This window comes from Sphaerodactylus townsendi, linkage group LG05 (assembly GCF_021028975.2).
Source record: "Sphaerodactylus townsendi isolate TG3544 linkage group LG05, MPM_Stown_v2.3, whole genome shotgun sequence".
Classification (NCBI taxonomy): Eukaryota; Metazoa; Chordata; class Lepidosauria; order Squamata; family Sphaerodactylidae; genus Sphaerodactylus; species Sphaerodactylus townsendi.
In genome coordinates this window covers 34099013-34217813 of record NC_059429.1, presented here as the reverse complement: position 1 = coordinate 34217813, position 118801 = coordinate 34099013, and the positions used below count along the sequence as shown (strand labels likewise).

The 118801-nt window shown below is 41.4% G+C and overlaps 2 protein-coding genes across 6 annotated transcripts; both read left to right on the top strand.

The window, feature by feature from the left end:
- Positions 1-18358: 18358 nt before the first annotated feature.
- DDX59 (DEAD-box helicase 59) lies at positions 18359-28494 on the top strand. 3 transcript variants are annotated; one of them, XM_048498519.1, is made up of 8 exons: positions 18359-18472; positions 20795-21591; positions 22206-22373; positions 22539-22628; positions 23502-23753; positions 24395-24547; positions 25447-25575; positions 28131-28494. In XM_048498519.1, exons 2-8 carry the CDS (start codon positions 20806-20808, stop codon positions 28392-28394), a joined length of 1842 nt encoding a protein of 613 aa, XP_048354476.1. In that variant the 5' UTR covers positions 18359-18472; positions 20795-20805; the 3' UTR covers positions 28395-28494. The 3 variants fall into 3 exon arrangements, with proteins under 3 accessions (XP_048354476.1, XP_048354474.1, XP_048354475.1); XM_048498517.1 differs by having other exon boundaries at positions 18366-18643; XM_048498518.1 differs by having other exon boundaries at positions 18373-18639.
- A 1396-nt stretch (positions 28495-29890) lies between these two features.
- Positions 29891-84496, top strand: KIF14 (kinesin family member 14). 3 transcript variants are annotated; one of them, XM_048498447.1, is made up of 30 exons: positions 29891-29950; positions 31481-32687; positions 33610-33864; positions 35626-35716; positions 36404-36499; positions 38048-38100; positions 38839-38869; positions 40088-40195; positions 46002-46118; positions 48736-48854; positions 50780-50952; positions 53774-53921; positions 54018-54081; positions 54547-54731; positions 55284-55386; positions 57316-57476; positions 58145-58292; positions 60832-60984; positions 65340-65457; positions 66738-66831; positions 67353-67491; positions 68573-68673; positions 69528-69610; positions 70413-70631; positions 71195-71379; positions 72811-72969; positions 74475-74597; positions 79668-79742; positions 82176-82311; positions 83088-84496. In XM_048498447.1, the coding sequence occupies exons 2-30, from the start codon at positions 31576-31578 to the stop codon at positions 83471-83473; spliced, it is 4935 nt and encodes a 1644-aa protein (XP_048354404.1). In that variant the 5' UTR covers positions 29891-29950; positions 31481-31575; the 3' UTR covers positions 83474-84496. The 3 variants fall into 3 exon arrangements, with proteins under 3 accessions (XP_048354404.1, XP_048354405.1, XP_048354403.1); XM_048498448.1 differs by lacking the exon at positions 29891-29950 and adding an exon at positions 29957-30127 and having other exon boundaries at positions 66741-66831; XM_048498446.1 differs by lacking the exon at positions 29891-29950 and adding an exon at positions 29957-30127.
- Positions 84497-118801: the final 34305 nt, after the last annotated feature.

Sequence of the window (118801 nt, the reverse complement as noted above, 5' to 3'; positions counted from 1 at the left end):
AGTCCCACTGTTTTCAGTGGAACTTTCTTCCAAGCTTCCATGCTCTGCATTGTAGTCTTGCAGCTAAGATCTTTTGCATGAAACGTCATACAAACAATGACAGTTAAAAGATAAAAGATTCTGTGGGTGTGCATCATCTTAAATAACCAACATGGTAATAATAGATGTGTTTACAGTATGAACCTGACTATAGTGATGACATGTCTATGGTAATTACACATCAGACTACTTCACAGAAACAGTTGACTCATCCATTGGCTTGGTTCAGACATAATGCCAAACCATTACCTGTATGAACGAGCCTGAGGAAACTTGAATTTTGCCACATGGATTTTTCTTCCACCACTGCTTCCACATGATATCATTCTTTAACTATCAACTTAATGGGTTTTCCCTATTCTCATGATGCTTTTTCTCAAACCTGGATTATTGCTATTTTTTCCAAAAGAATGTGGTTGAACCATGTTAGTGTCCTGCCTGAATGGGAAGTGATGTTTTGCTGAAGGCCCATGTCAGTGTTATTGTCCTAATTCATAGGAGAAGGGCAATCATAGTTTTCTAAGTTGGTTGCAAACCAAAAACCCGAAAGCAAGTAATTAGCTCCCAATATATGAGGTAAAAGAGAAAAAGGATGCGAGCTTGGTGTTTCTCTGGGGTGGTTCACTTTTATTTATCTGTTGACTTCATTTGCACCTCACCTTTCTCCCCAGTGGTGATCCTAAGTGGTTTATATCATTCTCATCCATTTTATCGTCACCACAACCCTGTGAGGTAAGTTAGGCTTATAGTATATGGCTAGTCACAGGTCACTCAGCACACTTGCATGGTAGAGTGGGGATTTGAATCTGGGCAGTGGCGTAGCGCCCATGGGACGGGGAGGCATGATGTCCCTGGCAGAGCAGCAGTGGAGGCGTGGCCAGGCTGTCAAGGGGGCAGGGGCATTCCGGGGCAAGGGCAGGCGATGCTGCGGCAGGGGCGCAGGACGCGCATGCACCCCCAGTCCAGTTTCCCCTTGCTTTGCCTCTGCATCTGGGTCTCTCAGAGCTAGTAGTATCTATCATGAGATTTTGACTGCTATATCATGAGCACTTTCTCTATTAAACATGAGGATACTTTTGCAATCATTGTACCACAATTCATTTTAGGATTAGACGCAAGTTAACATATTTATCTGGGTATAAGTACCATGATACTCAGGAGACTGTCATCATAATGGACTTACTAAGAAGTAATTAACTACTGAACTCATTGCAACTTATTTCTAAGGTTTGGGATCAGTCTGTTCAGAATAAGAGATTTATATTCCAGTGCATTCTTTATTTGATTATTTTCTGGATTACATTGTACGTATATCTTATTTTGAGCAAGGTGTAGTTCAGAAAACTTTCCAAGCTTTCACTTATTTTTAAATATTGTATTTCTTCTATTTCCATATTTCCAGAGTCAGGTTACCCTGTTCTGACTCTGTTGTCATGGAGAACTGCAGTTCAGAAGCATTTCCAGAGCCTTGTGGATTGTCAGGGCTTGAAACAAATGTACATCTATTGCCAGCCTCTAGGCCTCATCTTTCTAATCTTATAAATCATTTGATGAAAGCTTCAACCACAAAGGTATTATATTTCAATTTTATTAATCATCTCTGCTAGGAAATATGTTTTTTCCCCTACAGTTTCCACATAGTTCACCTATATGGAAATGAAGGTTTCCTATTTTGTTCAAGCAAGGACAGAGTATTTTGAAATAATTAGGCTATTGTTCTAATTATTCTGTAAATGTATACTGTTTATTTTAGTTAACTGACTCAAACATGTTGCAACCTTTCTTATTTGTGCCATCTGAAATAGTCTGTGGTAACTGTAGGTCAGAGGCATATGGGGAAAAAGGGCGCCTGGAAACAGCTCCTTTTCTGGGCGCTCCCCTGTCTGGGAGTGGGGGTTCAGGGGGCATGGCCCTGCCCCCGGCTCCCTACAGCCTGACTTCTGCCCTCCCCAGAACCTGGGGAGAGCAGGAGCCAAGCTGGCCTCCAGGGATGTGCTTTTAAAATCATGGAGGCCGGGGGTGGGGCTCAGGAGTGGGGCCATGCTGCCAAGCCCCACCCCTGGCCTCCATGCTTTTAACAGCACATCCGACTCCCCTCAAGTGACCGAAAGGCATGTGCCTGGGGCAGTGGTGGGATTCAGCAGGTTTGCACCATTTCAGCAGAACCGGTTGTTAAAATGGTGCTTGTAAACAACCAGTTCTTAAATTATTTGAATCCCACCACCAGAACCAGTTGTTAAATTAGTTGAATCCCACCACTGGTATCCCCATGTCCCTAGGCCAGTACGCCCCACTGTAGGTTCTCCCAATAAATGGGAACTACTCTACTACTACTACAGGAGGAAGATGCACATTAATAGGCATTGTGAACTGTAACTTTTGAAGAAACATGGAGGGAGCCCTATTTCCTTTATTGCAAGGTGAGGAGACAATATAAATGATGTATAACCAGCATGGTGTAGTGGTTAAAAGCAGGGGGACTCTAATCTAGTGAACCTGGTTTGTTTCCCACTCTTCCACATGAAACCTGCTGGGTAACCTTGGACTAGTCACAATTTTCTCAGAACTCTATTGGTCCCACCTACCTCACAAAATGTTTGTTGTGGGAAGAGGAAGGGAAGGAGTGTTTGTAAGCTGCTTTGAGACTCTTTACAGTTGAAAAAAGCAGGGTACAAATCCAAACTCTTCTGTTTCTTCTTCTGCCTCTGAGACCAGATCAGGAAATTGTAATTATTTCACTGCAGCCACTTAGAAAAGAATGTATGTAATGAAGGCCAATTTTTTAAACTGAAAAGATGCTTTTAGATGATGCAGTTTTAACCAGAGAAATAGTGAGAGAGGAAAAACATTTAATCCATTTCCTGTCAGACATTGTTCTGTTTAAAATTACATATGAAATCCCTCTCTTTTTTTGGGGGGGGGGAGGGGTATGGAGTTTGCAAAGATGTGTTTCTCTATTTCAGTGTGAAAAAAAGTTCCACACTTAACCCCAGTAAGCTGTCCCACTCCCATTACTTATTGCTGTTGTTATGTACCCCTTCCACCCCACATCTTAAAACATGCATCCTAGCTGGGATATTTATGGATAGAATGTATATGTGAGACATATTTCTGATACATTAATGCTAACAAATATATATGGTGTGGCACAGGATAAAATGGGCTAACAGCAAGCCTAAGAAATAGCAAACAGTCAGTAGAAAATAAATCTACTCATTTGCTCCTTGATGTCCACATCCAAGCCAGAGCTACAGTCAATAGAGTTGTAAATGTGAACTATCCTTTGAATTGGGATGCTGCAACCTTCCTTCCCTTCAGCTGTTCCTAAAAGTTCCTAAGTGCTCCCATCCCTGATTTAATCTCACTGCCTCAGCTAATAGCCAGAGACTCACTCTGCCGACCACCTATTCAAGGTGTTGCTAATGTAATCAAGTATACAATTGACCACTGACCTCTGGGTTAAAACAATAGATAGAGCTGCTGATTAGCTCAGCCCCTGCAACCTAGCACAGCTGCAAGAAACGAAACCTAATGCAAAGGGTCTCTTTTCCCGCCAAACTAGCGATCCACCCAGTGGTGGAATTCAAATAATTTAACAACCAGTTCCAGTGGTGGGATTTAAATAATTGAACAATTGGTTGTATACAAGTGGCATTTTAACAACAGGTTCTGCCAAAGTGGTGCAAACCTGCTGAATCCCACCACTGGATCCACCCTATAAAAGCCCTGCTCACCTTAAGCTCATTGCTCATTTCTAACCTGAACCTCCCTTGGTCAAGTTGGTGTGAGACACGATATCGTCCTTCTCCGGGATCTCTGTGCTGGCATGGAGTCCCTGCCTTCTACTTCGTCTACTGCATTGGAACCATTAGGTAATGTATTACCCTGCTGCTTCCCAATTCCCTTTCTATCATCCAAACCTATTTTTCTCACCTTTTTATATATCTTGGAACTTGTGTGTATGTGCCTCCATATCTTCCTGTATGTGTGTTTGAAACCAAATTTATATAAACATTTTAAACTTAATTTGGACTCCTTGTGTTACTTTGCGGAACGCTCCTTGCCATATTTCCCTGTATACATAGTCTCAAAGATTCCAGCCTAGCCTCCTCTCGCATTGCCAAGCTAAGTTATTTCTTCCCCAAACGCATTGCTAAGTGAGCTGCTTTCCCCAAAGCTCTGCCAAGCTAAGTTGCTTTCCCCAAAGCTCTGCCAAGCTAAGCTCTTTCCCCAACGTATTTGCAAAACTGAGCTATTCTTCCCTAGTACTAACCCCAGAAGAAATCCTTCCCCCTGTTAAGCTAAGTAACACTGTCAACCCATGAATTCTCTTGTTCTCTGAAGCAGCTGTTTTCATACTGAGTTCTGGGAAGCCCCATTTTTGCAGGGAAAGTGATCCAGGTTTTTATGTGAGAAGATCAGTAACTGCATCCAAGCTTCCCCTAAAGACAGCCTACCAATCTTCCCTTGTCATGTGCAGGCATAGCAAAATGTTGGGTTCTCTCAAGACTGGCCTGCAAATGAAGCAGAATGTGGCAGTAAAACTGTGAAGTGATAAAATGGGCTGTTCCAATACAGACTGTAGATGAATCCTCATTTTTAATGCTGATATGTAAAAACTACTTGTAAATAAAAAAGCACATCAGGAATAAAGGTTATAAGCCTAGCCTTTCGCATCCTTTCAATGAATTACAGTGAATTATGGATGTAAGAATGTTTCAAAAAATGCAATTTCATAGCTGCAGAAATAAATGGTACAATCCATTCTGTAATCTCAATTACCACCTCATTTCTTCTGCAGATGTAGACCAAACCTCAGTTGATGAAGGACAAAGATGAGCCCTGTAATGCTAGGCCAGTGGTGATGAACCTATGGCACTCCAGATGTCCAAGGACTAAAATTCCCATCAGTCCCTGCCAGCATGGCAAATTGGCCATTCTGGCAGAGGCTGGTGGGAGTTGTAGTCCATGAACATCTGGAGTGCCATAGGTTCGCCACCACTGTGCTAGGCTAATACATGTTAACTGGGAACATAAACACACTCAGATAATTTGTAGTAATGTGCAGGATTTTGTGACACAGAAGTCAGTGTGGGTAATGGTTCCCTAAAAGTATAAAGTTAAAACTACTATTTTATTTTTTACAAATGACCAATTACTACCACATTGACAAATTATTCCTGGGTCTGGGAGTTAATTATGTTGGACGTGAAGCACAAATGTCCTTTCTCAATACTTCATTTATATCAGTTGTGCAAGAGTTAATTATTCCTCTGTTAGTTTCATTGGCCAATAATGTCTGCCATTGTAACCAGTGTAAGGCAGGAAGACAGGTAAAATAATATCACAGTTCTGTTTTCAATATTAGCCAAGGCAAATGACCTTGAGTCGGATGTTGTGGGTTTTCTGGGTTGAAGACCTTGAGTAAGTTGAGGGAGTTAGGAACAGGGAAAGATGGTAACATACTAAGCTTCTGGATGGTTCTTAATATTATATTTAGAACTGGAAAGAAAGAGTAATCCCTTGAGGTTCAGTGCTTGATTTCTGGATTTTGCCTTTTTGCAAAGTCTTTGGGATTTTGGGGCAGCAATCTAGGTCTTATGGGCTCAGGATGCCCCTCCCAAGAAGAACCTAGCTTCCATTAGAAGCCAGTGGAGGTTGGGGGATAAGACTATTAAGTTCAGAGATGAAAATGACCAATTCAACCTCTGGATGGATATCAGCTTTTGGTTTAAAAAAGAACTACGCAAGGAGCCAGGGCAGACTTCTGACAGGTTGATGGAAGCATATTTGGCAGAATCTGGCATTTACCAGAAGTATTTCATGCCTCTTGTGCAGAATCTGGCAGAATCTTGAATTTCCTGGCTTTTGAGAACTTAGTAGTGATCATATGACAGTACACAGCGATAAAGATCAAAATTGTAGCTAGCTGGCATCCCAAAGGCAGGAAGAAGGAAAAGTGGGGAAAGTCGTAGCTGTCTTGTCCCCTGCTGCGTCATAGGACATAAAAGGTATATTCTGAAAGTTCTGGCTGTAACCTGGCCAGCCTAAACAGAAGGACATTGTGCTCTGCACATTTTTACTTGGGAACACAACAGTACAACTGTTGAGTGAAGGAAACACAGGAGCAGGAGAAAATGAAAGATCTGCCAAAACCCGAGTTCTCTTTGGAATGAATCAAGGAGTGTCTGACCAAAGGTCTGGACCCAGTGAATGACCCTGAACTGCCCTGTCTCGTTTTCACCCACTTTTTGTATAAGAGAAGCTTTGATATGTATAAGGATTTCCTACATTTCACAAATACAGACAGTTTTAAAAAGTGTATAGAGTGAAGGTCAGGAAACAATGATATGCAGGCAGAGGACAAAGCCATTGTCCTAAATAAGTCTTCTTAAGTCTGTGAAGTATGGTGATTTTAAAATAAATTGTTGTAAGGATCAAACACTTAATGCTTCATGTACCAAGAAAGAAATTGGTGTTCTTTGAAGTCAGTGAGCTGAATCCTTAGATTCAGCTTGTAGTGGCAGAGATAAGTTCCAAGATTTCCCACCTCAGAATCTTAAAGGTTGGTGAGCAGGATTGGATTAATTATTCTGAGAGTTGGCCAGGCAGACCAGCTATTGAATTGCTTGGAAAGACATAATTCAGGGGGTGCCTACTGTGCTTGGAAGTAGTGTGCTGCTTGGAGATCTAATTTAATTTCTAAGATGACTAACTCTGCACATTACTCTGAACACTGAACAAGATCTGCCACAAGTACATGCAAGATACCCTCTCCTACAAAACTTTTCTTTATCCCTTTGGTCTGTCTGTGATTTGCTGTAGGTGTCTGAAATGTAATGTTTAGTTCAGGACTGAGGGTTTGCTCCAGAACCGTATGCAGTATTGAAGGGTGAAAGCACCAGGATATAGTCTTAGGTTTACTTCTCTTACACACACATCAGATTGTTCAGTTATCCTCTATCTGTACTATGCCTCTTTAAACCAGGTGGAGGTTTATGTGATGGAATTCTCTCTTGTGCAAAAAATCTCCTGAAGATAGAAAAATAGCATTTCAGGAAGAAGGCAAGTTTGGTGTTTTTCCAACCTGATGTTTCCTCCTCCCAGCAACTCCTATTTAGAATGACACTGGCTTTTTTGTTGTGCTAAAAGATTTTTTTTAATGTCTAGAGGACAGAGCAGTAGCGGCGGGGGGGGGACTACGCCTGGAACACGTGTGTGCACTGTGCCTTGCCTCGCCCATGTCCTGGAAAGCCCCGCCCCTGCCACACCCCTGCAGCAGCATGCGCCCAGTGCAAGACACCCCCCGTCCCCTGGGCACTATGCCACTGCTGGAGGGTGAAAGAGCCTGTGCTGTTGTTCCGGCCTTTCAGTAGCTCTAGTCTATAGACTAGAGAAGAAGCAGACTGAGGACTCCTCCAAACAGGTTTTTTTATTCAGGAACAGGAGAAAGAAAGTCCTCTTAGGACTAATTGAGGAATAATTCATAACAAAGCAAGCCTCTCAGCATACTGAGAAAAAGAGCTAGGACCTCCTTCTCCCCACCTTCCCCTGCCTTATCTGACTGTCCACCTTACCCCCCGCATGTGATTCCTCTCATACCAGTGATTGCCATTAGTCAAGCCTCAGATGTTTTCATTCTGATAAAGTGATGTTTGTCTCTTACAGGCAATGTTTCAACTGGTAGTATTTTACAATGCAACTCTTGCATACAGAGGGTCTTTCAGCTTTAATTCCATACCTTCCTTCTGAAGTTGTAGAATCCAGAAATAAATTGAGTACACTTATGCCATGTGTGAGAGAAACAGGCCTTTATTCCAAATCTTGAGTTGATCCCAACCAAAGCATTGTGTCTGGTCTGATCAGGTCAGCTTGAGGTCCTTGTTGTAGTAGTTTCCCAATGAAGAAAAAAAACAGAGGTTTGACCGATTATTTGCACCGTGTTCCTCTAAAATTCTTTGCAGTTCTAGAATATGGCATGGGCCTCTTTATCACAAGGCAGGGAAATAGAGACTATGTTCCCTATTATACAGAATGGATAACCTAGGAATGAAAAAAGATCTGTGTGTGTATGTATGCATACAGCCACATTTGCAAGACCCTGGCTTGGTTCATTGTCAGAGAAAGAAAAACATGACTTTTTGGATGTGTCTGATGATCTCCCATAGCAAGGATCCCTGCATGCTTTAGTACAATCCTGTGGAAAGCACCATCAAATTGCAGCTAATGTGGCAACCCCATGGAGTTTTCAAGGCAAGAGACATTTGGAGGTGGTTTGCAATTGCCTGCCTCTGCTTGGGCTGAGAAAACTGTGACTGTTGAAATTTGTCCATCTGCTGTTCCAGATCTGCAAGAAGATGATCCAGGAGAAAGGGTCTAGATATGTATTCTAAATGGAGTTGGACCTAAGCAAGCCTCCCCTTTTAAAGAATGAAAGCCAGATTTCTCCAGTCCCACACAAATCACCCCCTCTGATGCTGGAGACTACTTTTATCAATTAGAGCCATATCCCACCTCCATCAAGCACTCAACAACGGCTCTGAACTTCCATGACAAATAGATGGTCTGGTTGAAACTGGATCATCCTTTATCCAAAAGGGATTACACTGGCCAATATGGTCCATGTCAGGGGTCTGCAACCTGCTGCTCTCCAGATGTTAATGGACTACAATTCCCATCAGTCCCTGCCAGCATGGCCAATTGGCCATGGTCCATGTGGAGTAGAAGTGAATACCTCAATGTCTAGGACAGTGTTTCCCAAACATTTTTTCCATGGCCCAGTTATTTTAATACCTCTCCTCCATGACCCACTAACATTTTTATGACCTATTTATTAGTAAAAACACATTGGAATGTCCCCCCACCCTGCATCTGCCCATGCTGGCTTGGCAGGGGCGAGCCCAGCCCTGCGCCGGGTCTCATTTGTATGCGTCGTCATCAGGGAGGCTCCTCGGTGTGTTGCTTCTGCCCCCATCTCCCTTGTGGCACCAGCATCTGCTGTGAGCTGTGACTCCATCCCCATCCCCGTCCCCTTTCTGGGTGGTCGGCTGGGGAGAAGCCCCGAAGCTGCTGTATTGTCCCGGATGGTCCGGCTCCAGGTGGGTGGGACCCTCCAAATAAGGACGGGGGTGGGGTGGTTGGCCCCAGCCCCGGACATTAGGTGACCCAGCATTTTGCTTTTGTGCCCCGGTGCTGGGTCATGACCCACCATTTGGGAAATGCTGCTCTAGGGTCCAAGAAGAACTATAGGTGGCATTCTTGAACCTTAGCAAGTTTTAGGATTTCTATAGCAAACCCATTGACTTCAATGCAGTTAGAAGGGTATCACTGTGTTTAGGATTTCAGTTACAGAGTTCTTTGGCAGCACATGCACTAAAATTGGAACGGTACAGACAAATTTAACATAGTTCCTTTGCAAGGAAGGAAGGATTGCAGTTAGAGTGAGAATCCTGTCTGTCTTCCCCCACTTTCCTGTCTCCCCAGTCAAATCATTCTGAATGCAGTTGCATATTATGCTTTGAAGATGTACCAGCCCTCTTGCCCTTTACTTCCCATTAAGGCAAGCAAATTTTCTTCAGCCATCCGTATAAAGTGGTGAATAATGTAAAATTCCTTATTTTGTGCTGCCATGCTAATGAATTACCACTGTGTCTTTTAAAGCCAGTTTCTAGCTAATGGAGATGAAATGTTCTAGACCGTGAACTTTTAAAATTGAACATCTCTCCTGAGTAGTTTAAATGATTGTGTCAAGCATGCTTAGGGCTGACCAACTATAGGGCATGTAAAAAATTGCATCGCTTTTCCGCATTTGGTATCGTAAAAGGGTTCTGGCTCACTTTTTGTCCTTGTGAGGGTATTCTTGCTTTGCTCAATTAAGACCATAAAAATCTTGGAGGTGTACCTGGGACTATGAAACAGCCAGACCAAAATTTATTTATAAAATAAATAATTAGTCTGATTGACTTTAATGAGGTTCACGTCCAAATTATTTTCTTTTGAGTAAGATCAGCCCACATATCATTTATTGTAATTTCCCCCCTTCTTTGATTCAAAATATGGTGTTTTAATTAAATTAGGATTTACAGAGTTCATCATCCTTTGTATACTCCTTTGGGAGTAAATTCCAGCAAACTGAGTTTTTATGAAAAAATTATTCCACTGACTGCATCTGAAAAGGAAGATCTAAAATGCACATCAGTTTCATTTATGCCCCAAGTCAGTTAATCAGCTGCTTGAATGGAAATCTAAATGCCATGTAAGCCTGAAGCTTTTAAAGGCAATAGGTTTCTGTATATTTCTGAAGAGGAAATGCTTTCAAAATGTACACTACCCATTTCCAAGGTAAGAATATTCAGCATTGAAGTTTTCTCTGTTTGTGTCCATATTCAAACAGGAGAAATCTTCATGGATGCAGCTATTAAAGGGAAGGGGAATGAAAAGGCAGCCCTTTTTGGAGTATTATGTGAAATAAGACTAAGGCTGTGGTTCTATACCCTCATGACTAAGCCTTATAGAATGAAATGGGACTTCTAAGAAAATGGACAGAGGATCAAGTTGCACAGCTGCAATCTAATGTGTGCTTTCTTGGCTTTTTCTGCACAAGCTATAAAAAATACCTGTTTTCATTTTTTTTTGTATGGGTGCCTTTCATAATATTCTTCAAGAGTTTTTTCAAGCTCCTGAAGTTGATTCAGGTTGGTTTGGGTCCTCCACACAGAAAATATTTTTTTAAACCACGCATGTGTGGCTTCAAAGTCACAGAGATAGGAATTGCAGCCATTTGCAGCCATTCTGTTTTTCCAGTAATCTGTTTGACTGTTACTCAGAGGCATAGGGGGGCGGGGGGATGGCACCCAGAGACATCCGTTCTCCAGGCGCCCGCCCCCCGCTACACCTGGGGCAGGGCCTATCCCTGGCCCCACCATCAAGGCCCTCCCCCTCCAGGCTGCCAGCTCTGAGCTAGCAGTCCCTTCTGCCCTCCCCTCTGGGGAGGACAGAAGCAACTGGAAGGCTCTGTGCTGGGGCCTTTGCTTTTATAAGATTGGGGGTGGGGCCAAGCAGCCAGCAACCAGGAGGGGGGAGAGGCTTGGGGGGCGGGGCAGAGGGTGCCAGAAGACAACAAGGCAGCAGGACTTCCTGCTGCCTTGCCATCTTCCTGGTCACGTGGGGGGGGGGCGATTTTGCACCACCTACGTGACCAGATCAGTGGTGCTCGGGGCAGGGGATACCCCCTGTCCCTAGGCCAGAGATCTGCAACCTGTGGCACTCCAGATGTTCATGGATTACAATTCCCATCAGCTGGAGAGCCACAGGTTGCAGACCCCTGCCCTAGGCAAACACGGCACTTCTGTTACTGTTGCCTGTGCGCTGATTGGAAGTTTTTGTTGCTCCCTATCTCCTTTGTTTCTATTGGTCAGCACAGCAACTTTTCATCTCGGCTTCCTTTGCTCTTTCCGCCCTCCATTTTACCTGTTTTGCTTCTCTCAGATGAAAGAAAACTTCTGATTGGTGGTGACTTTTTACAGCAGATCCGAATGGCCCAACCAATATCTCTCCCTCCTTTTTATCCAGTATACTTAAGCACTTAAACAATGGAAAAAAATCCCCCCCATAAAAATACGATGTTAATAAATGCAAGATTCTTCCCATCCCCTCACAAACATGCCATCGTAACTTCCCTCATGTGCTTGTCGTAGCGTCACATTTTTTTAAAAAGGGAAAATGGCATTTTAATGAAACAGGCATGCTATAATTATTGTGTCACTTTACTCTGGTGAGGAAAATGGCAGGGGAGAAAACATGCTTGGGTAACTTCACAAAATGGTGAGCAGGTGGGTAGAGTCAGCCTAAAATGGTGGGTGGCAGTAAACACATAAGAGCAGAGTGGAAGTGGGGGGAAGCTTTGACATTGGACAGAAGAAATCAGGTGGGAAAAATAATACGTTTCCAGCCTGCTTTGTTCACACAGACCAAGCAGGAAACATCTTCAACCCAACATGGAAAAAAAAGCTCAGTAGTTTAATGATTTTTGAAAAACTCAGGTTGAGAGAAATTTAAAAAAAAATTTTGAGGGACGGAGCTGTGTGGAGTTCCTCCCCAAATGCTTTTTATAACATCCTCAAGCCATTATATTTGTGCTGTGCAGAAAGGGCCCTTGAGAGAAAAGTCATTGTACTTTGTTGGATGTGCTTCCAAAAATGCCTTTAAGTAATAGGTTTTTTTAATGATGTTGAAAGTAGATACATTTCAACATGTATAATGACTGCAAAATTTCAACAAGATGTACACCTATGATGTACACCTCATGTGCCACGTTTTGTCAGTTTGGCATGGAAAGAGTGTACATAGTAAGCACTTCAGATACTTTCATTGTTCTATGGAGTTCAACTGAGTGAAGAACAACATTGACAAGATCCATTTGCAGATGTTGCAGGAACACCTAGACCTTGTTTAAGCTACTCAGTACAAAAGAGTTTCATTGTGATTTAAACATGCTTTTAATGGTCTTCATTTGCATATAGCACCCAACTCATTTTTAAGCAACTCTCACCTGATATAAACATCAACAAGGCATGAAATTAATGTGTGCTGTTGACTGGTTGCAATAAACTGTTGATACTTGAGTTATAGTTAATTTTCTGAACCAAGCCATTTTGATTGCTGGCATGTTCCCCGCACAGCATGTATGTTGTGTGGGTCTGGCAACATGTGAATTTCTATTCCTGAGAGGAACATAAAGTCTTTTTTAAAGCTTTATTGCAGTTTAAAATGGCACATTTTTTCCCAGCATGGCAGTTAGTGTAGACTGACTGAAATACACCTCCCCTACAAAAATAGGAGGTTTGTGCACAAGCATATAATATAGACTTTCTTTAACTCCATCCTACTATGCATTTAGCTATTCACGTGCTTGCCTTAACAGGCTTTTCCATTATCAGCTCTTCCTGACTTCAAAAGCTTTCTTATTTGTTCAGAATGATGAAGTGCCCATGGAATGCCCATACTTGCTGTGTTAATAGAAAGCTAGGTTATTGTTAGGTGATTGATTGATCTCTACTTCTTAACAGCTGGATTCTGAACAGATAATGCAATTTGGACACTGCCCAGAGGATGTGAATACATCCAGACTTTCAATGGATTTTCCGTAAGGAATGGATCAAATGTGATGTGACAAAGGAGATATTTGGAGTATCTGATTTTTTTTAAAAAACTGTAATAGACCAAGGGTGGAGGGAATAGAAAGTCTCTAAATTTGAGTAGGCAGGTGGAGGGGTGATTATTTCTCCCCAAACCTGCTTCTAAGAAAGGGGATATATATATCTGGGGCAAAGCTAAAATACTCTGTTTGCTACATATATACAGTTACAATTATATGTGTGTGTGTGTGTGTGTGTGTGTGTGTGTGTGTATTTTCCCACATGGAAACAGCATTTTCTGTTCTACATGCTGTGCATGTTGAGCAGCAATTATGGGTAATAATTGTGTGATTATTATCACACACACACACACACACACACACACACACACACACACACACACGGTTTTCTGCAGATCTCAGCTGTGGGAGAGCCCTTGACAAAAAGTAGATTGTGGGGTTACTGATTAAGTGGGAAATCCCCAGAACTTGTTGGGGCAACGAATAAGCAAATGTACTTCTGCTTCTGAAACTTAGGGTCAAAATATACTTTAATGATTTTAAAGAGATGGGTTCAAGTTCTCCAGACTCAGCTTTGGTTTCCTGTAGTCCCACAGTAACTATGGGGAAATGCCCGCCCCCCAAATCAGCTTGACACACTGCCACCAGGTGTGGAAGGGCTCCTACCCCCTGACATTTTCCCACATGGAAACAGCATTTTCTGTTCTACATGCTGTGCATGTTGAGCAGCAATTATGGGTAATAAATCCTGCCCCCGTTTTCTCTCCATGAGGGAAAATGGCTTGAGGGGAGGCAGAATCCGTTCCCCCCCTGACATACGGGTTCTGAGCCCATTTGTCCTCTCCTTTTTTGTTTTGTTTTTTAAGTGCCATTCTGTACAGCTGTTGTGGAGCTGTAGGGAACCCAGTTCCAAGTCTTTATAATCACACTAAAACTTTGCCATTTAATTTCCGATCCTCCATCAATAACATTAATTTGAATTCTTCAGTTCATGGGCTTCCTTCAACCCATGATAGTAAAAAATCACAGCACAGGTTCAACCCATAATCGTACAAAATCACAGGTTTCAGACTACAATAATCTTTAAATGAAATTACTTATTCAGAATAGGTGAACAAGTCAAGACCTTTCATAGTATTATAATCTCACAGAAAGGGCTGAGGGTTTTTTGTTTTGCTACCAAGTCGCAGGTTTTCAAGGCCAGAGATGTTTGGAGATGGTCTGCCATTGCCTGCCTGCCTCTGTGTAGCAACCCGAGTATTTCTTGTTGGTCTCTTATCCATGTACTAACCAGGGCTGACCATGCATAGCTTCTGAAATCTGCTGAGATCAGTCTAGCCTTAAGAACTCAAATTCAGCACAATACCCATCTGGCCAATGCAAATAGATATTTTTCATTAAGTAAGATGGGAGCTGACACCACGCTTATGAGATCATTTATTAGGGTAACTGTTGTGTTGCCAAAGAATTTTCAAACAATTAGCTTCAACATACTGGCCAGAGTTGGGAGGCTATTTGCAATCATATACTTTTATACCAACATGCATCTCCTAACCATCATGAAAATACATTCTTCTTTTGTAGATTTTTCTTCTCACAAATCTAGCCTCCAAATTATTAACATTTCTTGAATTTCAAAACCCTGTCTTTGAGATTAATGTTGAGATAAACTGTAGCATGTGCCAGCTCGACAGGTATTTGGCAGGTTACATCTAGCCATGAGTTAAATTCCATAGACAGTGGCAACTGGGTGAGAAAGCAGAGCTGTGCCAATAAAATGAGAACTGTTGGAGGTGTAAAATGTGAGTCATGAAATCTGAACACACTACTGTTCTTGCTTCTGTTGCATTATGATTGATTCCTTGTGCGGTTTACATTCTGCTCTGCCCACAAAGCTCTGAGCAGTTTACACAGTTATTTAAATGTTTTTACATAAAAACCCAGCATTAGACCTAGAATGGGGAGGGGGGCATTGTAACATGAGGCTGTAGATGTTTAGTTCCAGAACTCTGAGCAGGGAGATGTATTAGAGGAGAGATGTGCAACAAAAGGACAGGATCCTTTGTGACTGAATGTCGAGCCAAAAGAGCAATCAAGGGTGTAATGACAGAACGAAATCCACTCAGCAAAGGCTGCATAAGTGACCTAAAAGTAATAGATACAGATAGGACAAAATTGAATCATAATGAAAAGATTTATGTCAATGGCATTAAGATAAAAATATGACAGATACAATGTACTATATGCCAAGCATCAATTGTGAGATTAGGATGCAATCCCAAGACATTTTCCTGGAAGGAAACTGCTTTAAATAAGATAGGACTTCTGAGTAGACCTGCATAGGACTGCTACCTTAATTTACTAGTTGATACATTCTTCTCAGAAGATTGTTTTTCCCTTCACACTGAACATATTTATTTATTTACTTTGCTCATACCATTTTTTTTCTCCCCAGTGGATTACCAAAGTGGCTTGCATTGTTCTTCTCTTCTCAGTTTTATCCTCATAACAGTCCTGTCAGACAAGCTGGGCTGAGAGTATGAGACTGGCCAGGTCACATGGGAAGCTTTCATGGCAGAGTGAAGAAATGAACAGGGGTCTCCCAGATCCTTGCCTGACAAACTAACCATTATATCACTGTATACCCTATGGGACCTGAATACTTTTGCTGGTGAATTTTAAAATTATTATTAAATGTTCTATAAAGCTCAAAATAGTGTACATGGAGCTGCAAGCAGGCACAACAACAGGTCATTAAAAGGCACTGGTGTACATATATCTTCCATATGCTCATTCAGACCTTCCTCTCTGTATGTTGCTTGTGCTTTTGGCAAGAAGACAAAAGGTTGTGTGTAAATTCTGTGAGAAGTACTGTATTTTCTGCTAGAGCACAGAAACATATGCATCAGAGAGCATCTGCTCCACAAAACACACAAAGCACAAAACAGCTCTTTACTGTTACCCTAGTGTGAGTCAGCCCACAGTTTAGGAGTCACTGCTGTAGGATTCCTGATATGGAAATATATTGATGAGGAAGAGTTTATTGATTGGATTTCTTCCTCTCTTCCTGCTCTAGGCATAGCAACCATTTTAGAGAGTGTGTGGTGGGGAAATAATATTGATCGGTTAATTAATTAGTTTGGCAGATTGTACTGCAGTACAACTGAAAAGCTTTGGTTCATGGTATAAGAAATGGTATCAATCAAAAACAAAGTAAAATCACCATAAATTAGAAATGGCAGCAACACAAAAAATTGGAAAAATCCATTTCTGTCCTTGAGAAAGAGGTAATTCTCTTTAGAGTTCAAGAGTGGGAGGTGGGTGAACAAAAAAGTAGTTTGGTTTGTTAACTGAACGGATTATTTATTGTATGCTTGTGTTTCTCATATACAGATGTTTAAAAAGCATTTAATAAATCTTAAAAACAGTTACTAAAAATCATTACACAATATTTCTTAGACAATTTCAATAAAATAAAACATAGTAAATAAAAGCATTACACAGACAACATTGCCAGGCCATGACTTATAAAATAAGACCGAGAAAGATAAGTTTATGAAACAGTAAAGTATTTAGAAAGTGCAGTTATCACCTTTAATGAATTCACTGTGGCATATGTGTGTTTCCTAGGCAACAGCCAGCCTACTTTACCAGATGCACGAACTGGGTAGGGTCACTCTGTCATTTATGCAGCGTGCTTTCTGTACGTGTAAGAATGAGGCAACCTACACAGATCCTTACAGTAGGTAGGATTGTGTGAAACTGAAATGCCTGTATGCTAAAGAATCAAGTCCTGACCAAAGCCAGATAGATGGCTCTCCTATTACAGTGTTCAGCGCTTATAAATAACAGGGCAGTAAACAGGAGAACTGGTGTGCAACCTCACCCTGGGGATGCAAAGCTGTCCCAGTTAAAAATTGGATAACTACATGCTGAAAACACCTCCTGGACAGGCTGGAGCCTGAGGTGGCTGAGAATTACTTTGTCTTTGGACTCAACTGCTTGTGTTTCTTAGATTATCAATACCATTTCCACAAGCACACCCCCACACAAAAGTGATAGCATAGAAAATAGTAAAAAAAATCCAGAATGTTATCAGAAATGTGATTTAGCAGCAACATGCCCTCCATGTGCCAAAAGAAGAAGCAAAAACAAAATCAAATCCAGATCTTGTGATGTGGGAAACATGATTGAATTTTTGATCTATTTTGAAAACTGCAGTTGCTTTCTATAGGGAAAGGAGAGAAAAAATATCTCCTGTACAATTGCAGGTCATGAGGAGAGGGAGGCAGAGAGGAACTACCCCCAATCTGGATTAGTCTGGATGGAGTCTGGCCTTGTTGAGTCAGTGAGTACTTATGGAATTTTGAAAAAGGATAGTGTGGGCCATCACAAAATGGTGGCTGTAGGGGAAGGGGGCAGTCATAAAACACAAGGAGGCTCTGCAAAATGTCAAGAGGTTCCAAGCCAAACATCCTTCAGTGATAGAAACAGCTGGTTCCAAATGGGCACTTCCCATAAAGAATCCTACTTATCTGAAGCACCTCTTGCTCTGTGGCAGAAAGCCAGCATTGACTTTTTGTGTATTTATTTGCCATTTTTATCCCCACAGAGACACAAAACACTTTATGACAATAAAAATGCAGTGAAATAAATATATAAATAAACAGAATAATCACAGTGACACTACACAGTGACATGGAGAGGGTGGGGTGAATCCTGTACGTAATCCAACAAGTTCAGCCCCATTACAGACAGACATAGTGATGCTGAATTCTGTCTGGTGAAATAGTGCTATTTCTTTTCAAGACCACAATCTCTGTTTCGGAGTCCTCTGCACAACTCCTGACGCAGGCATCAAACGTGCACCCATCCCTTAAAACACCAGTTTCCCCCATCTTACTGGGAAGTAAAGTCTCTCTCTCTTTTTGCTATTCCTTCAGTCTGCTTTACTTATCTTTGAATTTGCTACACGACGTTCAATAACATTCCTTGGAATACAGAAGGAAACTGTAAAAGAACAATAAGATCGTATGAAAGGAAGTGCATTTCTGGGGAAAGTCGTGCAAGGAAAACAGCCTCTAACTCTGCCTGCTTTAGAATCCAAGTTCCGCTTCTCTCTTCCCCGCACATGGTGGAGCCGAACAGGAAGTGAGGTCACAGTGAGAGCTGTAGGCGAATGGTAGTCATCAGAGATGCGCCGAAGGTTTGATGGGTGCGCCACAGTTACTCAAGGCGCGTGAGGTTGAGTGAGGATCCCTCCGAACTGTTGGAAAGGTAGAGCGCAGGGGGAGGTTTGGAAACGAAATTCCAATGATTCGACTGCAGCCTGTGTGTTTTTAGGACAACGTCATGTTTTTCATCCATCTTATCACTTTGGACCCGGAAAGGATCCTAACTGCCTTTTTTTCCTCTTGCAAACTGGCTTAATGATCCCAAATAAAGCAAGTAAGTGAGATTATGAGTAAAACAAAAATACATCTGTACATCAGGTATGTGCGGGATTCTGATCTTGTGTTCTCCGTTGCAAATACAGCTGGACAAATAAGTGTAACATAAACGTTGCTTTATTTTACGTACGTTTAAGAAAGATCTACAACTACAACAAGCAGAGGGTTTTTTTCTAGAGTAGTTTTCGTAAATCAAAGGTCACACACCAGTGACTCATCAAGGATTATATGCTGGAAAAGTTTGTTAGTCTTTAAGGTTCTAGTGGACTCGAATTTTGTTGTGCTGTTACACCCGGAAGTAAGTTTATTTATTAATTATACCTCGATGTGGGTGTAGGTAGGGTATAGATCCTGTACAAGTGGGTACCCTTATATATGTAGGTGTATCTGTGTTCCCTCTTATTTATAATTTTTGGTAAGACAAGGAATTCGCATGATTGTGTTGCTCAAAAAAAAAGAACAGTGGAGCAAAGCAGCTTCATTGTCAAAGCAGTGTAATTTACAAGAGGGCACTTTTCCCCCACTTCCTGCTTTGTGGTAATTGTAGATAGTGTTTCTTTCAAAGAATAGAACCGTATTTTAAGTGGGTTCCTTTTTCCTAAAGCAAAGTTGGGTGCATTGCCTGTGTAGTTAGAGAGTCAGGGGCTTGGTTATCTTCTGAAGAAAGTCTTGTACAGTTTTTTTGATCAGTTAAATTATGGGGAAAGCTCTCCAGTGAGGCATGGGGCAACACAGAGGCTTGTTTACTTATTCAGATTGTTGAGTTTGTTTAAAGGTTCAGGTTAGAGAATACTGAATCAGTTGAACACACAGACTGATTATGCACAATGTATTTGCTGTGTGGTGGGGTCAAATGTCAGTTGCAGCAAGAATTCTTGTACAGATGTATTTCTTCAAGCTCTGCTTTCACTTTTCATTGTCTCCCCGCAAGCGAGACCACTTCTACCACAATTTTAATTTTGCTTTGCTGCCAGAGTGGACAGATTTGCCAGTGAGCACAGCTTTGCCCTGGACATCTTCCCTCCACCCACAGCCAGCCTTCCCACTCCCTCCCACTGGCATCCACACCTTCCCCCTAACACAACCTCCCCCCATGTTGCCTGCTTTTTCATGTGAAAGAAAAGAAATGACTTAATAATTTGCTTATTTATATTCAGGAGAAATGTTCTTAATGGGGCATAGTGTATACAGCTTTAATGTCACTTGTCCCAGCTTGCAAATACAATGAGAACAAAAGAGCTACTCTAAAGATTCCTGTGGTCTGAATTACTTTGGTTTGGTATTTGAATTTGCCCTAAATAAGGTTAGTGGAAAAGTCAAAAGTATTTCTGACCATGACTTTGATTTGCTGTTATAGAAATAGTTACTCATCCAACAGTCCCCTGTGCTGTATGATACTGAATCCCTTCAGTGTTGGAAACTGGTCACTGGACTGAAGAACATCATTATGTCTACTTTATTGGCTTAAACAATTTTCCACAGATTGTCTTTCACATAATCATCTAAAAATGCTTAATTAAACTATTAAGTTCATTGTCTGCTACAAAACAGCTGAAAAATGCCTTGGATAAAATATATGAAGAATGGGTTTGCCAGTGGCCATAAGAAAAATGCAACTTCCCCCTTTAGAGGTTTATTTATTTATTTGTTAGATTTATAGGCCGCCTCACTCCCAAGGGGGTGTGCTTCTACCTACCAGATCCAAGAATGACCAAAGTGTGGGCATAGTCAACTGTGTTCTGCTTGTGAAATTTCTTGGGCACTGGAAAAACTGCTATCAGAAATAGAGTGCTTTCACCCAACATGATTAGCAGAGCAGCATTAACCAGGCAGAAAGCCTATGAGACAGAAGTATTTGGATGAGTGGGTGTTATGTGCAAGAAAGTAGCAGTGACCATTCTAAACCATTTGTTTTATATTATTTTCAAAGTTCCATGGGACATCAGATATAAATATCTGTGCCTGTTAGAAGTAGATTTGGGCTTGATCCACAACTACTAAATATCTCACTAAAATCAGTGGGACTACTTCTGTATAAAGATGGCGGTCTTTCACACTTTTGGACTTTCATAGTAGCCTGCATTTATTATACATTATTGTTGTTTAGAGATGTAAACAGCTTTCAATTTGATACACATTTTCTTCCCAGAATATTGAAGAATGTTTGTTCCAAGAGCTCTTAAAGTCAAGAGGACTGCTGAGGATGATGGGACCTGCGAAACTAAGAAAAACAAGTCTTCTCCCAATGAATCCTCATCTGACGTGGCCTCAAAGTTTAGAGAGGCTGAATTGGATACAAAAGTGGAAGAATGTACAGAACTACAGTCTTCCCTAGATTCACCTGTGGCACCTATTGAAGGAACTTTGAAAAATGAAAAAAATGAGAACAGTTCTCTTGCAGAGGAACCTATAAAATCATTTAGCAGAACTCAGCGCTGGCCCCAACCTGGCGAGCCTGTCTGTATCATTTGTGGTCGTTATGGGGAATACATCTGTGACCAGACTGATGAAGATGTCTGTAGCTTAGAGTGTAAAGCCAAACACATTTTGCATGTTAAAGAGCAGGAGGAAAACTCAAAGCCTACTGATAGTGACAAAACAGAATCTCAGACCAGGTCTGTCTGTCTCGACAGTACTTATGTTTATAAAGAAAATGATTTTGTACTAAGCCTACGAGACGTGCAGGTTGACAACTTAAGACTGCAACTGGGCATCACCATTGAAGGTCAAGGAGCTGTGAAACCTATTGTAGAATTTGAGCATTGTGGTTTTCCTGACATTTTAAACTGCAATTTAAAAAAATCTGGCTATGAAGTCCCAACCCCAGTTCAGATGCAAATGATTCCAATTGGATTACACGGCAGGGATATCATGGCCACTGCTGACACAGGCTCGGGCAAAACTGCAGCTTTCCTGCTTCCAGTTATAATTAAAGCATTGGGCAAGGTAAGCTTCATACCTGTGTTTTCAGAAATACCACGTAAATTGTGTTGTTGCATCCTAGGAATATTTACTTGTGAGCAAGACCCATTGTATTTAAAGGGTTTAATCTTGGGTAAGTGTACATAGGATTGCAGTCCAAATTTCATTGTGTTTCTCAATCTATTTATTATTTAGTTGTCTTGATTACTTGGAATTTTGGAGCTGATTTTGGAGCTGTATCCTACAAACTGCAAGTTATAGGTACTCAGGAGTGCAGATTTCTCTTGGGTTTCCTTCTCCCAGCATCCTCTTGGGTCCTCCCCATAATGTTATGCTGTGGATTGGAGCCTTATGGAGACAGTGGCACAGAGCGGGGGAGATTATAGTGAGGAGGGGAAGTTATCAGAATCACTGCCTCCTTTTTCCAGAGTCTAGAAGGTATTAGAAATTCACTGTAACAGTCGCCCAGTGACTTATAATATAGAAAAAGAGGATCCATTGTTACACTATGAGTGTCTACTATGATTGTTGCCATCTGGATTAAAAGGTTGATGTTCTGGTTTTATCTGAAATGACTTTACCTGTTTTCAAACCTGAGAGTGCAGACTGATGAATCATAATGGTTTTGCTCTTTGTAGACAGAAGCCCCATCTGCTCTTATTTTGACACCAACGAGAGAGCTGGCGATACAGATCGAGAAGCAAGCTAAAGATCTTATGGTTGGTCTACCAAACATGAGAACAGTTCTTCTTGTTGGTGGATTGCCATTACCCCCTCAGCTCCATCGCCTAAAACAAAATGTTAAGGTAAACCATGGTGTGGTGAGATTCTTCCAAATACCTTTGTTTTGTGTGTAAAGAAGATAAAATTATGTGCAGTAACATCTAAAACTGATTTTTTTAGATTATCACTATTTTTGCACTGTTAATAATTTTAAAAACTTAATTTGTTTTCTTGATCTTTTTGGTTAGGTTATAATAGCAACGCCTGGAAGGCTCCTAGAAATTCTTAAGCAAAGCTCTGTACAGCTCCATCATATCAAAATTGTTGTTGTGGATGAAGTAAGTATAAATTGCAAGGTGAAAGAATGTCTATGTGCACCTTTTATTTATTTATAGCCTTCCTTTCTCTCTGAGACTCAAGGTAGATTATTTATAGCCCAGGTTACGCAGGGAAAGACTATTCAATCAAATAGCATGAGACATTAGTAATCAATGCAATAAGGCTAAGTTTGCAAAAATTGGAAACAGCTCAGAGAATAGTTTCAGACAGGATGTGTCCTAAACAATGAAAAAATGAAATTATAGTAGAAAACAATGCACTCAGAACAAGACTATGAACTCTGGAAAAGACTACAATTCTATTCCCTTTGTAAAACATCCTCCATTCCATTATACTATAGCCTTGTTCTTTTTACAGAAAGGCAAAATTGGGTTCCATGGGACTATTTCATTTCTGCCCAATAGCCACATTCTGCACACCCTAGAGAACAAACATTTTTATCCTGACATGCAGTGGACTTCAAACACGTGTGTGGGTGTTTTTCTTAGACCAGTGCACAAAGTGCTCTGAATGTAGTTTGCTGCATTCATCAAGGCTAATGTGGCTGCTCTGTGTTCAGCTTTGTGGCTGCTCTTGTACACAGTCTTGGATGGTTTTGGCTGCAAAGAGGGAAAAGAGGCTGCAACAAGATGTACTGAGAGCATAAGCGCTGGCAGCTACCTCTGTCAGCCCTTTGCATCTCTTTATAGTACTTCGTAATAGTTCTTAATAGTATTGACCTGGTTCTTCAAAGAGGGAGGTCATTCATGTTCATTTATCACCTAAGAAACCAAATGTGTTGTTAATGGATACAAAGTTATTCTTCATTTTCTCAAAAGACTGCTTCTTAAAAAGAAAATCTAGTGCCAATTTGTATTTTCCTCCCCATGCAGGCTGACACCATGTTAAAAATGGGTTTCCAGCAGCAGGTATTAGATACTTTGGAAAATATTCCAATAGATCGTCAGACTCTTCTAGTGTCGGCTACGATGCCTTCTGGCACTGAACAACTGGCAAATCGACTTCTGCAAGATCCTATAAAAATCACCATTGGGGAAAAGAATCTGCCATGTTCCAGTGTTCGCCAGATTATCCTGTGGATAGAGGAACCCTCCAAAAAGAAAAAACTTTTTGAAATATTAAATGTTAGTATCAGTGGAAAGAGAATTTATTTGTTTTTCTGTCACGAGCTGTGTATATCTGGGAAGGAAAGGAAATGGCTATACCTCAGTTATTTACTTAGAATAATTTTACTCTGCCCCTGTAAATATCTCCAAAGAAGGCAAGACCCCATTAGAGAAGCCTAAATGGATCAGAACTACATTTACAGGGGATGCATGGAGGACAATTTCACTTTCTTCCCCTTCCTTTCTGTAGTTTTGACCACATGGAACTAAGAACCCTGTGACGTTCTTCCTATGTTCTAAAGGACTGCTGGGGATGGGAAATGTGGGGTTGTGCGAGAGAGCAACCATTAGCACTTTCCATTTATGTGTCTCTGGAATTCTAACCAGTGTTTAAATATTTTTATACCTTTTGATGGTTGCATTGGCTAAGCCAACATTAAGTAAATAATTTGTATTTGCCATGGAAGTTGTCTGAATTAGGTCAGAGATGATGTACATTTGTAATTGTGAGACCTGTTTGTAATTTCTTTTCAAAAATCTGACTTTCAGGAGGATATATGTGAATAAGTGAAGGGAAAATAAGTAACTATAATTATTTACTGGCAATTCGCAAACTGTCCTGACACACAAGATTTTAATCATCTTCTCTGTTTACTTAGGATAAGAAGCTCTTTAAGCCTCCGGTACTGGTGTTTGTAGAGTGCAAACTGGGTGCGGATCTTCTGAGTGATGCTGTTCATAAAATAACAGGCTTACAAACAGTATCGATGCATGCTGATAAGTTGCAGACAGAAAGAACTGCCATATTACAGGTCTGTAGATGCCTTCAATACACCTGCTTTTCAAAATATTTTTTTTAAAGTCTTGTGCTCATAATGATGAATTTGTGAAAGGGAGTTTGATCTTCAGTTAGTTTCAGGCTTGTAATGTTGGGAGTCCAATCCACAGCAATTCTGTGTGGTACAATACTCTGAAAAGAAGCAATGATATTTCTTCTTGTCCCTGCAAATCCTAGCCAGGCTTGGGGGTTTGGAAACGTGCCGCCCCTGCTGCTGTTCTCATTTTCCCACAATGAGTCTGTGGTCCTGCAAAGCAGTTTATTCTAGCCATGGAAAGAACTGCAATCCTGTTCTGCAGCTAAGGGACGCAACTGCTCTATTCTGTGGCTGAAGGACTTTGAAATTGCACTCAGCCAGGAAATAGGATTCCTGGGCTTCTGGACCAGTATTGTGGATAGACACTTTTAGCAGGGTTGGTTTCTGGGGTTAGGTGGAGGGGATGCAGTTTTCTCACCATGTTCTTAAACACACTTGAGCATTTGAGCTGACAGCTAGAGAAAGAGAACTGTGAAGAGTTCAAGTTCAGAGTGTACATCTAAGAAGAACTAGTTTTCTATTCTCTTAAAATTGTTTGGGTTTTTCCTATTCCTTTTTAATATTGGTTTAGTTGCTGTTTTCAGTTTCCTGAAGTGTGAACAAATTGTTGGTAGGTCTTGTGACTGCATTAAGTTTCTTTGCCAGAAGTCCTGTTGTATAACTTTGGGCAGCAGTCCTCACAGAGTTGTATTTTGTACTGCTAGCTTTCTTTCTTCCCCACCCCCCGCCCTCCCCTCACAGGAATAGAAGAACTTTATATGAAAGTATCTGGTAATTAAATGAATATGTCTTCCCTGTGCCCTTACTTGTAATTAATGTCTATGTATTTTAATTAGGGATTATTGCAACAGAAGTATGAAGTGGTTGTAAGCACTGGGGTCCTTGGACGAGGACTTGATCTGGTGAATGTTAAGCTGGTCGTCAACTTTGACATGCCATCTAGTATGGATGAATATGTGCATCAGGTAAGTTTGCTTGTTAGGATGGCATGTTGTGCAAGTGAGTCCATACAGTTGGATGAATGAAAGGGTCTTGTGCAAGAGAATCCCCCTCTATGGGGAGGAGCCATAGCTCAGTGGTAGAGCATTTGCTTGGCATGCAAAAGGTCTCAGCTTCAGTCCTCGGCATCTCCAGGTAAAAGTATCAAGTTGTCAGTGATGTGAAAGATCTCTGACTAAGACACTGTAGAGTTGCTGCTAGTGTGAGCAGACAATATTGGCCTTGTTGGACCAAGGGTCAGGTTGAATGTAAGGCAGCTTCATGTGTTCACATGTCCTTCTCTCAGCAGCCACTGTGCTTTTCAAGAACCTTTGTAAACAAAATGTACCAGAGCATGACTGGCTGCGGTAAAAAGGTTTAATTAGTTCAAAATCACCACCTCTGCTAGTGCAGTGAGCTCAACTCTGAGGCTTACTTTTCCAAGAGATGAATTGGGGGGGGGGGGGGCGGGGGGCAGGGAAGCAGGCATGGATGGTTCCTTTCCCCATTCCCACTGTAGCATATTTATGTGGCAGTGTGTTTTCCTCATTTATTGTGCTATACAGATCCCTGTTACAGATAAGGAAAAGAATTAATATCACAAACTCTGTGGCTTCTTTAATTTGATGTTGCAGAGAATTTCTGAGATGTGGGAGAAAATAGGGAAGATCCTCTAGGGCAGGGGTAGGGAACCTGCGGCTCTCCAGATGTTCAGGAACTACAATTCCCATCAGCCCCTACCAGCATGGCCAATTGGCCATGCTGACAGAGGCTGATGGGAATTGTAGTTCCTGAACATCTGGAGAGCCGCAGGTTCCCTACCTCTGCTCTAGGGTGAGGTCCTTCCGCTTGCTCCCCTGTCTCACTAGAGCAGTTTAACAAATTAAGGCTGCCATTTCGAGATGTGGGTTTTTAATGTTTTATGCACGCTATCTATTTTGCTTGACAGCCGTGGTTTGTGTTGCAAGCCTCTTTTAAAGTCTTTCAAAATCCCTCTGCTGTGTATGTTTTTAAATTGCAAGAATATACTGATTTAAAACAATGTAATGAAATACCGGAGTGGATTTTACAGACATATCTTGAGGGAAAATATCTTACGGCCCAATCCAGAGGCCTCTGTGGCCATGGCTCCACTGCTCCACTGCTAAATCAAGAGAAAAGCAAATTAGGATAGTTCCTGTTTGTGGTGATGGCATTTCCATTTTTATGCATTTAGCTGAGTTGATTTTACAATGGCTACATATGTTAATTGGTAGTCCAATTTAACTTATGGGTTCAAAGAACACTTCCATAATCTACATTAAAGATAAAATCAAAAATAATGTTGATAGTTACTAAATGTGGAGCTTTTCACAGTGGCTGAAAGGAAACAGTAAGAATGGAATGTGGATTTCAGTGAAGGAACAACATTGCTTCTCTAGGAAAACATCCATTATACTCTTCTTATATAGCCTTTTAAATTTATTGTTTTTCTTGTGACCACAGTCTTGACTATCAGAATTGAACATTAACATTGGTAATAGGTACAAAAACAAACTGAACATTAGCCTCCATGTTATATACAAATATATCCATCTCAAATACAAAAACAGTTTGGCTTAACCATTTGCAACAATCAATGTAGTTTGATAATCTCTTCCTTCCAGAAGAATCCACAGTTTCCTCTGAGCTGAAAACCAGCCAGATCCTTTAAAAAAGGAGAAAGGAACAAAATTTTGTTATTAAATTTTGGCCTGTCCAATAAACAGTGGAGCAAAGTTCCAAAACTTTCTGGATCACAACTACAGTATGTATTGGAGAAAAGGGTCTTTCACTACTGGCTGTGCAATTCTGCTGTTGGAATAACATTTAAACAAGCTAACATAGAAGCCCATATTTGGGAATTGTCAATAAATCTACATACTCTGGATGTTGGTTAGGGTATGGCAGCCCCAAATATGAAGGTGAGCAAATTCTACGAGCCCTCGTTCTACTACTGAACTCTTCTAGGGCAGATAAACAGAATCATTCTTCCAATAAAGGACATACTTGGGCTGACGATGTCATTGGGGGAAATTCCCATCCATATCAATCAAGAAGTTACCAATTTCTTCCATGATGATTGATAAGTATCCATTCTTTTGGCTATGATCAAGTGTAGTGTATATATGTGAATAATGACTTGGATTTTGTCATTTTGTTCTGTTGGTGCCTGTATGTTTAGCACAAGAATCCTTTTGATAAAACACATTTGCATTGATGGAAGAATGTTTGTTGTTAGTAAAGGGGTTTTTACATTGGAGGTATGAAATGGTAGGATCTAACCCACCATTCTTATTTGCAGTTGTTTTCAAATTGAAATCTCTGATCTGGGTACCTGTACCTGAAAAAGTCAAATCTCACTTCAAGTAGAAAAGATTGTTGGTTGCACAGCCTAAATTTTATTCTCATCTTTCATCACCTGATTCTGTTTTAAAGACAGTGAAATAAAATGTACTATGAAACTTTTTTAGCTTTACGAGACATGTATTTCCACCAAGTTTAAATACTCTTTTTTTTTCAGATTGGAAGAGCTGGACGGTTGGGTCACAGTGGAACTGCAATTACTTTTATTAATAACAACAGTAAAAAACTTTTCTGGGATGTTGTAAAACGGGTTAAACCAACAGGCACTATCCTCCCACCTCAGTTATTAAATTCCCCATATCTTCATGACCAGAAAAGAAAGGAACAGCAAAGAAGCAAACAGTCGCAGAATGGACTTGTAACAGCTGATAATCTTGTGGACATTATTAGAAAGCATGACAGAAGCTTTTCACAGAAGTGATGAACTGAGATATATTTGTAAATACAGTGCATTTGTACATCAAGTGAATAAGTGCTGGATTCCAATTTGAATTAAAATCATTGGGGCACATTTCTGCTAAGTGTTTCACTGTTAAGTGTTTTACTGTTAATTTCAGTGTGTTTCTTTCACTAGTCATTGTGACTTCAGATTGGGTTGTTAGATAATGTGTTCAGTTGTCTATTTCCACCTCTGGCAATTTAATCTAAACCTTTTAGTTCTTCCAGTTAGTGCTATTATTCCAAATCCTGATTTTTTAAAACCTTTCCTCTATCTTGCACCTAAATTAACTTCTTACTTTTGGCATAAAATAAATATTCCTTTTGAGTTCTGTAGGTGCCCAGGTAATAGCCAGCAAGGAAGTGTAAGGAGGCTGCTATCCAGGGTCCTTTAGGGGGGTTGGGAGATCCCTGTCTGAATTAAGAGTGTTCTTCCCACCCTATCCCCCGCATTTCCTGGCTAGTGGCAGCCTGAGTATCATGAGCCAACCCATGGGTGCTTACCAAGACACAGGACTCTGAGGCAGAACCTGAGGACACAGTGCAGCCACCTCTGGCTGCGCCTGGGGAAGACCAGGCAGCAGAGCCAATGCCCAGTCCTTCCCTGCCTGATGACATACAGGTGAAGGAGCCTGCAAATGTGCCATGATCAGTGAGAAGTATGGGAGCTACTGCCAGCCCTCTACTAGCAGGGCTCAGAAAAAGATCTGTGGGTCACGGAATTAATTTGTTTTAATGAAGATCTAAATTACTACTAGGTAGATATGATCCTGTGTGAGACCCTGATCCTGTAGATATTTCTGTTCTGTGTTACAAAGTTTGCCTCAGAGGGGCTGAACTTTCTTAATACTGTTTCTGGAGAACACTGCATGTGGTAGAAATATAGAAATGAAGGGTGGGCTGTGAAACTGAATTCAATACTCCTGCATCAAAATTAATGTTTCAAGAAGAGTCCTGGTGACTGCTCCACACAAGGAGCCAAGGATGTTGCTGTTAAACTTAGATATGATATAGGGGACTAAAGCTTGGGAAAGTTGATGTTGTAAATTATTAATTTTAAGATGCTCAGGGATTGCCTTATTTCTGGTTTACAGCCCCATTGTGGGTGTGTGTGTGAATCCATACAAGCGTCTGGGGAGGGAGAGCTTCGATTCTTCACCTGCAATAACAAAGCTAGATTAACTGAATTTGCAGGTCTATTTTGTAGCGTTCCTCGCCAGGATACAAACATCATTCACTGTCAGGGAAGGCAAAAAAAGGGCTACCCTAACAAAAGTAGCAAAGAAAAAGAGTTACACATAGTTCCTCTGCAAAAAGGGAGCACCCGCTCTACCTCAATGCATTCTGCATTTTCTTCCTGCATCTATAGCCCTCGCATAGTCGCGTGGGGAACCGGAAGTGCCAACGCAGCTGCAGCATCTTTCCTCTTGGGGATGGCGTGTGACGTCATCGGCCCGTTCCAGCCAATGGCAAGCTCCGGCGGAGTATTCGAACAGAATGAGAGGCGCCGCCGAAACGACCGGCTGTTGGAGCTTTATGGTGGGTAGGTTTGGGTGTGGAGCTTGCCTCCTTTTTCTCCCTTGCTTGGGCAGAAATCTCGCCATTCTTTACTTCGGAAAAGGATAATTTGCCGTGGGAAGAATAATGTTTAAAGGTTTCCCATCGTGAGGGCGTTTTCTGCATTTACTGTCGTGGGAGCTTACTTGAGAGGAGGAGGTTGGTGTTGCATGCCGGGAAGTGATTCGCCTGGATGTTTTAATCTTATGCTACCCCCCCCCCCCAAATCTGCAGCATTTGTTTCCCTTTCCTCCTTATTCTTTTGCTAAATGCCCAATTTGGGCATATTGTCTAAACATTATTCCTTGTAACAATTTCTTCAACCAAAGGTAATTTGTAAAAGACCAGCATAAAATATTAAAATGCAACCTGCAGAAAGCTTCCACGTACAGTCCTAAACAGCAGGTACTGGATATATTTGTGAGTTTCCAGGTATCTGGCTGGCTTTTGTTGAACATATTCTGGTCTAAGAGGGATTTATGTCTGACCCAACAATTTCTTTATGTTCTAGTTGTAAGTCCTGTGTCCTGTGTTAGTGTTACTCCAGAATAACCATTCTGCCTTGTTCTCTGCAACATTAAGAGATTAGGATCGCCACCTTATACATAGTGAAATGGCAGTGAAAAAAAAATCACTGTCAGCTTTCCCTGTGAAAGCACAAAAGGTTGTTTAAATGTCTTAAGGAGTAACAAATCCCTGGTAAGTGATAGAGTGTAGGCATCCAATGGCATTGTTCCTAAGAAGCTGTGAATGAAGGAGGAATTAGCACCCATAATTTTCATTATTTGAATTATTCCTGGGTCTCAAAACTTCATGTGGTGCCATTCAACAGATGCCACAGTATGCTGACTTTTAGGAACAGATCAAAGTTTTATAGGAAACACAGGCAGGTTGTTGCATGAAGTCCCATTGTAGTGAGGCAGGATGCATTTTAATTTGACAGTAGGCTGACTTGGGGAGATGGCTAGGGGACAGGTTGAATGCTTAGTTGTCACACAAAACCACCAATAATATGAACAGTAGATTTCAGGGTCCTGGTAAGAGTATCTTGGGCATAGAAGATCCAGGAAGAAGCGGTGTATTGATTCACAAATCTCCTTAGATCTTTTGTTGAGACAGAGTATAAACCTGGACAAAAAACTGTTTCTCATCCATACTATTTGGTGGTCCTCTATTTATAATTTGTGGCAATAATAAAAGTGGCACATGGACAAGTGTATTCATAGGTTTTAATTCAGAAGTTTTCCCCCATCCTTCCCCCAGATTGTTCCTTTTCCATTGAAAAGGAAGTTTTAATTTTGGTTGGCAAACAGCCATGTAAATTTTTCAGTTCAGATTTCCTTTTATACAGTTATTTTGAAAATGACACAGTATAACTATTTATTTAAAGAAATCAACATCTGATTTAAACTCAGACAATTTAAACAATCTGTCAGGATAGCTTTACTAAATGTAGACCACCAAACTGCTAAATAGTTTTACATATTTGAAACTAATATTTTATTTTTACAGATCCCTTGGTAGTACGTTATAAAGAAAAGACTAGCAGTCAAGTATTCCCTGGAAAAGCTTACAGAAGATAGTGTCTGTCCTAAAATTCCAGCTTGATGGAAATGCCTATCTATCCTGTACCTAAAAGGTGCCATACTGATACACTTGGGGTTTCCTCAAAAAAATATGCCCCAGAGAATATCATTGCTAAAAGCAACGGATTTGGCCCTCAGGTTACATCACAAGCAACAGGGAAGGAGAGAGATACACCACTATCACAGTCCTGGAGCAAAACTGAAGAAATAAATAGAACCTATGTGATTTCTGCCTGCAAGAAATTGGGTGAGGCTTCAGTGGCATGTACGAGTGAAGGTAAGAAGCTGAGCCTCCAAAGAAGGACAGTGGCAAGCAAAGGACATTTTGATCAGGACGCCGCACTTGATATTGATACTACACAGTCCCAAAGGCATCCGACACTACAGCAGCGTCTGAGGACTGGATCAAATGAGAAGTATAAAATAGACAACGCTCTTGAAGGCAGAATGAAAAATGAAGTATCTCTCACACAGAAGAGCAATGAAACTTTATTTACACCAAAATATAACAGCAAGGACACTCCACTTGTTAAAAATGGCCTTCAGTCACTCAGAGATCATACAGATATAAGGAGAAGTTTGGAACAGAAAAATGATTTCCTTTTTAATCACAATGGTTCCGGTGGTACTAGGAACTATTCTTCTGTGAAACAAAGGGCAGTCGGTACTAATTCACAAAATGAGGTTCTTCGTTCAGTGCCATTAACAGCTGCAAAACCTGAAATCAGGACGTTAAAACTGGCTGAAAAAGTTAATTTCAGTAAGTTCAATGAGACTGGCAGTGAGCAAAACAGATCTATTAAAAATGGAATTTTGGAAAGACAGAAGACACCAAGGAAAGTGATAGCAGAAGGTATTAAATTTACAGGAAAATATGGATCTCTTCAAGATGCCAAAAGTCCTGGTCTCTCCACTGTAAGGAACAAGACAACATATCTTCAAATAATCCCGCAGAAGAAATCCAGTGTTTCTAATCCTCTAACCAATAAAAATAGAAGGGAACGAGAAAACAGCATGGACACTTTGCTGAAAGACAATACTCCAATTCAGAACACATGCACCAAAGATGATCTTTTCAAAGTGGAAAACAGTAAAGTGACTGTTGCAGTGAGAGTACGCCCCTTCAGCACCAGGTCTGTCATTTTGTTATCATGTTTTGTCTGAGATATTTCAGCATACCTCTCTGAAATGATACAGGTTTTTAGCCACCTTTCTAACAAGAGTTTCTGTGGCACAATATTCTTTTCTACTGGTACTATCTCATGGTTAGCATATGTAGCAAATGTTCATAAGATGACTTCTAGTATTGCATGCGAATCGGCTCTGTACAAGGCTGGGGCAAAATGATGTGGTAAAAGCTTTGCTAACTAGTATCTTTGGGGAATGGGGTTAGCTAGTTAACCAAATATGCTTTTACATGCTGAAGAGAGAAGCAGTTTCAAATGGTCTGCACCTCTATCCCCCCTTGGGACTGCTGCCCTCTCACTCCTTCAGTATATATGAGTGACGCACTAAGTGATGGTTATGTGTCAGACTTAGCTAGGCCAAGTGGTCCCCTCTGCTCAAAGGGCAACTCATGCTTGGGTGGAGGGGGAGTATGTGCCCAGGATTGACACCTCTGTGCTAGGTAGGCCGGTTAACCAAGTTTTCCAGTTAAGTAACACTGAACACATATTTTTCTGTACTACATATTTCCAGCGCTACTTTAAGAATTAGGATTTCATATTTGTAGTTACTCCAGACTTGAAAGATGTATATTTAATTGAACTCGTGTTTCTTTTCCTCTGTTATTATAATTCTAGAGAGTGTCTAAAGTCCCACTGTTTTCCAGTTATCTATAGTACAACCTAAACAGTATTATTCTAGTGTACTGTAGCCCAGACAATTCATCGATAGCTCAAAATTCAGAGCTTTTGGTCAGTATGTCTTGATTTTTCCACACTGTAATTTTGTATACACTTTCAAATGTATCATATAGAATCAGTTCAGGACAGGAAATTGTTGTGGAATGGGTTCAGTTTTTCAATAAATCATTTTATTTTGTGTCCTATTCAGAGACAAAAATGAAGAAACATTGCAGGTGGTATCTATGTCAGGACAAGAAACTGTTGTTCACCACCCAGATACAAAACAAGTGTACAATTTCATTTTTGACTTTTCATTATGGTCGGTTGATAAGCAACACTGTAACTTTGCAAGTCAGGAAATGGTCTATCAGTCAGTGGCTTCCCCTCTCCTGGAAACAGCCTTTGAGGGATACAACACCTGCCTCTTTGCATATGGACAGACTGGCTCTGGGAAGTCCTATACGTAAGTTGGGTTGGCAATGTTGTATGCTTTTTCATGTGTTTCCTTCTGATATTCTCACTGAAATGCTATGCTTACTTGAAAGGCACCAAACTAACAGTATGGAGAAAATTCTTCTCAAGTTTGTATCTGGATAAAATTGCATTAACTGAACAGACATGCTTTGAAGACTGCTGTTTATGCTGTCCAGTTTTGTGAGAACTAATGTAGCATTAAGGCTATAAAACTGAATTGTGAGCTGAGAACTAACCCATGCCATGTGCTCCCTTGATGGCCTTTGGCAAGTTGGGTGCTGTGTGGTTTCCGGGCTGTATGGCCGTGTTCTAGCAGCATTCTCTCCTGATGTTTCGCCTGCATCTGTGGCTGGCATCTTCAGAGGATTCGACAATACTTTGGCAAGTTGTTATCTCTCTGCCTTACGCTGCAATACAGGGATGATAATCTTAAACTTCCTTTGAAGGAATTATTTACACGGCTGCTGTATGGATTGTTGAGAATATATGTGAAGTACTGTGTGTGGCTGTGTGGCTGCCAAGCATTTGTATGAAGTACTCCAATACTGCCTGCTAACAGCTTAGAATGGATATAGATGAACAGAAGTTGGGACTTTGCTTCAGGGAGGTGACAGTCTGCAACTGTCATTCCAGGCCTTCTAATAAGTTTGTCCACTTTATGCAGTGGATTTTAACCATGCAGATGGAGGCAACAGATTTCTTCCTTGTTGAGTGACTGATGCTGTGCAGTAGGATTATGACTTCTCTTGGTTTCAGTTGCCTGAATTCCTAGCATCCTGTCTATGTGTGTGTTTGCCATCAAATCACAGCTGACTTATGGCAACCCCTTAGGGTTTTTATGGCAGGAGACTTTCAGTAAGATGGGTTGCCATTGCCTGCCTCTGTGTTGTGACCCTGGTATTCCTTGCAGGTCTCCCATCTAAATGCTTGTCAGGGTTGAGGCTGAAAGTGTGTGCCCAAGGTCACCCAGAAAGTTTCCATAGCAGTGTGGGGATTTGAACTTGAGTTTCCCAGATCTAAGACTGACACCTTAACCACTACACCATGCTGGCTCCCTACTTAAAAAGTTACTTTAAATAACTGGTTGCACATTTTAAGGAATAACTGTCTTGGACATACACCTGCATTTGATGTTTCAAAAGAAATGTATAAGAAGCTTCTATCATTACAGCAGTTATGGCTTCGAATAAGCAATTTTGAAAGTAATTAAATTTTCCCAACAGACCTAATAGTTCTGTCTAATTAATTTTTAATTTGGTATTCTATTAAATATTTCACCATTCTATGGTAAAGTTCTGTAGGAGTAGCTAAAGTTCTGTAGGAATAGCTAAAGTTCTGTAGGAATAGCTAAATGTCTGCTACATTGCAATGCTAGATTAGAAGAAGAATTGAATTTATATCCCCCCTTTTTCTCCTGTGAGGAGACTCAAAGGGGCTTTACAAACTCCTTTCCCTTCTCTCCTCACAACAAGCACCTTGTGAGGTAGGTGGGGCTGAGAGCGCTTCAAAGAACTGTGACAAGCCCATGGTCACCCAGCTGGCATGTATTGGAGTCCACAAAATAATCTAGTTTACCAGATATGCCTCCACTGCTGAAGTGGCAGAGCAGGGAATCAAACCTGGTTCTCCAGATTAGAGTGCACCTGTTCTTAACCACTACACCACGCTGGCTCTCATGAGAAACATGAAGGGTTGTTCTGCAGAACTGAAAATTTAGTCTTGTAATATATTTCTCTCTGTGTAATTACAGCATGATGGGGTTTGATGATGACGAACGAGGAATAATACCAAGATTTTGTGAAGATCTCTATACTCGGATAGCAAATATGGAATCACAGCAGGTATTTCTTCAATATGTTAATTTGAACTAACTCTCCTTCCGGCCTATATTCCTGGCAAGAGAATCAGGTCTAAAATCTATAGGATTGGTTCCCCAACTGTTCTCAGTATTGCAGACTTTCAATCATTTTGATTTTGAGCAGGTTCAGGTGTTAAAGATTCTGGAAATAGATTAGATATTGTTGGATATAAGCCTGAGTCTTGGCATCATGCACACACTCTGCTGTGCACAAAATGAAACACAATCTAGGTGTATTAATGAAGTGCTCAATTCCTACAGTTCTTTCACTTTCAAACAAATTCATGGAGAAAAGTGAAATGTAAATGTGGGTATATTCATAATGCCTTATGTACCCTGAGTGTGGTATGTGGAGAGCCAGGGGCATAACTTGCCACATATAGACTGTCCCTGAATGTGCACTGGCTCATATATTTGATCACATTTACATAATTTTATGTGATCAGATTGTCAGCACAAGAAGCTGTTCTTCTCCTTCAGATCATGCTTTACTGATGTTTGTGATTCTATGGCCTCTTTTTCATCCTACAAAACTGGGGGGCAAAAATCACACCCCTACCCACTGAAATGCTAGGGGGGACCCAAGTTAAAGGAGTAAAGTAGAAATGTGCTTTAGAAAAGTAGAACTGAATGATCAATCCAGTTATTTGTATTTTCATTATGTTGTTAGACTTACCACCTTGAGATGAGCTATTTTGAAGTCTACAATGAAAAAATTCATGATTTACTTGTGTTCAGAACTGAAAATGGACACAGGAAACAGCCTGTAAGTTACTATCCCTGTTCTGTATGTTTAAGTTTCAAGTTAGGCTTGCTGTAGTATCCATGGTTAGATTTTCTTCTTTTATGGTTTTAATCAATTTGCAACCCACATGGTTGCCCTGAAGGATGAAGAAATGGAACTGGGGAGAATGTGTGGAAATTGCTCTGTTAGTATGACTAACAGACTTGTGGGGTTTTTTTGTGTAGTGGTGGGGCCTTAGGTAGGGGAAATAACATCAGGAGGAAAGGATTAAAATCTTGTATTCTTCACCCATCCCAGGAATTCAGCACAGCCAAATGAGGTCATTAATTATTGCAACCTTTTAAAAGTGGCAGATCTTAATTGCAAAATTTCCGTTTAACCTATAGTTTTACTTGTTAGATCTTAGTTTAGAGAATCATAGCTTTGGCATATAGTTGGTCTAAAAACCATAAGGAACTAGATTGTTGCCCTTACACGGGAACAAAACATAATTGCTGTTAACAAGCATCTGTATCAGTAAAGGGCCAAGTGTACATTTGCCAAATACGTGGGGGAAAAATGTCCCATTCTTTTAATAGAGGCTTAAAGAGATGTTTATTTAATCTATATCCCATCTTTTTACCCACTGGGGACACTTTTTTCTCCATTTTATCTTAACAACTCTGTGAGGTAAATTAGACTGAGGCCCCAGTCAATGGCCCCAGGGTACCCTGCAAGCTTTGATGGCACAGTGGTGATCTTAACCTGGGTCTTCCAAATCCTAATCCAACATGCTAATCACTACACTACTCTGATGTTTTTAAAGCTTCAGCTGCCTGTTTCCAGGTATCAAGATTTTGTTAAAGAGATAGGACACTTTTCTCCAAGCCTGTTGACAACACCATGGATGAGCAGCTCTGAAATGGCTAGAAGATCACCTGAATTCCTCTTTATTGTGAATTTGTGGAGAGGGTATAGTACAAGGGTCTGCAACCTGCGGCTCTCCAGATGTTCATGGACTACAATTCCCATCAACCCTGCAGGGGTTGTTGAGATTTGTAGTCCTTGAACATCTGGAGAGCCGCAGGTTGCAGACCCCTGGATAGTGTTTAAGAACAGGAGAACTGGGTTTGATTCCTTATTCCTCCTCATAAATGGTGGACTATTAATCTGGTGAACTGGATTTATTTCCCTGATTCTCTTCATGAAACCTGCTGGGTGACCAGGAGCCAGCCATAGTTCTCATAAAACTCTCTCAGTCCCACCTACCTCACGAGCTGTCTGTTGTGGGAAGTTTGTAGGCCGCCTTGAGGCTCCATACAGGAGAGAAAGACAGCATAAATCCAAACTCTTTCTTCTATATTGTACCAATACCCTGTTCTTGTAACATTTTCTTCATTCTGCATACTGGTTTTTCTTGTATGATTCACGTAGTGGCTAGTGTTGAATAAGTTTCAACCGTTAAAATAAAAGGAAGCCATATTGTGGATTATTTTGGGGATTTTCAAAATTCATATCATGACTTTCCCTCCTCACAAATAATTATGCGTAATTCAGGTCTTTAATAAACACTTTTTTTCTGGTGAATAGCTTCGTGTAAGAGAACATCCAATCTTTGGACCCTTTGTGGAAGATCTGACAGTGTAAGTCTTTATGTTCTTGATATTTTCATATGTCTATTGCTGGTTTGAAGGGCAGTTTGCTAGTTATAAACACAACGAGAAGCTGTTGTGAAGAAATGGGCTGGTGTGAAGCTTAGGCCTTATTAAACCAAACCGTCACAGCATTCTTTCTCACTAACCTCTTGGTTTCCATGCACCTGCCTAGTTCACAAACATTTGCTTTCTCTACTCTCTTGGGCTCCTGTTTCTCAGTTCATTGCTTGTTCTACACCTTCCTTCAACTTCTCTTGCTTCAATTTCCGTGAATCTAATCTTAATTGCCTTCTTGGTCATCTTCACCTACAATATAGTGGTGGCTAGTCTGTCCTGCATACATTATCCTAAATTTGTGCTAAATGTATTATTTCCTCTTCTCTTTTGGAAACTGGCCTGAAAAGATCTTATTGCTATTCATTTTGTTGTTGTTGGAGGGTTCATAACTGCTCGGTAATGACATAATAGCTGAACTAACAGGGACTGGAGACTTCACTAACACAAGTACAATTCAGCTTAGACTATTTTGTAGATTCAAGGGAGCCTGTGAGGAGCAGATGTTGATTTCTGTTTTTGGGATCTGGGCCATTATACACTTAGAACTGTGTGCTTAACCAGTCTGTTGACTTCATTGAACATTCTGTGGTATCAGACTCTGGCTTGTAAATGTTAACTCCCCTCCCGCCTCCCTCCATACTCATTAAATAACTTTTTATTCCTTTTTAGGAATGTGGTCAGTTCTTACTCAGATGTCCAGGTAAAATTTTTAAAATTATGAACCTTTCAAAAAACATATAAAATATTCTGTCCATTGAGATAATTTCCAGGGATAACTTCATAGAAGAATATACCTCATTAACCTAACAACTCATGTGTTTCCATACAAGTACTACTTAAAACAATTGAACATTAGCTTTGTGGAGGAGGACTTTGCACTGGTGAAAAATTACTTGCAGAATCAAAATGTCTGGTTCAATTGCTCCACCAAGTCTCTATGAGAAATTGTCTGTCTTTGTTTTTATTTATTTGCTTACACGTGTAATTATTTGCTGCCACTAAAATGCCAAGGTTGACAATTCAGTTGACAATAAAATCACCTGAAAACCACCAACTAACTCTGAACTAAGAATAATAGACCAGTAGAAGTTATAACCAGTAATATTTGCACTGTAATGGAAAATGTCCATCAGGAAAAACCATCAGTTACTTCGGGGTTATCTTATTGGTCCTGTACCTCATGTCTCTGGCAGAGGATGAGCTGCAGAGTGCTCTCTAGAGAGGTGTGAATGGTAGAGGCCTAGCCATAGTGCTGTAAGGCTGATGGTGTGGTGTTAGTCTTGCATGGTAGGGATGGTGGTACTTGATTTTTTTTACATGGCTCCATGATTTTTTAATGACATGATAAATATCATTAAAAAAAAGTTGGGTTTTTAAATTTTAATTTTTTAAATAACAAGCCTTTTGAGGGGAAAAAATCTATTTCAGGATAGTTTAAATAGTTTCCTGTTCAAGATACATTATAGTCCAAAGGTTATTCATCATAAAATAAGGATTTGTTTTTAATCATGTGGTAGGAGACTGTATATTCAAGCAATGTTTAATTTTTTTGAAAAATGAATTCCATTAATCCCTTCACAGTGTTGTGCTCTTCCAGAGGTTTCTGTAAGATTGTTTTGGGCCGTTTTTCCACATAGAAGATATTATCATGCATGCTTGGTTTTGCACCTCTCAAAACTGTAAATCTGTGTCTGCAAAGATAACATGCCTCTTCTTCACAGTAAAAATGTTATAAAATAAAAAGACTTGCAAAAAATACCTTAATCCCATTGTTCCTTTGCAAATCTACATAAACAGAATCCACCTCTTATATCTTGTGCTGAAGTCCCCCCTTCCCCCTATGTACTTGAAAGCTCCATGGCATTCAGGTTGCTCTCAAAACCCTTTTATGTTATTTCTTTTTTATTTGCATTATCAGAGATGGCTCCAGCTAGGAAATAAACAGAGAGCTACTGCTGCCACAGGCATGAATGACAAGAGTTCTCGGTCGCATTCTGTTTTTACCCTTGTAATGACGCAAACAAAGGTACCATGTGGCTGACTGACTTGTTTTTAATGACTGAATAATGTTATGGGAATTTAGTAGAAATGTAATTATTTGGTACCGACTAAATAATGTGCTGCCTGAATACTGATAGCAGCTTTCCCCCCTCCCCACTTCTTTATTTGGACATGTATTTTTCAGAAGCACTTTTTATTGGCCATTCTTGGCTCAAAAGAGACATCTGGATATCTTGTTACTCTGTTTATAAATTACATGTGTCTATTTACTTCCCTTTGGTGGGGTTGTGTTAGCATTGTGCTCAGTTTTATGCTATTAAGAATGAAACCTACTTACTGAAGCAATGGCCTTCTTTACTATTTTCTTCATTCTTGGTGCTTGACAGCTCCAGCTGTTTATCCATGGGGGCAGGACAGAATACAGGACCACTTTGGTGTTGTCATGCCCGCACAGAAGCCTTTCTTATTTTTTTATTAAGTCTAAGTTTCCCATAGATAGCATGGGTTTAGTCCTCTGTATAGTCTCCAAAGGGAGGGAATTTTAGGTAGCCCCTGTCCCTTTAAGAAATCTCCCAAGGGGCAGTCTTACTGTTATCACCCAGTAATCCCCCTGTTCAGTCAGTCCAGTTCAGTACTAGGTGCCTAAGGAGTCAGAAGGCAACAGTATTTTGTCATGTCAAAGGTGTACAGAGAGCATAAAGTTGAGGTTTACAGAGAATAGCAGCCAGATAAAGACTCAAGGAACTTAAAGAAGTGGACTTTCCTGGAAGCAAAAAAAGAACAAAAGTCTACAGCTTCTACTGTCCAGTCAAGCAAGTACTTTATTTTAGGCCGATCCTGGGAGGAGTTAGGGTCTCCATTCTTCTAAATATTAAACCTTTTGTTTGAACTGTTGAACCTTGCTTGTGACTTTCCCACTCTGTTCTGGCCGGGCACAGGGCACCAGAAAAAGTTTTGCTTGGGGAACAGAATAGGTGTAGTGGTCAGAGTATTGGACTGGGGAGTCCTAGATTCAAATTTTCACTCAACTGTGAATCTCAGGCCCCTTCTGCACATGCAGAATAATGCACTTTCAATCAACTTTCAATTCACTTTGTATCTGTGCGGAATAGCAAACACCACTTGCAAACAATTGTGAAAGTGGGTTGAAATTATTCTGCATGTGCGGAAGGGACCTCAGTAGGTGACCTGGGGCCAGTCTCTCAGTCTAATCTATCTCATATGGCTATGAGGATAAAATGGAGAAGGTAAACATATATAAAAATAATGCTGCCTTCAGCTCTTTGCAAGACTGTGGCTTAGAGCAGATGGTTGTAGAACCAACCAGGGGAGAGGTGATCCTAGATCTAATTCTATGTGGGACCCAGGACCTGGTGCAGGAAGTCAGTGTTGTTGAGCCGATAGGGAACAGCGACCACAATGCTGTCAGATTCAGTATCTCTGCATTCGAACAAGTGGCAACTACCGTGTTTCCCCGAATATAAGACAGTGTCTTATATTAATTTTTGCTCCCAAAGATGTGCTATGTCTTATTTTCAGGGGATGTCTTATTTTTCCTGTGTTCTGTTCGTCGGGCATGCTTCCAAACAAAAACTTTGCTATGTCTTACTTTCGGAGAGGCCTTATATTTCGCACTTCAGCAAAACCTCTACCATGTCTTATTTTTCGGGGATGTTTTATATTAGGGGAAACAGGGTACTAATGTAGTTACATTCGCCTTCAGAAAGGGAAATTTCTCAAAGATGAGGGGGATAGTGCGCAGGAAGCTGAAAGGGAAAATCAAGAGAGTCAAAACTGTCCAGGATGCTTGGAGGTTATTTAAAAACACAGTAATAAAAGCTCAGCTGGAATGTGTTCCACAGGTTAGAAAAGGCAGCACCCAGTCCAAAAGAAAGCCACCATAGTTAACAAGAGAGGTCGAGGAAATTATCAGAAAAAAGAAAATGTCTTTTAGAAAATGGAAGTCCAGTTTGACTGATGAAGAATATGAGAGGGAACACAAATGGTGGCAAAAGAGAAGCAAGTTAGCTGTAAGGGAGGCAAAAAAGGATTATGAGGAACGCATGGCTGCGAACATCAAGACCAGCAACAAACAATTCTTCAAGAACATCAAAAGCAGGAAGCCAGCAAGGGAAGCGGTAGGCCCATTAGATGACAAAGGAACAAAAGGTGTGCTAAAAGATGGCAAGGAGATTGCAGAGAAGTTGAATGAATTCTTTGCATCTGTCTTCACCCAAGAGGAGGTGAGGAAAATTCCTGCACCTGAACCAAGCTTCTTAGGAGGCGAATCCGAGGAATTAGCAAAGATAGTGGTAGACAAGGAAGAAGTTCTGGCAGCCATTGATAAACTAAATGTTACCAAATCCCCTGGCCCAGATTGCATTCACCCAAGAGTTCTTAAAGAGCCAAGCATGAAATTGCTGATCTTCTCACTTTAATATGCAACTTATCCCTGAAATCAGGCTCCATCCCTGAAGACTGGAAGATGGCCAATGTCACACCAATCTTTAAGAAAGGATCTAGGGGGGACCCGGGAAATTACAGGCCAGTCAGTTTGACATCTGTTCCTGGTAAATTAGTAGAATCTATCATTTAAGATAAAATTATAAAACATGTAGAAAAGCAAGACCTGCTGAGAAAGAGTCAGCATGGCTTTTGCAGAGGCAAATCCTGTCTTACAAACTTACTAGAGTTCTTTGAGGGTGTAAACAGGCATGTGGACAGGGGTGAACCGGTGGACATTGTCTACTTGGATTTCCAAAAGCCTTTTGACAAAGTTCCTCACCAGAGACTGTTGAGAAAACTCAGCAATGAAGGAATAAGAGGGGAAGTCCTCCTATGGATTAAAAACTGGTTGAGAAACAGGAAACAAAGAGTGGGTGTAAATGGGAAGTTCTCACAATGGAGAGATGTCGGGAGTGGTGTCCCCCAAGGATCCGTTTTGGGACCAGTGCTCTTAACCTATTCATAAATGACCTGGAAGTAGGGGTGGGTAGCGTGGTGGCCAAGTTTGCAGATGATACCAAATTATGTAGGGTGGTGAGAACCACAAAGGATTGCGAAGAGCTCCAAGTGGACTTTGATAAATTAGGTGAGTGGGCTCAGAAATGGCAAATGCAGTTCAATGTAGCAAAATGTTAAGTGATGCACAATAGAGCAAAAAAACCAAACCTCACATACACGGTACAGGGGTTAATGCTATCAGTCACAGGCCAGGAAAGGGATTTAGGCGTCTAAGTTGATAGTTCCATGGGAATGTCAACTCAATGCATGGCAGCTGTGAAAAAGGCAAACTCTATGCTGGGGATCATTAGAAGTGCTGAATTGATAATAAAACTGCAAAGATTGTCATGCCCTTATATAAAGCAGTGGTGCGACCGCACTTGGAGTACTTGGAGTACTGTGTCCAGTTCTGGTCGCCACATCTCAAAAAGGATATTGAGGAGATAGAAAAAGTGCAGAGAAGGGCAACAAGGATGATTGAGGGACTCGGAGCACCTTCCTCTTATGGAGGAGAGAGGCTGCAGCGCTTGGGACCTCTTTTAGTTTGGAGAGGAGATGCGCTGAGGGGGATATGATTGAAGTTCTGCTACAAAATTATGCATGGCGGTAGGAAAATGCTTGACAGAAAGAAATGTTTCTTCTTTCTCACAATACTAGAACCAGGGGGCATACATTGAAAATGCTGGGGGGAAGAATTAGAACTAATAAAAGGAAACACTTCTTCACGCAACGTGTGATTGGTGTTTGGAATATGCTGCCACAGGAGGTGGTGATGGTCACTAACCTGGATAGCTTTAAAAGGGGCTTGGACAGATTTATGAAGTCGATTTATGGCTACCAATCTTGATCCTCCTTGATCTGAGATTGCAAATGCCTTAACAGACCAGGTGATCGGGAGCAACAGCCGCAGAAGGCCATTTGGCGTCACATCCTTCTACATGCGTGAGCTCCCTAAAGGCACCTTTTGGTGGGCTTACACTAAGCAGTAAAGTAGCAGAGAGCTGGACTAGATGGACTTTGGTCTGATCCAACTGGCTTGTTCTTATGTTCTTATGTTCTTAGAAGACTGGGATAAAGTAGCAGGTATTTCCTTACTGAGGCAGAAATGGTCAGTCTTGCCATTCCTAATGTTCTGTCCCGCAACAACAGTGATAGTTGTTTATATGTTCTTCCTTCACACTCTGAGGAACATCTTCAGTAGAAGTCAATGCAGGCCCTTGGCTGATGGGGCAGGAAAGTAATCACAAGAAAAGGGAGAAATGAGTTCTGAAGATGTGTGTTCTGTTGTACATGAATTTCTCCCTCTCCCAGCCCCCAAATCATTCTGATAGTGGAGGACAATGGTTTCTAGAGTAAAAGGAATATAAAGGGGAGTCCAGTAGTATCATAAAGACCAACAAAATTTTTCAGGGTATAAGCGTTTTGCGAGTCAATGCTCCCTTTAGCCCTTTCCACACAAACCTTTTAAAATGTTTTGGGGCAGGAAATAAGATTATTCCTCCATGGAGTTCCCCATTACCTTCCCACCCCCTTTGGTTCTAAAGAAGTTTTATTTCCAGCCTCAAAATGTTTTCAGTGAATCAAAAATTATTCTTCAGGCTGAAACGTTTCCAAATGGGTTCACTTGCTGTGAAGTCTCTTTAAGATGTTTTCCACCTTTCTCTGCTGTCCCTGAACTTCCTCCTCAGTTCTGTTTTCTGAGTTCATTCTCCATTCCCCCTTACCAGTGCACTATTGTGATTTCTGTGAGTTTCTTTATTTGGGTGGAGGGTAATCTTTAAGGCAGATTTATACAACGTATACAGAATTGCAGCATGAAGCTGTGAAGCCTTGAAGCATCAATTCATGCAACTAACTAAAAAACGGGAAAAAACGTGCAATGGAGCCCAAGAATTATTTCAAGGAGATAAGTGTGGGCATACACTGAGGTAAAGGTGGGGGGATTAAAATGTTTTCCAAACGTTTTAAGTGAGTTTGTTCATAAAGAGTTTTTGGCATAGACAAACAGGAACAAAGACCTATCAGCCCAAAAAGAGGGAGGGGTTGTGCAAAAAAGGGCCAGTTGGAGTTAGTGCAGAGGTACCATGCAATAGGTGATCAGCATGATTAGAGCTGGAAAATGTGCACAGAGGTGTGAAGTCCCCAACATTATCATCTGAAATGAGACAAGAATCCTGTCCCTATTCAGTTCTTGTTGGGGGCATTATCTTGAACCTGTTGATGAATTCAGATTCAGCAATAGTGTCTTGTAATGTCTGCAAGAAGTTTCTCTGTAGGAAAACTGCTGCACTTAGGTCAGTAATAGAATGTCCAGGAAGATTAAAATGTTCTCCCACTGTTTTCTGAGTGTTGGGGGAGTATAAAGGCAAGGGAAGATATAGCGACCTTGAAAATTTTCATGAGTTTTTGCTTAGGTTACTTTATTTTGAAAGCCAGCATGCTCTTTGATCTTCACTGGGTCTTAACTGCATTCATTCCTTTGAAAAAGCTACAGTCCTTATTGGCATTTAACAATGGCCAGAGGCCCCAACAAAATTCAAATTTGTTCTTCTAAAGTGAGCTATGTGTACCAGAAAGCTGACAGTATAAAGCACAGAATGAAAAAAATGGGTTATTAAAAAATATACTGTACAAAGAATGTAAACTTTGCATGAGCTTTCCTATGGATATTATTGCTATCCTGTCTTTTGAATTGAAATGATAGCTTAGTAAGAGGACTGATCTTTTTTTCATGTATGTTAAAAAAGTATATGCAATGGTTTGTGGCTTTGAACACAGAACTGCAAATTACATAGTGATGTCTGAATTTGGCTCTCTCCTTGCTTTAGACCAATATTGTGGGGAAGGAGGAATGTGAACATCGAATTATCAGTCGCATGAATCTAATAGATCTGGCAGGCAGTGAACGCTGCTCAGCATCTCAAACCACTGGAGACAGACTGAAGGTAAAATGTGTTTATGTGACACTTCACAGAGGACTCCCATGCGCTCAGAAATCGTAGGAACACATGACCCTTTGCTTTATAGACCCCATTAGTCTATCAGGGTCAGTATTGTCTGCTCTGACTAGCAGCAGCTGTCCATGGTCTCTGGTGAAAATCTATCACATCATAAACTTCCTGGTCCTTTTAACTGGATATTCAGGGATTAAGCCTGTAGCCCTGTGCATGGAAAGCAGCTACTGTCTCCCTGAGCCTCGACTCTTCCATGTTTTAATGACAGGCAGCTCCACAACTGGAGTGCCTGGTCTCCATGCTGAGAATTCTTCGCTACAGAATAATTTGTGTTGCTGAACTTGCAAGATGAGTAGAAGTCTTTATGAAAATACAAAACTGCAATATGCTGATCTGAGCTCTGTTCCACCTAGCATTGTATTGTCTGTTTATGCAGGCAGAGCAGCTGTCTGGGATGTCTGGCAGATGCCCCTTCTAGCTCTGCTACTTCAGATCCTATTAACTGGAAATGCAAGGAATTGAATCCTTTTGCATGCAAAACATGTGCTGCACCCCGGGCAGTGGCCCTTGTTGTAAAGTCCGCTATATATACAAACAAGCATGAGTATCTGCAGTGGTAATCTGACATGGCTTTTATCACAATTGCAGTTTTCTGGCATTTCTTTGATCCTGTTTCTATAACTTAAAACTCCCCCTCAAAACCCAAACTATAGGCCACCTCAGACATTGGAAAGATGACTTGTATGGAGTTAACTGAGTGCCTTTGAGATACACACCCATTTGAATGGGGGAAGTAACATCTGGATTGACCCATCGCTAATTACTCCTACTGCCCCTTAGTAGCAACTTCCTTGAGAGCAGTGGCTGAAAAATGTGGTGCTGTAATCCTACAAGGTGATGCCAGGCACCTGTTGCTGTATTGTGGGACATGGCAGATATCCACTGCAGAAAATATGTTCTTGTTTGCTTACATAGTAGATTTTAGAGCACGGTGGTTCCTGAAGGAAGTGTGTCTTTCTGAGGGAAATGCATCTTCCATCTAAGTAACATGCAGCAGGGAGAAGCCCTGGCTTTGAATCCTTCCTCCAATGACAAAGGCTGTTCCACTGAAGGATGAGCCACTTCTGTCAGAAGAATGTGGAGGAGTATCTGCTTTGCTGACCAGAATAAGATACAGTTCTATTAGCAGTATCAGTACCATTAATAGGCAGAACTAAGAAGCTAACCAAATGAATGATTTCTGCTAGTGAAAGGCCTTAATCACTTTTTGAAAACTTAATGTGAGATATGATACGCAATATAAATAGGAATAAATTCCTCACATTTCCAAGCTGAAGAGTGTGAAGAGGTGGATTACTTTTTGGTTTGGTACAAACACTGATATGTCTGTACAACAAAAGATGTAACCAAACAAAGGCAAAGACATGGTAAATCAAGAACAAGATAAGGGATCAACTGTGAGGAAACTAAATGGGATATTGTTGAATGCTTTCATGGACGGATTCAACTGGTTCTGGTGGGTTTTCCGGGCTGTGGTCTGGTGTATCAAAAAGGCTGGAGTGACCGCGGCCATGCAGTCCAGAAAACCCATCAGAACCAGTTAAATGGGATATTGTATATACCAACTTTATAAATAATAAAGTTTTTTTCCATATTCAACTTAAATTTGTTGCTTTACATTAAAATATTAAATGAGTGGAACCCCAGAATAAATTTGTTACTGTACAATATTATGTGTCTTGTTATTTCATAATGATTAGCATTTAATTAACTTTTAACTTTGTGACATTTTGTACATGAATAATAACGGATACAATTTATACAACCTAATGGCTAACATAACCTATTCAGAAAAGACAATTCTATTATAATCCAGACTTATTTAAAATATCTAACATGGACTGAACATCAGCCTTTTGTCCTTTAGGAGTCCTTTAACTGCTCCTGATCATGCCTTCACTCCAGCCTTTTTGATACAGTGCTTTCAAAATGCAGAAAAACTAATATGAGTTAAATGTCAAAATTAGAGCATTGTGTGGATTCTGCACCTAGGAGTCTGTAAGAGGCTTTCTCATTTGTTCTTGAGTAGCAGAGTTTGGATTGGTTAAAAGACTGAAGAAGAGTTGGAAACAAAAGAATTTTACCAGATCCTTGGCTTTCATAATCACCTAATTTGGAAAGGCAGTTTGTCAGTTGAACTGTATCATTTAAAAGGCACTTTTGATTGCCAGTGAATAAACTGCATAGAGCTTTTCTGCATTTTGAAAGCACGAAATAACAAGCATCATATTAAAGAGTAACACATGTATTTTGGGGTTCCACTCACCTAATGTTTTAATGTGAAGCAACAAATTTAAGCTGAATGTTGGAAAAAATAATTGTTTAAACATCCTTCTTGGCATATACAGTATTGATATCTTAACTTGTTGTTGTACAGTGAAAGAGCCATAGCTGTATACAGCGTGACATGACAGTTCTAATCGGCTTGGGGCTCCAATGATAACAGAGCATATGGAATTATTAGGCTGACAAACAACTTTTGTTCAGAAGAGAGAATCTAGGTGGCTGTGGCATCAATGTATTTCTGTTTCTTTTGTCATTTGTGTAGGAAGGTATGATTATTAACAAATCCCTGTTGACTTTGGGAAAAGTTATTTCTACACTGTCTGAGCAATGTCAGAGCAAGAAGAAAGTGTTCATTCCCTACCGTGAGTCTGTGCTTACATGGTAGGTACATACCTAATGTGCTAGAAGACAATTTTAACTGCAATGGATTTTAGACTCTTTCCTTTTCCACTGGCTATAGTGAACTACTTCTAAGACATGCTGGGAACATTATTAATCATAATTCAGTTACTGACTTTGGGGGGTTTGGTCCAGCTCTGACTCATTATTGTCATATCCCATCCTCCTCTGTTTATCTTGACTTGATCTTGGCAATGGATTTGGACACACAGAAGTAAGGAAAACCCTTGAATCTACCAGAAAGCCTCAATATAAGACAGTGTTCGGTATTAATTTTTGCTCCCAAAGATAAAGTGCTATGTCTTATTTTCAGGGATGTCAAGTATATTTCTTGTATTCTGTCTGGCCAGGGCATGCTTCCAAACAAAAAAACTTTGCTAACGCCTACTTTTCGGGATGCCTTATATTTCGCACTTCAGCAAAACCTCTACTACGTCTTATTTTCCGGGGATGTCTTATATTCGGGGAAACAGGGTATTAACAATGACCAAGATTCTGCCAAGCTTTTAGAGGTTTTAAAAATTACTGAGCTCTATGGGAGAGTTATCAATTTAATCAGTGGGCTTAGGCTGGAATAACTTCAGGGAATAGTACTGTAAGTTTCTTCCATTGAAATAAGGGAGACTTACAGACGGGTTGTAATTGACTTCATAATGCTTAACTTTACAAGGAGGAAAGAAGTAACATGTGCTCATTCCTGTAGATATTATACAAAATACAACAGGTCACACAAACCATCTAGAGCCCACAGATAGTAAACAATGAATATATTAGAATTTTTGAAATTATGTGAAAATGCTGTTGTTTGTCAATGATATGGCAGTGTCCCAAGAGTCTATATACAATAGAAATAACAATGTGATTCCCCAAATACGAGAGATAACAAAGCATACTGAAAACTGACACATGTCCCCATCATATGAAATGATTTTCTTTCATCGATGATAAAATATTCAGTTCAAATAAATTGTATGTCCAACTCTCCTCTTCAGGGAATTCATATTATTCCAACTTGCATCTACAAGGAAAGCATGTATTATATCAAAATAGAAATCTCAGAAGTCGACATAGAAATTGAGAAGTGGTCATTAGTAATCTTTATAGCTTGCTAGCAGAATGCCATTTCAGAGTGTTTGACACGTAATAATCAAACGTTTCCTTTCAAATTGCAAAGCTCCAAATCAAGAGTCCTTGCTCAACTCCAGCATGATTAAAGATTGCAGCTGCTGGCCCCATTCTATGAGGGACCCCTGGGCCATGTATCTTTTCAATGCTGGGAAGGCAAGGGGGAACGCTGTCTGTCTCAGAAGTTCAGTGTTAACTCCCGGGTGTTCTGTTTTCAGCTTGGGTTGTGAGGTTTGCCAGGCAAGTCCACTTGAGTTGAGTGGATTGCACCTAACAATCCCATAACTATTTGAGCCCTGCTGGCCCTGAACCTTTCCACAGATGTAAGAAGTGGGAACTTCCAGAGGCCTCTGCCGAAATGCAGATGCCTCTGGGCATCTCAGCTTCCCAGTGGGTGTTGGACTGACTTTGGACTGACTTTGCCTGCTCTGTTCAGTAAGAAAGAAGTAGCAACCCCAGAATCTACTGTGTTATCACACAGACCTTTAGTTGGTCCTTTTTTTTTATATTGAGGACATTCTTCAGTCCAGGACATGGGGGTGGAATGGGAGAACATGCCATCATGGTCTGGAATTTCCATTTCCTGAGCTGTTTGGGGAGAAGTAAGGCTCATGGGCAAAAACAAACAGGCACCCCTGTGTTAATCTCATTAAAGTATGAATTTTATGAAAAACATTCTGATCAAATGTTGTTTTAGAATTAAAATAAACAGTCAAGAATAAATACAGGCTAAATTCAGACTGGGGGAAAGTCACCATGCCTTAATTTTCATCCAAATAAAGGTTGTTGAAGGAAAGCCTTGGTGGAAATTCAAAAACGGCTATGATTGCTGCCATAAGCCCTGCTGCCAGCAATGTGGAGGAAACGCTGAGCACCCTTCGATATGCTAAGCAAGCATGTTTCATAATCAACATTGCCAAAGTAAACGAGGACATGAATGCTAAGCTAATCCAAGGTAGACTTGAAACACTGTGTTTGTTACGTAACATCTGGGCTGTTTCACATGTTCTGCCAAGACTAACCTGGGTTTGCCACAGTTTGTACATTCAAGAAGAGACCTGAGAAAGAGACATGCAAACTCATGAACAAAGCTATAGTTGAAATCCTCAGTGTGATAAAATTGACCCAGTGCGTTGCCAGCTTTGAGGGAAAGAATCTATTGTATCATCAGGAGCATGGAGTACCAAATGTTTGCTAACAACTAAAATCTGGCTTGTAGTCAGTTGCAACTGCCTGATAAAAGTGTCAATGTTACACATCTTTGCAAGCACATGCTTTTGCATTACTTCCCAATGTTAGTGTACTGTTAAAACAGGAATATGTCCCAAATATGTAAATCAAAGATTTTTTTTCTAACTTTCCAAGCACTTGGCTTTGCTCAGCACCCAAGTATTATCTTTGAACTGCCAATATTACAGTCTCTATCCTGCAGATAGGATTTAAATATGTGTACTGAAATCAGTGGAATTGTGAAAGTGTGTCATCTCATTCTGTATCCCTGCAGGCGAGTTTCTCTCTGGCCTATTATGCTTGGAACGCTTACCTTGGAGCTCTTAGTAGCGCAGTGGGACTGTAGTATGGTCTCCTCGCATTTCTCTGTTTACATGCAAGGTGGCATTCACTACCTGCCTTGCATCTGCTTGCTGAAGTCTCAACACACCTCTGCTTTTCCTAGTTCTCTTAACTCCACCTATCAACTCCCTCTTAAAGGCACAGATCTCATCATATCCTGTAGTTGCAAGATAAAGGGCTTTGTGAAAGCCCTGTAAATTGCAGTTATATCAATATACTCCTTTCCAAAAATAATCCCCACAAAAGAAAGAGGTAAAGCAATTCCCTGAACCACACTCTGCTGAAAAAGGGGAACAAATCCTAGAACTGATATCTCTCCTTCCCTTTCCCCTACACACACATACATATACTTCCTGGTTTTCAAATGCAATAAAAGACAGTGATTCTCTCTTTATAGTGATATATTGATATATCAATATAATAAATAACAAAAATTGAAGTAATAACAAATCTGAAAAGGGGGAAGGGGAGAGTGAGAGGGGCTGGTGGTGGGCAGAGGGAACATGTCCAAGGCTGGCACTGACAAATCTCCCCAGCTCTGGCAGTGAAGAAAATTGAAGTCGTTCTTAAAGTGGTACTACTTGGCTGGGGGAGAATGGAAATTGAAAGCAGGGCTTGGGGAAAGATATCCATACAAGAAATCTTGCTGTGATGGACATTTGCCCCTGCCACACAGCAAACACCTGGTGCGTAATGGGCCTTTCTCTCTCTTGGTCAACTTGGAACTAGATTCCAATGCATTCCTCAGGATGTAGTACTCTCTAGAACAGGGGTGGGCAATTATTTTTTCCATGGGGCCGCATAAGAAACAGAAAATATTGTGGAGGGCCGGGCCAAAAGGCTGAACTCAAGCAATGTAGGAATGGGGGCGGACCAAGGCTGACCTACCCAACAGGGCTGGTGTGACAATAAAGCAGACACAAGGGGGACCCAATACAGCGTGGCAACTGGAGTGTCAAGAAGTATAGTAATTGGACCAGACCAGAGTCCAAATCTCCATGGAGGTGTCTGGGTGAACATGAGCCAGCGGGGCCCACCTCGCTGGGTTGTTGTGAGCACCAAGTAGGCAGGAAGGGAGGAGGATAGGCCAGTGCAGGGCAGAAACAGGGCGATCGGGTGGGGATGGGTCCCTCTCGGGCATGCTGGGCCGGGCCGGGTGTGCCTACCTGTCTGGGCTCACCTTGAAGTAGCCGGCCTCGTAGAGTGTGTTGGGGAGCCCAAAGATGGCCACCCTCCAGTTGCAGAGGTCGGCCTCGTCCACCAGGGTGATGCTGAAGCCCTCCACCGACTCCTCCTGCAGCCCCTTCAGCTCCAGCATCAGCACCTTCTGCGAGCTGCTCACCTGCTGATGGGCCATGGCCACCGGGGATGGGAACCGGGGGGAGGAGGCGGCGGCGGCAGAGGAGGAGGGCCCGGTGGAGCTGCCAGGCCCCCGTCTTGACGGGCCAGGGTGGGCGGGCCAGGGCAGGGCCGCTGGCGCCGCCGGGGGGAGTCCGCTGCCGAGCGTGCCGCCGGGGCCTGGGTGGCGAGGCGAGGCCAAGGCCCTGCGAGGCCTCCCTCCGCATGGTCGCCCACCCGCCCAAGGCCGCTGCGCGCATTGCCTGAGGGGGCGGGAGGGGGAAGGCTTGCTCGCTCCCGTGCTCGCCCCCACGGCCAGCGACACCCGTGCCCTCGCTGCTGCTGACCTCAACGCGCACGCCACGCATGCCGCCCCGCTCATTGGCCTGGCCTGCCTCGACTCCACCCCCGGGGCCCCCACGCCCCCCCCGCTCCTATTGGCTGCTCGCCACATCGTTTGCTAAGGCCCCGCCCGTAGGGGACCTCAGAGTCGTAAGGGGCCAGACGGGCTGTCCTCTGGCCCAACCTCCCACTCAGTGCAGGAACAGCCTAGACGGGCCAGTCAGGGTCATCCGGCGGGCCGGATGTGGCCCACGGTCCGTATAATGCCCAGGTCTCCTCTAGAAAGTATGCTTATTTTTCTGTCTTAATGTAAGAGTTACCAGAGTGATCTAAATTAAAAAAATATTTTTCACTCAGTTTAGTACTAAATTATCCATGGACTGAAAATGATATTTTTGTTAATATGATGGATTTTATTAATAAGATGAACCTTCATATTCTTCTGGCAGTTGTGTTTTTAAAGCAAGCCAGAAACGTTTGTTGATACGTTTCAATTAATTGCTGATCCCTGTTGGTCAATGCAGAATTGAAAGCTGAAATTGACAAGTTGAAATTGGCTCAGAAGAATGTTCAGAATATTGACCCTGAGAAACGCAGACTTTATGTGCAAGAAATAACCTCTCTGAGGATGAAGCTACACCAGCAAGAGAGGGAAATGGGCGAGATGCAGAGGTAAAAGTATTTTCCTGCTGTCATGACTATTATGTCACGCTGGAATTTAACTTATTTGTATCTTGTTTACAACATTTTTATTTCTGATCTATAAAGGGCCTGGAAAGAAAAACTTGAACAAGCAGAAAAAAAGAAATTTGAAGAAACAGTGGAGTTACAGGTACTGTACTTCAAGTGAACTCAGATGTTGATGCAAAATAATGGATTAGATCAAATGATCTGTCAGTGGTAGCCACTGATGATTGCAGACATTCCTGTATTCTCTTCAGACCCTGGGAAAGTTTATCCCTGGAGCTGCAGGATCCACATGGGGCCGGAGCCTGCAGTGGGGATACAATCACATATTCTGCCTCTGCAGGGCAGCTTCTGTAAAGGGAGAGGATTTCTGCAGATCCCACAACCTTGGGAATAAACTTTTCTGGGAATGCAAAGGACTGCTGGGTGGAGGGAAACACTGGTATGATATCTGCATACGAGCATCACTGGATCCACCCCAGTGAACCCTGATTAAACGCTGTTCTCCATATTATACTCCCACAAACAGCAAGTGAACAGACAGTTCCATTTTCATTATAAAATTTCCTTTGAAAATAAACCCCCTGATTTTCTGCATCTTTGATTTTAGAAAGCAGGCATTACATTCAAGATGGACAACAGTCTACCTAACTTGGTCAATTTGAACGAAGACCCCCAGCTCTCGGAGATGCTGCTATATATGATAAAGGAAGGTCAGACTACAGTTGGAAAATGCAAGCCAAATTCAGGTCATGACATCCAGCTCTCGGGAGCCTTGATTGCTGATGACCACTGGTATGTGTTTTCTCTAAAGAGGCAGGCTTTCCTGCATTATGAGAAACAGGGCGCTGCTATAATGCAGTGCTTCCAACCACATAAAAGAAATGCAGTTCCACTGACATAGATTTGTGCCAACTTGTGTAGATCTACCAGCAAGTCTACCACATAGTTGTTCCTATGCAAATAGAGCAGAGTTCCACGCCAAGGTTCCACATGATGGGTTGTGTGATGTAACTGTTTTTATTTATTGAATTAATTCAGCTTATAGGCCGTCCTTCCCCATACGGGCTCAGGACAGCTTACAGCAATTGATTCGATAAAACAATTAGATCAACAGATAAAAACAGTCTAATTTACATCCTGGTGCCATAAACCTCAACCAAGGGTAATTAAACACAATTGAAAATTATGGTCTTCTCGGACCAGCAGTGGTTCTCCAGACTTTCTAGCAGGAGAATGTGTTTTCTGACACTTGTCATACTTTAACTTCAAATCAGGAACTGTCTACAAGCAAAGTATGTGCTGAATCTCTGAATCCTTCCCAAGTAATTTTTCTTATTTATATAGTGTTATCAAACACATGGAAGGTGCTGTGAGCATCACACCGCTGGGAGAAGCAAAAACATATGTTAATGGACAATGCATTTCAGGCCCTACATTTCTGCATCACGTAAGTGAACAAGTGCAGGTTTATATGTGTTAGAAGAGGCGAAAGAGTCATGTGTGGATTTTAAAACTTTGACTTTAAAATTTTATTTTTATTTAACACATTGCCAATGTTCCCTTTGCACCCAACCCAGGGTCCCCAAGGCATCAAACATTTTAAAACATCTGTTTTATACATCCATAAAATATTTATAAAATATTTAGAATAGAATGTTGTTGGGGGGCACAGCGCCCGGGAGGCTCCCGAGAACGGCAGCCATTCTGCTTGGAAAGGGGTCTCTCACATGCAACTGACCTTTCCTTCCCAAATGTGGTTTCAGAGAAAACTGCTGTTATTGCAGACCCTCTGGCTCCAATGTGTGTACGTGCAAATACCAAATCTTCTGCTCAAACCCCCATGCTCTTTGCCCTGTCCATTGTATTGTGTTTCCCCTGCCTGCCTGCCTTGTTTGTTTTTCCTCTTGTAAACTGTCAATAAAAGGGCTTGGGGAGAAACGGGACGGCAGAGTTGTCCCCTGCATCTCTCACTGGCCGAAACGACATGCTGTCTCCGTTGCTGTAAGACTACAGAATATTTAGACTAAAATATTTAGAATACTTAAATTAAAACATATGAACACATATGCACAAAAACAGGGGTGCATCCTGGCTCTTTAATCTATATATAAATGATGTAGTGCAAAGCGTAACTGGATCAGAACACCCCTTCTGTAGGCCTGCAGAAAATATCTATCTAGATCTCCCTCATCAGAACTGATGTAAAAAGATTGCCTCGTATTTTAGATAAATATTGTTTAGAAGAAGCACTAACCATCAGTTAGGCAAAAACAAAAGTTGGAAAATGCAATGTCTTTGGGGAAAGACAGAAAAACTGTTGTGGAGCACACATGGCATCCCCATTTACCAACACAGCACATTTAAATTCCTGGGAATTACCTTGAACTGGAATTCTCACTTAGGCAGTGACAAGAGCCACAATTTTACAGACATCTGGAAGTATTTCAAGGTTCTGCGGTACCAAAGGAGGTTCTGATAGATTCTAAAACTAAGATCATCCCTCTTTTACTATATGGCATTGAGATGTGGGGCTGGAAAGAGCAAGTCCTTAATAGTTTAGAAATAATTCAAGGAATTTTTTATGACGTCTGAGGACAGAACTTGGGTTGCCCTTGCTCAAAGTTGAGCCATTTTGAAATATTGGGTAAAAAACACAACATACAAAACTGATTCCATTGGTCAGCAATGGTTTAGCCTTCTTTTGAGAACTGACAAGGCTCATTCAAACTATTTAAGATCAATTCAGACGATTTAGGATCAATTTCTGAGAACTGCACCTACAAGATGACTTGCTTTATAATTTGGGAAATAATATTTCCCAGTCAGTCAAACCCTAATCCTAATTTCCCAATCCTAATCAAATCCCAGTAGATCAACACCTCTGTATTTGCAGGAACTTAATGTGGAGGATCTCCCATGTTGTTCTAAATTGCTCCTTATATTCAGAATCCAGGAATAAATTTACTGAAATGATTATTCTGAGGATCCCCAGACTCTAACTAATCTATTTGTTAACTGATGTTGATATTGTTGTACAAAGTGGGTCTTTTTGCTCTTGTGGCCAGAAAGATCGGGGCCAAAGTGCTTGCAAATAAAACTTCAAGTGGCTGATCAATTTTTTATCTGTAATAGTTTGTGCTGTATTGTGAGTATGCTATCTTTCGTTTTTTGTTTTTGGCTAAATGCAAGAAATTGTACTACTACTACTACTACTACTACTACTACTACTACTACTACTACTACTACTACTACTACTAAACTGCTGTATGGTGACTTAAGATGATTAGTCATGAGATCATGGCATTTGAAGAAATTCTTAAGCTACTTATAAAATGTTAATGACAAACTTATACTAAAAACCTTCTGGATTTTACAGGGTGACCGCATCATTCTTGGGGGGAATCACTATTTTCGCTTTAATCATCCTGTAGAAGTTCAGAAAGTCAAAAACATTTCTCATAAGGCTTCCCTGCCAGATGACCGTCCGAAAGACTTTGAATTTGCTAAAAATGAATTGCTGTCTGCGCAAAGGGTTGAGTGAGTATAGTCAGATACTGTGGCTTCAGTGAAAAGTGCATACATATCCTGTCTTGTTTACAACATCAGTATTACATGCTGGTTTCCAGAGTTTTGGAATTATGGGTATGGCGGTCAAGTTCTGTCCCCTTTTGACAGTGCTCTTAGTAGGAAATACCATTCTGAACATGTAAAACATGGTGTTGTGTTTTCATAACATAGCTCAAAATCCAGGTAACATTGGAAAATTGAACTTTTATGCCGTTCTATAACTCCAGGGATTATGTACCTAATCTGTTGTTTCTTTTTTGAAGTTCAAGCCAAAGTAAATGTTAAATGGCCCTGTGGTCCTAATATCAAATGTTCGCAAAATAAGCTTGCTGCAAGAGCTACAGCATTATTTGGTCTGTCACGTCATTCTTAGATGTGCAAGACATGAAAAATTGATTCCATGCCTATTAGAAAACTAGTGAAATTTATAATAAAGATTGTAAATTCTTAGCAACTTTTTTTAAAGTGTTAAGCTAAGGTTTTTGGTGAGCATTTGGGAGGTGGAAAGAGCACTTAGTGACTGGACATAGCCATATCTGTATCCTTTGTGTGTGTGTTTGTAGAAACTGCTGTAAAATCCTGCAGTCAATGAGGTATAAGTTAGAGCCTTTTCCTTTTCCTTGTGCAAACACTTTTAGGCTGGAATTGGAAATTGAAGAAGCACGACTAAGAGCAAAGGAAGAAATGATGCAAGGAATCCAGATTGCAAAAGAAATGGCTCAACAAGAACTCACTTCTCAGCAAAAAATCTATGAAAGCCAGATAAAATCACTGGAGGTACAGCTGGTAAGTCACTGGCATATTTAAAATAAATGGCCTTGATCCCAGTCGTTACAGAGTAATAACAAGTAATAACATCTCATAACTATCTGCATGGTCTTGCAGTCTTTAATAGATAAGTGTAGATGAGGCAACACGTTAAGAGTCATCTGCAGGAGCTGAGCATGCCAAGGTATTCCTCGCTGTTTGGGGAAGAATATATAAATACTAGCGGGGCCCAGCCACGCGTTGCTGTGGCTTATTGTGGTGAAATGGGAAAGGAACAGTAGCAGCAAATCAATTGCAGAGGCCAGCAGTATGTGCTCATGGAAACGTGCAGGCTGATACTGTGCGATGTCATTGATGTGTGTGACCGCATCCTCCCTCACTTCTGTTCCCTTGCATGGCACCCCTCCCCCTACCTCCCTCCCCTTTTCCTTTGCTAGAGTGGGTGGGTCATATCCAGATGCTGGGCCCCCTCCCTCCCCTCCCTTGCATGCCACCCCTCACTCTCTCCCCTCCCTAACTTCTCTTCCCTTACATGCCTCCCCCTCCGTCCCTTCCCTCTCCCACCCTCTGTTCCTTTGCATGCCACCCCTCCCTCCCTTCCGTCTCCCTCTGCTAGGGTGGGTGGGTCATATCCAGATGCTGGGCCCACTCCCTCCCCTCCCCTGCATGCCACCCCTCACTCTCTGTCCCCTTTCTCACTTCTCTTCCTTTGCATGCCTCCCCCTCTGTCCCTTCCCTCCCTCCGCTGAATGTGTATGAGAGTAGGTGTATTGTGTGGTAGTAGTGGATGAGGCACAGAGAGTGAAAGGTACCTGCCTGTGAGGGGGGGAACCCCACCTGACGTCTCACACGGCAACGTGTGTATGTGTTTCACGTCCACCCGAGTTATTGCCTATGTATTGTTTCCACTGCTCATATCTGGCCATCTGAGCAAACATTCTAAGGGCACGAACATTCTAAGGGTGACAGTTACACACAGGCAGCTGCATGGCCTGGTGCACCACTTGCAAACTCTGGGTTTTGCAGCCTGCTACCGCTATTTTACACTGCTTCCGTTTTTCTTTTCTTTTTTTTAAATAACTTTATTGAATTAAATTAATACATTAAAGCAAAGTCATATGTTCTTAATTACAGCTATCTAAAGTAACAAAGAAATCATTTCTTACATTCCCTGTTTCTGTTTGTACTGATTCAAAACGAGTGAAAGGCAGTAATATACAGTTAATTATCTCGCAGAGAAGTTGAGCACAGAGTGAATTTTAATAGTTATGTTTTAATTTGTAAGCTGCTGAGCCCTGCTTTGGCTGGGATGGGCAGATTAGAAATATAATTAATATATAATGTGATTAATAATAAATAATGCTATGTGTGTGCCATTGTGTTATTTGTTGCTTCTGCTGATTCAGTGTATCACTCCACAGTGTGTGAGGGCAACATTTAGTTGGCAGATATCTCCTCACTTTTTGATTTGTATGTTTTACTCTTAGTGTGAAGGCCCAAGACACCATCAAAAATATACATAAGCATTGCTGAAGTCACATTACGAGTAAAGTAACTTAAAAAAACATTGGTAAAAAATAACTACCATATAATAAACAGAATCAAATACACCACATTGTTAGGACCACAATAAACAACACAATATTTAATGTCGAAATATGTGCCAAAACTATAAAGCCTTTAGGAGTAATGGAAACTATTCAAAATGCTGGACTTTTGATAGTCTTGTCTTGGGAGGGTGTTACAGTATTGGGGCAGTTATGCTAGAGAAGACCCTGCTTTGGGGACCTCACAGCAGCTTAGCTAGGTAAAAAGCAGTAAGTAGTTTTAGTCGCTGGTCTTGAGGAAAATTTAAGGGTCAAAAAATTTTTTTTTTTAAGTCATGAAACTTCTGGCTATTGTGCAATGTAAGTAAAAATGCTGGAAACGTAGTGTTGATGCTGGCTTCTATATCCTGAACCAATAAGAAGTTGCAGCTTCAAACAGGGCTTCTGGAAATATTAGAAGGGCTCCAGAGGCCTTGCAGATCACTTGCCCCAAGTTTTATCTCCTACAGCTTTATCTCCTACAGTTTGTCATAGCTGTGGATGAAACGTTAGGAGCAAAAACTACCAGATCATGGCCACACAGCCTGGAAAACCCACAACACTGAGTTTCTGTCATGTGTTGCTCAGCACCCAAACTGTTTCCTTTCTTTTTTTATTTACTACCTCCCAAACTTTCATATTAATTCAGAGTTCTTTGAAAACTAGTTGTTGGAAAGTAAATACCCCATGTGAATAGAGGAAAATATATTAACCTGTATTTACTTTGTAGTATTTATTTGGACTGTCTTGAGTAGAATATATATAATCCAAGATTTATAAATATTGTTTGATTTTTTACAGTGTGGATAGAATGAAGAAAATCTAGCAAGACCTGATTCTAGTAATGTTTGTGATACATGCTTATGTATTGACGGGGCATAGAATGTAACTGGCTCTGGGCAATGGCTTTGATGGCTTTGTTTTATGAAAACTGCTGCATACCAGTTACTGTCAGCTTCTGTTTATCCTAGGAAAAAGAATCGCACAGGAAACAACTGCAGGAAATGAATACTCAAATGGCAACAGACAAAATCCAAGAGTTGGAGAAAGCAAAGCGAGGCCTTGAACTGGAAGTACACTTTAACAAGAAGCGCTTGGAAATGGAGACACTGGCTGCCAGAGAGGTAGTTATTTTTTTTAAGTGCCAGTCTGGTCAGTCAACTAGACAACCTATCCTGATGCACCATTTCTACTTTGGATCTGTCAATTCAGTCCTCTAGCTTTTTCCTGAACCCAGCTGCCGTATGGGAGAGGAGAGTTTATGTAACATGAGTGCTCTGGTGTGCCACTCAAAACTGGGCCACTGAAAGACATATCTTGAGGCTGCATCTGTTCAGTCCAGGATATTTAGAAATGTGCTAGAGGGAACTGAGACATCTCTTAACATTAACTTTGGGAAATGAAAGCATTAAAGAAAATAACACATATCTCCCTGTATGAATTCAGTTCTGGAATGATAATTGAAAGTTTGACCCGAGCTACATGTCTGCGTTTGGTAATAATAATACATTTGTATCATTTTAAAAACAGATGCCTTTCTCAATCAATCACATCAATCTAGTTCGTTGATTTCTAAACTGTTTTGGGCTGCTGCTCCCTTGGTTCCGAGGCCACATCTCTAGTGTTCCCTCTGCACACGCATACAAACGTTCACCTCTTTCTTGGTATTAGGTCTACTTCAAATATAAAACAACAGTGAGGAGAGTGCTGCTTTTGCTTTTAACAAAATATTGCCTGACAAAGCAGGACCATGGGGCTCTGTCTTGGCATATGTAAAGGATAAGGATATGCGGGGAAAGAGAGAGGCCCTTTCAAACTTCGAGACCCCGTTGGGAGAAGGAGGGCGAGAGAGAAAGATGTAGATTTAAAGGATCCCCACACTATCCTTCCGACTAAGGAAAAGGGATCTTCTTATTTTACTTCCGCCCCAGTATCCCTTAAGCCATTACTGTGTTGTCATTTACAGTAATCTCCTCCCTAAAGTCCTGGCTAAGGTCTTCCTCAACCTTCCACACACGAAGGACTTGGGTATCAACAGAAGTTGGGGTGTAATTCCCAGCAGGCTTCTCTGCCTGTTTTACCACCTTCACTGACTTTGGTGGACTTGCTGACCGTTTGGAGTTAATCAGCTTAGGTCACTTAAGTTTTATATGTCCCTCTTCCTGACAGTGATAACAAATGACCCCCTTCAGACTTCTAAAGGTGGGAGAGTCCCGCCTTGCTGACTCGGAGTTAGGACTTCCTGCTTTTTCTTTAGGGTGCCACTCCCTTGGCTTTTTGTAGGGAATTGGGAACTGTCCTCCCCCAAAATCATTCTCCAGCTCATCTAGGAGGGTGGCTACCCCAGCTACTGTCTGGATCCTTTTATCTTTTATGTACCATCTCATGTGGTGGGGGACCAGCCGGTAGAACTGCTCCAGGCTGAAGAGCTTCTTTAACTCGTCAAAAGTTTTGACTTTGCTCCCTTCCACCCACCTATCAAGCGCTTTATCCAGGCGGCAACCTAATTGGGAGTAGGTCTCTCTTGGTTTGCATTTCAGTTCCCTGAAAGCTTTTCTGCTTTGTTCAGGGGCCAGGCCAAATCTCAGCTTCACCCTCTCTTTAAAGAGACCATAATCAGCAATCTCCTGATCTCTTAAGTCTGCATAGACTTCGCTGAGCACTCCACACAGCAGTGGACATAGGTTGGCCATTTTTCTCTCCTCAGGGACTCCCAGATCCTGGCAAGTCCTTTCAAAACTGGCTAAATAAGCCTCCACATTATCCCCCTTTTGGTACTTTGGGAAACGCTTGCTGTCTCCTGAGGTAAACTCTCCACCAACAGGAGGGGGGTTGGGCAATGTAGCTTTCAGCTGAAACATTTTCTCTTCATGGGCCATTCTGGCCATTTCTGTTTCCCGCTCTTTCTCCCTCTGTTGTTTCTCTCTGTCTCTTTCTCTTTCTGCCTCTTTGTCTCTGTTCTGCCTGAAGCCTTGCCAATCGTATATCTTTTTCAAACGCCATTCTAGCCTTTTCATTCTTAGCGGCAATTCTTTTCATTTCCAATTCTATTTTCATCTTTTCTAACTCTACAGAGGTTGTCTGTGCTCCACATGGCTCTTCCTCCTGTGTTGCCACAGACTCTAAAGTCTCATGAGTCTTTCCCTCAGCTCCTAATTTTGGACCTTTGCGTGGTGCCATTTGTGAGGGGAAAATGTCACTGCTTTATCTCACAACAATGAAACAAACAAAGTAAAATGGCTCTCTTCTGCGTGTTGGAAACTGGATTTTGATATTACACTTATCCCGCCGCTTGCAGCCAATGTAAAGGATGCGGATATGCAGGGAAAGAGAGAAGCCCTTTCAAACTTCGAGACCCCGTTGGGAGAAGAAGGAGGGCAAGAGAGAGAGATAGGTCTAATAATCCCCACTCTATCCTTCTGACTAGGGAAAAGGGATATTCTTAATTTACTTCGCTGCCACCATAAAAATAAAATAAAACTAGAAATCCCCCAAACTGCTGCTGGTTTGCCAAAACATAAAGGATCCCACCTCACATACACACACTTGGTCTGAGGGGAATGTCTTTCAGAGCCCCTTTAACAAAATTGGAGGGAACTCAAAACTGGCTGGGATTCTAGTTACGCAGACAGGCACACACAATCCTCCCACACATAAACCCAGGCTGGCACAGGGGTAACTTAAACATAGAAAATAGAATTTTATTTTGAGAACTAAAGAAAGGTTTCTTAGAATACTGACTCAAAGAGGTTCTTACGCTTAATGGTTTCGGAGCTTAAGATGTTACTTCAGTTTCATACGCACACAGACACACGCAGGTGTCTCTTGTAAGGAACCTCGAAGGACCAGAAATCAAGTAACTTTCATAGAATTCTTTATTTCTTAAGCTTCATGATACACAATAACACGGAATGCAGATTCTGAGCTTTCCCTGGCAGTTTGCTGCTTTTACGAGCAAAACTACTCCCGCCCATAGCCCCCAAAGCAGGTTCCCACGAAAGAGAAAGTCAAGCTTCAGACATATATGATAAGAGCAGACAGCAAGGTCAAAGGGACCAGCCATCCCAGGCACGCAGCCCAGTCCGTGGGAAGCTACCAAGGCCAGGCTGGCTGAGACAGAAAACAAAATCAAACCACAACCTTACATCTCTTAAGATTTAGCTTTGAACTAATAAATTTCCTTACACACTCAGACACTAGTCTGTACTGCACTAATACCCACTGATCACACTTAAACACCCAGTCTAAGCCCAGGAGATTCTGGCACAGTGCACTGGCCTCCCTCTCTCCCACTAATCCTAATATGGCTTCACTGCCTCTGGACCGGCTTCTCCCAGACTGGTGATTCTGGTGATACACACAGGGGCAAGGCAGACTCGATAGGTCTGGACAGTTTTAAAACCGCCAAGCTCCTGAAGGGCACTTCAATCTGCACCCAGTCAGGGCCTCCTCTCTCTGTCAAGCATAGACAGCTTAGACAGGGACTGGACTTCTGTCAGCCAACTCTGCTGACAGAATCCTTTTCTGCCAGAACTGACAGACTCCTCTCTGCCAAACTCTGCTCTGCTCTGACTGATCTTCAGTCTCAGCTGCTCTCTGACAGACTCTGTTGTCAACTGACTCTCAGTGCTGTAAGCACACTAGCTCCGCCTAGCTCTGGCCAAATGTTATTGGTCCTTTCCCAACCAATCAGGTTCCCTGCTTGTGGAGCCTTTTTCTTTACTCTGGCTGTTGCTAAGGTCTTCTCCATTAGGCCTGCTGTACGCCAGCCCTTCAGGGTGGGGCAAGTTCGTTACAGCATACCACTCCCCTGCAAGGCTATACAGTGAGGAAAGCGCTGCTGATTTTCCTTTAAAACTCATCGGTCACCACATGGCAAGAATGGAAGCACAAGACCTTTTTTTCCCCACCAGCTGACCCTGGAATCCCTGCACTGCCTTCCTACTGCCCCAAAATTCTCTGTTATCCCCTACCATCCCAAAATTGCTCACTATCCCCGTTTCTGCTGCCCCCGGGGGAGTGGTACCACCCACTTTGGGAATCCCTAATCTAGCTGACGCTTGTAACAGTGTGCTGTTACCAACAACAGCCAGTTTGGATGGATACCTTTGGAAACTCATGAGCAGGACACAAAACTGAGAGCCGTCCCTTGTTTTCTCCTGCATGTGCTATTCAGAGCTTAGTGCTTCAGGTTAATTAAAATAATAATAATTCTGAGGCTTTTCCCTGTAACCTGGATTACTAACAGAACAGATCATTTTGCTCCCATTTCACAGCTCGTTTAAGTGCAGAATCTTCCAGTAGATATGGTTTTAAAAGTGTGTGAACAATACAATGGAATTAACAGAACTGATCTATTTTTTTGGTGGGGGGGGGGGCACACAATTAGTAATAGTGGGAAAATTGAATGAAATGTATGACCCCCCCACCCCTTTGAAAAGTCTTTTCTTCAAAGGTCATATTCATTGTTTTGAGTTAGGCACTAGAAGATCATGCGATTCGTCATGCCAAGATTCTGGATGCTCTGGAGGCTGAGAAGCAGAAAATTGCTCAGGAAGTACAAACTCTTCAGCAGAGTCACGGAAGCAGAAATAAAGGTGTGGATATAATATATACATTATGGGGTTACCTGTGCCGTGATTTCATTCAAATACATGTTAATGGCTTTATAGAAATAGCTGGATTTTGTCTTTGCTGGAGAGGGGGCAGTCTCTTCCCTTCCCTATACTAATCTGTCCTCCAGCAGCTTGAAAGCAGGTATGTTATACTTTTCCTATTATATATGTTCATTATTTTTAAATGGAGTGTTGCACTTTTGTGTGTGTTTTATTTAAAGAATTTAAATCCTTCTGAATCGGTCATGATTACTGTGGAGCTGGGAGCCTACATGGCAGGAATTGCACTACTGTGTTTCTCCGAAAATAAGACAGTGTCTTATATTAATTTTTGCTCCCAAAGATGCGCTATATCTTATTTTCAGGGGATGTCTTATTTTTCCGTTCCACAGCTGCATGCTGTGGTGTTCTGTTCGACGGGCATGCTTCCAAACAAAAACTTTGCTACGTCTTACTTTCGGGGGATGTTTTATTTAGCACTTCAGCAAAACCTCTACTACGTCTTATTCTCAGGGGATGTCTTATTTTCAGAGAAACAGGGTATATGCCTATAAAGGAGAAACTATTTTTCTCCTCTTTTGCTTTCTTAGAGTTCTTATTAAGTGCACAGATTGCAGTGGGACAACACAGGGAGTTCCTGTATATATACTGGGATCTCTGAGGCAACCCAGAGAAACCTGGCTTCCAGAATGGCACCTGATGCAGCATCAGGGGAATTTAGGGTGCATTCATTGGTTACAGAGGTGCAGAGAAAGATCTGGATCTTTTTTTTGTTTAGACAAATGTTTTGGCTATTTCCTAAACTAGATGTCATATGAATGACCATGCTATTACAAATAGCATTAGAGGTCCAACACATGCCAACATTAAACACTTTTGATGCTTTGTTAAGACCATCATTTTTGCCTGGCTGTTTGACTGATTCATGCTATCTACCCCCAGACAATTAGCTTTTTTGGAACTTGCCTTGCACCTGGAGGGGGGTGGGTTTTTGGGTATTGATTAATTGTTTTTAGGAGATTTTATCTGTTCTGATGTTTTTATTGTAATTGGGATGCATTTTTAGATTGTGTAATCTGCCCTGGGATGTATTTGAAGGGTGGGATAGAAATCTATTAAATAAGATAAATAAATATCGGCAACATTCATTGTGCTTCATAATTTCAAGGTTTGATAGGTCATTGAACTGATTACGTAATTATCAACTGGTAATTTTGCCCAAAAAACAAACCCCACAACAAATCTTGTTTTTTTACATTTAGCAGACCCAAACTGGAGTTCTTTGAAACTATCCATGATGATCAAAGAGGCCAATACTATGAGCAGTAAATTAGATAAACACACTATTTTTTATAGGTAAGTAGTTGAATTGAAATGTCAGGAGCTACATGTTGAATGGTTGCTTGCTGTTGCCATGTCTTTTAAATGCAGTAATCTAGTAAGGAAAGTATTTCTGAGAGCTTTCTATAGCTAGCAATCCTCTTTAAATGTGATACAGTATTAGTGTTCTAGAAGCAGAGTTTGATGAGCATCAGTCCTGGCAGTCTGAATGTTTATTTTTTTAAAGCTTGCCATGATGTCCTTGGCCAGTTGAAACCTTTTAATTCAAGCAACTTTTGAGGAACATTACAGACCCAGGATCATAAGAAGATCTCTGTTGGATCAGACCAGAGATCCATTCAGTGCAGTATCCTCGCATAGTGGCTGAGAAGCGGCTGAGCCCACCTGCTCTTAACCGATCCACCATGCTGGCTCTCAAAATATACAATGTAAAACATACTACATATTTTTCCAAATCTTTGCAACAGATGAGGATTAGTTTGATGATTAATCATCAAAACAGGAAATACCTGTTGTTCCCATATTTCTTTTGTTAGGCATGATGAAATGAAGACAGACAGTGGGAAGGGCTGTTCTGTTCAAGTGCAGGTCCGTAACATCAGACTGGGTGTTTCAACTTTCTGGAGTCTGGAGAAGTTTGAGTACAAGTTGGCTGCAATGAAAGAACTCTATGAGGTTTGTTCAGGAATGTATTTTTTAAAAGCCTTGCCTCCTAACGTATTGTCTTTATGGGAATTCAGAATTTTGCATGTTTGAATTTGAAACTTGGGTGGGAGGAGTCTGTTTTCATTAGTCTTGCGTGTTATCTGAAAGCGTATTTCATTCCAACCCACTGTGTGTGTCTCCCTGTGTGTGTTAAACTTCCATTGCATGATCTGTGCCTACCTGAGATGTGATCTGTTTAATCCATCAAAATATATCTCTGCCAGGTAACAGATAATATGTCTTTCATACAGTCCAGGGCCAGCACAAAATATGCCTCTGGACTGTTTCTACTTAATGTGAAAAAGGGCACAAGGTATGTCCAAGGGGTCCATACTGCTTGCCTTCAATGTTTCTGTGGCTGCTTCTAAGAGAGACAGTGTGTATGTATGTGACTGTGTGCATTCATCTTTAATGCATGTTCCACAGTGGGTGATGGATGTAGCACATGGGTTATGATGCATCATGAATGAGATTTTCCTCTCCTTGTGCAGTTTGCAAAGATGTGCAAGTGACTTGTGCATCTCCTTGTAATACTTCTTTGTCTTGTACACTTCCTATCCACGGCTGTTGTGACTCATTTTGCATCTGATGGTTCCAGACAGACACAGGCAGCTAAGGCACAAATAGTAAGTTCTCTATTCACTTTTCATGCCTGCCAGTGTGGTTTTGAAATCAAGAGGCATTTACTGTTGTGTTTGGTGCTCTACCTGCTGGCTGTCTGGTGTTACAGCAACTAAATTCCAGATGCACAGAACATTATCAAGGTATTTTTCTTCAGCTGTAAGAGATAAGGGATAAGCTGCTTCTTTCATTCCTGGTGTGTACTATAGAGGGTTTGACAAAATCTTCAATGATATTATGCAACAAAAGTACATGGTGAGGTTCTAAACTTTATCCTGAAGAATTCTGAGAAAGAACTTCTGGGTGTGGTAGGGTCTTTTTGATTTAAATGTATACAAATTAATGTGCAAACAGTATTAGTGGCTGCATTTTTTAAACTGTGGAAATGCCTTGTTAACTGTTAAGGAAATCAGGTTTCTTTTCTTGACAGACCAATAATACTAGCAAAGTTGATGAGATTTTTTATGATCCCATGGATGAATGGGAACCTGATCTTTCGAATGCATCCATGTCATCATTTTCTAGAAGAAGGTAAACAGTTTTCTGTATTAATTTTAAAGTTGATATTTAACTGTAAAATGTTGTAGACTATCTATGTACTTATAATGCATGGAAAGTATAAATATGAATGTGCATTTAGTATTCAGTAAAGCCAGTATGGCATAATGGTTAGACTATTTGGCCCTTGCAGACCCAGGTTCGAATCTCCACTCTGTCATGGAAGTTTGCTGGATGACTTTGGGCCTGTCAAACACTCTTAGCCTAACCTATCTCACAGGATTGTTGTGAAGATAAAACAGAGGTGAAGAGAATAGTGTAAGCCGCTTTGGGTCCTAACTGGGAAGAAAAGCAAAATATACTGAATTTATTAATTTATAAAAATAAATGTATTAAATTAATACATTTAAATTAATACACTAAATAAATAAACACTTGCAGGATGTTTAGATCAGTCTTCGATAGCTGGCAGTATTTACATTTTCCAAAACACATTGGGATATATAAACAATGTTAGTACAGCTATAAAGCCCTTCTGCAGGAGAGTGTCACTGCAGCAAGTTGGCGAACTGTGTATCCTATGCATAGGGACAACCGAGGTTAATGCTAAAACCTCTAGAAATTATTGTCATTGTTGGAGGGGTTTCTTTTTTTAGTCAGTGTTGGAAATAGGCGGGGAGGAAGGGGCCCTTTTTATCTCCAAAAAAAGTACTTCTGAGGATGATGGGACCAGCAAGGACGAAAAGCCATGTAGAAAAAGGTGGCTGGATCCAACCCAGTGTAAATTAATAAACCCTTCTACATAGAAAGATAAATGTTTGAGTTGATGAGTTTCAGAAAATGAATAGGTCTGCCTTGTTTTTTCTCTGTTCTTGCCCTAATTCTAGAAGCAGAAGTCTGAGGAAAAGCAAGCGAATTTCAGGATGTTTGTCCGAGGTAAAACTGAGTCTGCACAATCCACATTCAACAGGTGTGTGTTGTACACTGTAACATTTTAAAGCTATGTGTAATGCTGTGTATCTGTAACCTTGAAACAATTCATATTTATAGGGAATGGAATTCTTTGAAATAATGTTTCTTTCAGGATTTATTACATCAGTCTTTAAAGCTACTACACTTTCTTGATCAAGAATAAGAATCTGGTTATGTTCCATCTTTAAAAGATTAGCCATGAAGCTTTTATCACCTTGGCTTCATTAGTTGTTTTACTTCTAGCTAGCTAGTTAGCTACCATCTGTTTTCCGTCTGTCATCTATCTGTTATCTGTCTATCTAAATTTATACCCCAGCTTTCTATCTTCATAAGGACCACCAAGCCGGCTAACCAGTTAGCATACATAATAAACACATTTTGGAAACCATTAAAATCAACAACAACCATAATTAAAACTACTGTTTAAAATACATACAAAACATTTTTTTAAAGTTGGCCAGGAAGAAGTCACCACTTCTGACAAATGATAATAGAAAATGATAGAGTGGTCTCTCTGGGAGAGTTTTTTCAGTTTTATTTATTTATTTATTGAATTTTTATACTGCCCATCCCTGAAGGGCTCAAAGCGGCATACAACACGATAAAACCACAGTTAAAATCAACAATAAAATCCTAAAACAGTATAAAAACAGAACTACAATATTAACAATAGTATAAAAACAAACAAGATGGCAACTTAACTCAACTATCCCCTGGGAGGCCAATAAAAAAGATATCAACCCGGCTTTGGTTGTCCCTACCAAGAAGGCCTTCTTTATCATGTTATTCTGTTATCACAGGCACAATAAATAAATTGGAGAGGCCAAGTTTGGATCCAACGGAATCATTTGTACCTGGAATTTGTAAGGAGCTCATAAGTTCAGCTCTAGATGTTTTGGGACAGACTCAGGAAGAAGAGAGCATAGCACAAAGTCTTTTAGCAACTTTGTTCACCATTTATGCTGGAGTTACTGCCATGATTCATGCATATGAGCAAGCTGAAGAAAGTCAAGAGAACTGTAAGCTACATTTTTATTAACAAAGCCCATTTTGTACTGCTTGCATGGTTTTATGTGAAATCACCTGACACAGATCACTGGTTCATCTAGGATGTCTAGTCTGGCTGGCATAGCAACTCTCCCTTGTCTTAGGCAAAAGTGGCTTCTCAGAGCTTCCAGGTCCTGCCAAGAAGTGACCCGATGAATGCTGCCTCTCTTTTTCCCACTTCAGAAGAACATGTGAAAGATGTTTTGTTAGGACGGGTATGCTGCTACTGGTTCTCCAGGCTGACCTGGGCCCCAGAATTTATACCTTCCCCGCACCTTCCCAGCTACCTTGTCTCTTATATTCCTGCTTCCTGAGATCCTTTTACTAGAGAGGCTGAAGAGCAAACTAGGCCATTCTACTCCCCACCCCCACCCCTTCACACAAATGTGTTGAAGCATTGTGCTACATTCCTCTTTAATTCCAGTTTTTAATCTTCTCAGTGTTTTTGACAAATGATTGGAAAATAATTTCTTTCTCCTCCCTTGCCCTTTGTCAAAATAACTTGTCTTTGTATTGATTATTTTTCTGTGTCTAGTTTTCATTGTGGACCAGGCTGCTCAGTCCGGCAGCATCAGAATCGCTTCTGCCTTTGAACGGCTTGTGGTCTTAAGCAAGCGGTGGCTGAGCAGTTTCCGAAGAAGTGAGGAATCTGTAGGCGCTTCCGATGGACTAAAGGAAAGCCTAAAACATTTGGGAGGATATTTGCAATTGCTGTTGCAGGTAAGGGATCCAAATTTCTTTAAAACTTGCATTGGAGTGCTGCCTGTTGTATGGCAAACATATTGCAGTGTTCTGTTGGTGGTGGTGCTGAAACAGTAATCCAGTTTGTACTGTCATCGTGGTGGGACCACACATAACTTTCTTATGTTGGTCTCAGACTGTCTGTCTGTCAGGATCAGTATTGTCAGCTCTAACTGGCAGTGGACATTCAGGATCTCAGGTGGTGAACTTTCACAACTCCTAATCTCTCCCCCCTCCCCCCGGCCCAGCCACTGTTATAGCTTAAGGTGCTATGTTTTGAACTATGCTTGGTGATATAGTAACAAAAAACCCCAAGTGCATTCAAAAAGACAAATATGCTTAAATCTCCCTCCCCTCTGCTGGTAGCCAGCAAAACACTGACAGGGGTTAGATCATATAGATCAGGGGTCTGCAACCTGCAACTCTCCAGATGTTCATGGACTACAAACCCCATCAGCCCTGCATGCAAAATCTATCCACCTGCAATGCTTTTCAAGGGCGAGATCAGATTGATCAGGATCTTCCCCCCTATGCTTTTTAAATTCTGAGGCCTTGAGAGCAGAGAGTCTTGAGACCCCCGCCTGACTCAGGAACAGTCCAGAGTGCAAGCACAAAGTATAGTTCCAAAATGGAAGCCAAAAGCGGTAGTCAAGGCGCAGTCCCGGGTCAAGGCTCACCAGCAAGCAGTCCAGCAAGGTCCAGAACAGAAGTGTGGCTGACTGGTCTTCCACTGGCAAGTCTAAATGGCCCAATGCTTCCCTACTTACAGCTTCCGCCTCCTCTTTGTCCAGGTTGCTGCTGCTGTCATCTGGCTCTGCGTCACTTTCAAAGCTGAGGAATATCTCCCCGCTGTTGGTGGAGAAGTTGAGGACAGGGTGCGAGAGGTGGACATTTCAAAACCATAACACTTGTCTCTGCTGTCCAGCAAGGGGTCGAGGGCAGAACATGAGAGACTGGCTTTGTTCTGGAAGTCATGGAACATTCCCTCACTGTCAAGTGAGGCATGGGGGGTGGGGGGGCTGTCCATGACATGGTCTCCCACTGATGCTTTCCAAGCCTTCCATGGACAGGGACCTCTGGGGATAGTTCTCATTTTCCCAAGCCCCCAGTGGGGGGAAATTGAAAAATTTCAGGTTTGGATTTTTGATCTGAATATTTTCCGTGATACCTAAATAAAGTCAATGGATATTGGCTTTAGTCGGTTTTACTGATAATTTCTGGGTTAAAAACCCCCAAACCTGAAATTTACCAATATTTTTAATCAGTGCTCAAGCCTAGTTTGAATCTGGGACCTCTGAATGCAAGGCAGATATTCTACCACTGAGCCGTGGTGCCTGGGACCAGTATCTGAAGGTGTATGGCAGCAAAACATTTCCTAACAGTTATGAATTCTTTAATTTTTTGTCTCAGGGTGGGTGTTCAGATTTGTCTTCAATAGTCGCAGAGGCACAGAAGAAAATAATGAGCACGCTCAAAGAAATGGTAAAGTGCATAGGACATCTGGTGGCACTTACAGGGTTGGACCTATATCTTCCAGCAGGAAATGAAGATGATGTGAGCGATCCCAAGGTAAAGTAATATGTATACAAAACATCCAATTTAACATGTTCATAGTAGATATGTCCAAGACAGAAAATTAGTAAGATGTCAAGCAATGATCACTTGTTTGAGGGCAAACTTCCTTCAGCTCTATTTGGTACGTATGAGCTTTCTCTGAGAACTCTCAGGGGAGAAAGTTCATTGGCTAACAATGTAGGCTGCTCCATATCATTTTGCATTATCAAAATCAGCTCTTTCAAAATTTCTTATGCCTTTTTTAATGTGGTTATGCCTGTTGGGGGGTAAGAGTGATGCAATTCCTGAGTCCCCCCCACCCCCCCCCATCACAAATAATCAGCAACCTGTTTAACCTCCTGAAAGGCTGTGAAATATATTATGATTGGTCCATTCTGCACAGCACAAATAAGACATCCTAAGGACGGGGAAAAAAGTGTCTTGGGGAGGAATGTGCAGCTCAGGATACCTTAAGCCACCCTACTTTCAGTTGTGTTTTATCGTGTTGTAAGCCACCTTGAGTCCTTTGGGGGAAGGCGGCCAATAAATCGAAAGTATGTATAAATGAATGAATAAATGAATAAATAAATGAATAAATAAAAATAAAACTACAGACTTTATTTCCCCAAGTCACCTGCAAGTGGTCTCCTCTTGCTGTACGGAGCTCAGGAGCTGAGGCGATATCTTATTTTACCTGCTAGACCCTTAAAGCTCTCTTGTCAGTTTCATCCACCGTTAGTGCCCAACATTTTGTGGTGCTGCAGGGGTTCTCTGTCGTGCCTGTAGTTTTTTGCTTAAGGTTGCCCCGGAACATTTGTTTTGCAGGCTCTGATCCTTTTGTCAGCCCGAAAAGTACATGGTTGCACTCTGCTTGTTCTGCCGATTCAGGCAATACATAGTTTCCTCCCTTTTATTTTCGATGAGTTGTCTTCGAAGACACAAACACACACGAGAATCTAGCCCAGTGATGGCGAACCTATGGCACGGGTGCCAGAGGTGGCTCTCGGAGCCCTCTCTGTGGGCACACGCACACAGAGTTCGTCATGTGGGGGTGGAAAATCACCCCCCCCCCCACACACACACACATCTAGGCTGGCCTGGGCCACTGAGCATGATGTGTGCGCACCGCGGTGAGTAGGGAGGACTCGGCTGGCAGGCCTGGTGCCTGTGCTCCGGGTGGCTGCTGCCCGAGAGGGGGGCCCAGAGGAGGCAGAGATGCTAGAGAGGTACAGAGCGGTGTCCGCGGGGCTTGTTGGAGGCTACAGCAGGCTGGCCCCTGCTCGAGCGGGTGGGGTGGAGGAAGAAAGAGCCAACCGTTTTTTTTCTAAACTAAAACCTCAGCATTCAGGTTAAATTGCCGGGTTGGCACTTTGCAATAAATAAGTGGGGTTTGGGTTGCAGTTTGGGCACTCGGTCTCAAAAAGGTTCCCTGCCATTGCTGTATGATTTGATTGATCCATTATCTTTTTCATATCTGACTGTCCATTAACAGGTTTTTTTCCCTTTTCTATGGGGGTCAGGAAGAACTGATACCTTATCTCTACGATGGTCTGTGTACAGGACTGGAGCATCTTTCAGACTGCATTCAGAAAACAACTAAGGATATGCAGGATGACTTCTCAAAATGGTATCCACAAAATGAGGTGAGAGCTTTTTAAATCATGCGATCTTTTAGGCATGAGGAAGGAAACATCGTTTTAGGCAAAGTCCAATTTAATGGCCATGTGTCAAGTTTTTACCTGGGTTTTGTTTGAGAAACCTTGGTATATGTTGTTAGTTTTCTTACTGTATAACTGTACATTTATGTATGATTTCTCTGTTTTGTACTTCCCTTTTCATATTATAATAGCTGCTTATTATAATAGTTGCATACAGAATCATGTATTTCATCATCATAATCAATAACCTTTGTTAGGCATACAAAGTAAAGAATAAATAAAATAATGTGGTAATATAAGCAGGTCATTGCATTTCACATAAAGAGAATAGTCTGATCACTTGAGGCGCAGCTGTTGAGAAAGTTGAATGCTTCCTCATTAGAACATAGACCCCAAATGAGTGTGAGAATTATTCATTTTTATGCACTGCCTTTGTCAAAACCATTATTTTGTGCATCATTAAATTCGATACAAGAGCATTCGATACAAGAGCATTTATTCCAAAATGTATTTTTACTTTCAAACATTCAAATGGATGAGGGTACTAGGACCCAGTTTGAGCATTTTACAACATGCTTTGTTCTGTGGTTGATGAATAGACAATCCACCATCATCTTTATGTGGAACAGAGTATACCCGTTATCTAGGAGAGAAAGAGCTGCTACTTGTTCACTTTTTAATATCAGAAACCATTTGAATTAATGTAAGTATATTGAGAATGTGTTTTTTTAAATTAGAACATTTTCTGTGGTGTTTAACAGCTATGGTACTTTATTTTTAGAAATATTTAAAAAATTTCCAATCGATCACCTTCCCATGGACACTTGAGCATTAATTGTTCAAAACTAATACCAACTTTGTTAACTTGCAGCAAAATGATAACTATTCTTATTGTGACAGCCTTTGCATTTAATCAAAGTCTATAGCATGAAAGTTCACATTGTATTCCAAAATATACAGGCCAGGATTCAAGAGGAATAAGCTTGGAATTGAGTAGAACTTGCAATTTCCCCTTTTGAACAGCTGACTTCCTCCTGCTGTGCCATGGCAAATGGTATCATAAGCATCTTGTGAATGTCCTGTTAAGTATGCTTTAGATGGTTCCAAAAACACAACATTTTAATATGATGAATTGTTTTGGTCTGTTTGTAATTATCAAGTTTGAATTAAGCTATGCAGAAATTGCTGTTTTGTTAGAGCTATATTTAAGACACATCCATTGTGTCCACGTGTCTGAATATAATTTTTAGAAAATAGTTATCAAAGCTAGGATCAATTTTCTGTAAGCTGAGGACAGTCTTGCTGTTCATGAACCTGTAATGTAAGTATATTAAAAGAAATGCAAATGTTCTCTATAATTTTAGAAATGCAGGGAACCTCTATGGTGACTTCAGTCTCATTTGAGTTTTCTGCCTGAGTCCAGAGTTCTTGTAAAGATTCATCCTCTCTTTGGTTGGTTAGGAACTGGGACTCATGAGCACCAAGAATTGGTATTTCACTTTCCTCAGCCACATCTTCAGCAGGGCTGGTCTGGGACTGTGAGTTATCTGATGGAATCTCGATTATAGGAGGTTCACTTCTGGTCACAAGGTTAATTCTTTTGCATTGTTTGGCAAGATTGTTACCAATGATGACCGGAACCTCTATATTGTCCCACACCCCCAAAGTGTATGTCCCTGTATAATTTAGGTACTCAATGGGGACTTCCACCAGTGGGACTTCAAACTCTGGGCCACTAATACCCTTTATCCGGTAAAACTTGTTAGGCACATATTGCTCCTTGAGCACTAATGAGGATTTTATCAGGGTTACTTCAGCCCCCGTGTCTCTTAATCCAGTCAGCTTTGCCCCATTAACTTTAATTGATTCCAAAAAGTCTTTATCGAGGTCTTCCTCAACCCTCCAAATCTGCAATATCTGTGCAGGTTTATCTGCTGGTTATGCCTCTATAGCCCCAGACAGGGTAACGTCATGGGTGACTGTTTCACTCGTCCTAATCAATTTGACAGGTTTGGGAGCTATTGGGAGTTTTGGGCTTTTCTAGTTTAGGACATCTGGTCCTTACATGACCCTCCTCATGGCAGTAATAACAAATAACTCCTCCCACTTTTGTTGGGCTCGGAGTGGTCCGCCTTGCAGGGTTGTCATATGGGCCAGTTTTCTCTTTATGGCTCCATTCCTGCTTTTTCTTATAGGGATTTGGGAAAGCAGCTCCCCCTATGTCTCCCTCTATGTCATCCAGCAGCGAAGCGACCTCTGCTACTGTTTTTAGCCGCTGATCTTTCAGGAACCAGCGTAACTGATAAGGAACCTGTTTGTAAAACTGTTCCAAACTAAAAAGATGCTTAAGCTCTTCAAAGGTTTTAATCTTGCTCCCTTCCGCCCATCTATCAAGCGCTTTGTCCATGCAACAGCCTAATTGGGAGTAAGTTTCTCCTGGCTTGCTCTTTATTTCCCTGAAGGCTTTTTTGCTCTGTTCAGGGGTTAAACCAAATCTCAGTTTTACTCTTTCTTTGAAGAGATTGTAGTCGGCAATCTCTTCATCTCTGAGATCTGCATACACCTCGCTTAATACTCCACACAATAATGGACGTAGGGTGGACATTTTCCTCCCCTCAGGGATTTGCAAGTCCAGGCAAATTCTCTCAAAACTGGCTAAATAAGCCTCCACATTATCCCCTTTCTGGTACTTAGGGAATTTCTTGTTTTCAGCTGAGGTAACTTCTACGCTGGCAGGAAGGGGGTTGGGCAGTGTAGCTCGCAACTGATACATTTCTTTTTCATGGGCCATTCTGGCCATCTGTTTCCTGCTCTTTTTCTGCCTGTTTACTCTGTTCTTTTTCTCTCTCTGCCTGAAGCCTAGCCAGTTGTATGTCTTTTTCAAACACCATTCTAGCATTTTCATTTTCTGAGGCAATTCTAGCTTTTTCATTTTCTAAGGCAATTCTAGCTTTTTCTTTCTCAGCTTCAAGCTTTTTCATTTCCAATTCCACTTCCATCTTCTCTAACTCTAGAGAGGTTGTCTGTGTTCTACGTGGCTCTTCCTCCTGTGTTACCACAGAATCTCCAGTCTCATGAGCCTTTCCCTCAGCTCCTAATTTTGGACCTTAGGGTGGTGCCATTTGTGAGGGGAAAATGTCACTGCTTTACCTTACAACAATAAAAAAAATAAAATGGCTCTCTTGTGCGTGTTGGGAACTGGATTTTGATATTACACGTATCCCGCCGCTTGCCGCCAATTGTAAAGGATATGCGGGGAAGAGAGAGATTCAAAAATCCCTACACTATCCTTCAGACTAGGGAAAAGGGATTTTCTTATTTACTTCGCTGCCACCATAAAAATAAAAGAAAACTAGAAATCCCCCAAACTGTTGCTGGTTTGCCAAAACATAAAGGATCTCACCTCACATACACACACTTGGTCTGAGGGGAATGTCCTTCAGAGTCCCTTTCAATAAAAAGGGAGGGAACTCAAAAACTGGCTGGGATTCTAGTTACGCAGACAGGCACACACAATCCTCTCACACATAAATGCAGGCTGGCACAGGGGTAACTTAAACATAGAAAATAGAATTTATTTTGAGAATTAAAGAAAGGTTTCTTAGAATACTGACTCAAAGAGGTACTACGCTTAATGGTTTCATAGCTTAAGATGTTACTTCAGTTTCATACGCATACAGACACACGCAGGTGTCTCTTAAGGAAAGATTTAGCTTTGAACCAATAAATTTCCTTACACACACAGATGTAGATTTAAAGGATCCCCACACTATCCTTCTGACTAGGGAAAAGGGGTCTTCTTATTTTACTTGCTGCCACCATAAAAATAAAAGAAAACTAGAAATCCCCCAAACTGCTGCTGGTTTGCCAAAACATAAAGGATCCCACCTCACATACACACACTTGGTCTGAGGGGAATGTCCTTCAGAGTCCCTTTCAATAAAAAGGGAGGGAACTCAAAAACTGGCTGGGATTCTAGTTACGCAAACAAGCACACACAATCCTCTCACACATAAACGCAGGCTGGCACAGGGGTAACTTAAACATAGAAAATAGAATTTATTTTGAGAACTAAAGAAAGGTTTCTTAGAATACTGACTCAAAGAGGTTCTTACGCTTAATGGTTTCAGAGCTTAAGATGTTACTTCAGATTCATATGCACACAGACATACGCAGGTGTCTCTTAAGGGAAGATTTAGTTTTGAATTAATAAATTTCCTTACACACTCAGACACTAGTCTGTACTGCACTAGTACCCACTGATCACACTTAAACACCCAGTCTAAGCCCAGGAGATTCTGGCACACTGGCCTCCCTCTTTCCCACTAATCCTAATATGGCTTCACTGCCTCTGGACCGGCTTCTCCCAGACTGGTGATGCTGGTGATACACACAGGGGCAAGGCAGACTAGATAGGTCTGGGCAGTTTCAAACCGTCAAGCTCCTGAAGGGCACTTCAATCTGCACCCAGTCAGGGCCTCCTCTCTCTGTCAGGCATACACAGCTTAGACAGGGACTGGACTTCTGTCAGCCAACTCTGCTGAGACAGAATCCTTTTCTTCCAGAGCTGACAGACTCCTCTCTGCCAAACTCTGCTCTGCTCTGACTGATCTTCAGTCTCAACTGCTCTCTGACAGACTCTGTTGTCAATTGACTCTCAGTGCTGTAAGCACACTAGCTCCCCCTAGCTCTGGCCAAATGTTATTGGTCCCTTCCCAACCAATCGGGTGGGTTCTCTGCTTGTGGAACCTTTTTTTTCTTACTCTGGCTGTTGCTAAGGTCTTCTTAACTAGGCCTGCTGTACGCCAGCCCTTCAGGGCGGACTTTCCCTGGAAACCAAAATGCCTATTATGGGCATTCGTCACAGGTGCATGAAAAATTGAGATACATAATAACAATAGATATTAGGTGACAGAGCAGAGGTGTGGCCTCTCTCCATGCAACTCAAAGATAGTGTCACCTGATATGTGTGATGCAGGAGAAGTTGATGCAATAAACTGTCATGTATATGGTTGATAAGGTTCATAGACATTCTAAAACGTGCTTTCTTTTCAGGTTCAGAAGCAACTTAAGAATGAAGCTATGGCTTTTGCTAACATCCTTGAAAATATCATATCTGACTGTAAAAAGGTAAATGGAAATCTTTCTTAAGATCTTTTTTCACCTGAACTAGAAAACATAGCATTTTCCTTAGATTTCCAGAGCAGTAGAGCTGCTATGAGTGGCTGCCAATCCCTTTTGTCAAGTGTATACCTATTTGATATGTATATTTTCAAATATCTTCATTTCTGCTTTGTATTCTAAGGTATGTGCTTAGAATCATAGAGTTGGAAGAGACCAAAAGGGCCATTGAGTCCAACCCCCCGTCATGTAGGAATACACTATCAAAGTACTTGCGACAGATGGCCGTCCAGCCTCTGTTTAAAAATCTCTAGTGAAGAATTCACTACCCTAAGAGGCAGTGTATTCAACTGTCAAACAGTCCTTACTGTCAGGAAGTTCTTCCTAATGTTTAGGTGGAATCTCTTTTCCTGCACCTTGAATCCATTACTCCTTGTCCTAGTCTCTGGAGCAGCAGAAAGCAAGCTCTCTCCCTCTTCAACATGACATCCTTTCAGATATTTAAACATAGCTATCATGTCACCCCTTAACTTTCTCTTCTCCAGACCAAACATACTTAGCTCTCTAAGTCTCTCCTCAAAGGGCATGGATTACATACCTTTTACCATTTTGGTCACCTTCCTCTGGACCCGTTCTAGCTCATCAATATTCTTGTCAAATTGTAGTGTCCAAAACTGGACACAGTGTTCCAGGTGAGGTCTGACCAATGCAGAAAAGAGAGGTACTATTATGTCCCTCGATCTAGACACTATATTTTTATTGATGCAGCTCAGAATTGCATGGGCTTTCTTCACTGCCACATCACACTGCTGACTCATGCTCAGTTTGCAGTCTACTAGATCCCTTTCACATGTACTGTTGTCAAGCCAGATGTCACCCGTCCTATATCTGCATTTCATTTTTTCTGCCTAAATGTAGTATCTTACATTTATCTCTGTTGAAATTCATTTTGTTAGTTTTGGCCCAGCTCTCTTATCTGTCCAGGTCATTTTGAATTCTGACCCTGTCTTCTGGGGTATTAGCTTCTCCTCCTAATTTGGTGTCGTCTGCAAATTTGATCTGCCCTCTATTCCATCATCCAAGTAATTGATCAAAATATTGGATAGTGTTGGGCCCAGGACAGAACCTTGCAACACCCCGCTAGTCATTTCTCTCCAGGGTGAAGATAAGCCATTGGTGAGTATCCTTTGAGTTCAGTCAGTCAACCAATTACAGATCCAGGAAGGGATAACAGTCAGTGGGCTTGACAAGTCATGTCAGCTTTTGTGTGACCTCATGGATTTTTGTCCCAAAGAGACAGCACACCTCCCGAGACATCTTGTCATGCCTGTAAATCACTGCTTCTGTTCCCCTCAGCAGAGAGTTCCCTACCACTACCACATGTCTCCTCTGGGGTTTTGCAGGGGCCATTCTATGGGCTGAACTTTCTATCACTGGCACATTCTCCCAGAACTGTCTCTGTTGCTCATGTGCCTGTTCTTTATCCTCACTGACTAGGGAGAGAACTTAAAATCGATTCTGTAGCTTCAAATTCATGGAAGGCTCCCTGGTCTCTCTACTTCTATGTGTCACATTCCTCCAAATGCCCACCTCCTGTGTTTGAGAGCTGCCCTCCTCTTCAGAGAACTACCTAGGTCCTAGGGTGTTCTCCACCCAGTACCATCTGCTCCACTCTGGCCAGGAAATCATTATTCTTCTTAGAGGGATAAGCAGATACTTGTGCCCAAGTTGCCGGACCTTCTCTTCTAAGGGAGCAACACTTGCACTTGTTGCAGGTGTAGTACACACATCCTCCAGCAAAAAAACCACCACAGCTGTTGTAGGTGACTGGAGCAACCCCCTGACGATCCATATTTAATTGCGTTAATAAAGAAACAGATTGTTGGGCCTTCCTTTCAAGAATTCACCCACTAAACTCCCTCACAAAATGAGTCAAGCCTTGCCTGTTTAGCCAGGGCCCTGTTCACTGAGCTCCAGTGAACTTACAATCTTAGGTGTATGCCTGAAAATGTAAATAGGGTGAAAATGCTGTTATTGTAAGCTTGCTGCAATTGTATAACTCGTTGAACATACCCTGTTTCTCCGAAAATAAGACATCCCCTGAGAATAAGATGTAGTAGAGGTTTTGCTGAAGTGCTAAATATAAAACATCCCCTGAAAGTAAGACATAGTAAAGTTTTTGTTTGGAAGCATTCCCATCGAACAGAACACCGGAGAATGCAGCTGTGGAGCGGAAAAATAAGACATCCCCTGAAAATAAGACATAGCGCATCTTGGGGAGCAAAAATTAATATAAGACACTGTCTTATTTTCAGAGAAACACGGTAAGTGGAGCTCAAGAGTATTTAAGGAACAATAGTTTAGCACTATGATGCTTTAATTTGGTGAAGTAGTTTCATTGTCTCATCTTCTGCATTCTCTTCTCATCTTCTATTAACACAGAAGAAAATAGCCCTATTAAGGAGAGAGGAACTGGTTGATTTGGAGGTGAACAAAGCAACCAGTAAAGCTGCCAAATTGTTTGAGCTGCATCATTGTCTAGATCAAGTCTTCCAGATAGTTACTTCTTCATTACAAGGTATTATTTTATACTGGTGCTTCTTTTTCATCCCACCAAGTTGCATTAAAGAGGGGTATATGATGGGAACCTTTCATTTTGCTTTATGATCTTTTCTCAATATGTTGACACCTTGATTGACTTTTGAGGTCTAATTTATGCATCACCTGTGAGTGAGTATTTGCTGCAGCTTGAACCTCTTCTTCTGCAGCTCCTTATGGGGACTTTGTTGGTAACTTGGAGAAGTGCCAATTGCTTTGAGTGCTCAGATCGCATTGATACTTTCTGCACAGTTGTTCTAATGGAGGACAGATGCTGGCATGAGGAGTGCACACTTGATCATGGCTTTTACATATTATGGAGGCACTGTGAAACCAGACACAGGACAGTTGGTTTTTGTTCTGTCAATAGATAGTAGAATTATAGAGTTGGAAAGACCACAAGGGCCATCAAGTCCAACCCCCTGCAATGCAGGAACACACAGTCAAAGCAGTCCCAACATATGTTCATCCAACCTGTTTAAAAACCTCCAAAGAAAAAGACTTCACCACTCTCTGAGGCAGTGAATTCCACTGTCGAACAGCCCTGACAATCAGGAAGTTCTTCCTAATGTTTAGGTGGAATCTCTTTTCCTGCACCTTGAATCCATTACTCCGTGTTCTAGTCTCTGAGGCAACAGAAAACAAGCTTGCTCCCTCTTCGACATGGCATGCCTTCAAATATTTAAACATGGCTAGCATGTCCCCCCTTAACCTACGCTTTCCAGACTTAATTATTTCTGGTTTTGTTTTCTGCAGGGTCATACAGAAACAAAAATCCACTGAGATATTTTGTAGAGAAGATTTGCATCTTAGCTGGGAATTTTAATGCTCTGTGCCATTCATCTACTTCAACTGTTGTTTCAGCAGGTGGACCGTTTTCCAAAATAAAAAATTCTCTTGTGAATAGTGCTGAACTGGAATCTGTAGCAAAGTCACTTGTTATAAGTTTTGAACTTGAACTTGGGTGGAACACGTTTACACTTCAAGATGATTGCATAAGTGATACTGAAGAGACACAGCTTGAAAAACACAAAGCTACAACAGAATGGGAGCATAAAGGAATTCCAAAACGAGAATATAAACTTTGGTCTCTACCTCAGACCACAGGGGAAGCGTCACCTAGTAGAATTCATTGGGTATAAAATGTTGCTTGATGAGTGGGAATAGTTCAGAGTGTAAGAAATAGCATATTCTGTAAAATATAGATTGGCTGTATGTGGGGAAGCCCTCTGTCCCTTAAAGAGAACCACCTTGGAGGATGTCCTCTGAACATCAGAGCTGGTTTTTCCATGGAAAAACAATGAATGCAAGAGGACATGAAAGGTTCTGAGTTAACCCATGATTTTTTGTTGACGCATGGTACAAATGGGGCATATGCTACAATGATTTTGAAAAGCTATAGATTCTTGACAGACAAGCACTGAGAATTCATGTAAATGACTACAGCTTGACATTAAGAATATTTTGTCTTCAGTTTGTAACTTATATGCAGCACCTATTTTAAAAGAGCAAAAAGAGAGAAAGGACACTTTGCTCAATTATGTCTATCAGTGGCTTGGTTTTTACAGAGGATTTCTGCAGATGGAAGGGATTTCAGTCCATGGAACCTGACTTTCATGTCTCCTCCCTCTCCAAAATGTCCCCAGTAGAAACCTTGGAATACCTTGCAGCAGTGGGGGTGAGTTGGAGATCTACAATGGGAGGGTAGTAATCAGCAAAAAACTTCTCCCCTTCCATCCATAGTATTTTTGTGCAATTATATTTTGCCGATGTCACTGCTGGGAGAGTTGAAATAACAGTTTATATCATTTAACAGTGCAGCAGGATCAAGTCATCATGAAAATATTAAAATTATCTTTACATACTATTTCAGTTGAAGGGAATCCATTGGTGGATTTTTGGACAAGCGTTAAAACAACATTAAAACATTACTTTTCACATTTTGTTAGATTCGACCGCAACTTGAAGATATAACTTTTGTAATCATGTATTGTGTATGCACATGTATGTTCCTGTACACATCAGTATTTGTAAAATGCCTGTAAATATGAGAATAAAATTGCAAAATGTACACAGATTGCCAGTGTAAGGAAGACACAAATCTTCCTTTCAGAGCTTCAGATTGTATGTAAATGTATTTATGTCATAAAGTTATTTTGTTTTTACTTTCGTGTTTATATTTTAAAGCTTGCGTGTGCTGATTTTCTTTTAATTGTTTTCCCCAGTGGTTTAGGAATGGGGATTTTTCTCTTGGCTGAGTGGTATGCAGAAAAGCTTTTGTCTAGCACAAGGGTAGGGAGGTTTCCATTTGTTCCATTCTGGTAACAGCCTCTCATAGCCAATGGGAGGCTGCTCCAAACAGTCAGTTTTGGGGGACTGCTCACTACCAGAAAGGGGAGGCTGAGAAGGTGTTGCCTGCTGCCCCTGGTCCTCCTCATCAGCTACTTAAAAGAGAAGAATTTTTTTCATACATGTGCTCATAAACACACACACTCACACACACAGGGTTACATTACCATATATTTTGTTATTAAGTTTCAGGTTTTAAATTTTTTCACGTCTTGGACTTTTGGTGCTAACAATACATGTCTCATTTCTGGAGATATTACCTAGGATTGTGTTGTCAGAAGATGGGTTCATCTTGCAATGAATCAGACATCAGTTAATTTTGCTCACTACTGTCTTCTCTGGCAATGGTTCTCCTGGATGATAAGCGAATGTGTTTCTCTGTCCTACTACCTGTGAGATCGCATGTTAGGGATTCCATCTGAGACCTCATGCATGTAAAATCTATGTTCTAAGTCATGGCCTCTCCTGTAACATGGATGCTGTATTGTAAGGCATCTTTAGTGTCAAATCTGTAAAACCACTGATGGTCAGCTCATCCTAGTAGAAATATGGTTGCAGATCACAATGGGACACATGCTGGTCCCTTAGGGAATACATCCACTTTGGGTCCACCTATGTCACATTAGAAACAAGACAGTAGTTTTTTTTTTAATCTATCAACAAGAAGAAAGCTAGCAGTAGAATAAAACAATTTTAAATGTCAAGAAAGAAAAATGTGACCCTGTGTTTTTGAACTGTGTTTGAGAGACAAACATATCCGATAGTCAACCATATGTCATGTTGAAGAGTCCATCTGTACCCATGTGGCTCAAACTGAACCAACTAAATTGATGTTTTTGGGGCTTTCTCTTAAAAATGCTGAGGAGGTTGCTCTTTGTGCAAAGGTTGGACGATTTGTAAAGAAAGGGTTTCATCTGACTTGGCCTTCATATTTTTGAATTAATCTTGATGAACTAACTCTCATGAAGCCAACTTGCAGTGGTGCAAGGGAGCAGCAGTGGCGTAGTGGCTAAGCAGGTGCACTCTGATCTGGAGGAACCGGGTTTGATTCCCAGCTCTGCTGCTTGAGTTATGGAGGCTTATCTGGGGAATTCAGATTAGCCTATGCACTCCCACACATGCCAACTGGGTGACCTTGGGCTAGTCACAGCTTTCAGAGCCCCACCTACCTCACAGGGTGTTTGTTGTGAGGGGGGAAGGGCAAGGAGATTGTAAGCCCCTTTGAGTCTCCCATAGGAGAGAAAGGGGGGATATAAATCCAAACTCTTCTTCTTGTTTACTTTCTGTCTGGTAAACAAATATGCTGCTCTGCAAATTGTAGCTGCCAGTTTTTGTGAAGGGAATCGAATACCGTTGCCTTGTTAAAGTTAAAAGAGCATGAGCCTAATCTAAATGAGGAAGCACAAGTGATACAGAATGTCTCTATTTCACGTGCATTTAAAAACAATTTAGTGTTATTAAAACAAACCTGTTCACTGCAACCAGAGTAGTTGGTCTATTTTGAAAAAGAAATTGGGAACCATCCACTTTAATTTTCACTTGGTTTAATAACGGCACCTACCGGTAAGGAGGAGAATTGCAGTTGCTTTAAGATCCCTGTATTCGGCTAGACAGTTTGTTTACAAGCACATAGCTCTGAGGCTTTACTTTCTAATCATTTCTGACTATAATGCCTATCTATGTGTACTTTTCTGTCAGTGAAACTTTATTTTTGTTAAGATGTTCATTTTTATTCCATGTCAAAACCAGAACCTTACATAAACAAGGAAAAACCATAAACATTTGTTTGGAAGTAACATTGTGAACAATAGATCCTTCTGCTCTATGCATACTGCTATGACTTGGAAAGTTTAAGAGCACATCTTTCTGTTAAACATATATTTGGAACTCGTGAAGTAGACATAACTGGATCTGCTGAACTACACAACCCCATGAAGGCAATCTGTTCACAGAAGAAGGCTTCCGTACTGTATAAATAGTTCCGTGTCATGCACTGTGGAAGGATTTCTAGGCTGTGATTATGTTAACTAGATAGATTACTCAGACATTTCTGACTGAGCAAAGCTCTTTCTCTTACGCTTCATGAGAAAAGCTCTTAGGCTTCATAATTTAGAAAAGAAGGTTCAGCTAATTCCAAATTAGAAGAAGAAGAGTTTGGATTTATATCCCCCCTTTCTCTCCTGCAGGAGACTCAAAGGGGCTTACAATCTCCTTGCCCTTCCCCCCTCACAACAAACGCCCTGTGAGGTGGGTGGGGCTGAGAGAGCTCCAAAAAGCTGTGACTAGCCCAAGGTCACCCAGCTTGCATGTGTGGGAGTGTACAGGCTAATCTGAATTTCCCAGATAAGCCTCCACAGCTCAGGCGGCAAAGTTGGGAATCAAACCTGGTTCCTACACATTAGATACATGAGCTCTTAACCTCCTACGCCACTGCTGCTCCTTTTTTTGTGGGGGAGGGGACTTACCTGAGAAGTAATTTCGAATCAAAAACATGCATGAGACATGAGTGCCAGTAATCCTAGAATGAGGGGTAGATTTGGCCATTAAGGCCACTGGGGAAAGTCCCATTGGCCCAAAGGCCATCCACACACACACACACCCCCCGGTGGGGCCACCATAGCTCTGCAAGATGAATAAGAGCCACCACAATGGGCTGTCAGCCCTTGCTTTGCAAACAAACAAAACAAAAAGACAATTGGTACAGTAGGAGAATTTTATTTCATTCCAAGGCACTTAAGTGGTTTCCATATTTCCTTAGGGAACTGTAAAACATCACAGTCTGTACATATCTCACAGCAACAGTGTTTGAGCTTTATACCAGGCAGATAAAAGCCATTGCTAGACTGCCCCCCACCCCCAATGTGTGATCTAGGACAGGCAAGAACATGGTGTACTTTTCCAGCGCTATTGGTGTCTGTCCCTGCCCATAACTCCCCTTGCTGTCCCTGTGCTGGCTATTCAGATAGCATAATCTCTATTGCTTGATTCTTTCAAGGAGGACAGAGAAGGGTCCTTTAAAAACACACACCAATATAAGCTATTGACAGTCCAGTCCTAAACAATATAGTATTCCATTGAAGTCCATGAGTTTAGAAGAGAGTAACTACGTTTAGGATTGCATGGTAAATCATTTGATTTGAGCTCTCTATTTTTTTTAAAGAGGAAACCTGCATTTTGGTTTACATTGATTTTGACAGTCACTTGTACCCAGAAAAGAAGTGTCTTCTTTTTCCCTGGTGCTGGATTCTTGATATTAGCCACAATAGAAAAGGGGTAAAACCAGCCCTTCTAATATAGCAGTATTCATTGGTGTTCAGGATCCTGCGGGTGTTCTAGCTATGTTTCTTTAAAAAAGAAATCCCCCAAACTGAAATGCAGCTGGTATTCCTTAAAAAATTAAGTTTACAGCCACAAAAGTTCAATGCTGGAAAAAATTACTGGGAAATGCAAAGAAGATGATGTCATGTATTTGCTTTAATGCTTATATACATTCAAGGGGAAGGCATTCATCTGCTTTTATTTCAAGTCATTTTGAAGTAAAATCCACTTCCTTTTTGGCAAGGCTAGCAAGAGCATTTTCAGCTTAAAAACTGGTACTTCTAATTAATGTAGAACCACTTTGACGGTTATGTTTCTTTAACAGTAATTGCCTGGTCTCAACTAGAGCTTACAAGCAGAGCCACCAAATCGAGCATCCTCTGTCAAAGCCAGAAGGAGCCCCAAATCCTGCAATCGGTGGACAATGTTGCGGTTTTAGGAGACAGTGCCTAGGTGGGAGTTGTGTTTTTGTAAGGCATTTCAATTTGTCTGGCATCAGTGTGGTTTCATCCTGCTAGAAGGTCAAACCTTGTCCGTGACCTTTTTTGCAATGGCTGGTGACACTGCCCAGCTGTAGAACTGCAAACTGTATGTGGATATTTTAATCTGTTGCTCAAAATGAGAAATTACATTATTAAATAATGGAAGTGGAAATAGGCCCCAAACATGAAATTGGCAGCCTTGATTATCATAAAATCCCATGTAGTAGATTTTCTATTCTAGAGACATGGGCGGAATAATGTGCCTGGTTTAAAATGTCCCTTTGGTTTTTGACATCTACAGCTAAACGCAACAAATACGTGAAAAATGTAGGCAGGATTTTCTTTAGGTGTTAAGCAAACAATTTTTCCTTTGGTTTTTCAGGCCCCACTATTCCATTTATGTAAAGTATTTCTGTCTCACTCTGTACCAAAGGTTGCAAACTATGAAAAAGCAATATAAAACCTGTGCAAATCACATATTAACAATCCGTCAAAAATAATCAGCAAGGTAATGAAAGTAGATCTCTATTTGGCTTGAGAACATCAACACCAGCCAGCTAAATAGCTCTGTGACAGAGATGGCGCTGCAAAAAACATCCTGTCCTGAGTGGCTACTTACCTTACCTAAGATAATGATGATATGCATGATGATGACTGTAATATTCACATGGCAGAGGTGGTCGTGCAGATACCCTGATCCCAGACTGTGTAGGCTTTAAAGGTATTCTTTATTTTAAAATAATGGGCCTTTGCTAGATGAAGCAGTACAATAATAAGTATTTGACCATATTACCCTTTAATTTTAGGTCATCTCAACCAAAGTACCCACAGCTTGTTTTGCAATAAAGTATTACAAAACTAAAACACAAAAAAGTTCAGTTCCAATGAAAATTTACTCGAGAGTCAAGCAGTTTCTGAAAATGCTTAACCAGTTAAAGCAGCCACCTACCCAGGTTTAAAAAAAAGGTTAATGTCTTGACAGGTGGTCTAAATTCACTGGGACAGCAGAAATGTGAAGACCAAGAGAAAATATCCAGTATCATGGGCTTTGTTTGAAAAGCAATGTAATTTGTATTGTCAAAGTTTGCCTTACTTCAATAGCTTGCAGTTTCCATTTCTTCCACTAGATGGAGGTGTTTCATAGTGGAAGTAACCTGTGCTCAGTGAAAAGAGCCAGAAAAGCTGTTTCGGTGCAAAAATAAACAAAGTTAAACAGAAACAAAGCCCTGAATTTCCTGTATTCACCATTTGGCACAACCTTTTCTGAGTGAATTGAAAATTGCATGGATACACATATCACAATAGAGATATTAGGACAAAAAAGTACTAGTTAAACAATTAATTAGGATGCTGGCCTGATATTAAGCCATGCAGCATGATTCCTCAAAATACGAATAGTTTTCAGGGAGTTTTATTTTGTTTAAAATATTAATCTTTCAAAAAGTGGTGAGAATACTTTTGAAGATGTTTCACCATGAATGGCAGCTGAAGCTATGTTTGTGTTAATGCTATGATATAGAGATCTTCATTTATTCTTGCTGCTCTTTCACTTGTGGAGTAAATACAAACAAATCCAGAAAGATTTTCATTCCGGTTTCAGGCATAGTCTGGTGGGATACATTCTTCTGTGCAAATGAACGGGATCTGTGAGGAGAATACTGCTGCTCCCAGCCCTCTTGATAAGGTCTACGAAGAACTTGCCTATGCTGGAGAACTTGAAGAGTCTCTTGTGAATGGTTCCTATAGGGATCATTCACAGTAAGGATGGAAGAATGAAGAGCCTTAAATATTTTACAGATTCTTTCAAGAGTATCTCAATTTAAAGCTGAAGTTGTGTTACAACTAATGCAGCAAAGCCGATTTGGTATCTTAATTTAATGCCATTTTTTTTGGCATATTACAAACTGGTAATTTCTGATTATTTGTTGCTGTTGTGTGTGTAATATTTGGAACCTTGATGTCACCTTTCCAGTTATTTTATCATGTTATGGGGTAGTAGGGTAAAAAACAGGATTGCCAGCTCCATGTTGGGACATTCCTGGAGATTTTGTGGGAGAGGACAGAATTTGGGGAGGGGGGGGAGTACAGCTGGGTATATTGCCATGCAGTCCACCTTCAAAAGCAGCCATTTTCTCTGAGAGAACCAGTCTCTATAGCAGTGAGGGTGAACCTTTTCGAGACCGAGTGCCCAAATTGCAACCCAAAACCCATTTATTTATCGCAAAGTGCCAACATGGCAATTTACCTGAATACTGAGGTTTTAGTTTAGAAAAAACGGTTGGCTCCGAGGCATGTGTTACTCGGGAGTAAGCTTGGTGGTAGTCGGTGGCTTTGCTTTGAAGCAACCGTGCAACTCTTCCAACAGGTGAATCATGACCCTAGGAGGGTTTACTCAGAAGCAAGCCCCATTGCCAGCAACCAAGCTTACTCCCAGGTAAAGGATTGCGCTTTAGTTCTTTGCATGAAAATCAGTGGGGTTTAACAGCGCTTAACAGGGTTACCTACACTGCTTCCCCAACACTAGGTCTTAGGTTTAATGCTAATAATTAAGCCCAGCGGCCCAGGCCAGCCTAGATGTGTGTGGGGAGGTGGCAGTGACTCTGTTTGCATGTGCCTACAGAGAGGGCTCTGAGCGCCACCTCTGGCACCCGTGCCATAGGTTCACCAACACTGCTCTATAGTGTGCAGATCAGCTGCAATTCCAGAAGATCTCCAGGCTGCACCTAAAGGCTGGCATCCCTAGAGCATTTTATGAATAACATGATGATGATTCTTGTCAATATAGATTGAATATCTGAACCCGCTGAACAAGACCTGTGGCTGAACATCCCCTGCCCCCCTTCAAAGGTTTGAAAATATTATCAGTACATGTGCTTCTGATCTTTGGAGTCGTACTACTGAAGCCATAAGGGCCTGCGTTTTGGATAGAGGCCTATATTATAATTCTGTCTTTAATAAGCAACCGGCATTAACTCACGGTCCATATCTATTCTCACTCATTTTTTTGAAAGAACAGGAAATAATTTACCTGCCAGTGATTGCTCCTTGCAGAAATTAGACTTAATCTCTGGCCGCTCACTCATACATGATATGAGTGCAACAATTCCCCGCTCCCCAAACAGGGTTGCTCAAAAGAAAATCAGTTTCAGGAAGTGTAACTGGGAATGAAGAAGTCATGAGAAAGGAAGGCAGGGAGGCTGTTTAGCCCTTTCCCTTGCAGCTGGTTTTACACTGCAGTTCTGTGCTTACAAATGTGGATCTGGAACCCCATCAGAGAGAAGGAGGTCTGGCAAAGAAGAAATTCCTGCAGAAGAAATAGTAACTATCACTTGCCTCATTTTAAACATTCCTGGATAAAGCTGCCTTTCTTTAGAAGAAGTGGGTGTCAGGGTTTTGTTAAACATTTATTTTTATTTTTTCTTAATATGAAATCGAGATAGAGGGTAGTGCCATTTTCCAGTATTGGCTAGAACTGTTAGGGTAGAAAGCGTTAAGCTTTTTTAAAATTTTTTATTAATAAAAGGAGGAATCAATCACTGTATTTGAACTGAGTTTTCTTTAAATGGGGAAGAACATTCAAAGCTAGAATCTGCTTCCTACCAGTATGGAAGGAAACAGTCCATTCTACTAACCCCTCATTTTCCCACATGCATGAATCATAAGTATTCACGATGAGGTGGAATTTTTTTCCAGTAGAGAAGGCTGATCTTAATGAACTGGGCTCTGTTAACTTTCTTTTTTCCTGCACTCTGAGAGTGTGAGGGCTCCTTTGTATGCTAATTAAAATGCACTTTCCTGGATGTCCCAACAGTGCAACTGCAAAAAGTGTAAAATATTTTTTTAAAAGTTATTTAATTGTACACATATATCTAGGAACTACAACTGGCCAAGGCTTCCAGATGTTATTTGCCATGTGTTTTCAATCCTTTTCACATTATTATTTATCTACTTTAGGTATACCCCACCTTTTCCCTCGATGGGGACTCACAACAGCCTCTTCTGTTGGCAACACCATTCTCACCTCTGTTTTATCCTTAGAACAAACCTGTGAGTGTGGCTGAGAGTGTGTGACGGACCCAAGGTCATCCAGTAAGCACAGCGGAATTTCCAGATTCTAGTACAACACTTGAAGCACTACACTTCACTAGCTCTCATAAAAGGAACTACTGACACATTATGTTCTAAAATTCCATGGTGAACAAAAAGGATATCATTTTTCTTATAATATGTAATAGAGCTATAGTTGAGAGATGGTTTTACCAACCACCACAGGGTGAAGGCAATAGAACCAAGTTTCCTGGCTCCATTAGAATATTCATCCTTTTCTGTAGCAGATGGATTATTTGAACAATACTGTACTTTACATATAAGCTCTTACAAGAGAGTACGTATATGTGCAGATCACATATGATGTTCTTCTACATGTGATATGACTTGCATGAGCCTGGTGATTGTTACTGTGCCCTGCTGTAATCTGGCCAAGCCTGTTGTGGCAGCATGCTAAAAGTTCTCTTAATTTTTTTTATTATGGCAGGAGTTTCCATAGGCAGTCGTATTGATATGGATAGTTTTTATCTACTGTGTTGCTAGTTCCTTTTAATCCTCACATGAGTTTGAGTTTTCTGAGCTCGATGATTTGTGCAGAATTTATTGCCACAGCACTGAGGGTGTTTTCTACCTATTTTGATTAATCTTTCCAAATTGCACACTGGCTCATGTCCTAGCGAATGTCCTTCTGAGCACAGATTTTCAATGCCAAAAGAGCTGAAGGCAGCATGTCCTCCTTGTGAGTGAGCCGCAAGCTCATCTGACAGTTATCATGCCAAAACGTTCCCTGGAGTTTATATTGCTGCGACTCTTAATACTTCTCTCAACCAGACAAGTTGCTTGCAGACTAAGACAGATCACTGCTATGGCATTCACCGACACCTTTCTGGCACCCACCATGAGTTTTTAGGAAGTGGATGCAGTCAGTTAAGGCTTCCACCCAGCAAGGCTTCTGTTTAACTACTGGAGATTTGATCGGCTGTGCAGATTTTTAAAAGTGCTACCGCTTCACAAGGGTTTGCACTGTGTTACTGATGTTAAGCTATCACAATCATTGTGTGGCAACCATTTTGTTGCTGCAGCCATCATATTGTGATAGAATTCCAGCATGCTGTGTCAGCCTCAAAAAGGCTGGACGGTGAGTGCGATGAAGGAGACCCAAAGCACCGTACTATTGAGAAATTAGATTTTCATGTTTAACTTACCGTCAACCCGTACCCCAAGATCTTGTTCAAATACACTGCTACCCAGAAGTATATCTCGTATCCAGTCCGTGTGTTCCTCATGGTACCCATTCAGCTGTAATTATGGGCAGCCCATCAAGGGCAATAAAGTGATACTTTGGATTCTGTCAGCCAGTTACTTCAGATTTTGATATGCACATTCCGTTGCACAAAATGATATATCAGTCCACTTCAACAAAGACTAAATACCATATTAGGTGATGATCACCACAACGGGAATGTGTGTCTATGCACATGTGTTAGAATCTCTCTTGCCAGGTGCAACCACATCACTGTATGGCTAATTCCAGTTCTGTCACTCACATTTACACACATACCGTTTCTTTCCCAGTGGGATTTTTGACTCCGCCATCACTCAAAAGCAGACCTTTGAGCAGTAGTTCCCACTTGAAGTATTTTGTGAAAATGAGTTACTCATGTAGGAAAACTTAAGAGTTATATTTAGTATTTATCTGCAGACTTGAATGTGAATTATTGTAACAGAAGATGTTTGCTGAGGTGGATTTTTCTCCAGTTTTCCTTCAACCAGAACCTTCTTAAGACATCCCCTGCGATGCTGGAAGTCAAGGGGGGCTTGTAGACAAAATGCTGTGGAGCTCAGGAGGTTTGTTCTAATGGTTGGGAATGGGGCAAAATCAGACAAAATTACTACTACTTGTCTCTTCTGTTGGCAGCAGAAGTGCAGCAGAGCAAGGAGGAGGAAGGGTGATTTTTGCCTAATATTAATGTCCCATACGGCATGCCTTGTGGCATTTTGTCCATGACATAGATTTGAATCCTTGCATTGCCTTTGTGGGGTAAAGTCTAGGGAGCTTTTGATGGAAGAGAAAGATGTAAGTCCGGCAGGGCCCTGATCTACCTTGGGAGCCTGTTCCACCAGGTAGGGGCCAGGGCTGTAAAAGCCCTGGCCCTTGTAGATGCCAGCCTGATTGCTTTAGGGCCAGGGATCACCAACAGGTCCTCCGAAGAATGGAAGGGCCTGGCGGGACGATATTGGGAGAGGCAGTCCCTCAGGTATGCAGGTTCAAAGCCATGAATGGCTTTGAAGGTAAAAACCAGTACTTTAAACATGACCTGGAACTCGATCGGCAGCCAGTGCAGATGGTATAGGTCCGGCATAATCTGGTCCCTGCTTGACGCTCTGGTAAGAAGTCTGGCTGCTGCATTCTGTATGAGTTTCAATTTCCGAATCATGGCTGAAGGTAAGCCCGCATAGAGCGAGTTACAGTAGTCTAACCTGGAGGTGACCATTGCATGAATCACAGTGGCCAGATCAGAGCATGAGAGATACGGGGCCAGTTGCCATGCCTGCCGCAGATGGTAAAAAGCTGTTTGAACCATTTGGGTGACCTGGGCCTCCATTGATAGTGCTGGGTCCAGAATCACCCACAGGCTTTTGGCGGATGAGGCTAACTGTAAAGCCTCACCTTGCAGAGTAGGCAGGCCAACGGCCGCTGGACACTGCCCACGACTCAGCCACAGGACCTCCGTCTTTGTAGGATTTAACTTCAGCTGACTCCCTCTTAACCAACCAGCAACAGTGTCCAAACAACGCTGGAGAGCCTCAGGGGTCGAAGATGGGTGGCCCTCCATCGTGAACACGAGCTACGTGTCATCTGCATACTGATGACACCGCAGCCCAAAACTCCAGACCAAACTTGCCAGGGGGTGCATGTAGATGTTAAAAAGCATCAGGGAGAGGATCGCTCCCTGTGGCACCCCACAGACTATTTGAGTGGGGCAGGGTTGTTTGAGTAAATCCCAAGCTTGCTTGGGTACTGCAAGAGTGATACTTTGAATCTCAGCCATAGTCTCATTTTTGTGCCCAGTACTTTACTGAATAACATAATTGGAAAAGACAGGTGCTTGTCTTGTGAACTGCTTAAGATGGTAGTAGATATAAGCTAGACTTTAACAGGATATAGGTTACCTATGATTTTTGTAAAGCTTGTAGAAATGATACTGGTATTGCAAACTTATTAATGAATAGAGTGTTAGGACAATTATTCATTCATCTGATTGTCAATGGAGTCAGTGGTATATGAACAAGAATACAGCATACAGATTACCCAGTAAAGCATGTTTCAAAGCTCTAAAAAGAGCATGAATTTGCAGTATTAGCCTTACAAAGTGCCTGAACAATTCTGAGGAATGTCCTCTAATTACCACTACATGAATCCACCTCTTGAGAAAAGATAATGCCATCCAAGCAGATCTGTTCTCCCAATTTAAGGACCTACAGATTTAAAGATTCTGTATATATACAGTGATTGGGACAATAAAATGACAGTTACTGGAATATATATCCTGAAATTATGTTTCTATTCAACAGTTTTAAGCACAGATTTAAAAACATTATGATTTTTTAAAAAGAAAAGCCCTGTGTACAGTTTATTAATCTCAAAATTCATTTTCCTAGTTATATGGGTTTTTTTTTTTGTTATATGTGGTATATGAATTTAGTTATTTCCTGAGGAATATTTACTTTCCCCAAGTGGGTTAATGCAGCTGTGTTTCAAACTATGTACATTCTTTCAGTGTGTGAATAAGCCAATCTTGGATCAAACACCACAGATCCAACTTTCATATTTTCATAATCTCAAATACAATCTTAGTCAAGGGAGTCAGTTTGCACATTCGATTGCAGAAGTGTTTAGGCATTATAAAACTATAATGTGTGAATTAGATCTAAATAGCCTGATGCACTGAGTTTGAGAATTACACAGGACAACATAAGTGGGCCTACATCTAACACAAAATGGAAAACAAGGAACAAAATCCTGTCACTCATGGAGTGTTGTCTGAATTGTTATAGCTGAAATGATGGTTTTGAAGTGTGAATCTTTGTTTAGGGACACTGATAGACTTTTGGGGGCCTGGTAAACTAATTTTATTCATATGAGAGTGCATGCTGACAAGAGATGTCACATTGATATAAGCCCATCAAACATAAGTAATAATGAGTTGAGGACTTACCGTATGTCAATTTGAATCCAGTAGCACCTTAAAGGTCTTATCTCAGAAGTCATATAACGACATCAATCTATGCTTTAATTCTTTAATGTACATCTAGCAGTTTGGGATAATTTATGGCATCCAGCTATGAGGACAAAGTCTGGTAGTTCACTTAAGACTCCATGATAGCTCCTCTGAGTTCTGCCCCCATTGCACATTATGATGGCACATGGCCTTCCATCTTGGAAGGAAGGTGGTGATAGAGAAGAAAGATATTCCAGAGCATTGCAGAATTTTTGCAAGTTTGGGCCCCTGGTTTCTGTTTAATACCCGGAACATCAGTTTCAGACCTGATGAAGGTCAATCCCTATGGCCAACGTGTTGAACTCCAGAGGATCCATCAGAAGAAAAAAAAACTGAAGATAGTTGTATAGAGACAACCATTTAAAAAAAGAACTCGATAGAGGCCTTATTGTCCTTGGTAAGTGCATACATTTCTTTTGTATCATTGTTGTCCCTTCTTGTACATACTTTGTAGTTTCAAAACATTACAAAACTGGGTTTTTTTACGGGTGATAGCAAGATGAGTGGACAAACCACCTTTTCTGTAAAATAACATATTTCATGTTTACCATGAAAACAAATGGATTGTCCCAGGCTATTATTCTGTGTATTCAATAACTGGACTAACAGCATTTGGTGTGTAATCACAGGCATATTTTTGTGATATTATTTTCATAGCTTGATCCCAGAGTCTTAATTAATTTCCTTACATACCCCTAGGACATATTTTAATGACTCTCTTCATTCTGGCTAGGGTAAAGGTTAGCTTGCAATTTAGTCACAGTAAACAGATGGGATTTAGGCTGCCTGCACTGACGTCTGTAGCAACACCTACAAGAAAGTCAGACAAGAACCACTTGTGTGAAAAATCCAACAAGATGCTTGAGAAAGAAACGCTGAGTGGGGTCAAAGAGTCCTGCAAAGCAGGAGGCCTGTGAATATGTTCTCCTCCTTCTTCTACAGATCCAAGTATTACTCCAATACTTCTGTTAATAGTAGGTAACAGTTCCTCTACCATTTCCTCAGATGAACAGTTTGTCAAGTGGATTACAAGGCTGAGCAGCCAGTTTTTAGAGAACTTGGAGTGTGGTTGACTTGGTGGGCCTGCTGAGATGGGAACTGATTAATGGGTGTTGTGATAAGCAGGAAAACAGATCAGTAGAGGCTTATCCTGCTTTCAGCTGTCACAGCTGTGCCACTTCACTCTTCTTCTAACCCTATCTCACACCCCGGCAGTCTTTAAAGTACCTCTTCCCCTCTGGATTCTTTTTTTTTTGTAAATCATTTAATCAGATGCCATGATACCCCAGAAACAGCTGGTTCTTTGGAAATTTGCTTCAGGCATACATATTTGGTATGGGTAAGAATATTGCTTGTGGCAATTCCTTTCTGGGGAGACATTGAACAGAGGACTTTAGGGTCCAGAGGAACAGATTTTATGAGTAATTTAATGCAAAGTAGATGTCCAAAAGGCAGGTGTTGGTCCAATAGATCAGGCATTATGGCATGATCCTTCTCTAGGTGTAGAAAGCAATATAGTCCCCTCCAATAATATAATATACATACCGTGTTTCCCCGAAAATAAGACTGTGTCTTATATTAATTTTTGCTCCCAAAGATGCGCGATGTCTTATTTTCAGGGGATGTCTTATTTTTCTGTGTTCTGTTCATCGGGTATGCTTCCAAACAAAAACTTTGCTACGTCTTACTTTCAGGGAATGCCTTATATTTCGCACTTCAGCAAAACCTCTACTACAGTGATGGCAAACCTTTTTGAGACCAAGTGCCCAAACTGTAACCCAAAACCCACCCATCTATTGCAAAGTGCCAACATGGCAATTTAACCTGAATACTGAGGTTTTAGTTTTTAAAAAAATGGTTGGGTCCGAGGTATGCGTTACTTGGGAGTAAGCTTGGTGGTAGTTGTTGGCTTGGCTTTGAAGCAATCATGCAACTCTTCGAACAGGTGAATCACGACCCTAGGAGGGTTTACTCAGAAGCAAGCCCCATTGCCATCAACCGAGCTTACTCCCAGGTAAAGGATCGCACTTTAGTTCTTCGCATGAAAATCAGTGGGGTTTAACAGTGCTTAACAGGGTTACCTACACTGCTTCCCCAAAACTAGGTCTTAGGTTTAATGCTAATAATTAAGCCCAGCGGCCCAGGCCAGCCTATATGTGTGTGTGTGTGTGGGGGGATTCCCCCCCACATGACGAACTCCATTTGCGCGTGCCCACAGAGAGGGCTCTGAGTGCCACCTCTGGCACCCGTGCCATAGGTTCGCCATCACTGCTCTACTACATCTTATTTTCAGCGGATGTCTTATATTCGGGGAAACAGGGTATTACTGATGTTATCACTCAATAATGCATCATTTGGTGACATGCAGCTGCACATGTAAACTTTCTCCACTGAGAAGTAGTTTGGTTGAGCTGATGACAGTTCAGTGGTGATTGAACTGTGACGGCAGTTTCACATGTGAGAACCATCACTGGAAGATGACTAAGTTATGATGTGAACTAATAATGGCTTAATTCATTGGGATGTTTAATTGTATTCTTGAAAATCATTCTGATTATGTCATTGAACAGGATGTTTTGTATAAGTGCGGTTGCTGATTTAGACCCATCCCAAAGCTCTTCCACACTAATAGGTGATTGCAATGATATCACACACTTTTGAGATTCAAGGAACCAGAGAAAAGCAGGAAAGGTTTTTTTTGTTTCAGAACTAGATAATGAAAGCACAGGGCTTCAGTATACAATGAATAGACAGTGGATAGTCCCAGAAAATGAACTGGAGGCATGTTTTATAGATCTACTGTTGAGTCCAAATCTGTCTGGCATTGTACATGAACTGGAACGCAGATTAGCTGAGAATAATTCATAAGTCATTTATTGCTACTTGAAAGAAGAAGGCATGTAGCAAATAATGGTTAGGATATCAAAGGAGCAATCCTAAGTGGTCATATTCACAACTAAGTCCCTTTTTTATTCAATGGAGCTTATACCCAGGAAAGCATCCTTAAGATTTAAGCCATAGACTCACATAAGGGCTTGAACCATCTTAATGGTGATTCCCCTCCCTTTGAATTCCAGATATCACATCTTTGATGGAAAGTCTTGGGGGACTGCTTGAAGGTGACAAGGTTACAGGTGGGATCTTGGACTACTGTGATTTGGAGAGCTTCAAGGGAGGAAGAACTCTAAATTACAACCATTTTGGAGTAATGAACAATCTCAGTTACCAAAGAGACGGGTTCTGTAAGATTTAGTTCGTACAAAAAGGGGACTTGCAAGGATTTGTGTGGGGGCATCTAATTTCCTTCTTCACTATTTCCTCACTACCTTCCCTGACTCCCTTGCTTATCTCTTACACTCACCATCCAACCTACCTGTATACCCTGTTGTCTATATCTTTCCATCCTATCCCCTGGTAGTCCTCACCTGGAAAACTCTCTGCAGTTTTAGCCACTGGGATAGGTAGGCAAAGTTGTGCAATGCCAGCTACTAGACCAGGCCCAGTTGTGCAGCGGGAAACCACAAGGACTCGTGGGGTATCTCCTTTCCCCCTGTATCCCCGCATAATATTTCCTCTTTTCCTCCTGACACTCCCGTATCATTACCTTTCCTTTTTTCATTCTCTCTTTCACCACACACCAAACAACTTACCTTTTATCTGCCCCCCCAATCTTCAGTTATATTTACCAGTTATTTACTTCATTTATACCCTACCGTTTCCTACTATGGAGACCCAAAGCAGCTTAAACCATTATCCTCTTCTCTTCCCCCCCCCCCTTCAACCCTTTGAGGTTGTTTGGGCTAAGAATGTGTGGAAGGAAGACCCAAGGTTATTGAGTAAGCTGCTATTCAAATTAGAAGCTGGGTCCCCAGATCCTAGCCTAAAACTGTAACCCTTAAGCCACACTGGCTTTTGTGCAGTGGTTGCTGTTGAACAGTAGCAAGCAACCTGATCTGAGTAAGTCATGGAAGCTGCATGGTTGAAAGTCTTCTGGTGGTTTCTGCTGGGCCCAGCCCCAATGAGTCCTCATTCAAAGGTCAAAACTGCCTTGCAAAAGGTCTTCCCCTTCCATTTATTGACAAAAATCAAGGCTTCAACTGTCAATACTGTTGTGGTTGCCTATCAACAACCACTGAACACTTGTGATTCTTAAATCTACGGGCACTGCTTCTATTATTTGGGGATTTTAAAAAGCCCTGGGAAATCACTATTTGCTTCAGTGGGGCAAAGATACAGGTACCTGTATCTTTGCTCATCTGTTTACCAAGTAAAGCAAATAGTGGTTCCCCCAACCATGTTAGATCAGAAAAATGGACAAGTGGAAAGGCTCTGTGTCTTGCATCTGAGTGGGGCAAAAACAAACAAACCCTGACAGTTCTGAATGTAGAAGTTTAACTTCTAGGTTGGCTCCAAGAAATTAAAAATTAAATTCATGATCCAATTATTATTATTAACTCTTAACTTTCATTGGTTTAAATAGGAAATGTGAGCACATACCAATGAAATAAATGAAATTTACAAGTTGTTTATTCTAGCCAGAGTGTGTGCTGAACTTTAAACTAAATGGCACTGCCTCAGTTCTGATTGTGTAAAGCTCTGTGCCTATTCTATTGCTAAAGATTTATGTTGCTGTGTAAGGAGCAGCATGCATGTGTATATATAATATGTATATATGCTTTTAGTGTGTGTGATTTTCCCCCAGACAGATTTCTGGTTAGTTATTCCATAGCGTATGCTAGCACTTATAGATGACAAACCTCACTTTAGTTATTTGTAGCTGAGCAAGACACGTTTGACGGAAAACTATTTCTGCATCAAATAAGTGAATAAATCTTGGGCTTTAAAAATATAAAAAGGAAAATTACTTTACAAAACATATCTAAGGACCTTTGTGTTTCAAAATCAAGCTATTTATTTATTCAACCATAATACCATGTGTCAGCCATGTCTTGTAATGTCTTCTGTCATATAAAAGCAAACAAAGTCATGTTACATTAATGACTTGTCTGAGATCATATGACTGACTGGCTATAATTCCATGCCCCTTTGCTATTAAAAACATGACCCTGAATCTTAAACAGCATTTGAATAAAAGCACCTACACTTTGGACATGGTTAAGAAAGTTCATGACGTTATTTATGATTTTGCTGTTTCAATGTCTTTCATTTAGAGGGTCTACTGTGAATGTTTATTTGAATATTATCTCATGCATCTTATAACATTTATTAACATTGGATAACATTACATTTGTTCATTTTCACAGATATACAACACAAGCGTATCTATGTTTACTATGAAATAAGCCCCACTTTCTCTCAAGTTTATGGCTTTACGTTTGTGGGCTTTGGACGTACTATGTAAATCTGCAAAATCCATTTTGCAGAGATGAAAAAAAATTATAAGTGTGCATCCCAAGAGAAGTGTTCCCTCTTTTAGACCACCTTCAGTGTTCTGGAAAAACAATAGGGGTTGTTCAGGGCCCAATCAGGCATCCCATGGAGTTCTGTGTAACATTCCCTTTAGGTGAGAAATGCAGACTCTGAAGGGAAAACTTTGAGGGAAAAAATGGCTATTCAGCAAAGGGTTAAGCATCCCCTGCCTTCCCACCCACCTTTGTCAACCCCTGCTTCCATCCAGGGATGACTTTTCATGTAGCTCTTGTTGCTGGTGCAGATGTCTCTGCATTTACAGTGGCAATGCAGTGTCCACACAGATGTTCTCCCCACATTTTTCTTTTCTCAGCTTTTCATAGCTGTCATTTTTTTCCCATGCTGCTAGAAGACTTTTTCAGGCTTTTTAAAAAAAATAAAGTTGGTAACAGCTAGGTCTCTATAGAGTTATAATGCTATACTGACCTATTGCAACAAAGTTCATGTTCTCAGCTTAATTTTTTTAAGTGAACTCTTTTTGTTGTATAAAGGAAAATACACAGGCTTATAACTCCATAACGAAAATAGTTTAAAAGTGGGAACAAATACATTGTCACAACAGATTGTTCTAATGCTGTAGCACTATAGCTATCTTTCAGTTCCCATTTTTTAAAAGCTCTCTGGTGTATGTAAGCAGGGGCAGGAGGGATTGGCAGCAGCAGGGTCTGAGGTAAGGAAAATGGTGTGGTGGGATCTGCAAAAATGGTTACCTTCCCATTAATATGGCACCCAGAGGTGCTTTGACTGCGATAGTTCCCCAAAGAATATAAACCAGATTCTCAGCAAAATGCGAAAAAACATAGCAGGACAAAAAACTAATATCACATGGATTCTCCCCCAAAGAGCACTGCAGCCAAGAAGCCACAGTGGAACAAAACACCCACATGGAACGAAGTCTGCATTCTCCAACAGTTGATGCTTTAAAAAAAAACAAACCCTGAAAAGAGTTACCCAGGACACCAAGGAACATAAAGTATAAGACTAACAGCCCAATCCAGATGAGGGGGGTGAATACACTTGATGATGGGGCTCACCAATGCATTTGCTCCTTCCGCTGGCACATGTGGCACCCACCCAAAGGCACCAGTAGCCAGCCATCTCTCAGCTCTGTGATGGCAAAAGTCAGAAGTCTGGATTACCACAGAGCTGTGGTAATCGGATGCCACTAAGAGTGTCGGTGGGTCAGGACGTTCAGGACGTTCTCAGGGGTCAGCTTCCACCTTGGGTTTGCAGCCAGTTGTGCTGCAACCTGGGTTCTGGTCTTACACCACCCCTTTGGGTGGCACAAGTCCATTAAGCCCTATGGGGGGCTTTCTGGTGGAAGGGTGGTGGTGGGGGGTTGGCCTTTTTCTTTCTCCCGATGCTGCTGGAAAGCTCTCTGGAGGCGGTGATGCAGTGCTACAGCTATGCTGTCCCTGGCTGCCAGGGACTCTAGATTGGGCTGTAAGGCATTTTTTTTCCTAGTGAACATGTATTCTGTCTTTCAAAAGTATACATAAACAATAGCACAACATGTTTCAGAAAAGACAAAACGAATGCCTTTCGATCAGTTAAGATTTTAGGACTTTAGAGTATCTTAAACTAATACAGAGCAATTTTATATTATTCATATGCAATGTAAGTGTTTGCTTTACAGTTGTGAGCTTCCTCATTTGGAGAAATATTCTTTTATGCTTTCTCTTCATGAATTCTGCCCTTCCTCTGATTTCTTCCTTGCTTGATAAGAAAAGTATCCACTTTTGGGATCACTTCCTTCAGTGCTAACGGCTTTTATTCCCTTCAACAAGTGTTTATAGAAAAGTGTTGATGCTTATTAATCTGTTTCTTGTCAAGTGTGCTTGTGCATGATTTGTGGCAAAACTGGCATTTCTGATAGCTCTTGAGGAGCTACAAGACTGTTACACTGAACAGATGTGGTTTGGAATTGTTGCTCTTTGTAATTACCCTCATTAAGTGAAAGCTTGTGTCAATCAACTTTGTACTTTATACAAACCAATCACTTTCAAGAGATTTACATTTGTATTTTCATAAACACACACACATTTTACTAACTATAGTAATTTTGCAAGCATCAAAATACTCCTAAAGAATGATATTGTTGTAATTCAGAGAATGTTGGGATCTTTTAATAAGAAGCAATATGTATTCATATATTCTGCTTCAGTTACAAACTGGTGCTTATGTTTATTGTGGCCTGCAATCCTTCTTCTTCTGTGCACAAAATGTGCAGCATTACTTCTGAGTAGGGCAATGGTATAAAATCCCATGCTTCTGTTAAAGTGACTTCCACACACAATCCTATAAAGTGAACACAACAAAACAGCAAACTTGTGAGACCCATTTCCAAGCAAAACATTTATTCCATGTGGCACAAGTATGATGCTGTGCCACATGAGATAGATATAGTCCTAGGCATGCTTCCATACAAGGTGTATCATTTACTGTGTATCTGTATAAAGTGAATGGCTTAGCAAGACCAGTCTATGGGAAGGTGAGAGCCCACAAAATTTGCTCACCCACAATCAAAGAGGAAGCAGGGGCTCATGCAGAAAGACTTCCACTCATCACGGTGGCAACCATTAGCGTTTCCCGCCCTTCTTCTACGAAACTCAAACCTCCTGAAAAAGATCTCTGAGGCCATTTGCACACTAACAACTCCCTGTGGGTTCCGAAGCTTCTACCCCCCCCCCCCCCCCGGCGTCAAGGAGCCTTTTCCCCAACATCTGCTGCAAGGCGACAATTACACTCTGCAGAGGATTTTGATTTTGATGGCCTGGGTTTCGGCCTAGTCCATGGGAACATTTTTTTAAAAAATTGCATACAGTTGAATGAATGTATCTGTGCAGCTCAAAAGCTACACTCTTACATTGGTGCCGGCATACCAGGAGAACAAAGTAACTCCCCCTCCTTTTTGTGTGGAAGGAAAGGGCATCATGGGAGGGAAAAGGTGGGAAGGAAGGAGTAAAATGAACCAATGGCAGGTATGGAGCACTTGTGCACGTTTGGATTCCTGGCAAATTGGAGGGAAAAGTCGTGGTTTGCCTGAATCAGGGAGATCTGTGCTTTTGCCCATCAAAAGTGCAGCAGCATCGGGCCCTTTGCATAAGTGAAAATCACACCCAGATAATGTAGTGAATATGTTGAAAATGTGCTCTGATGAGAAGGTAGGCTTGCTGTGTGGAGTACCCCTGTGCATAAATGGCCTGAAATTTGTTGTAATGTTTGAATGCTATAGTGATATGTAAATAAACAGCCAATGGGGACTGAAGTGAGGAAAATAGTGCTGATGTAGACAGGACCTACAAAACATTACACAGCTTCCCATCCATATTACTCACAAACATGCACATCTTCCCATCCATATTACACACAAATTGCACTTTTGACTATAATCTTTCCCAAACCAATTTGGGAAAGTTAGTTACAACCAGAAAAGCCCAGGACAATTAGGATATGATAACCTAGTGGATGCTTCCCCCAAAAGCCAAACCAGAGCAAAACCTCCATGTCGAAACAGTTCTATGGCTTCCAGTTGAGCTGTAGACTCACCTGGTTCAGCAGTACAGTGGCTCTCTCAGAGTTTAGTTTGTGTCAAAATCCCAAAGCTAGCTTCATTCTGCTGGTGACACTCTTTCTCCCAAGCTCTCCCTACTGGTCATTCACCGACTGACTTATTCACAGACTGCAATCTTCTCTATCTTTTCCTCAGTTTTTCTTCTTTCCTTTCAATAACAGCAACACTATTTCCTATGTCACAATTAAAAGGCAAGGACTGTTGACAAACATACGCTCTAAATTCAGCAATATACAGCCTTGGATTCATGGTTTATCCACACAATCCTAATAATGACTACTGGAAAGACTCAATGTGCTAACTGATTTTGTCTGTAATAGCCACAATAACAAAGAGGCTTATGGTTTCCTAAAGTCTAACACATATTGTGACATAAACTTTCATGAGCATAGTCTGCCTCATCAGATGTATCTACGGGAGACTTCTTCCACTGGAGGAAGATACTTCAGCAGATTGTAGTGCAAAAATAGTATCAGCTGGGAAAGAAGGAAGTTTGGGGATAAGACTTTAGCTACTGTAATCCCCACTTGCTGCTACTGGATAGGGAAAGGACTTAAGAGGAGAGGGCCAGTCTATAACAGCTATTGTTCAAATATAATACTGTTATTGATTTCAATTCTAACCTTCTTTGAGAGCACTTCCTGTTACGACAGGCTGAAAAGTGGAGTATAAATTTAATAAACTGAATTCAAAACATCTGAACATATAAAAATTGTATTTTATTATATACATAGCATAAAAAATGGTGGAGTAGAGAGCCAGTGTGGTGTAGCGGTTAAGATGTCAGACTAGGGCCTGGAATATCCAGGTTCAAATCCCCAATCACACCATGGCATGAGTGGGGTGACCTTGGCTAGTATTTGGATGGGGGATCTCAGGGTTGAGGCAGAGGCAGGCAATGACAAACCACCTCCAAACCTCTCATGCCTTGAAAATCCTACGGGCTGTGACTTTACAGGGCAAAAAATAAAATAAAATCCTAGAATGATTTGATATCAAAGGCAGTTCACGCTGAAGCACAAAAAATCATTAGTGCCGAGGACAGAGGTTAGTACATTTTCATTAAGAATGTAAACATAAATCAGAGCAGTGCATGGTAGCCTTTACTTACCGTTGCAACAGGAAGAAGTAAAAAAGGAACAGAGGTGTTTGTAGCCTGCCCCATGAAATGTTCATTAACTGACTGCTACGATTAAGTTTACAAGTGGTCAAATAAAAATTGCTTCTTGCAATTCTGTACCTGCCATCCATCCAGTGAGCTGAGGGATTTGGACCGTATACAATCCCCTATTTACAACATCATAATTGCTCTCTAATAATAATATCCTGCATCAACAAAACACATTTAATGTATGTAAGCCATTTGATACTTGTATTTAGGGCCTATGATACCAGTAGCATTTTAAAGTTCTCTGTTTATACTTCCTCTGATGAGCTGCTTTAGGCAATTGTTTTGATTATTGCCTCAGAACCTTTTTTGATGTGGTGTTTTAAACAGGTGTATTTAAGGTTTTATTAAGTGTTTATTGAATGATATTTCACTTGAATTTGTAAAATATCTTATGATCTATGTGACTGAAAGACATAAAATACTGTATTTAAAGTGCTTTGTTCCTGAGATGATTATAACTATCATTCCAGTAAACTCAATTATATTTAACTCTAAAATCAGAATGTAGTTGCAAGAATTTAAAAGAAAATGTGTCAATTTCTTCCTCATCCATAAGTCATACATCAGGTTAAGATACTAGAAATACACAGGAGGAAATATTGATGGTAGCTGTCCTAGATTCCTCTAGGATAATTGACATATTAACTGGTTACAATGTTAACAATAATTAGGCTCTGAATCTTTTCTTCCTTATGTTTCTTTTCTGCAGAGACACAGGTAAATTCGTGTGGACTGCTGCATTCACTCTGGTGGAATCAGCTCTAAATGTGTTCTGGATATATTGTGTTGAGCATAGCAAACATGTTGTAAAAATCAACACAGTGGGACTGCTATTCCCTCCTGGGGTGTATATATAACTCCCATTAATGTTAATGAGAATTATGGAAATACTGCCAAAGGAGAATACATCCCAGTATATGTTTAATGTACTGGGTATTCACACCCTCGCCAGACATATGTGCGCTCTCGGACACAGTACAGAATACAAAGATGCACAAAGCACTTAACCAGGGCAGTGGCATTTCTTTTGCTGCCTCTGACATTATTCTTCCTGAAACATAATTAGTTCTTTCAGACAATTCTTTGTCTTCCTTTTTTGTAGCACTTAGATGTGTGTTGGTGTATAATCAACGATAACCAAAGAGCCAAAGGAAAATTACTTAACATTTTTACCTTCTCTCTATTAAGTATGTGTATTGATACGAATTTTTGCTCTGGGCTGGAAATCCATTTTCCGCTTCTATCTAAAATGAAACGTAACCACTTTTTAATGCCCATGTACTGAACACTGTGATTATTGACAAGCATCAATCAAGATCTAGCTAGGTTGTGTTTTTTTTTTTTGAGTGGAGGGGAATTTTGGTTTAGCAAAGGTGATTAACTTTGGCAACTAGGTAGTTTAAGATGTGTTTTAAAATGAGAAGGATGCCTTCCCTCGCTCCCATTGCCTGTCCCCCTCTCCTTAGGATAACAGTACTTGACAATAACAGGACCACAGGAAGAGATGAAATCCTACATTTAGAGAATAAAGAAAAAAAGATTTAGAAAAAGCACATTTCTGTTTAAATGTGTGCACATCTTGGTGGCTGAAACATCTGTTTCTAACGCGTTGTTCCTCTTGGCTGCTTTTCAATTGGATTTCCTCGAGCAGGTCCAAAGCTTGTCACCTTAGCCAGGGTCTGTTAGCTATCACCACTGGTCCCACATTAAGTAGGAGGTTCAGGGCTAAGCTAATAACTCTTCTGCTTTCTGACTGATCACAGCATTTCTGTCTGTGGCTACTTATCATGCCGGGCTCCTCAGGGAGGTTATCTTCTTTGTCTCTACCTCTGAGTAGAATTGGTTTCGCCCCATCATTCCTAAGACTGCATATAGAAATATTGAGAGCACTCCTGCTTGTATGAAGCGGCTGTTTGATCCTTGTCTGCTGTTTTCTGTATGCCACTAGAGTCTAAATAACGCAACCTTTTACATCTAAATTGCTTGGGTACCTTCTTCCCCCCTTCCCCTCCTTTAGGTAGAAGGCTTATTTTCTGAGGACAGGATGTATCCAAGGAAAACTGAGTGTTCTTGCGGCATAATTTTCAGTTCACACCACCTTTGACTATTTTCTCCTGGACATCAGAATAAACCTGACTGCATCTTAAATAGATTTAGTAGAATTTGAGAAGCTTTCTCTCTCCCCACTGTAAGTTCACTGAATGTTTCTGTTATTTTCCTCATCAGAAAACATACTGGCAAGAGAAACCACAGAACCTCTTCATGCTAATACAAGGCTGAAGTTGGAACTTCCTTCCAGTCAAAGGCTGACAATTCGGGTGAAAGAAGTAAAAGGAGATCAGTGCTACTATATATTGAATAGATGTGAGGAAGAGGGAATTTAGCCATTTGTCAAATAGAGGCAGGAAAAGTTGTACTTGCTGAAATTCACTGTCTGCATAATTATTAAAGGCACAAGAATTTTTTCAAGTGACTTTTCACTTTCACACACTCCTTTCTGTTCCACAAACCCCTTTTGATTTCCTTTACTCAACAGCATTACCGTATTCTCCTTAACAATTTTTCATTTCCCTGAAGACTTCCTTGGCACTGGTTCACACATTGGAGCACTGGTTATGTAAGCACTGGTTATGTTAGCACTGATCTATGTAAGCAACAGAAAAAGATGGTAGAACTATGGTGGTAGAGTTGCAAATGTCAAGTCTGTGTGTACAGCAGCCTTGCTCGAGAAAGTATGGGTCTGGTCAGTACCATGAAGAAAGAAATATGAGATTTACATAAATTCAGGCAGTGTGCGTGTGTAGAATTTTGAATGCTGCTCACACAATCTGATGGATAAAACTTTGTGTTAATGTCTAACACAACAAACACACATCCTGTGCTCTGTGGTGTCACAGTGGTGAAAAACCTGGTTGGAAAACACGGATCCTCATGATTTTTGCACTAAGTCTCCCCAAAATCACCACCTCTCAGAACAATGCCAGTTGAGCTAGGGGTGGGGGGAGGGAGGCAAGGGTTGCGTAGGGATTGGAGAAGGTGGCAAGGGATGGCTAGGGATTGGAAAAATGGGAAGGTGTGGCTAGGGATAAGGAAAAGGGAAGAGAGGTGACTAGGGGTGAGGGTAGGGTAGGAAGGGGGTGGCAGGAGTTGAAGAGGGTGTCAAGGGGTGAGTAGGGGTTGGAGAGGGTGTCAAGGTGCGGCTAGGGTGGGAAGAGGGGGGAAGGGTGCCTAGGAGTGGGGGAGGGTGGCAAGGGGTGGTGTGAGGGTGGCAAGGGGTGGCTAGGGGTGGGGTAAGATGGCAAGGGGTGTCTAGGGGAGGGGAAATGGGAAGGGGTGGCGGGGAGAAGGAAGAAAGAAGAAGAGTTGGATTTATATCCCCCCTTTCTCTCCTGTAGGAGACTCAAAGGGGCTTACGAACTCCTTTCCCTTCCCCCCTCACAACAAACACCCTGTGAGGTAGGTGGGGCTGAGAGAGTTCAGAAGAACTGTGACTAACCCAAAGTCATCCAGCTGGTGTGTGTTGGAGTGCACAGGCTAATCTGAATTCCCCAGATAAGCCTCCACAACTCAAGCAGCAGAGCAGGGAATCAAACCTGGTTCCTCCAGATTAGAGTACACCTGCTCTTAACCACTACGCCACTGCTGCTCTCAGCTGGCCTTTTGGGGTGAAGGTGGGGGTAGGAGAGGGAAGGCCTCTTATGTATCTCCAAGTGCTCAGAAGACGAGGCAGCAGGGCCACCACTGATGGAGGTTGAGGCAGCAGAAGGCTTTGGTCTGTGGGGGGCGATTTTGCACCCCCCACATGACCAGATAGGTGGTGACCCCATGTCCCTCTGGTAGGTATACCATTGATCTGGATTGTCAGCCACAGCATTGTGTGTTGGGCTGCCAAGTATGCCTAAGCTTCTGGTTGAGGGAGAGACCTTGGCCTCACCAGCCATGTGACCATGTTTTGGATGGGACAGAGAGGGATGTATTGGGAGGCCTCGCTGCCAATACTGGATGGAGCAGTTGCAAGGGACGGACCACTTGAGGCCTGATCATCCAGCTGGGAGAGAATGACCTGCCTGCAGAAAAGAGTGTGTTGCTGGCTCGCCGCATTGTGTTGGACTTGGAATTCATGATGCCCTGGTTGCCAGGGACTACTATTTTCTGGTCACACATATTGGAGCATCAAGTATGGTATGGGCATTGGCAACGGAGAAAGTAGACCTGGCCAGATGCAGGACCAATAAGGCAGTGGCACGTCTTGTGCAATTTCTGGGGGGCAGGTGCGTCACCCACCTAGCCATTTCGTTTTGCCTTCCAGCGCTGTATTGGAATGACAGCATCCATCTGTCGGAATGGCGTATGGACTTTCTGCAACTCTGCATCAGGGTTTTCAAGGCAAGAGATAGATATTTCCAAATATTATCAACTGTATTTAACTTTTTTTTCAGTTAGAATTCACGATAAGGTAATTAACAAATATGTTTCTGTTAGGGTTTTAATTAGAAAATATTCATAGACATGCTCAGTTTTAAGGCTGTATATCTCTAAACTGCTGGGAACAGACATCAGGGAAGATTGCTGATTTCATGCCCTGCCTTCTGCTCATTATTGCTGCAGTCCATCAAAACTATTTCTAAACACATAGTTGGCCTAGTTGAGAGACAGATGTGGCTGGAAAAGCAATGCATTAATTCGAGGAGTGTTTTTTTCCCCTTATGACCTCCTTTGTAGTTACTTTACCCACCTAAAGTTTGTGTTCTGGTGTGGTTCCTCTTTTTTGTCATTGTCCATCTGACCACATGTTCATGCTCACAAATGAGCAGCATAAGCACAATCCCAAGCTATTTAGGAAAGGGTGGGAAGAGGAGGCAATATGCAGCTTCCTTCCATAGCCACTCTCTCCTCCTCTAAACACCTGAACAGAACAGAGCGGCACGATGTGCGTCCATGAGGTTGACAGAAGTGACAAGAAGGGCTTGGCAGAAAAAAAATTGCTCTAATTTGTCAGCTACTTTCCTCAGCCAGCCCCAGATTTGATCATCAAGAGTGATTCTGTATACCAAAAACTGATTTTTCAGTGTCTTCACTGATCAGGTAAAAAACCAGATCAGTTAAGACTTCTACCCTTGCTGTGAGATGGAGGCGTCACTAGTTTATCCCAGGGAGGATTCAAATATGTGAGCCACCACATGAACTGCTGCAATACATATTACCATCTTGGAACTTTTTTTTGCCTCATTTACTTCAGCTGTTTGATGTGGCAAACTGTTACCACAGGTTAAGCTGTTTACATTCAACAACCCAGAACATTGATCAGGAAACACTGTGGCATCACAGACCTTTCTATATGGTCATTTTCAAGGCATAGTCAAACCACAATCTTGGGTTTTATTGTGAGGCAACAAATAATATTGGAGCATTTTGAAGCAACCTCTACGTAACAGATCAGCCTTCATGTATGCTCACCCAAGTTCTCCATTCTGCTTTCCCTCCAAACCCCACCCGCCCTCCAAGCTTGGTTCCAAAATACCACATCATAACGAAGTTGAGTGTGTTCTGTGGCAAGAAAGATTCCAACCTCAAATCTTGAATAAATCATGAAAACATATAAAAATTAATCTTCTTTTCCTTGAATTCCATGAGAAGGGTAGAACAATTCTAAGAGGAAACAAGATCTGTGGAAGAAAACCATCCCATCACTACTCCTCTCTTTTAAACTGCAATTTCCTGAAGATGTTTTTCACATTAAAAGGGGGAAACTGTATCCTACCATCCAGCAAAATTTGAAGGCTTTCTCCAGTCTAAAGAGGCTGCCTTCCAATTACAGTGGCTTTCCTGCTAGAGGAAAAGCCACTTAAGTTGTAAGAAGGCTCTTTAGGCTGAGTGAGCGTTTCAAATTTTGCAAAAAAAAAAAAAGTGGTAGGATACAAGCTGGCCAATGCTTTATTATATTTATTTGTGCCATGTAGCAGTGTGTGACCAATACAAGTCAAACAGCTAACCTTTTATGAACCAAAAAGCCATTATTATATTGATCTAGATCAGGGGTAGGGAACCTGCGGCTCTCCAGATGTTCAGGAACTACAATTCCCATCAGCCCCTACCAGCATGTCCAATTGGCCATGCTGACAAAGGCTGATGGGAATTGTAGTTCCTGAACATCTGGAGAGCCGCAGGTTCCCTACCCCTGATCTAGATCTTATGCCTTTTGGTGGGGGACAAGGCGCAGGTCCTCTTGCAGGACTGTGGTGACTTAAGATGGGATGCAGATTCCTTTTTTTTCATGCCCCGTCATAAATTCTGCTGCTTCCCTTTGGATTCTCTTGCAGAACGGACTTTGTAGCCACGCAGCAAGAATTTTGCATGCTTTAGAACATAGGCCCATTGCAGTGGTTTGGGTCTGATGACTCTATTGTTCCACATTAAGATCTTCTTTCCAAGCCCTGCTTACTGTGACTGCTTGCAGAAGTGAGATTGGTAGCAAACACAGACAGCACTTGTTAAGTCAAGGCACTTCACCTTTACTACCACTGCCCCCGGGAGCTTGCTGGGCGTGTACATTACTGTGCCAAACCAAAATGGAGGGTTCCTTCTTGTCTAGCATTTTTATGGTCTTCATCTGGGTTAAGGAGTGGCTTAAGGATAACATTTTATACTGCTGAATGTTGTTTTATGGCTCATTTTAATACTAATCATTCTTGTGCTATTTCTATTTTTTGTTTTTACTTTGCAAGCTGCCTTAACCAAGTCTGTGGAGGGGCGGCATATAAATTTGTTAAATAAGCAAGTATTGATTGATGGCAGAACTTTTATTTGTCACATGGAGACTTGCACTTACTCTAGAGTATTCTGGACAGGCGAAAAATGGTTTGTACTGGCAGAAAGCTCTGACATTATAATAATAGAGTCGTATGATCCAACCCATGATTTATTAACATCAGCCACTTAGAATCAGAAGGTCACAAATTTAGGTATTGTTGAGAAATAAACTTTCCTGATATGAAACACTGGTATAGCTCAAATGAACAGTGCTGCCTTCACCAAAGCTGCTTCTAGCTAGCCCAGGGGTCTGCAACCTGCGGCTCTCCAGATGTTCATGGACTACAATTCCCATCAGCCCCTGCCAATTGGCCATGCTGCCAGAGGCTGATGGGAATTGTAGTCCATGAACATCTGGAGAGCCGCAGGTTGCAGACCCCTGAGCTAGCCAGTTGTATTTTTGCTGACAAGTTTGAAACTGCCAACCAATTCTGATGTGTTCCAAAACTAGTAGCTATCACTCATAATGATGTTCATGTAGAAAGCGGATTCTAGATACTCACACAATCCCTTCAGCATATTAAGTGTAGGGAAAAGATAATCTACATGATAAAATAGTTTATCAATAAAAGTGTTTTTGCTAGTGTTTACAAAGGAGTACCAGTGCCAGTCTGTTGTAGGAAAATGAAACAAAAGTATAATGGCAGCTTAAAGATGAATAGCTCCAGAGGGCTTCCAGGCATTGGGGAGGCAATGAAGATCTGCTAGACCCCAGCCACCTGAAAACCCTCTGTAGCCCAAAAATGGACTTATTTCACCTTTTTGGGTGGTTTAAGTCCGAGGGCTATGTCAATGGTGTTCCCAAGCTGAAAGCCCAGTGAAAGCCAACTGAAGTCTGCCCCACCCCGGGAACTCTCCCCAGAATGCCCCCACCCAGTGGGGTGGACAAATGTGTCAGCGTGCCCCGTGCCAGCTCCACAAGCCCATTTGCCCCCCCCCCCGGATTGGGCTGTAACAATTATTTCAATATGACCTTTCGTAACTCACTTTTTACTTCTTCAAATAATATACAAGTTGCACGGGAAGACCCCTCTTTGTAATCATTTTCACACTTATCTGAAAAAAAAACCCTCATACTGAAATAATTGTTAGTCTTTAACAGCCCAATGAACTTTTTATATTGTTATTGCTGCCTGCACATTTTCAAGTTTTCTCCATAGATAAAAAAAGCTAGAAACATTCATTTTAAGTGGCAAGAAACTTGAAGATTTCTGAATATCAAAACTCTCTACCAAACACCAAGACTTTTCATTGCCTGGCAAAATTGTAATTGCATAGAACGTGCATGCAGGCTCAGCTCTGCTAATAACCTTGTGGTTCATGGTCCATTTGGAGAGCAAAAAAGCAGTTCCTGAAACTGCTTTTACCAACATGCAAGCCAGGCAATATCAAACTGGCCTGAACTGCTGAGCTAATGTGTTGTAATAGCAATGGCTGACCAGAATGGTTCCAGGTGAGACAGAATGAAAGATGTCTGAGGATTCAATGTTAGAACTGAGCTACCTAATAATGGTAATTAATACTATGCTAAAGCACTTTCAAAATAAAGTGCTGCACACAATAAATAAAAGATGGGAGTTTCCCACTGGATTAAGTTCTAAATAGTTCCAAGCCGGTAGTTTTCATACTGCTTCTCTGGTTCCTGGTCACTCTTAAAAGAGTATATAGATTTACTGTATTTACACACCACTTTTTGACACAAGTTCTCAAAGTGATTTGCATAAAAATAATTCCCTTAAAGCATCATGAGACATAAAGAACACTCTTCATGAATGATTCTGTGTCCAGACAAAATGGACAAATGTATGGCTGTTGCTGGCATTCCCTCTTTACTCCCAAAAGCTTCAGCAATGGTACTGGGTTGCAGGGATTCTGGATCACATTTGGGTGGCACTTTCTTTGATTCCTGCAGTCCAAGTATGCTAATTTATATTAACTGGATTTATACATGGTCATACTGCCACATGTTAATGATAGCTTTAGCCAGTAGACAGTGCCGATTCTACAGAAAATGGGGGCAAGAACTGATTTTGTGCCCCCCCATGAGCATCCAGCACCCATCTTTTTAATGCCTTTCCAGGTGCCTTGGACGGGGCTTTTCTCCCACGGGCCGTGCTTGGTTCATTCTTGGTGCAGGGGAGGTGGGAGGATGGGATCCCTGCTTTTGCTGCCACAAACCTGCCACTCAGAGCTTGCTAGAATCTCATCCCAAAAGCCACCAGTATATTTTTGGCTGGTGGGGCAGGCTGCATTTCTCCCTCCTTTTCCATTCCCCAGAGCCTGGGGACATTTGACCCCATATGTCCCCCTGCCAGTAGGAGCTGCCTTTGCACCAAAATGATAAATGATATTGACTGATGAATGACATAATCAATTTATTTTTGAGAAGATCACTTTGTCTTTGGTTGGAATGTGAAGAATGAGGGTCCCCATCTAGAGTTGGGTCTATACACAGAGAAACATGTGGAAACGCCCTTGAGGCCAAGATGAGACATTAGTTGTTAGAGCCAGTCTATGTAACTGTCTGTAGTATTTTGTTTAAACATGTAAGGACACTGGCTTTTTCCACACAGGACACTTAAATGCCTCGTAAACATTTTTAAAAGAACCATTTTGGCTTTTTTCTCCAGCACAGTGTGGGAAAATAAAGTTTTTCAAGCAAAAATGGTTCATTTTTCCTGCCTGCCGCCCAACTGTAAAGCTCTCACTTTCGTTTTGTTGCACCCTCCATTTTGTGCTGTTAGTGATTCTCCATGCCACCTGTCATTTGCAGAGTTTTTCCCAGGGATGTTTCCTCCGCTGATATCACTGCTAGGTGACATTTCACTGATTTAAGTACATAAATTAACTCACCTTCGCCTACCAATTTCAGCAACATGTCATTCCCCCCCCCCTTTTGAATTTTTTTGGTGACATATCTTCAAAGATACAAAGGCCCCTTCCGCATGGAGGCAGAAGGGGTTGGGTCGGCGTAACCCACGCCGACCCGACGACCATGCGGATGGGCCCAGAACTGGCTGGGACGACAGCGCAGAGCTGCGCCGTCGTCTGGGCGACTTACCAGTCCCGCGGCCCTCCGGCACGACGTTGAGGCCAGGGGACACGCCCCCCTGCCCTGCGCGGCCGCTCCAGGGTCGCAGGGCAAAGGGGGCGTGTCCCCAGGTCTCGGCGACGTGCCGGAGGGCTGCGGGACTGGTAAGTCGCCCGGTGGGGGGGGGGAAGGTGCTTGGAAGCTGCTGCTGTTCGCACGGCAGCGGCTCCAAGCCAGCGTTCCCAAAAAAACTTGCTGGGGAAGCGTGGCTTGGGAATGCTGGCTTTGCGCTGGCCGGGCGGCATGAGGGCGACGCTCTGCGCTGCAGCTGCGCCCCCTGTGCGAATGGTGGCCTGGGGATGGCGTTTTTGCCGTCCCCAGGCCGCCATATTCCGCCCGTGCGGAAAGGGCCAAAGACACAATATGAGAATCGGCATGGATTCTGGGCCCCCATTATATTATGAATCTCTACCTCCTTATTCCATTTTCTTGATAACTACAGGGGAAGGCATGCTATGAAGCTGCTCCGGCGGTGGAACATGTAGATGATAACTCCAGGAGTCTGGATCTGGATGGTTTATTTTTATCAGCTTCTCTGTGGTAATCATAATACATACACTGATCTGATCTCCAGAGTCTTTCCTCCTTCCATCCCCTTGTCAGTTCAAGATTGATTCACATTACTATTAACATGAGTTAATATGAAGTCTTTTTAAATAGATTCGGGCCTTGCTATTGCTCAAATACATTCCAAGTACTAATTCATCACATCTTGTTGTATATCACATCCTGCTGCATTCAGTTATACCTAGTTGTATGTTAAGTGTGTGCATGTATGTGTTTGTGTAGAAGGAATGGATAGAAGGAGAAAAGAATGAAGGGAAAAGTATTAATAGGCCAATAATGATACGAAGTTTATTTGAGGGGCGAAGTAAAACTTAATGGTTCATAAATAGCAAATCCATTATGTTTTTAATACTCAGGTTATATTAACACCATATAACAACTTTATAGTACCATTAGTACCACTTAATCCTGGGCTCATCTCAGAAGTACACATTCTAGATCTTTTTTTTCTGTATTAAATAGCCAAATATATTTGTTAAGAAAAATAAATATTACCTGTTATTGCATGGCTGGTTAAGATATAGAAGACTGTTTATCTGCTATACAAGAGTTCTTAAATGTTAACTAAATTAATTCATTTCTTATATAAGGTAATATCAAGGTGAAAACATCAGTTGCTCAAGCAGTGGGATGGTCCATTGTGAAGCTATTTCTCACTCAGCTCCATTAAAGGCAGAAGATATGGTTAGTCATTAAAAATGGCACGGTTTGTTAAACATTCATGTATAATTTGTATTCATTACCAAATCATGAACTTGGATCTTCAAAAAACCGTCATAGAGTTACCAACTTTTGAGTCAAAAATACAGGATTCTCAAAGGATAGTGTTACAGCAAGTAGAGCCAAAACAGTATAAGGTAGGTTCATGCATTCAAATGGATGATCACGACAGGAGCTTTTATTTATTTGTTTGTTTATTTTTATTTTATTACATTTCTAGGTCACCTTTTTTCCTCATGAGTTCAGGGTTGCTTACAACATATAAAATCATAATTTAAAATAAATGAAAATTATGACAGTGCCGCAGATGATGATAATATAATTTACAATAAAATAAGCACAGCAAGTTAGAACAAACCAGGACTATGGCATGTTAGGGTGGACCTAGTAGATTTAAATGGAGGCTTGAAGTATCTGGAGTTTAATAGGGTAATTTATCCCCTCAATACTAACAGAAAACCAAGCATTACTGTCTTGTATCATATTACTCTGTTCAACCATATTTGAAGTCTTATTTTGGTCAAGGGAATCTTCCTTTTGAGGCTTTTCTGTCAGGAGAAGGTTTCAAACTTGGCTAAACGAAGTGGTAGGATTCAAGCCACTGATAGGTCTCGTAGAAAACTGATAT

Bases quoted from the DNA above. Each gene is read 5' to 3' on its own strand.
- DDX59 (XM_048498519.1), top strand. From the start codon at position 20,806: ATGTTTGTTCCAAGAGCTCTTAAAGTCAAGAGGACTGCTGAGGATGAT. The intron at 22,629-23,501 runs GTAAGTATAAAT...CTCCCCATGCAG, and splicing joins AAATTGTTGTTGTGGATGAA to GCTGACACCATGTTAAAAAT. The intron at 25,576-28,130 runs GTAAGTTTGCTT...TTTTTTTTTCAG, and splicing joins TGGATGAATATGTGCATCAG to ATTGGAAGAGCTGGACGGTT.
- KIF14 (XM_048498447.1), top strand. From the start codon at position 31,576: ATGGAAATGCCTATCTATCCTGTACCTAAAAGGTGCCATACTGATACA. The intron at 54,732-55,283 runs GTATGTGTTTTC...TTATTTATATAG, and splicing joins TTGATTGCTGATGACCACTG to TGTTATCAAACACATGGAAG. The intron at 74,598-79,667 runs GTGAGAGCTTTT...CTTTCTTTTCAG, and splicing joins AATGGTATCCACAAAATGAG to GTTCAGAAGCAACTTAAGAA.